We start from the raw sequence: 144179 nt of genomic DNA on the forward strand, positions 1-144179 counted from the left end.
TCTGATGTTGTGCATCCACTTTTTAATTCCTTTTCGGTTCAAGTACAAAACTAGGAGGAATATGGCCCCAATGAGAGCCAAGACTATCCCCAGGAAGACGTATGAAGTCTGTAGCTGGGAAGGCAGGTCTATGGGCGCAGAGCAGTTCAGGTCCGAGCCATTGATCTTCAGCAGGGCTTTGCCCAGCATCTTGTCAGGGGAGGCACAGGTCAGGGCGTCTTTGCCCTCCACCTGGTCGCTCTCTTTAAGCCAGGCCACCAGGTCCTCGATGGCACAGTCACAGACCCAGGTGTTGCGGCGCAGGACGATGTGCCGGAGCGCGGGCAGGCTGCGGAACTGGGCCAGGGTGCTGTTCCACAGCACACCCAGGGAGTTGTCGCTGAGGTTGAGGCTCTGCAGCTGGCCCAGTCCCTGAAAAGAGACATTTCGCAGGCCCACCAGGGAGTTGTTGCTGAGGTCCAGCTGCCGCAGGGCCGGCAGGGCAGTGAACATGCCGGCGGGCAGCAGCAGCAGCCCGTTGTCGGCCAGCTCCAGGCGGCTGAGGTTGCGCAGGGCCCCGGACTGCAGCAGGGCGGCCAGGCTGAGCAGGACGCTGTGGTTGCGCAGGGCCCCGCGGAGGGCCAGCTCCTCCAGCGGGCTGCCGCCCTCCCCGAAGGCCTGCGGGCTGAAGGAGCCCAGCGCGTTGCCGCTGAGGTCCAGCTGCCGCAGGGCGGGCAGGGCGAGGGAGCCGGCCTCCACGGTCCGCAGGTGGTTGCCACTGAGGTTGAGGGAAGCGAGGTCGGGCAGGCGCTGGGCGGGGAAGGCGCCGGCCGGCAGGTCGGTCAGGGGGTTGCCGGTGATGAAGAGGCTGCGCACGTAGGGCGGCAGGTCGGGGGGCACCGCCGTCAGGTTCCTGTTCACGCACTTCACCGTCCTGGCCGGCTCCGAGCACTCGCAGAGGGCCGGGCAGCCGCCGGGCTGCGCCGAGCCGCAGCCCAGCAGGACGGAGAGCAGCAGCCCCAGGCGGAGCGCGCCGCGCCCCGGCATCGCGCCCGGCCCGGCCCCGCGCGCAACTTTTCCCTCCGGGCGCCTCCGGCTCCGGGCGGCGCGGCGAGGCGGGGGCCGGCTCTGGGCAGCCCTTTCTTCGGGGGCAGGCGTTGCCCCTCGGGGGCTGGCTCCGCTCCGCTTCCCGCAGCGAGACCTGCGGCAGGGGAGGAAAGGGAGACGGCAGCGGCGGGGCGGCGCGGATCCTCTTGCCCGCGCCCACCCGCCCTCCCTCGACCCGCGTCTCGTCCCCCGCCCCCGATACGCGGCTCTCCCGGGTGGCCTCGGCCACGCGGAGGAACAAGTTTTCGCCCACTTCCAGTTCACGCCGCCGCCTTCCCACCCGGCCGTCGACTCCACCGGCGTAGCACGGAGAGGAAGAGGAGGGTCTGACTCGCCGCCGCCCACCGTGTCCCACGGCTTCCCACCTGCGCTGCCTGCCCCGGGGCTCTTCCCCTCCGCTACAAACTCCCGCCCCCAAACCCACGGCGGAGCGGCGCCGAGCCCGGTCCCGGACCCCGTCCCTCACCTCCTGCCCCTCGTACAGAACAAACTCCGCCGCAGCTCGCCGCCGACTGCCCCCAGCCCTGCCGCCAACTCCGCGCCCACCCTCGCCGCGCCTGGCCCTGCCTCCGCTGGCAGGAGAAACCAAGCGCCGCCCGGCCAGGGGGAGCCGCCGCCCGCGCCCCGCCCGGCTCCCGCCCGCCGCCCCCGCGCTCCAGCTCAGCCGCCGCTGCCAGGAGCTCGCCCGGGAGCTCACGGGAGGCTCTGCTCGGCATCCCGTCCCCCTCGTCCCCCGGCCCAGGTGGTGCTGCCGGAGACTCACCTTGCCGCCGAGCGGGACTGCGCCATGTGGAGCCGCGCCATGCGGGGCTTCGGCTCGGCTCGCTGGGCGCGGAGCGGGTCCCGCCCGCCTCTCCAAGGGAGAGCCCCGCGCTCCGCTCCCCGCCTCGCAGCGCCGAACTTGTGCCTGCCCCGCCGCGGCTGCTGGGCGCCGTTCCCCGCGGTTTCCACGATGGGCGCGCTCAGGGCAGCGGCAGGATGGGGAATCCCGGCGGGTTTCGAGCGCGGGGGTGCCGTGCCGGCTGCTGGCGGCCACTGCCCCCGCCCGCCTACCCAGGATCGTGTTTCGGGAGAGGAGGGAACTACAGCAGCCACAAAATACCGAGTGAGCTCCAAAGCTAGAGAAAAAAAAAAAAAACCAAAAAAAGCCAAAAACCTACTCCGAAACCAAAATAACGCCAAAACTACACTTAAACCCACCGGGAACTTTAGTGGTCCTAAAATATAGAATAATAGTGATTTTTAAGAAAACTAATGGACCTGCAAATCGACAGTTCAAGATTGAGATTTAAACTTTATTATGGTGAAGAAAAGCCTGTAAGTACCGGTCTGCGTGTAAAATGTTTACCAGCTTCAGTCGCTGTGGCTGTCCCAGAACCGTCCTGGCAGGGCTGAACAACCCGGGTGTAACAAAGTCTGGTTTGCAACCGAGTAATTCCCTTACCTTACCCTACAGAGGGGGTATTTGAGAAAGCCGTGAATGCTGTGAGGTGCCGTGTGGGCTCTTATTTGGCCACTGGTCCCTAGAAAGTGATTTAGATCATTAAATAACATCTAATTAACACAAAAGATCCACCAGTGTGTACAAAATAACAGTTTCAGCAATGTAAAACAGAGAGTTTTGGGGCGACTCCTTTGGGCTTTCCTTATCCTTCTGTTGACTGCCTACACAAGATTTCCTTCTTCCTGTATGCCAGAGTTACACTCCTTCTGCTTTCCTGATAAACTGTGTTCCTTTTTTTGGTAGAGTCAGCAGGAATCTCAGAGCTGCCAAAAGCCGTAGTGGAAATGAAGAGATGAATCCAGTATGAAGTCTTGATAAAATCAGCCCCAGAATCTGGAGAACAGTGAATTAAAACACCAGTTTCTGTAGGATTGTTCTCCTCTCTCTAGCATAACAGTGGGTGTTATGGTGCAGCAAAGTCTGGGGCTGGGGTGACAGGCAAGAGCTGTCCAGCTAATAGAGCAACACACTTTTGACATGAAGATTATGGAGAAAAAATATGCAGTGGCTGAAGTAATAGTGATACAAATGAGATCTTGGACTCACAAGCAGTTCCAGAACTTTGGGAAGTTATTGCTTTGATTTTGGGTGAGAAAAACAGTGGCACTATGCTGCTGGAATTTTAATTGGTTGAGAGGTTGTTGAAATGCTTCTTAGTATAGTGCTCAGGAAAAATAGATAGGTAAAGATATCCTGCAATTTGTTCTCCTAATCTATGAAAATTCTTTGAAAAAGTTAAACACCCCTGCCCCCGAATTGTCCAACTAGACAACAGCAAAACTGAGAGACCAATAAAGTTTCCAAAAGGAGATGGCCTTTAAAAATAGGTAATTGAATATATTATCAAAAATAAATCATACAAAAATACCAAATCAGCATAACCATAACCACCTTTTATAAAATGTTTAGATACAATGTCATTTTGAATTAAATAATACAATTAAGAGCAATTACACTGATCTGCTCATTGTCCTGACCACAGTTTTCCTAGCAGTTCGGGCTCTTCCTGACTGTCTGGATGGGACTGTGCCTCTTGTCCTTCACAGCAGGTTAGCTCTTTGGGCAGGGGACATGGTTTCTTTCCATCTCTGTGAAGTGCTCGCTGACAGGTGCTTGAATGTGCTGCAGTAAAGCAAATAATAGATAACAAGTATTTTCCTATTCTTTCCTATTATTCCAGTAGTAAATTCTACCTGCTAAACCTGCTTAAGCTTGCAAGAGGAAGAAAAACACTTGTAATCTGACTTATTTTCTTCTTGTTTAAATAAAACAACTTTTCTTAGAGGCATACTCTGAAAAAAATATGGTACTTTCTGGTGAATTCATCTATACTAAGTGAATTTCCTGGATGTGTTTGTAATACATACTAGGAAAATGAAAAACCCAACTTGATGTGTTTTCAGGTCAGTTTTGGCTATTATGATTGACTGATTTGTGAATTTGCATTGCACAGCCCATAGAATCTCATCTCATAGTTTTTTGCATAAAGGTTATGCAAAACGTCTGCCTGGGTTAAAGCACAGGATTAAAAAAATATATTGTTGTGGTTAAAGATGCAATGTGGAAGTTAATTTACCATTAGGAAGCTGTTCCTGTGGCTGATATTTCCAGGTGTTGACTGAGAAGCTCATGTTAAATGGTTGAGGGTTGAGACAATGCTTCAGTCTGCTGCTCCAGGCTGAGGCTGGATGACATGCTGGTCATTGGAATAATGAAGGAAACATCTGACCATCCTTCACCAGAAGGTTAAGGCTTGCTTCATGTGACAGTGATGAGATCTGCTTGCTTTTGAAAATCAGTATTCCAGTAATTCACCTTCCACAAAGTGAAAACCTACCTAAGGGGCTGCAGAGAGTCATGGGGACAATCTCTGATAACTGCATTATTTCACCATTTTGGTGTTGCTATTCCCCTTTAAGGGCTCTCAGCTTAGAAAGGAATAAAGTATCATTTGTAGATGCTTCTGTCACTCCACCGTCCTTAGGAAAATCTGAAAGATCATTTTAGATACTGAAATTTAAGACTGTTAATTAAGCTCATTGAGATGGATCCCATTCTAAATAATCTTCTCAATGCCCCCTTGGACAGATACTAAACAATGCTGGATACCCTTTTTGAGTGGCCTGACTGCAGCTGATGTCCAAGGAGTTGGAATAACTTTGGCTCCATGCACTAGTGGTCTTTTTTTTTTTTTTTTAATTTTATTTATCAACAGGGAGATTTTTGTTTCGTCTGTGAAATGTTTCTACATTGCCTCAACACTGCATGAAGGTATTCAGCACTTCATAGGAAGTGACCTTGGAAGGGTATTTATAATGTGCTAAAGATAATAAACCAAGTGAACAATTGCACATAGACCAGAATTCTTTTCTACCAAAAATATCTCCCTACAAAAGTGGAAGAACAAGCTGCAAATTCTGTCTGCTTCCTCACATAGAGAGATCCAGCAGGTCCTCCAAAGGACCCCTGTTTCCCCTGAGGCTTGGCTTCCTTTGAACAAACACCATCAGAATCCTTAAGAGTGTGTCATAAAACTACTTAGGCAACCAAATGTTGCCTCAAATTCTTGTTTGAATTTTATTCAGCATTCACATGTTCACAGCCATAAGCATTCAGGCTCCAGTTTTCTTTTTAGGTGCACTTAAATTCATGTGATAGTTTTTGATTGAAGCTGTACAGAAGACAATCTTCAAGGAATCTATATTTGCATTTTCTTGTATGCTTTCCATTTTTTATATTGAAAAAATGAAAGTTAATTTAATACAGAGAATGCTGATTTTTAATACTGTGAAAACATATTAAAGTTTGTCAGAACTAACAGAAAAATGATTTTAGCCAAAATTAACCTTTTTTGGGGGGCTCTTTAAATATGTTAATTGGGTGTTTTAATTTCTGGAGACCTGCATGCTTAGCTGGGAATAGAAGGGAACACAGGAGACAAAGTGTCCCCATCTGAATGTAAGCAATGCTGAAAACTGCTGAAACTGAAGATGGACTCTTTAGCTGGTCTCCAGGTTTCCCAGTAGTGTTTTATTGTTAAAACCTTTTACTCAAGTGAGAAAGCAGCAAAACCAGCTACCAGACCTGGAGTCAGAAAAAAACACTGGGAAAGAGGACTTGCTGTATTCCAGATGTGCACTGTGTGCTTATCCCTCTGCCCATACTCCAGTTTGACATGTTCTGACATGTAGAGTATCTGCAACGTGAGCCAAGTTGAATAACTGCTTACAAGTTCATCACAATAGAACTGAGAATTTGGCATGCTTAAACAGGTCAGGCTAAATTTTCAATCTTGCTTTTATTCTTTCTTTGCTGAGGAACAATATATGACTTACTTTTAAGCCATCTTTGATGGACTCCTATATGGATTTTAAAATGGTAATTTCTTTTTCGTTATTCTAATTTTAAGCATGCAAGTTTAGTTCTTAGACCTAGGCTGTTTTCCAAATAAATTCTACTTAGAGTAAATCACTACAGCGAGTAAAACTCTTCCTTCCACAAAATAAGCCTTCTGATTTTAGTCCTTCTTGAATGACATGCCTTCTGATTACTCCTTATTACTCTGATTCACAATGCAGGGTGGATGATATGAGTCGGCTTCAGCTGGAAATCTTGTGTATTTGTGTTCTCTTGGGATGTCAATAGAGATGTCTGAAGGCAAACCTGGGAAATTGGCTGAGCAGATTATTTGTTGGATTAGCATTGCTCTGGGCCATGGTGACTGGCCTTGCTACACACAGTCACTCCCAGCATTTGATGCTGTACTCAAAATCCTGTTTTTTTGCCAACTGGCAATGTTGTCTTCATTACAGTGTGTAAGGAGGGCACCATGTTGTATTGAGGTGCTGGGTTCCAGTTCACATCTGTTCATGCTTTCTAGAGGACTCCTAAAGGAGTTGGAGCAGTCCCTGAGCTGTAGTGGAGAAAGGAAGGGAGAGCTGAAATACACTGCTTTCTTCTTTGTCTCCGAAAAGCAGAAACCCAGATTTGCAGGGAATTTGGGCCAATGTGTTCCTCACACTTCTCTCGACAGTCCCACTCATTCCTCACTCTGCAGGCAGTGCTGTGCCAAAGTTTTGCAGCCACTCGTGGTGCCAAGGGTGTTTCCCAGTTTGCCCTTGCTTTCCTGGCAAGTAAGGGTGGCTGACTCCAGCACTCAGGGTTGTGGGAGCTCTAACCACAGAGGACACAGCAAGTTGGGAGTATTTCCATGGAAAGCCTTTTTCATGAAAACATTTTCATCTGTTGAAAATGGAAGTCTTTGTAGAGAAGAGCTGAATTTTACAAATTCCCCATTAAAAAAAAAAAAAAAAACAACAAACCCACAACCAAAAAAAGGCATATAAAATGCTCAGGAGATTTGAGAACATATGGGGTTTGATTCTCCCCTGTCTTACACAGTGTCATTGTTTATGATCTGACAAAGCAGACTTAAAATGCAACCTCTCTGCCTGGGTAGGATTCTCCTTCACAAGGAGAGAACACAATATTAAAAAGTTTGGTGAATCAGTCCCCTGCTTCTTTTCCTTTGTGATTGTTAATGATTTGTTACCTGCATTTGACCACCGTGACACATGTAGGTTTATAGAATCCTCTTCCACTGAACTCTTCCTCTTTTGCTTTGCCTTCCCATCCTTCTCCAGCTTTAGCTCAAGACTTTGTATTTTTGTGGGTTACTACATCTGAAATGTTTTGAAAGGAATGCATTCATAGAGGTAGGAAGAGTGTTGGAGGAACAAGGGATACAGTAATTTTTTTTGTGGAGGTGGCGTATTCTGTCAACAAAGGAGAAAGATGATACCTTCCTTACCCTTTAGCATTGATGACTACACCTGAAATCCTGCATTCCATTCTGGCATCCTATGACTGGAAAAAATCGTAAGAAATAGGAAGGAAGGAAGGAAGGAAGGAAGGAAGGAAGGAAGGAAGGAAGGAAGGAAGGAAGGAAGGAAGGAAGGAAGGAAGGAAGGAAGGAAGGAAGGAAGGAAGGAAGGAAGGAAGGAAGGAAGGAAGGAAGGAAGGAAGGAAGGAAGGAAGGAAGGAAGGAAGGAAGGAAGGAAGGAAGGAAGGAAGGAAGGAAGGAAGGAAGGAAGGAAGGAAGGAAGGAAGGAAGGAAGGAAGGAAGGAAGGAAGGAAGGAAGGAAGGAAGGAAGGAAGGAAGGAAGGAAGGAAGGAAGGAAGGAAGGAAGGAAGGAAGGAAGGAAGGAAGGAAGGAAGGAAGGAAGGAAGGAAGGAAGGAAGGAAGGAAGGAAGGAAGGAAGGAAGGAAGGAAGGAAGGAAGGAAGGAAGGAAGGAAGAAAGAAAGGAAAGAAAGAAAGAAAGAAAGAAAGAAGGAAGAAAGAAAGGAAAGAAAGAAAGAAGAAAGAAAGAAAGAAGGAAAGAAGGAAAGAAAGGAAGGAAGGAAGGAAGGAAGGAAGAAAGAAAGGAAAGAAGAAGAGAGAGAGAGAGAGATTTGGAGGCTAGATGTATGCTGACCTATATGGAAAGACTAAAATAAATTTTAAAAGTTTAGGCAAAGACTTGCCCAAGGAAAAAGGTTACAAAAGATAACTCTGTTTCAAAACAGGCTAAAAGTGAGTGAAGAGGGGACCTAGTTATAGTATTTCAAGGTGTGTAAGGGTGATTGGATTACATTCAGGAAACAAAAATGCAAGCTTAGTATAAAAAGTAAACTTGCCTACACTATAGAATTCTGCCCTTTGTACACTGTATTAGTGGTAGTTTACTGTACCTTGTTAAAGAAAGTACTCCAGAATTCATAGTAAGTTCCCTGTGCTACCGTCAGCTGAATGAGCTGGTGAAGACATGACTCTAATACATGCTTATATTTCTGTCATGCCTGAAAAGAGTCTCAAATTTCACAACGGCTGGTGGGTGTGTGTGAATCTATCTGTACGAAAGACAACTCTTATTTTTTCCTGACTTCTTGTAACTTTGGGAATCTCATTCCATTAGTTCATGGCTGTGAACATGATTTCTTGCTATTACTTCAGTCCAAGAACCTCTCACTAGAGTCCAATCTTTATATACCTTGGAAGTTCTGTACCTATCGGTCAGTCCACTATGGTGACAGAAGAAAAGGTAAAAGGGAACTAATGTGGTAATTAAGTGTTTTTAAGGAATGCATTCTTAAATTTTTCCTTCTCTGTTTTTGTGATGTCATAGCCAAGAATCACAAGATCCTCTGCAGTTATATGTAGAACATATAATTGTAGTTAGTTCTGGCACTCTTTGTCCAATAAAATTAAAGTCCGGATCAAAAGACCTCAGCTTTCTTTGGCCAAATTTGCGTGCTTAAAAATATGCTAGCTTTAATGATTTAGTGTAATAGTGAAGCATGATACATGTCATCACCAACTAGCCATGGAAAGTTAATGTCACTGGGCTGAACTATTTTAGTCTCTTTTATGGGTAATACAATGTATTTTACATTACAAAGTCTGTTATCATTATCAGCTCAATGTTGTGTAACGTTTGAGGTCTACCCCATTAGGTTTCTTATTTCTGAATGTAAACTGGGAAGAATTTCAGTTCCAGAAAAAAAGCCAAACTCTTGCTATGGCATTGGAGCAAAAGTCTGCCTAGTCCAGTATATTGTTTCTTATTGTGGCCAACACACATTGCTGAAGAAAGACAAACATGACCTCTTCAATATTTTTTCCCAAACTCCATTCATTTGTGGCTGAGGGACTTTTGAATCAGAGCTTAAAAATCTTCAATACTATGAACATAAGTACTGTTAGCCAATTCTTTTCACTTGGAAGATTTTTACTATGAAAAGATTCTCTGTTGAAATGTTATTCTTTTTCAACCCGAAGTTCAAAAACAAAACCATGCATCCTTAATAGTTTGAAGGTTTTTTTTTTTTTTTTTTTTTTTTTTTTTTTTTTAAGTAAAGTAGTTACAAGTTTACACCATCTCTTTTCATTTTCTATCTCTGAAAGATTTCCATCATGGGATGTCAGAAGAATGGGAAAAAAATAGAAGTGAAGCAGTGGTCTTAATTAGTCTGTTTACATTCTGTGGCAAAACAGAGAGAGAGAGATGACAATAAAGGGGACAAAATGAGAAAATATCTAACTTTGTAAGTATTGAACATACGGAGAAAGAGAAAACATTTGACTTTTCAGATCTATTTCTGATCTATCTTTCCATACAATACTATTAACAAGTGACAAGAAAAAGTATTTGAACATTTTTCTGGGAGAGATTCTATTTTTAACCAATTGTAGTAATGACTTTCTCTAGCCATCTGAATATGTCTATTAAAATATTAATTGAGAAATTCAAGATTCCCTGCCTTTAAAATTCAGTAGCTAATATAATGTTAAACACATGAATTTTAAATTTCCATGTATTTGTAATACACTTCAGAACATTGCATATGCTTGATATGATTGAATAAACTGTTGGAAATGCACTGGCACAATATACATCCTGCAAACGCCTTCAGAAAAATTTGTTGGATGGTTTCTTTGTTTCATTAGGGTCTCCCTGTGTCATATTCAGGGCATAAAATGGCTTTCTGAATGGCTTTCCCTTCTCTGGGTGCAGCCAGCCTCTAGACAAAATGGGGCACAGACATAGAACATTTTGAAAGGAGTACTAGTTTGAGAGTGAACCATATATACCTGCAATTTATTGCATGAATATTGATGGCAGCAGAAATGAACAGACTGCTCTGACTCACATTTGGGACCGAACAGTCACAGCCTACAGCCAGACTAAGACTCTCAGTCCCCATATTCTTTTTTCTACTATTCATACCCACAAAAGAGCAAGGTAAAAGAAGTAACTGGAAAAACCGGCTGCCTGTTGTGTATAACCTCAAGGCATTATGGACACACAGATACAGAGGTTCCCCTAAGTGGAAGAAATGTATCACTGGAAACACAGAAGAGTGGGGAAAAGATGGCAGTGTCACAGCCTGCAATGGAGGCGATGCAGGATAACATATCAAAGGTGTTCTTGCTGGGCATCTCCTGCTTGAAGAGATTTATGACATGAAATTAGATCCAGGATGGCAAGAGTTGTTTCTTTTATGATGAGGTTAAAACATTCTGAAGTTTGGGATGCTAATACCAAGTATATAAACATGACACTTGAAAATTAATGTGCTGCTGGGGAAAATGGCTGGGAAGCAGTTGTTAAGATAGTTAAATTATCTTTGGGTCACATTGAAAAAAAAATGCACTGAAGTTTTCAGTGCTGTATATGGTTTACTGTTTCTCATATAGATGTTGCTGATAGTAGTTGTTTACCATAACTGACAATTGATCACACTGGGCATGGAGGTCATGGCTGCATTTAAGCTGGACTAAATTATACTAAGCTATGAGTGCTTTCTTGAATGGAAATCAGTTTCAGTATTTAATAGTAATTTTAATGTGAAAAAGAAAGCTTTTAATATTTGCAAAACTGCAGGGGCATGACTTATTACATTTACATATTCTTATTCAAGTGAATGGGAGCTGCCGAACACCTTGGCATTTTTGAAGCTGTAAGTAAAACTTTTTTTCTTTTTTTTTTTAATTTACCAATATACAGTGACAGAAAGTAGGTTTTTTCCCCCTTTTTTAGTACTTTCAGTATTTTATTTATTCCTTTCAATCAACATGTTCTTTCTGACATGCTTAGACAAACTGCTAACTCACATACCTCTACAGAACTGCTGCAATCCAGGAAACAGAGCCAGGCAAGGTGGTAGGAGAACCAAAAAAGGACAGGATAAATTCATTTGTTCTTTACTGTGTTTTTGAATGAAACTGAAAAAGTATTAGGAAGATCATAGTTTATTGCTTACATATAGTAATGGTAGATTTTCTACATGCCTTGAATGCTAAATCTCTAGTCAGTTGGCATTTTGTCCATCATTTAGTATCAGTATGAAAAATGCCTTCACTTTGCCAATCTCATGTTGCCAAGTCACAGTTCAGAGCTGCATGAGAACAAAGGCAAAGTCAATTGCTGGAAAAGTATGAGAGAAAAAAAGACTGGCCTCGGATAAGATTTCATTTAATGCTGCTAGAACATCTACTGCTGGCTAGATCTGTTTCAAAATCCTGTATTATTATCACTCTTCCTTCAGGGAACAGTGTTTTAGCATACCTTGAATCCAGTGGAGCCACCCAATGGAAAACTAACTATATAATGATGGAACATTGTTTATTTATATATTTGCCCTGGATGGCGTGTGGTTATATTTCAAAAGTGTTGGCCAGTGTAGAAAATGAGCCTGTGTAAGTAGAGAGGGAAAAAACATTTGAAAAGCTATCACAAAATACTAGGACCAGCATTTTAACCAAGTGTGCATGAGACAAATGATGTTGTAAAGTTTTGAAAGCCACAGGTAATGTGACACTCTGCAGATGTTTTTAATGGGTGTAGAAGCTCTGTAGAAATGTTTTTGTCTGATTACAAAATTACTTATGTTGCAGGCTCAGAATTAAATTCAGATAAGACGAAGTAATTCCCAGGTCTTATTATTGTCATTTACACTGGCAATATTACCTGTGATGGCCAGAACAATCATTTTGTTATCTCAAATATTTTCAGGTTTTTCAAAAGAATTTTAACTCATTTCTTCCTCAGTTTAAGTCCTTTGTTTGTTTTCTTCAGGTTAATTGATAGTAGGCTAATGAATAATCCATCAGCATGTGAATTCAGATTCTGTCTGACGAATCTGTTTTCTGAATTGTTTCATTCAGAAAAAAAAAAACAACACTTCAGCAAATCCTAACCTTGTTGTGGTTCCAGGCATTTCATTCATTGTAAGTAACTAAATTCTCAAGTCAGGGCACTTTGTAGGGCTTCTAACTATTTCCTTACTACAGAGACATTCTTGTCCTCAATATTCACAGTAGGTATTTCTACAAGGTAAATATATACTGTTTGCAGACTCCTGGTAAGTAGAACAGCACTACTCAAAAAATAAAGGTTCTAGGTATAATATCAAAATATCTCCCTTGGGAATAGGGAAAAAATACAATTAGCAATTTTTGTTATTGATTAATTTTTTCTGCTCAGTCTATAAGGAAAAAATTATATTTATGCTTATTAAATCTCAAGTCTTGCCTTGACAAATATAATCTTAAAGAAGGTTTATTAATTGCTCAGGCAATGCCTTTAACAGTGAAACATGAATGGAGAGAATGTATCCCATAATTACTTTTCCATGGTAGCTTCTTCTTGAAAGAAAACTAAAAGTGCTGTAATTATTTAATCTAAAAATAAAGTTAATTTGTAAAAAGCAATACTGAGTGTGTAAAAAGGTCAAATGTTGAGCTTCAAAATAAAAGAGAGCTAAATTTGTCAAGGCATGTGCTAATTGTATGTGAGAGAAGTCTGTAGTTGGATGGGGAAGAGAACTAGTTTTTCATTCAATTAATTAAAAAAATAACCTTATGTCAAAACTTGGACTAGATTTGAACAAATAATATTTTTTTCATTTAGATTATATTTGCTAAAGGCCGGGACTTTTTAAAGCTGAGATGTCAAGAGAATTTTGATAGGAGTATTTTTAGTTTGTTAAGGCTACAACTGACATTCTGTATCTCAGTGGTTGTCTTGTTTACCTGCAATAATAAAACATTTCTTGTTCTGGAACTCTAGCCTCTCTTATATTTATACACTAAGGCTCATTTATATTTTTGACTAAGACAAAACCACTTTCTCATGGATCTATGCTGCCTCTGTAAATGAGCATGGGCCCATGTGTATAACTCCAGCCTGTGGGGAAGAGGGGAGATTTGTAGGAGAAAGCCTTTGCATGTGGCTTTCTTAGGCTGTAACCTCAGCCATTACACAGAATCCTCCTTTTTTTTTTTTTTTTTTTTTACTAACCATTTCCTCTCTGGCAGTGACATTTGCCCTGCTGAGACTGGTCATGTTGTGTAATATGGAAATGTTTTTTCGTGTCGATAAGTTATATTGGACTGTTGCACATGCTGTCAGACAGCATTGGCAATCAATGAGCCATTCAGACTCTGTAAATTTTAAACTAATCAGAACTTTTCACTTTATTCCAAATTCAAAATTCATCACTTATGTTGGCTCCTTTGTTTTCTATACTGGTTGCTCCTTATCCACCTGCTGTAGCTATTTTCATTTCTTTTGCATATGAGATTGCTTTGACTGTGTTAATACGATGAGACCTGCTATTTTTATAGGAACAGAGTATATTTTTTTCTTTTTTCTTTTTCCATAATATTATATAAAGCACCTGACAGCTTAAGAATCCCAGAGATGTATTACATGGAGCTGAAGTAAAAGTCTGCCTTTGTTGAAATGGGCAGAAATTATTTTAGGTGCAATGCTAAGTGCATTATAGAATATATTATTTTGTTTATGAGATAGTCTTTGTAAAATCATAATAATGTGAAAATAGGTAAAAACATTATTTTTCAACAGATTAGATGACTTGTTTGCTGTTTCTTTTTGAAAAGTTAACATCTTTGAGCATTTTCCATTTTTGATGAGGCAGTTTTTATCATGTTCATTTTTGCTAAAGTAACATTTCTTCAACCTCAGATACGGTTCCTATTACAGTGACGATAACCTTAATTATAGAACGGGAATAACTCTGCTGGGTCAGAACAAATTTAAAATTACAAAAGCTGCTTGACTAAGTTTCAATGCTGATTCTACAAACAGCTCCATATGTTACATTTCTGTTCCTAGCCGAGTCCCAGGAAGAGAGCTGCACTCTAAACTGGGCACTGTCTATACAGAGACAGAAAGAAAATCAGCCCTGTACTAGCATTTGTATCAACTGAAATATTTCTACTTGCCCGTTATTCAGTGTAAGAGTAATAAAAATACAGATCTTGGAATAAGGCAGTGCTTATTTCTCAACACCTTGAGATAATTTTAATTTATGAAAGCAGGTAATGAATAAAAAAGGATTACAGGTACTGTTTTTTTAAAGAAACCATCCTGCATTTTTCCTCTGGAAGGCACTGATTCTATTCAAGCAGAGTTAGTGCTGAGTTCTTTTAACCCATTCATCTTCCTTACTAGTTTCTCACTCCATTTCTGGACTTTTCTGGGATCCTGGTTAAAGTTACTCACTAGATTGCATCTCAGATCACACACCATCTTAATAATGATGATGTTCTTTTTGGTACTTTGGTATCCGAAATGTATCTACAACTTCCATGGCTCTCTGATACTCTCCTTCTGGACAAAGTAGCCCTACACCTGTTAAAAAGCTTCTCTGATAATGTGTAGAGCATCCCAGAGATGTCCAATGCTTTTCTTTAACTCACCATAAAGAGTGGCCTCCAGGCAGTGTAGCAGATCTATTTAGTGTTAATGTTTCACAGTAATCATCAGATTTATGAACTCAGCTGAATCAGTTTTTTTTTAGTATCATCATTTCTTACAGGACAGCTTCAAAACTTACATTTTGAACAAGCTGACTGTTACAAACTTCTGTAGGCTTCCCCCCCCCCTTTTTTTTTTATTTTTATCTAAGTCCTTCAGAAGGAGAATTGGGATTTATGTGTTTATCTTGCCTTAGAGAATTAAAATGTTGCTATCATTTGGCAAGGGGGCTAGATCTAATGGGAGACAAAAAATATTCTGAGGTAAAATGGCTTGTGAAAGGGGTCATGTCTGTAGTGCTTTGAGTCAGCCCCATTTGCTTAGCAGCATGTAGAAAGTCTGACTAGCACTGGTATATATGATTATTTTATAAGCTGCATATAGGTAAGTCTGAACTATGCACAAACACTATAAATGTCTACTGCTGCATGTACAGCACTACAGATATGGTAAAAAAGGACCAATTAGATACATTACAGAGTCACAAACCTGAACTTTTTCCAGCAGCTGTAGTTTTATGGGGAGGCTGTCATGTGCCCCAGGAGACAAAGGAATGCCTTCCTCTCCTTGTGCAAGGGGCACAACGGGCAGCTGTTGATAGCCTGATTTCCTCATTGAGAGGCATTAACATTTTCAGCACTCCTCTCACAGCATGAGAGATGCACTGGTAGCATTCTCTCTTGCACTCAGAGAAGAAATTACCTCCCCACCAGCTTTTCAGGTGCATGAAGCAAATGCCTAGCAATTCAGCTATATTGTTGTAGGCACTGCTGTACCTGCTGTGCCAGGTAAGTGTGCAATAGAATGAATTACTGCTGTTTGCTAGAGTGACTGAGCACTCTGTTGAAGGTAACAGGATGACATTTGTTCATATGCTTTCAGGAAAAAACTCCTTAAAACATTCTAATGGACTTTCTTTCATTACATAGCTAGCTACATTTTAGGATCTGAGAAAAGCAATTTGAGATGAAGTGCATGAGGTCACACTGGATTTTTTTCTGCTTTCTTGACTGATAGGACAATAATGGTTTTGTTTATCTTTTGTCCTAGCAGCTGGTAATTCCTATTGTCCTTTCATCTCTAGATTGTTTTTCCTTCTGCAGGACAGATTGGAAGCACAGACCTAATCTTCTGCTACTTTATATCCTATGCAGCCACTTACAGGTGTGTGTATAGTTCACCTTACCAAAATGACAATGCTTTACAGAGACATAAATTAGAGGATACAAACAGTGAAAGCAATTTAAAGAGCAAGGCAGGAGATAATCAAGTCCCAAGGAGACAGAGAAACTATGTTTAAGTCTTATGCCATCTGGACACAACTTTTTGTGAGTGCTTATGAGTTTAAAATATCTGTAGGTGCTGAGGCATCTGAAGGTTCAGTGACATATGCCATTTTTATGCAATGAGCAGCTGAGTCCCTGATCAGAGATTTACTAGCTGTTAAAGGGAGATACTCCTTTAAAGACTGCAGCAGACAAATTAAGCTTCTTAGTTTTCAAAAGCTGCTTTTATAGAAGAAATTGTCTGTATTTTCTTCCCCTTCAGCTTGTCCTTTGCATAAAGCTATGCTGGCTTTGGTGTTTGGCTATGTGCAAGACATGGCAAATGCTGCTGTGCAAGGGTAGTGCCTGTACTGGTAATACAGAGCTCTTTGTTGGGCAGAGTTGAGAAAAATCTGGCTGTAATCTTTCAGGCTGAAAAAGTCTGAATACAAAGCTTTAAGTCATATAAAAGCAGGCTGCAGAAAGAAAAGGACCCTGAGGAGGGCTTGTAACAGCAGTGTCCTTACAGAGTAACCAGTGAATCATCACACTGACTACATGATATCATTAAATCCCTCCTATTTAGTCCTGTTTACTGCAGAAATTGTGTTTTGTGTCTCATCCCTTTCACAGATGTGCAATACCAGTCACTTAAAAATTTCTTAATGGGTCTCTTACCTCAGAATACCACCTCTGAGTATCTTTTCTCCAGCCTTGTTTTTCTGTGCTTTGGTAAAAGGATAGCATAATGTCATGTAGTATAAAACATGCCTGCATTGGTAGGAAGCTCATAAAGATTTTGTTGTGCTGCCATATAGCTGGGACAAGACACACAACAGAGACATTGCTGCAAACTCTTTACTAAGGCAACGAAAAGACAGACAAACATAATTTTTCACAGGTTGGTTCTTTAAGGATGTTCTTGAATTATAGGGAAAAACAGGCTCCTTCATTGCTTCTTTGCCTTTTCTTTTTGCTTGGGAGCTGAACCAAGTCTACTTAATGAGCTTTGGCATGAAAAATGATCTTTGTTTCTTTCTTTCTATTATTTTCTATAAAAATAGAGCTGAGAGAGCAAGGAAGACTACCTGAAATACAAATGGGTATGTTCAGAGAGAAATGAGCAGTTTCCTCAAGGTAAAGCAAATGTCAGGGCACAGTGGGGCTGGGGACTGGAGTGGCAGGGTCCCCCCTGTGGCTCACAAGGTCTCCTAGCCAGGGATCCCATCACCACAGCCAGGCAGCAGGGCAAGCCCTTGGGGTTTTCTGAACCATGTAATTGGTGAGTAAACTGATACCCAGCAGTATAGCTGAGAGTTGCTTCCAGTCCTTCTTCCTTTTAAAATCCATTTTAATCTGTGATTTTTTTGTAAACATAATCTTTTCGTGTACTATTTAGCAGGACAAGGAGTCTGTACTCTTGTCAGTCCCTATTCCATTTACACTCTCATTATGTGAAGTAATGAGAGCTAATTAGTAATCTAGTATTATCTAGTAATACCAGAGCTAGTATGGTGAGCCAACCTGGAGCTTCACAGGGATTTTGAAGTATTTCCCCACACACCTTGGAAATGTTACATACCTCTGCTAAAACATCCATTTGCAGTCTGGGCACTATTATGCTATTATTCCAGTGGTATTGCTGATAAAAAAGATGTTATAATTGTGCTGTGAGCTGTGTAACAGATGGTGGTGTATTCCACATTTTCTTTCTTTTTGCATAGCTGGCCCACAAGTTTCCTGCCTCTCCATCCTGTCCTCTGTCATACACATTTATTGCCATGTCTCTGCTGCTCTGTCGGGCTCAAGCAGGTTTGTGAGGCTCTTCTGAAAACAAGATCTGGTCTATTTTGGATTAAAAAGAAGAATACTTTTGAAATCCACATCACTTCAGTGTAGATCTTGTGATGTGGGACTACATTATCATCACTGATCTGAGATGATACTTACTGGTTTAGTAAAAACTTAATCCAATCCTCTACATAATCTGCCCCGAAAAGTTTATTCTGTTAAAAAAAAAAAATTAAAAACAGCAAGCAGCAAGCTGATAAGGCTGTTTTACAAGAAGTAGCAGCCACATGTTCTGCAAGCAGTTTACTGCTGACCAAACTCTTAAGCAGAAACAGCTAGGGAAGATGTATGCATGGTAAAAATTACTTTTAAAAATGAAGAATGAATGAATGAATGTTTTTGCATTTTTAACATAATTTTGAATTTCAAATACTGCAGGTTTTAATTCATTTTTCAAAGTACTGAACATTCACTGAATTGCCACTTTAGATTCTAAACACAAGTCTTTTATTTCACTTCCAAATGATGTCAATTTAAAACACTTCCAAGTTTGATCAAAAGAGAATCAGAATTACTGCAGAGTGTCACTCTTTCCCAGTTGATGCTTCAGGTCAGTCTCCCTTTTCTGCTAGCCCATCCAAGCCTGGAAATGGTCCTGCTGCCTGCAAGTACCTTGGGCAGGAGTTGAATAATATTTAGCACAAGGATAGCTTTTCAGGTAACTACAAAACCAAATAAATGTGGGACCATGTGAACACATTCTGGGTCAGGAGAACTGCACATGATTAAGGAATAACTTCTGTTTCCAAGATGTGGCAATAGGATTGCAAGTTTGCTTTAGTCCCAATCAAACAGCTGCATGGAGTCCTCCTACTCCATATTGTACCTTCAGAGTAATGAGAAACCTTGTATTTTGTTCATTATTGGATAAAGAAGGTGAAAGAATGGTCCAGCTTATCAGTGCCTTTTTTTTTTTTTTTTTCTCCTGGTTGTTGGTTATTAGCTGTCTTTCACATGAGAAAGAATAGAAGTTTTTCAGCTCAGTGAGGAAAGCATATATATTCCCAGATAAGAGGACTGGCAAAACTAGGGAAGAACTAACAATTTTTCTTGGCCAAATGAAATAGAAATTTCACATGCCAACTTCTCTCCCAAGTTTTGATTCTGTAATGTTTGAGTAGGCTTGCAAGTAGCTAACATAATTTCATTCTGTCTCTAAATAGTACCATAACTATTTAAACAGCTAAATATAACATGAATCATTTACTGGCAGTAGTCTGAAAATATGTTTCCCTGGTTCTACTTCAGGAGAGTATACCATTTTCACTAGAAATTTTAGTTTCTTAGACTGTATTTCCCCCTCACGTTTTAAGAATAAGGCTATCCAAAATACTGCTTAGAAATATATCTTGCAATTCTTGTCATTTATTTTTGGATAAGCGGCATCAAAGACCAAACGTGTTTCGACAGTGACATCTAGTGGCACAATACGTGCGATGCCCTTGAGAGAGCTGCAACCTCTTCTTCACACTGATTCATGTTTGGTCCACAGATTTGTACCTTGGGAGCTCTCCCTGCGGGCGGCTTGAAGGCTTCTTCCAGCCAGAATAGATGACGAATATATCCAGGAGTTTGCAGTCCTGGAGGTGTTGTTGTTCTGGGCGAAGAGGTCCATGCCTTTAGTTGCTAGGAAAGATTTGCCCTTTGCACATCTGAAAAGATTTCCTGTGTAAAGAAAGCTTTAAGGGAGATTGGTATCTTCTGAGAAAGTATTTAAGCGAGTCTGACCCAGCAAGTCAAACTACAAGAGCAGAAGGTCTATGAATATGTGCTGGTGAACTGCAGAAGAATGTACCATCAGAGCTAACAGAACTATTTAACCACCTGGGTACATTAAAAGAAAAGGAAGGAAAAAAAATCACTTTTTTCTTCCTGTTTCTAAATAGGTTCACTTTATTTATGTTTGTGCTACTGTACTTATCGTGTGTCCACCACTTTGCAAAACCCCAGCCTACTGTCATGAAGATGTGGCTCATCACCTTGAGTCACTCTCTGGGACATGAGATGTACCTTCCCAGTCAGAAGAAGAGAGAGGCATATCCTACAGCCAGCCATGATTATCTACAGTGATGTCATCTATATGCAATCCTCGACTGCCCAGCACTGAAGAGTTTAGAATGAATGTAAGAATAGGAGCTGGCTTGATTCTTGAGAACAAACTTTTACAAAAATGACATACAGGTATGAGTGCAGTGAGATACACTACAATTGTATTTGGACTCCCATTTTTGGAGGTCTTAGTCCCGGGGCATAGAGCCAGGTAGTTGAATTTACTGTTCATTTGGGAAGGAAAGCAGGAGAGAATTGAATGTTTTTTTTTTGTAGTGTTGTTGTTCAATCCATGCTGTCTCAGAGACATTAATGATCTTTTGGGCTACAGTACTACTAAAACACCCCTTTGTACCTGCAGGGTTGTACTGGATGTTCACACTGCATAATCAATGCTAGAAGAAGAGACAGAAAGCTATTTCCTACCTGGGAATAAACAAAATTAAAAACGAATCAGAAACAATTACATCAAACTTGGTATTACTATATTAAAACTTAGAAATCAGCATGGTGTATGAAATCCATCCAATCTTGTGTATCCTCTTTGTGAAACTAGAGCAAATAATAAGAGTTTATGATTTCCATTTATGCTCATTACAATGGCAGAAACGCTTAACTTCTGCTATTAGGATTCTTAGCAGAAACTCAATTATATCAAAGTTACTAGACAATGTTGAAAACTATTAATAAAAAATTCCTTAAAGGTGTTAATTGGAAAAAAATTCTATATGTTTTCTGATATATTCTGTCTGAAATGCAATGTATTTATGTATAATCTATTTACAGTGGGCCTAAATGATAGCTGGGTAGGTTGGAGTTATCTGTGAGAAGAAAAATGAACATTTGCAGTTTCCCTGCATTTTGGCATATGTTGGACCTCTTGGAGTGAGTCCAGAGGAGGGCCATGAAGACAATCAGAGGCCTGGGGCACCTCTCCTCTGTTCACAACCTGAGAGAGTTTGGGCTGTTCAGCCTGGAGAAGAGAAAGCTCCAAGAAGACCTCATAGTAGCCTTGCAGTACCTAAAGAGGCTGATGAGAGAGATGGAAAGTGATTATCAAGGAGTGATAGGACAAAGTCTAATGGATTCAAACTAGAAGAGAGTAGGTTTAGATTAAGTATTAGGAAGAAAGGTTTCACTGTGAGGGTGGTGAGGCACTGGAACAGGTCACTCAGAAAAGTTGGGAATGCCTCATCCCTGGAAATGTTTGGTCAAGGCCAGCCTGGATAAGGGTTGGCCTGGTCTAGTGGAAGGTGCATATGGCAGGGGGCTGCAATGAGATGATGTTTAAGGTTTACAACCCAAACTAGCCCATGATTCTGTATGTTTTAAAATTGTGGAAATAGAAGGCTCTAATCACCCCTTTTACAGTTTTACTTGTATCTTCATTTGCACTTTCATCACACGCTAAAACAAAACTGAATCTCAAATTTTAGGTATTGAAATATTTACTGTTTCTTATACAGCCTTTCAATCCATTTTAGAGAGTCCTATTTGCATCCCATCTTCTATTTCCCTCCAGTACCTAAAGGGAGCCTGCAAGAAAGAAGGAGAGAGACTATTTACAAGGGCACATAGTTGACAGGACAAGGGGGAATGGCTTCAACCTGAGAGTAGATAGATTTCTTGCTATTAGACAATAGGAAGAAATAATTTATGGGAGTGTGAAGAGGCCCTGGAACAGGTTGCCCAGAGAAGCTGTGGATGTCCCATCCTGGAAGTGTTCAAGGCCAGGTTGGATGGGGCTCTGAGCAATCTGGTCTAGGGGAAGGTGTCCCTGCTCATGACAGGAGATTGGAACAAGATGACCTTTATGGTTCCTTCCAACCCAGGCCACTCTGATTCTGTTTTGCTGGGGAGTCAGTGGTCACAAACAGCTTCATACAAGGGACAATTTAAAACACAGAAGTTAAGTTCCTGTTTTCAGCAGTCCCAGTAGAGGTTTATTTAGATTGTACATGGAGACAGACCATGGTGAGAGTGAGGAAGGATGAATATTCTTCCCAGTGCCTGATGCAATATTTAGCAAGCCACTGACACAGATGAAACTAGGTCAAGAGAAATGCCTCGAGTTCCGAGCCTGCACTCCACAAGCTAAAGTTGCAAAGAAAACTGCGGTGCCACAGTTTTTGTTGCAGAATTGCCTGCTAACTGAACAACACTGAGGTGTCATCTGAGTGTCGCAAGACTTTTTCGACTGTAGATGGCACTGCAAGGTAAGTGCAAAGGTGTGTCTCTAGTAGCTGAGGAGATTTTATTCTATTGAAATTGGTTTTTTAATCTATCAAACACTCTGATATCAAGAGAGCATTTTATGACTAAAGACCTAAAAATAAATAAGGTAAGGCCAGAGGAGACCTGTCTGGAGGTGATGGAAGGAGTGCCACGCTATCTTTGCCAACATACTATTTAATGCAGTGCTACTGGGAACCAACACCTTCCACAAGAGCAGCGAGTTGCTACAGGGATGGACACGAGTGGTGCAAGGCAATTCCAGTCTCCCTCTGCCACCCAAACTGAGCTCAGCACGATCCTACTGCCAGCATGGCCACTATACCTCGGGCTCAATGCAAGAGAGGGGGTCAGATGCCTTTTTCACAGATAGCACCAACACAGCTGCATCTGGGCATGAAATGGACAGAAAAAATCAGCTGTATCATAAACAGGATGTTTACCTAGTCTTTACGAAAAGTTAAAAAAAAAAAAATCTTTTCACCTGTCATTGGAATAAGGCAAGAAAGGCAGTTTCTCTCTGTTCCCACAGGTTCAGAAGAGAGAAACAGATCTTCTTTTTCTCTTAGCCACCATGATCTTTCCTCTCCCCACTCTGTGAGACTGCCAAAGACCAGCAGTGTTATTTGCCATGGTTGTAGACTCTGAGATTTGCACTGGAAAGTCACTCTGATGCTCAAGAGAATGTCCTTGATTCTCTTGTCTTTTCGTCCATCTCTCCTCTCCACGGAAGGTTGATGCTCTGAAATAATCTACAGCCTTGCTCCTTCTATTCAGGAAGATAAGGGTGATGCAGGAATGACAGGCCACAAATTGCATTTTTTTCTGCACTTGTACAATAAACTTCCCTCAGAATAAAAAAAAGCCCAACAAACACTTTGTTTAAAATCATGCTCTTCTGAAAAATATTTCACATCACAACAGATAACACTACTATAATTTTACATGTACTGCAGTCTCCATTGTTATTGAAGATTACATTCTAATAAATGTCCCTTTACCAGGTCCCACAAAAGTTCTTGTGGAATGCAAATATAATTTTTGTTTCATGTATGGTAGGCCCATTATCACAGGACTTTACAAAATGTTTTTTAAGAATATGGGAATTCTGAACAAATGGGGGACAGTGCATTGTTACCACACACACCTCATATCACTGATAACAAACTGTCCTTTTTGTGTCTCTGGACTACTACAATAACAGAAAATCTACCTTGGGCATCAGAGAAGCTCCCAAGGTCCAACTAGACAAGCTGGAAATCTTGCAAGCTAATGAGGAGATGTTGGAGTTTCTGACATGGCACAGCAGCATGGAAGTGTTCCAGCCATGCAAGATGAAGAACCTGCTTTTCTGGAGCCATGGTTTGCTGAGAGAAAGCTCCTGGATACTCGTCACATCTCTATTTCCTACTTCACAGGGGAACTCTCAAGCAGATGGATCAGTTTGGGAAGCCCATATCCATCACCATTGTCATTTCCATGCTGTTTGATCCTTGGACTTCTCCACACTTAGACTGTTATACACTAGGAATTTAATGGCCCTGTCTGAGTAAGAGGATAAGCTTTGTTAAAGCAAGATGCACGTAGTTTTAGTAAATTTAGAGACACTTCTTTTTGCAAGCTTTCCTTTTTAAGAGGTGTTACATTGAATTTTGCTTTATTAGTTCTGTAATACAAATTTTCTAGCATATTATACTCTTTTTTTTTCCCAAGTTCATTAAAGAGAAGGATCATGAGAAAAGCTTTTAGTAGCAGAAGTTAAGCCTGATTAATATTTTCTTCAGCAGAGTATTACTGCTGCCAATAACAGTTATTACTCAAGGTTACAGAGGACACTGGTAATAATTAGGCCAGCTAAGGCACATAAATAGATATGTGAAGGCAGAAATCTGTCACTTGACATTTAGTATAGCCAAAAAGGAAAAAAAAAGAATTATTTTTATTTTTGGTATATAGATTGAACTTTTTGATTACTGACTTAAAAAAAAAAAAAATCACTCTTTTTTCCCCCCAACATTCAGGATCCATTTCAGACAGAATAAAGCACAAAGTTCTTATTTTCCTTTCTGTCACTTACATCTCCTCCTCTAATTCCTCCAGTAGCCTAAGTCTGGTGCAGACTACAATGGATGGATGGATAAGATTAATAGGTCACTAGAAAGCTGCCTAATGGGGCAATGTCCTCCCTATAGCCTAGATTTATCTTCCCTAACCTTAAGTAAGTACACATACTTAGAGCACAGCCAATTTGTAATTCTTCAACAGTCAATGAACTGAGAAGCATATTAAGACAGAAATACACTCTTTAGGCTAAGTTAAGTTGCTCAAAATTGACGTTCCTCCCCAAATTCTGAAGATGGCTAAGTATACTGGTTTTCCTTTTTACGTGTTGCTCTTCCTTCCTTTTTATGGATTAAAGTCTAGAGCTTCTATAAAAAGTAACAACAGCAGTTAGAGACATATTTTTTCCTATAATTACTTGTTTGTTTCTGATAATTCAGATCTTTTCATCATAGACTGAAAAAAGCCAGATGAACAGTTCTTTATTGACAGACACATGCTACGTGTGTCAGGACCTGACAAACCTGGCTGTTGGACTACCCAATTAAAAATACTCTTCAGTGACTTGTTGCTGGCTTTTCATCTCCACATCTGTAATTTTTTTTTCCAAAAGACTTAAAATAGCATATTTTTATGCAACAGTGTTGCAATTTTCCACAGTAGAAAAACAGTAGAAAAAAGTTTTCCACAGTAGAAAAAAATTTTCCACAGTAGAAAAACCCAAACCAAAACAAGAAATTTAAACAGAGGCTCAAGTTACCATGTTTGAGTTACTTTTGTTTTAAAATATTACTTTAGCACGTCAAATTAGCTCTGCAAATCAAGCTGTAGCATCCTGGTTCTGCGAATGGTGTTCACTAGTTTGCTGCTGCTTTTGCAGAGGCAGTACAAGATAGCAGGAATTTTTATTACTAACCTGTAAGCTGGGGTCAATTAAAAAAACCTAAACAATAAAAAACAGGCAAAGCAGTTAATATCTTATTTTTCCATGGATATGTTAACAGTCCTGCAAAGATAAAACTCTTGCATAGAAAATGATTGCCAAAAGCCTTTGGTTCTTCTGTCAAGGTTTTGTCTGACTTGGACTCCTATCAGGTCCTATTCATGACTGTTATTTTCCCACTTTTCTGCGTCGCTTGCTGCACTTTTCTATTCTTTACAGTAGTATTTATTATGAAAGACCTGAGGGGCAGTCCAGCTTCCAGAAATTATCTTTTTCACATAGAATCTTTGACATTATTTTACTTTAAGCCTCTTCATCTTTCCATCATGCTCCTTGCTGCTCCAAAGTCAGTCCAGGATGTTCACTTGAATTTGTTATGATGCAACAAAGCATTGCTTACAACTGATTTCAGTTGTATTTGGACCTCCCCATCTCCCCAGATGGTCATCTCTGTCCTTAGGCCAGCTGGCAGCAGACTTGGAGCATGGCCACCTCCGACCTTTATTTGTGACTGAAACACTAAGAAACTATCACTGGGAAAATAATGCATGAACAAATTTCACATAGCTTGCAGTTTTAGTTACAATGGTGAACGGCTGCTGGCAAACTAAACGTTTATACAGAGAAAATCGGAGAGCAGATTGTATAGTTCCCATTAACTGAGTCAGATGGCACGGGTAAAAGAGATTCACCTAAATACAATTCATACTGAATCTTTCCCAAATTGAACTGCTGCTGAAGAACATGCTGAATAACAAGCATAACTTTCTTCTCAACTGTTTTGTGGTTTTAAAGACAGCTATGTTGTTTTAAGGTCATAATGCTCACACTGCATGGGATAATACTGTGGCTTTTAAAAAACACATAGGAACTCTGGCCATTACGCTAATATCAATACATCATTAGTATATTTGTTAGGAAAAATACATCAATTTCTTTTTTTTTTTTCTTTTTAAAGGTGATGTGTGTTTGTTTTACTCTGTATTTTACATTGCTGAGTGTGAAAAACGCCAATCACTTGGTTTTTAAAATTTTTAAAGTTTAATAATAATAAAATGGTTATAAAAATAGTAATACAATTAGAGTAATAAAAATTTAGAGTTAGGACAATTACAAGACAATAAAAAGCAAAGAATTACAGACGTCGGGATGCTCTCGGGCACTTAAGCCACGACAAACATGCTTTGTGAACAAGGGAATAACCTTAAAAGCAATAGCCTGTTGCATATACAAAACACTTCATGATTATGCATATATTTTGTTTAAAACAAGAACTTCGTCTGGTACTTGTCAAAAAGTTTCTGTTAATTTCCAGGCGCCTTCGAGTCTAAGTCAGGCTTGAAGAACTTAGTTTCTGTTGATAAGGAAAGCCATAAATTCCTCTCCTCTGGAAAATTTAGGGGTTTCTGTAATTGTTATCCTTGTGTGAAGAATTCCTTGATTATCCCATCTCTTTCTTGAGCTAGTTAAGAAGTATCTTACATAGTATAGTTCCTATTTTAACATTGTGTTACAACCTAAAAATACATTCAACACACTACTTGAGAGAATTAATACAGCATAACTTTCCAACATTACACATATAATATTCATTGTAACATTTGCGAAAAGCCAATCATAAAATATGCATTTTTCACACTGAGGTAACAACCCAACCAACTCAAGCTTGTCTTGAGTTCAGCTTCCTGCCCTTAAACAGTACACCCTAATCCTGTCCCAGATTAATTCGTAATCTGTGCCACCTATTGCATCACCCAAGACATCCACCAAAAAGAGCTGAGCCCTCATGGAGCGCCTCGCAGGAGTCACAAGAGCAGGTGTGCAAATCCTTGTGCACACACCAGGTTTGCTTACGAGACTGCCAAAAGCCTCACAAAAAATCAAACTGCATCCCATACGTTAGACCACTGGCTTTGTCAGAGAGAGAAAGTGCTGCAGCTTAACACGGTCGGAATGGGCACAGCCTTCTCCACGCTTTCTCTCCATTACTCTGAGGGGACCTACAGGCTGGGCATTTAACTCTTTGCTTTGGAGCCCTCAGGAGGGAGGCGCGACCTTGCCAGAAACCCATCCCCCTACTTCCCAGCACGACACGGTGCTTCTCCGGCCAAGACTGCCAGCAGGAGGCCCCTCAGCTCCTTCCCCTTCGCTTGCCCGCCCCAAGCAGCGATACCCACAGCCCCGCCGGCCACACTGCTTCGACCCCTGCGGCACCACGGCCGGCCCGCCCCGCGCCCGCCCCCTCGGCCCCTGACCCCGCCTGTCAGTCAATCCGGGCTCGGCCGCGCGGGGCGGGGCCGCGGCGCCAGCCGCAGCCAATCGGCGCGCGAGGTGCGGCGGCGCCGCGGCCAATCGGCGTTTCGCTTCTTCCTGGGTGCGGCGGCCGCTGTCGGTGCGCCCCGCTGAGAGCCGCGGGCCCCGCCTGTCGCCGTCGCTGTCGCCGGCGGAGCTGTCGCGGTAGCGGCTGCACTTTTAGCCTGGCCCTGCCCCGGAGTCACTGAGGATGAACCCCCGCGCTGCCCGGCGCGTGTCCCGCCCTGCCCGCCCGAGTCCATTCATCTAGCGACTGGTGAGGGGCGGGCGTCCGGCGGGGGAGCCGCTTGGGGGACGGGTCTTGTCGGAGGGGTCGGGACGGCGGCGGTGGGCGGCTGAAGGAATGGGGAGAGCTCCGGGTAAGGCAGCCAGGGAGGCCAAAGGGCAGCCGGCCACGTAGGACGGGAGGAGAGCGGCTCCGTGGCTCGGCCGCCTGTGTCAGTAGGTCTCTTGTGTCTCTCTTCGCTCCGCGGCTACGCGGACGCGTGTAGTGGGAGTGAGAATGGCCCCTTGTCCCTCCGCCTGCCCCTGCTCCTTGAAGACCTTCCCCCTCCCTGACACCGATAGGAGTCTTTCGCCAGGTTTCCTTGGCTGTCGATTCAGGGAAAGCCTGGCGTGTTTCTCTCCTCCTTGGTGATACTTGTCTGTTTTTGGTAGCAGCTGACAGTGCTGCTGGGTTAGACCAGCACCGTAAGCACCGGAGAGCCGCGGTCTCGTAGTCATCTTAGAAGGATACTTCCACGCAGTCTTCCTAGGCGAAGTACAACTTTTTTTTTTTTTTTCTTTTTTTTTTTTTTTCTTTTTTTTTTGTTTTTTTTTGTTATGTGGTCAGTGTAGTCTGTCTTTGTGGAAAATGGTCACAATTTGTGGTTTACAAAAAACAGTAATCGCCCACCAACATCTGGTGTTGGTAGTCTATAATAAAACTGTAGGAGAAGTTCACAGTTAATACAAAAACATCACTTTTGAAAAGTCCTCGATGGATTTATCTGACATAATTTGAAGTGGGGGGAAGTTCTAGTGCACACTTGTGGTTTGTTGTGTTTAACTTCCCTTCAGCATTATCTGTTTCAATAAAGCCTATAGCAAGGTCGTGATGGATGTGGAAGTGACTGTAGCTGCACTCACTGTACTTTTGCCGGTAGCACTTTGTTTTAATTTTTTCAAACAGTATTAAGTTATTAAACATAAGCGGTCCTGAGTATTTCTAGATAAGCACAGCACAGTGTTTCACAGTTTACTGTTTATGTACAGTGATTCCCAACTAATAGATGTGCTCTGACGCTTGTGGCTGAATTTAGCCACCAGTGGTACTTTGGTCTTTTTTTGACAGATGTGTCAGCCTTTAATTGGCAGTGCTGCTTAGCTCAGCTAGGAGCAACTGAATTAGGGTTGTTGGGTTGCTGAATGTCTCATTCTGATAAGGATTATGCTGTTGTTGTTGAAGGAGGAAGTTACAGAAAGTCTGGAGAGAGCCTCTAAAGGTCACTTGTGCTGGGCTGTACCATGGAGGCCCCATCCCAGTAAATGAAGCAGCTTGGATCTGCCGTGGCCCAAGGGACATAGTGGGCATGGTGGAATGTGGTGTCTTTCAAAGCAAGTTGGTTTTCCTTTGTAGCTTTACTTCTGGACAGGTCACATTTATTTATAACTTGAGCAGTTTGCTTGTTGTCTAGCCTGTTTTGAGAGCCTCACGTGCATTCAATTTGTCATTTGGAAATCCTTCCTGACATATAATCTGAATCTTTTATGAAATTTGTCCACTGTCAGGAGTAAAAGGGACTGGAGTTTTGATGTTTCTTCTTCGTGTAACAGATGCCTTATTCAAAGGCTCTGGGTGGTCTGCTGAAGCCACAGCTGAAGGAGAAAAGAGATCCAATTTGCTTGTACTCAGGGGTTGTTCCATAAACATTCTGAATCCGAGAGGCTCTTTCCAAGTTTTTCCCTACTTACTTGCTGCTCTTAAAACTTGCTATCTGAACTAGAAGCAGGACTCTGATATTTTGTGCATTGAGGAGAGCAGAACCCTTGTTTTTTGTGTCTCAATGCTCCTATTATATAGTCAAGAAGAAGCAGCTTTTTTAAAGGTCTCTCTGAGGGAATTTCAGGCTGCTAAACCACTCCTAGCTACTGCATAGCTTAGATTTACCTGTTTTTCCTTGTAATTTCATTACTTTTCTCCACATAAAATACATTTTGTGTTCAAGGGGTTGGAAAGTGTAGATTTTTGCCCATTCTTCAACAAACGTACAAGGAATTTCTGAACACTATCTATGACTATGTGACTGTGAACACTATCCTGTAACTATCTGTGGATATGTAATTTGAGCAGAAGCTAATAGTCTAACTGTTCTTTAAAGGCTAGGACAATGTGCTGTCTGTACCTGAAAGGTGTTTTTTTGTTTATCTCTGAATTCATCTGTGTTTCCTTGAGGATATCTTGCTTAATGCCAGTGCTAAGGCTGTTGTATTACTACCTAGCCTCAATTTTCTGGTCACTTTTGTCAGATTCTAACCTGTTACTTTAATATGTATTAGTGAAAGTTGCCTTTAGGTAAGAATATAGTCAAGAGAAAGTCCTGGAAAAGTGGTAACATGATAGCAAATTCCCATGGCTTTATTTCTGTAAGCTGTTTTTTATTAGCTTACTATTCAAGTAGTCTGTGTAGTGAAGTTTGCTTTAGGTACAAATATTTTAAGGACTTCTGTGCTGTTATGGTTACAGGTCTTTTGTGGTGTTATGAAACAAATGCAAATGGACCAACGTGGAGAAATGTCAGCATGCTTGTTTAAAAAACAACCCCCTTCCATTCCACACTGAAAATATTTAAGATATTGCATTACCCTTATAAGGATAGACTTTACCTTCCTGAAATGTGTGGTGTTGCCAATCTCACTTCACTTAGCAACTTATTATCAAAAGGAAAAGAAAATTAATTTAGTACCTTCAGAAAAACCATATTATTTTTATTTTTTTTGTTTTTATTTTAAAATAAGGATGTTAGGCTTGACAAGGAAAGCTCTATGCTTCTTTTGTATGAAAAATAGAAACCATTGCTTAGTTCTGTTTTGGGAGAGCCAAATTAGGGGGGCTAGGTAATTTTTCACCATGTGCATTTTAGATATCACTGGTATTTAGTAAAATCAGTAACACTGAAAAAATAAATTAATAAACTGACAAAAAAGTAGTGAATGGAATGAATTTATGCCAATTTTAAGGTCTTGAGAAATATGTTTTTAGTAAAGCAGCCCAAGGATGGGTTTCAGGGCCATGTGACTAATTTGACAGTTGAGTTACTTTAATACAGTGCACATTGAGGATGCAAACCCAGGAATCTGTCTTTGAGTGGCACTGAATATTGAGTAGCTGAATCTCTTCTGTGTTCTCTTTCACTTCCATGTAAGACCATTGTCTGTATTAAATGAAAAAAGGCACAACAGTAGCTACAAGCTACTGTCTTGGTACCAGTATCCACATCCATGTTAACCAAGTTTTTGTAGCTCTAATAGCTGAGTGTAGGCGTTCGTCAGGAAGAATCAGAAGGTCCACAGATGGCAGTTCTAGTATCAAATCAGACTGGATGCTGGAAACGTACATTGACACTGCCACCCATGAGGTGAGGCTTGGTTGTTGTTTCCTTGTGCCTCTGAGCTAAGAGCACACAACCTCTGTGGAAATATTTTCTGGAAAAAGAGGAAATTGGGAATGCATTGATAACGAATATGATACACAGAGAGAGGTTTCTGGAACTTCACAGTGGGAGGCTTCCGCCAACTCTGTTCGCTTTTCCCAAATGTTGAGGTTTCATGTCTGCTGTTTGCAGGAAATGAAATCTATCACCATCATCCTTAGTCACTAAGGTATTTGTAGAATCTTTGTTCACACTCAGGAGAGGTGTGACAGCTTTGGCTTCTGTAGTGACTTCCTGAGAGAAACAGATTTTTGAGAGAACCGCAGTAGGTACAAAGCTGCTTTTTCAGCTGGGGGATTTCTGCCTCCATAGGGTCAGATGACGCATCTGCCACAATCCTTCGTGGAGGGTGTCTGACAGCTCTGCTGCAGTGGTGCTTTGCCTTCTCTGAGGGGGAGAGCTGAGTAAGACAGCCCTACCTACCCACTTGCAGGAGGCAAAATACCACAAACACTTTCTTGCTACTAAAAAATTGCTTCCAATTTGGTTCCAGTCTTTTAAATTTTCCTGGGCTGTGAGCATGTATAATAAATAGCTCACATCTCTGAGCTCATTTCAATGCTTGCTGCCGAAATAAAATATCTTTGGGATACTCTGAACACTGCTCTAATTCCTTCATTTTTTGTGACTTTTTTTCTATAATGTTAATTAGGAATCAGTTTTTAAAAATAATTTTAATTCCAAATAATGCCTACTGTATCATAAAAGTGTTAAAATATTATAGCCTTTTTTAGCTTTTTATGTCTTTTAATAATTACAACATTAAGAAGACACTGGTATTATAACATGAATGTGATTCATGCTGAGAAGCCTACAGAAATATCTGCAAATAAAAGTGGAGACACATAACCAAAATGGCATCATGTTCTAGATCATCTTAATTCAAAATTTAAAAAATGCTGGTGTTTCCTGTCTTGTGCTTGTTTTAGGTGCTCACTTTTCAGCTGGGACTCCGTATACTAAAAGTAAGCATTTAATAGTGGAAATGCTTTCACACTGACCTGAACTTCAATTCACAATTTGAAACTTTTAAGGTTTCTCTTAAGGACTTCCTTGTGTAACAATCAGATCTGATGATCACCCTTTTTCAGATTTTGTTATAATGTGACAGTGTTTGTTGCCAGTGTGACAGCCTTAAGTGAAAACTTGATCTACAGCCTTCTGTCTTGAGCTCAGGGTGTATATATCAATATACTAATACAGTATTTAGTTTTGTAATGTTTACAGTAAAGAAAGGCTGGGTTGGAATGACTTATAAAGAAATAATTCAGCAGAGTCAGGTTTCACATAGCTGAAGTAAATGTCACTGTGATGGAGTTAGCGTGTGATAGGCAGCCTTATATTTCTGTTTACTAGCAGACTTTTTATTCTTTTAATATTTGCTTTGTTATTCACATTATTTTCGTGTTTGATAGGCTGGAGCTCAGGTGCCTTCAACAAGTTTTTGTCTGGCCTCTTTGTTCTTTTCTTGTAATGGCACAAGTCTCAGGATTTGCTTTCTTCTGGATCATTTTCTTATGCAATTCAGTGCCTTAGATAGGTGTGGATTTGCACAAAGGATGGTATGACACAGGGGACAGCAGGACTGCTTTCTTGGGTGGTGGTGCCATTTCATACCAGTTTAACAGATTAGTCAACCTTATGTCTACCCTGTGTGATTTTTCTTAATGTTCTTTTTACCTTTACCTTTATTTTCCTGGGTAACAACAATAGTAATGTTTAAACAATGAGCTATATTTAAAATGTGCTTTACAAGGCATGCATAAAATTTTTACTTCTTCCACAACATAATTCTATTGCGCAGTGTACTATTGGTGAAATGTGATAAATTTTTTCCTGTACATCTTGAAATGTTTGGGGTTTTTTCTAGATTTTTTTTTTTGAGGGTGTTTTGTTTTTAATTATTAGTTTTAGAAGGGTGTTTGATGTGCTGGCAGTCTGAATGTACTAATAGTTACCTATCACACTTTGATTCATTGAAGCAACAAGTCAGGTTGTATTCTTGAAATCAGAGCTTTTTTCCAAACCTGTTACAGTGATTTACTTCTCTTTATAGTCTGAGGCTTGGGAAGGTCAGAGGACAAAGGTCCACACATATGATAAATATATATATATGTTCTGTTACTGCAGAAATTTGTATGTTGTTTGGAAAATGCCCTGTAGGGTGAACTGAAGCTTGCTGTGACAAATCTAAGCTGAACAGTTGTGATCAATTCTAGTCTTGTAAAGATTTCCTGGTGCTACTGCTTGTCAGGGATGAGGGACTAAATTGTAGTGAATAAAAATGATTTTTTTTTTCATTTGCCTGCTCTTTGAACTTGTTTTGAAGGTATACACTGAACAACTTCTGGTCCATAGATTTGCATTCTGAGTATTGTAACCCTTCTGAATGAGGTGGAAAAGAAATTGTTGGAGGCTTTGTTATGAGATATTTAAATGAATACTCTGGACTAGGTTTTTTTTCTTGAAAGTTTAGATTCTATTGCTAATGTTTGCTCTAAGCTGATTGCTTGCAGCTTTATGGAAATCTTGATTCTTAAAACAGGAGGAGGACTGGGATTTCTCTTTTCCAAACAAAACCGTATTTTTCTGATATGTCTTTGCAAATAAAGATATTAAGAAAATATGGTTATACATTCAGCAGCTGAAAAGCAATGAAAGCTAAGCTCAACCTTTTTGATGAGGTTGGGGTCAAGGAGTAGGATGTGAACATTTATAATGACTGCTAAGCTGAGTAGGATGGGGGAGTTTTGTGTTTTGTTGTTTTTTTTTGGTGTGTGTCCCTGTCTTATCCCCCCCTGTTCCCCACTTTGAGGGTTTGTTAACATTTTTAGTTTTATTTTTTTGGCTTTCAGGATGGCATTGCTCATCTTCTCTTGGAATATTTTAATTGTGGGTAGAATAACTTTGAATAACATTTTGCACAGCAAACAAAAACATGAACTGAATACTGTTTCACTCAATTTGAAACTTATATCTGGAAGACTGAAGTGTGATTTTTTGGGGGGTCTTAATAGCTCATACTTAATTAGTGATGTATGTAGTGATGTATGTATGTAGTTCACCTTTTCTGTTTTCTGGGTTTATGTGTGATTTTTATACTGCAGTGTGCACTTCTTGTGACACTTCTGACTATAACTGCAGACATTTCATAGGCTAGGTGAGTGCTTCTGTCAGTTTTCTTTACTTTTGAGAAAAGGGATGCCAGAGAAAGATGTATATGCTAAAGATAAGTACACGCAGCTAAGCAGAAGTGCTGTATGCCCCAAACTGTGACTATATTTTCATGAAGAAGAATTATTATTTTTGCTTCCTTTTTCTTCTTCTTCTTCTTTCTCCCTTATCCCTTCCAACGTAGACCTTCATTTCTTCTTGCCTGTTTCAGGAACTTTAGACCTTAGCCCTGCATGAGTGCCAGAATTAATGTCTCTTGTACAAGCTGCTTTTATTTGCCTTGATGCCATCCTCTGACCCACCTTTGTGAGCAACTCTGGGAGTGGTGGAGAGGAGCCTTCCTATTGATTCTGCAGATTAGAATTTCTAGGGACATGGGTTGGCATTCAGGCCAGGGGAGAGAAAATGGTACATAGTCCTTCTATTGCAGTGGTTGTGAAGAGTGGTGGTCTCTCCTTCCTTCTCCCGTGTTACTAACAGTGCTTCTGTTAGCCATAGTGTACTCAACAGCTGAGGGGATTTTTTGGTGGATGGCTTCCCCCCCACCCAGTCTTCAGTTCTTGCTTTCTGATTACAAATAATGATACAATTAGACACTAAACAGTCAGGATCCTGAGGACCCTGAGAGTGGGAAAGCTAACTTTTTGGATCTAGTTTATTTTGTGGCCTAAACAAGTTATGTCAAAGAAAGGTAGGAGGTGCCTTTGGAGGCTGGGGTGGGGAAGGGAGTAATGCTTTTTTAATCTGATTGAATGTCTGAGTATAAGCTCAGATGGCATGGGGCAGGTCAGTCAGCCCTTGTCACATTGTCGTGTCCTGTACTTGCTAGTTTGATGTGCAGTTAAATCAGTACACTTGCAGGGGAAAAGTATTTTTGTTTACTAATATGTTCTGGTTTGCTCTCTTTCAGGTCTCCCTTGCAATTATGGAGTTTTAGAGGAATAAGGTAGTGTGGAGGGGGAATCCCCCTCTGCACGCTAGAGGTAGTTCACTTTTGGAATAGTCTATGGACAAGATTATTTGTTATATAAGATGGTGAAATAAGACTTCTAAAAATATATATTTATAAATATTTATTTGGATCAAGTGCCAAACATAACAGTACAAAGATTTCTAATGGCAGCTCAATAAACTTGAATTTACATCCTTGGAATTACAATTTTTCTAAGGCACTGTGTTGTGTACTGAATTGGAGTGCCTTGATACACTTAAGGGTTGTTCCCCTTAAGGAGAAGAGCAGCTTTAGAACTGAAGATGAATTCTTACATGCCAGAGTGCACTTCAAAGTGTCGATCTCTACAGCATGCTTTGGATGTTATTTCTGTAGTTACCAGAGGAAGTGAAGGCCAGATCAAGGCCTTTCTCTCTTCTTACTGCTACAATGCTGCAACTATCAAAGATGCCTTTGGTAGGAATGTTATACATCTTGCTTCGTCTTGTGGCAAAAAAGGTGTGCTGGACTGGTTGGCTGAGACCAAAGGAGTGGATCTCTTGGCAAAAGACAAAGAGTCTGGATGGACAGCTTTGCACAGAAGTATATTTTATGGATACATCGATTGTGTTTTGTCATTACTGAAGGTGAGTGTTTTGCAACTGTCATTTTCCTTGGCATCTACAATTTTTAGAGTTATATTGCTTATGTAAAAGTGTGTTTTTAAACTTGACTGGAAGCCTTTTGAGGCTTGTCTTAATACTGTGTTCAGATTGCAGTGCATTGATTTACTTGAAGGTTGTCTCTGTTCATACAGATATCTATCTGCCTTTGCCCATGCAGAAATCAGCACTGAGAAAGGATCCCTGATTAATTGTGAACTTCCTTGAAGACTTGTTTATGTAGATGATATCAGGCTCAGGATCTTAAAAATAGAGTGGTCAGACTAAAGATACTCTGAAAATAGGCCTGCAGTAATTATATCAATTGATGTTAGAGAACTTAAAATAAGGGAAAATTAAATAGGGTTATGATTAGAAATAAATCTTATATTTAAGATGCAAACAATTCAAGATATGGAGTATTCTATTAAGTGAATCTCCATTTCATTAGTATTTTAAACCAGGGCTTTTGCTCAGTCCTCCTTATCCCTTTCTTACAGCTGCTGTTTCCTCCCATCCAATTAGCAAGTTGTATGTATTTTTAATTGATCTTCCTTTTGTTCCTCCTTTCGCAAGTTCAGCAAAGGGAAGAGATGTTTGTTTGAGATATTCAGAGTCTCTTTAACCATGTGAGAAAATGAAATATTTGTGGTTCAGGGTTATTTAAAAACAAACCTTTTAAGGCAGAGAATTTTCCATTTTGAATGCAGTCTTTTAAAACTACAGTGACTAGCCATTTGTAGATGTAACTCTCTGCTTTCTAGAAGGCTTTAAACAGAAAGATGGTGGATCTGGTAGGCTCTGATATTTATTTCATGTGCTGTCCACTTACAGAGTGGAGAATTTTTCATTAAACTTGAAAAAAGTTTTATAAGCATTGTACATATGATTCCATTCTCTAGAAAACTGGAAACTCTGTACATGATATATGAAAAAGGATTCAGTCCTCTAGTGCATATGTGTCTAGCTGTATCTTTGATATTTGCTTACAGAAGGCCTGTACAGGTTTTCCCCAATGTCTTTTACTTTTCTGTCAGTTACATAAGTGAATGAGATTTTTTTGCTAGCCAGCTCTGCTGATATTCTTCTAAGAAGCGGAACAAAACAGCTCATGGAGGGTGCTGTCTCTTCCAGTTCTTTAACTGGAGTCTGTCTGCTGTACTGTGTTATAAAAAGGGTATGTTCTTAACGTATTATAGCAACAACAGAAGCTGATTATAGAATAGAATTATGAAATAGCTGAGATAGCAGGAGATCTCTGAAGGTTGCCTAGTCTAGCCCCCATGCTCAGGCAAGGTCAGCTAGAGCAGGTTGCCCAGGACTGTGTCCAGTTGGATTTTGAGCAGAGCATCAGACATTTCTGTTCAAGTGTTTTACTATCAGTTCAGTAAAAATGTGTTTTAGATTTAAACAGGATTTCTTATATGTTAGTTTGTGCCCATTGGCACTTTTTCTGTCACTGGATATCACTGTGATCCCTACCCCTTACCTCCAATTAGGTATTTATTATGTATGATAAGGCATGCTGTCCCCTTCCCCCATCCCAAACCTTCTCTAGGCGAAGCATCCCAACTCTCTCAGCTTCTCTTTGAATGTCAGATGCCCCAGTCATTATTTTCATGGTCTTTTGCTGAATTTGCTCCTGTATGTCCTTATCTGTCTGGGAGTCCAGACCTGAACCCAGCACTCCAGCTGTGGCTTGCCAGTGCTGAGTAATGCTTGCTGGCAACACTCCCACCTGCAGCCCTGGATGCTTTCACCATTCTTAACTCTGAGCTTGCTGGCTTGTGGTCATCTGGTGGTCTACAAGAAGCCCTAAGTTCTTTTCTACTAAGGTGCTTTCTAGTCACTCAGCTTCCAGCTGTACCAGTTCACCAGATTGTTCCTCCCCAGAGCCAGGATTTGCATTTCCCTTCGTTGAACTTTATATGGCTCCGCTCAGCCTGTTGCTCCAGCCTGTCAAAGTCCCTTTGAATGTCAGCACAACCCTCTGACTTATCAGCCACTCCCCCTGGTCTCCTGTCATCACCCTTGCTGAGGGAGCAGCACTCTAGCCTATCATCCAGGTTGTTAGTCAAAATGTTAACCAGTACTAGCTCCAGAATCAGCCCCTGGGTTCCTAAACTAGTGTGGATGACGGACTTCTGCTGTGGGCTGGAGGCAGTCTTGGCTTATTCTCAGACTGTATCTAACTACAAGATTTGCCACTCAGCAACTGGAGTTTGTTTTCACAAATTCGGACTATGTGAATATCCCCGCAGCCTCTGTCTGCTGGTGAATATCTTAAATAACTTCCAAAAATGAAAATATCCAGCTATCCATTAAGTCATAAAAATAGGTCAATTTTTTCTGTCATATGGTGAATTAATCCCAGCCCTGTTGCACTAGGGTTGTCTTTATAATTTGGAGAATGTATGCTGTTTTTCTTCTGGGGAATGTTTTTCCAAATAAAGATGTATTTCATGTGTTTGCCTCTTAAGTGTGAGGTTTTCTCAAGTTTCCTTTGTATTAGCCATGACCTCAGGTACACAGGTACAGCCGTGTTGGCCATTAGGTTCTGTTTGAAAACATCTGGAGTTCTTCCCTTTTGGGAAGTGACTGCTGACACTTGACTTCCTTCCTAAAATCAATGCTGCTGTATCAGCACTTTTTTGTATTGAGAAGATGGTATTTACAGAGATTGTCTGTATCTCTCTAAGTTCTGAAAGAATGACCTGTACATGCTTTGTGCCTCTGAACCTTCCCTAGTGCTCTCTTTCCTGGCTGTTTGTGTCCTCCTTGCCTTTTCTCTGCAACTGTGAAACTCTGTTCCTTGTTTGTTTTCAAAGTAATAGTTTTTTTTTTTTTTTTTTTTTTTTTTTTTTTTTTTTTTTGTCACTTGTCTGGATTGTCAAAACTAATTCTGTGGAATGCCAGTTTAATAAAATGCATCCTTTGAAGCTGGTAAATTCATTTTCGGTAAATACTTGCCATTTCTAGATGTCAGTGCTTTATCTTCACATCTGTTTCCTTTGTGTTTTACTAGTTACAGTTTATTACATAGTCAGTGTTGAGACAATAAAATCCATGTTAATATATCAACAAGATGTATATATGGCAGGACAGATTTGCAATGTTTTTGGTTTATTTTAGATTTGCTTACAGTTTACTTGAATCTGAAGATTTTTTTTAATCAGTCTTAAACTTCTTTAAACTTCAGTTAAAGATGTATTTTGCTCCTAAAAGGTTTACCTGGTTTACATCAAGCTGTGCAGTTAAAATTAACTTCAATTCTTCTCCTCTCCTCTTTCAGCATGGTGTTAGTCTGTATATTCAGGATAAAGAAGGCTTATCAGCCCTGGATCTTGTGATGAAAGATAGACCTATCCATGTGGTGTTCAAGAAAACTGGTAAGAAATAAAATAGTCTAATTTGAATTTTGCAATGAGATCTGCTTCAACAATCTATTAATGTATATACCAGTGCATACAATATTTTTTGTTTCTAATTGGGACTTCATAAATTGTGAGATGCCTGATGCTAATGTTGATCATCTGTACAATATTATTGGAATATTTTGTCATGGTATCTTACTTCTTATAATATTAAATGTTTTAAAGTTCAGTTTTAGGTAAAAAAAATTCCTCTTAAATTTTTAGATAGAAATAGCAGTTACTGTTTTTTGATATCAATGTGCACAATATTGATAAATTTACAAGCTTCAGAGAGGATCTTTTTCATTACAGATCCCACGGAAGTCTACACCTGGGGAAGCAATATAAATTTTACTTTGGGTCATGGTGGTCAGCAGGGTAGACATCATCCTGAACTGGTGGACCTTTTTCCTCGGAATGGCGTGTACATTAAACAGGTATTCTTAATGTATTACATAGGCACATTTCTTGGGGAGGGGTGTGTAAGGGGGAAAAGTAACCAAGAAGTTATCAAGTGTTGAAGATTTCCATGGACAAAAGAGTTCTTGGTGCCTTCCCTCTCTGCCCACCTCCTTACCTCCCTGCAACCCCAATCACCATTACTTAAATTGTAGTTCTCTGGTGGGGAGAACAGGGGGTTTATATTATTTACTTTGGATATATGGTTTATATATCATTAAATACATTCAGAAGCATGATACTTCTGTAACTGTTTTGAGCTGCTGACTTCCAGTGTGATTCCAGTACTGAACTGAAGTGGAATAATAAATGTGCTTGGTATATGTTGAATTAAAATTCATCTTGTGTTCAAAGCAGCATATACTGTTAAGCACATGTCTCTAATAACTTCTTGTAACTTCACTTTGAGAATATTTGAAAGTTTGAAGTACAACTTGAGCAAACATTCAGTGCAGACAATCTGTGCTGCAGTCTTAATGTGTTTTCTTTGGTATTTCTGAGGCAGCATCGTGGACCTTAAAACTCAGTCTTCTGAGTTTCTGTTAGCCTATGGGGCCATGCTTGTTCTTATTTTAATAAACTGAGACTGTTGATCTCTTCAAGTAGCTTAAGGCAGTACATAGTATGTTTAAAGCAAGTATTTTGTGTCCTATGATTTAATACCACTATCTTACTGGTATTTTCATGAATACATCTTTAAAGCAGAACTTCTTCACAAAGTACTTATGGCAGGTGTTTTCAGATTATCCAGAAAACTTAATCTGTCCTATGTTGCCTCCTCCCTATCCATTTTTTTTCTCTTTTTTCAGGTGGTACTCTGCAAATTCCACTCTGTGTTCCTTTCCCACAAAGGCCAAGTGTATACATGTGGACATGGACAGGGAGGGCGCTTGGGTCATGGTGATGAACAAACATGCTTGGTATGCTGTCCTGTGTTACTTCTTGTAGTCTAATATATGATGTTTCTTTTATTTCTAGCAGCAAGTCTAAAAAGTGAATTATAGTTTCTGTTAGTGTACTTTCAAAATGAGTTTGCTATTCATTTTAAACCAAACTCCTTGTTTCCCACCAATAGCAGAAAAACTTCTCCAGTGCTAATAGTGAGGTGGCAGAGAATAGAGGAATGTGCATTTAATTATAATTTAACTTCAGATAGCTAGATGCTGTGGTCAAACTTGTGTTATGGCTGAGTTGATTTAAAGGCCAGCTGATGCTAGATAAGTGGAAGCAATTTTTTTTTGGCAGAGAAACAGCAGTACAGTACTGGGAAGCTGTAGTGGCAGGAAGAGGGATGGTAGAGTTGCTTTTTACTAGACTTGCGCAACTTAAGTGAAAAGTCACTGGTTGTTTTCATTTGACTAGTACATTGTTGCAATGCACAAAACTAAAATTTGAGAAGAATAAGATATGATGACAATACAGTTCTTAGACTTAAGCATCTTATGCTACCTTGTAGTGTGCATTTATCTTGCAGCACAGTAATTTTTAAAAATTTCTAATATTGAGTATCTGGTAGAACTTGATATTCTGTTGCTGAATGCTATAGTGGAGACTGGAGCTCAAGTTTTCTTGTTTTTTTTAAAGAAAGTAATTCTGTTAAATTAGGATTTTTTTTTTTCAAATTGCTTTTTGAAATGGTGATGTTATGTAGTTGAATAAAGGAGAAGTAATCTTAGAGTGCATAAAGACTCAAAGATACAGAGCTGCTTTCTTATTCTGTGAAATTTCGTTAGAATTATCCTGTGTCAGAGCGAGATAGCTTTAGTGCTTGTGGTATTTAAAGTACCACGTGATAGTTAATATTTGTTCAGCTGTCCTGAAGATGTAGTTTCCAATCTAATTTCAGAACAGGTGGTTTAAAATTCATCTCCTGTGATAGAAAAGGACACTTCTCTGATAGCATTTCAAATGACAGTAATTAATGTTACTGCACTGGGCACGGTTGTTATGTTAATGAGTGTGTTGCATGTTCAAATGCATTTTATCTTTATTTCAATATTTGGTCATGACTTTTTATTGGTGTAACTTTAGTTTTATAGATGGCCACTGGTTAATGACAAAACAATACGCTTTTATATCAACTTTTTTTTTTTTTCCTGATTCAGGTTCCAAGACTTGTGGAAGGCTTAACTGGTCATCAGTGCTCCCAGATAGCTGCAGCTAAGGATCATACTGTTGTTCTAACAGAAGATGGATATGTTTACACATTTGGTTTGAATACTTTCCATCAGTTGGGTATTCTTCCTCCTCCTTCTAATTGCAGTGTTCCAAGACAGGTAAAAATAGCATCAGTCAAAGCTTAATTGTTTGGTGTTGCTGTTTTGGTTTTTCTTAATGGAAATTAAAATGTGAAGATTATAAAAATAACCCATAAACTTTTTAGAACAGCAAAGTTTAATGTGAGTTCAGATAAATCTTGATTCTGTGTTATCAGATGTCTCAGATCTTAACTGTGTTCTGATAAATGTCTTAGTTTGTAACTTGAACATCACCAAAATTTGTAGTGTGAAGTATGATACAAGGTACGACTGCCAAAACCCTTTTCTTCTCTCTTCCCCAAATTGTTCTGTAGCTGAAGTATTAATAGGTATATATCACTTGAGAATCATGCTCTTAACTCCTTTTGGATCACTGGATGATGGCTTTCAGGGTTTGAGCATTACATCCTTTGCTGGAAGCACTGGAGTCAGTGATTTGGGAAGAGGGTGTATGGGCATCAGCAGTTTAACTATATTTCTATGCCTAATCTCTATTTGGTTTTGGGTTTTTTTTTTTTGGTTTTTTTTTTTTTTTTTTTTTTTTTTTTTTTTTTTTTTTTTTGTAAATAAAGAAGCTTTAACTTCATTTGAAGTAGAACAACGTGGCACTATCAATGTTGTGAAAGTAAAAAAGAATGGCCAAAATGCAACAGGATAGTGTTTTGGGGTACCATGTGCTCTTCAGTAGTGTAATGACAGCTCTATATCCACAGTACTTGCTTTGATTTTATCATCTTAATCTGGAAAAGTTAAGTTAAATGTGAAGTGTGGAATTAGTAGTGTAATGTTCTGCAGTGTGTTTAGGCCATTAGGACTTGCAAGTTTAAACTTCTAGCTGACATTTTGCAGCACCTGAGTCTTCTGTGGCTGTGCTATACATGTCTTGTTCAGTCTTGTTCAACAGCTTACATGTGAAGACAGCCTAAGGAGACTGGATTCCAGTTCTGATTAGATATTACAAAATGTTTAATTATTTTTGTCATTAGTGCAATAGTGCCCCAGTTGACAAACTTCTGAAATAACATGATTTATTAGACTGTATGTGGATTGATATCAGTGCTTCCCTCGTAATGACTTTAGGAGTTTAATGTTGTCAGAAGTTTGTACATGTGAAATTCACCTGTTGCTACTTAATATTAAGATGTACTTTGGATTTGTGCTTAGGTTCAGGCAAAAAACCTGAAAGGTAGAATGGTGATTGGAGTGGCTGCAGGCAGATTCCATACTGTGCTATGGACTAAGGAAGCAGTGTATACCATGGGGCTGAATGGCGGCCAACTAGGTAAGGTAGAAGCATTCTGAAAGTAAAACACAGCCATTGAAAGATGTTGTTCATGCTTAACCTGTCATCTGCTTCTGAGAACAGAAGCCTGGGTGAAGCTTGTTTCTCTCTCTCTGTTTTTTTTTTTTAACCAATCTGATGACATCATCCCTTCACACTTCTTTTGAAGAATATTTTTCATTCCTACCAGTTATTTTCACATTTTGAGATAATAGGAGCTTGTCAGATTTAGCTCTCATTTGAACTCTTTATAACTTTTACTTTCCGTGTATCTTATGTGGTCCTGCTGCTGGGGACTTAGAGGAAACAGAATGTTACTGTGTTGGAAATTACTCCAAGGCAAGCTTGTCCTTCCAGCAATCTGGCTGGCACTGCCTTTAATAAATTATAAACTAGCCTTCAGCTCTCCTGCCTATGTCCTTCTTTCATCAAACACTGTAAACATGCTACTGATAACTTTTTCCATACTAACTTTTTAAAGTGAAATAGCCTATATCTAGATTTTTTTCAGCAATACCATTGCCAGAATCTTCAGTTAGCTCTGTCTTATTCTGAAGTCAAGAAAGAACCTTTTAAAAATATATTACCATCTAGTGAACTTGATTTGTTTTATGAATGGGACATTTAAATTGCTTTTATTTTTATTGCTATATTGGTTTGGATTTGCATTTTTGCAGTTTTGGGTCTATGTGCAAACAAAACTGTTAGCTATCTCTGGTACTTATAGTTAATCTGCATCAGCTCTGACCACAGGTTCCAGCTCTTTTTGTTTTTCTATGTTAAGGTGTCAAAGGTATGTGAAAAAACTTGTCTTTGTCAGAGAAATACTTTACTAATTAGTATCTTCTTGTTTGATTTTGCCTTTTTTTAATATGCACACATCATGTAAGCTTTTTTTGTGGTTGTTTGTGTTGTTTGGATAATTCTGGCTAGTATGTGGTCCAGTGCAGTAGCATAGAAAGACAGTAATTGAATCTTAAGTGATATTATCTGTGTCAGTTGGGCACCATGGTAGACCTGTGGTGGTAAACCTTGCCCCCATAAGATGTTTGAGCATAGCCCTACATTATCCTGTGGCAGGGCTGCTTCCAGCTGTAGGAGCAGCTCTGGTGTTTGTTTCTCAGTATCTGTACCCTGTGGTGCTCTGTGGTGCAGGCATAAATGCCCTGCACACAAGCCAGGATTATGCCATGTATGAGATTCCTGATGTTAGGTTTCTTGTTGCAACAGAGCAGCAATGACGTGTTTTTATTTTTTTTTAATGTTTTTAGAGATATTGCATTACAGCTCCAACCTTTTCTATATCATGTAACTGCTGCCTTCGTGCTTACCTGCAGTTACAGTAATTTTTTTAGAAGCTTATTTTTTTTATTCTAGTGTCTGAAATAATCTGTAGTTTATGCTAGTGTTGTGGTATTTCTACTGTCTTAAATTTTCATATGATTAAATAAATATTCTTTTTTTTGGAATCAAAGCAGTAGCACCATGTTAAATAACTTCCCTGTCAAATATGCCTTACTTCATTTTTATGTATCAGGTCTTGGTTTTCAGGTGTTTGTAGTGAGCTAACAAGTAGGTCTGGTCAGTCTCATCTAAATATTTTGAAGACAAATTATCCAACTACCTAAAAAATCTTTTGGAATTTAAAGGTTCTTCAAAGTAGTGTTATAAAGTATCCTTTAAGTGCACAGTGTGTGGAATGGCAAATAATTTTTTTGGGTGTGTTGTATTTTCCAGGTTATCTGCTGGATCCTAATGGAGAAAAATGTGTAACTGCACCTCGCCAAGTCTCTGCTCTACACCATAAAGACATCTCTGTGTCCCTGGTCTCTGCAAGTGATGGTGCTACAGTATGTGTTTCTGAAAGAGGAGATATTTATTTACTTGCAGACTATCAGTGCAAAAAGATAGCTTCCAAGTATGTGTTACTTTTCTAATTTGTCATGAAGAACAATAGGGGAAGATTTCACTGTAGTTGTATACTTGCAAGCTATTTTAAAGCTTTTTGTGTATAAAGTACAGAAAATTCAGTGGTGCCCTGTGTTTTCTTCATTTGTAGTTCTTTCATATGAACTAGAGCTATCATTTTTGTTTGTTTCTTCATTTGGTTTTTGGGGCTTTTTTTACAAGAGGCTAAGGTGCCACTTGCTGTTTGCCAAAGATATTTAAAAAACCATGTTAGAAGGAAATATTTTGTGCCATAGGTTTAAAAACATTGAAACAGGTATTTTTTCTTCCTCTGTTACCTTGAATTTGTCTAAGTGCATCTTGGTAGAGACATTAAAGATCTGCTGTTCTGCTTATTTATGTTGTTATGATTTTGAATCAGTAATTTGAGGTCTGAATTTCCTAATTAATGTGTGGATAAAGTATATTATAAAGAGTACTTTAGGTTGCAAGGAGGTTGTTGTAAAATCATCTGGTCTGTGTGCTAAAACCAGGATGTAAAACCTGTTGAAGAAGCTGGATTTTTGACTCATGAATTTAGGGAAATATTTAATCCTGTTCTCTTTTACTTGCAATGGCAGATTCAAATAGATTTTTTTAGATTTGATTTTGCCCACATAACTCCACCCTAGTTTTTCAGCTTCTCTTCAAATTCTAACAGTATTTATTGATATATTATAGCTTAATGATTGCCTTATACTTAATTTCTACATGGCTGTAAGTGAAGGTGTTGACACTTGTAGAATCTTAATGCTGTGTCCTGTGCTCTTATGCTAAGCAACTGAGAAAAGATAATGAGTATGATTTTGATCAGCTAAAAACCAAGACCTAGCAAACCCCTGAGAAATGACCTGCTGGGATAGGATAGATGTTTTAATACAGACAGCTGAATAAATTTTTGTTAATGGTGAAATCAAAGCTACATCATCTACTGATTTTTCACTCACGGAATTTTTTAAATAACTTAGATATACAATGTGATATACTTAAAAACAAACAAAAGTTATAGTCTGCTGTAATATTAGCAACTATGTTAATAGTACCAGTAGGATGAAACTAAACATAAGTAATTTTTCAGTGTCACTGCCTCAACTTTATTTTTTACTGCTTGTGTAAATGAAAAAGGTCATTGTCATAGAACTAACATTAAGTACACAATAGGGAGATACTAATTTAAGTTGTTGTGTTCTTTCAGACAGCTGAACCTTAAAAAAGTTCTTGTCAGTGGGGGATATTTGGAATATAAAGTAGATACCCAGCATCTTAAAGAAAATGGGGGTCAAAAGACTTGCATTCTGGCACTGGATGAAGCTGGAAGGGTAAGTTGTCATAATTATAATTATATAGCAGGCTGCATAGTGATTAATCAAACTTTAAATGTAAGATAGGACAAAATCATGCATAGAAAATAACGAATTTCACAGAATCATAGAATATGCTGAGTTGGAAGGGACCCACAAGGATCACCAGGTCTAGCTCCTGGCCCTAAACAGGACCATGCCCAAGAGTCACACCAGGTGCCCGAGAGCATTGTCCAAATGCTTCTTGAACTCTGTCATGATTGGTGCTGTGGCCGCTTCCCTGGGGAGCCTGTTCCAGTGCCCAACCACCCTCTGGGTGAAGAATGTTTTTGCAGTAAATGTCCCCTAACACAACTTCAGGCCATTGCCTCAGGTCCTGTCACTGATCACCACAGAGAAGAGATCAGTGCCTTCCCTTTTTTGTCCCCTCACCAGAAGCTGTAACTGCAGTGAGGTCTTCCCTCAGTCTCCTCCAGGCTGAACAGACCCAGTGCCCTCAGCTGCTCCTCACACAGCTTCCCCTCAAGGCCCTTCACCATCCCTGTTGCCCTCCTTTGGTCACTCTCTAACAGTTCAATGTCTCTCTTACATTGTGGTGCCCAAAGCTGCCCCCAGCACTCGAGGTGAGGCTGCCCCAGTGCAGAGCAGAGCAGGACAATGCCCTCCCTTGCCCAGCTGGTGATGCTGGGCCTGATGCCCCCCAGGACAGGGTTGGCTCTCCTGGCTCCAGGGCACTGCTGACTCATGTTCAACTTGCCAATGACCAGGACTCCCAGGTGCTGCTTTCCAGCACCTCATTCCCCAGTCTGTCCATACATGCAGGGTTGCCCTTCTCCAGGTGCAGAATTCGGCACTTTCCCTCGTTGAACTCCATGTGGTTGGTGGTTGCCCAGCCTTTCATTTGTCAAGGTCTCTGCAGGGCCTCCCTGCCCTGGAGGGAGTCAGCAGCTCCTCCCAATTTTGTATCATCTGTGAACTGCTCAGTATCTCTTCCAGTCCTGCCTCCAAGTCATTTATCAGGATGTTGAAGAGCACAGGGCTGAGGATGGAGCCCTGTGGAACACCCCCAGTAAGTGACAGGTCACCAGTTTGATGTCACTCCATTCCCTGTCACCCTTTATGTCCAACTCGTGGGCCAGTTGCTCACCCATCCCATGGTGTGTTTATCCAGCTGTGTGCTGGACACTTTGTCCAGAAGGATCCTATGACAAGCAGTATCAAAAGCTGTGCTGAAATCCAAAAAGATTATGTCAACTGGCTTCCCTTGGTCAGCTAGGTGGGTTTCCTTGTCATCAAAGGAGATCAGGTTTGATAAGCAGGACTTTCCCCTCACGAAGCCTGTGACCAATGACTGCATTGTCTTTCAGGTGTTTTTAACACCTCCTAGAATAATCCTCTCCCCAACTTTACCAGGCACTGAAGTGACACTCACAGGACTGTATAGTGTGGGGTTCTCTTTTCTTGCCCTTCTTGAAAACTGGGACAATGTTAACCAGTAGCTGGGACCTCTCTGGATTTCCAAGACTGCTCAAAAATCATGAAGGGAGGCTTTGGGATCACATCAGCCAGCCCTTTAAGGATTCTCAGATAAATCCCACCAGACCCCATAGCTTTGTAGGAATCCAGCTGGAGCAGCAGATCCTGCACTATTTCAGGGTTGACTGGGAGCTGATCATTCTCACAGTCATGGTCCTTCAGCTCCTGGCACTGAGACCCCATTGTTGAAGACAGAGGCAAAGAATGTGTTAAACACCTGTGCCTTTTCTTTGTCCCTGTCTGTGAGGTGACCATCCTCACCCTGTAATGAGCTGATGTTAACTCTTACACTGCCTATTGCCATTAATATATTTGAAAAAGCTCTTTTTATTGTTCCCTAGTCAACTTGTTTCTGTAGAACTGCTGGTGATTTTTTTTATATTAGGGCCATGGGAGGATTGCAAAAGTAATGCACAGTAGTTTATTTTTAAATCTGTGGACTTTTAATGGCTTTTCAGTGAAGGTGTAAACTTTGTTTTTGCATACGCATTAGTGGTTATGTAGTGTATGTGGTTTAGGTTCTTTTTGTTGGTATTTTTTTTTCTTTTTCTTCCCATCTCTTCATCCCACTTATGCCAGGCACCTTTACACCTTTCAAAGTAGTCTCTGCACTTAAAGTTTTCGAGTCTTTGCTGAAACACAACTGTTTTATGGTCAAAATGTTGCACCTAAACCTGATGCATCATTTAGTATATAAGTGTAGACACTCTTTTGTGTTAGAATTGGAATGTCATCGTGAATTTATTTTTTTCTTCCCTTACTCTTTTTTAAGTGCTGGTTTACAGGACCCTACTAAATCCCTTTTTTCGATATGCTCACTGAGAGATCTCAACCTTCACTGCCATCTAGTGGTGTTTACAAAGAAGCATTTCCTTCTGAAATGCCTTAAAGAATGTTGAAAAAGGTGCTTGTATATCAAAATAAGGAGCAATGTGGTTATTTCCTTTTCTTTCCTCGCATTTGGCTGAATTATGTTTTGAGATGATCTTATCTTTTCATTAGGTTATTAGTTGTCTCAGAGATGATAAACTTTCAATTCAGTATTTGATCATGTGAGGTGTAGCCTCTAGCATCTGTGGTATTGGTAGTGCCCCTTCAACATCTCTGGGACACTGCTTTAGCAGTAAGAAATTACTTGATCTTCCTGCATCAGAGGAAAAATGTCAGTGTGCATTTCATATCTTTCCATGTTACACTGACAAGTACTGGGATCTTCAGTGCTTTCAGGCATTATAAATTATTGAATAAGGAGAGGGATGGGATGTTAATACTTGGGGTTACTGAATCAGTGCTTCCTGGTTTGGCTAGATTGCACTTTTTTGAAGTGAGTACTGTTTAGCCTAGAAAATAAAAGTCACAAGGGAAATCTTGTAGAGACATACTTGAGGAGAAGATGTGAAGAAGGTAGAGCCAGGCTATTTTCAGTGGTGCCCAGAGCCAGTGCCAGAGGCAGTGGGCACAAACTGAAATAGAGCAGGCTCTATCTGAATACTGGGAAGTACTGAAGGTGGTCCAGCACTGCCACAAGTTGCCAGTTAAGGTTGTGAAATCACTATCCTTGGTAATACTCAAAAGCTGTCTGGACATGTTCCTGGGCAGCTGGCTCTGGGTACTCCTACTTGAGCAGAGGGTTGGACTAGACAACCTCCAGAGATCCTTTTCAATTTAAACCATTCTGTGATTCTTAAGGCTCAAGGCAGGGGAAATGAAATAGGTTACTTAAGTTCTTCTGTCCCTTCCTTATGTGGATGCTAACAGACCTGTGCAGGTCCTTCAGTGGGAGAAAATGAAGGCCTGACTTTAGCACTGTTAATGCCACATTTGGGCTTTACCTTGCTTGGGGCTGTCTTTCAGACATGTACAGTGTACCTTGTTGGGGTCTTGCTGTGCATGCGGTGCTTCATATTCCCGAGGGTTTTGAAGTTTGTGTTTGGTCATGATCTCCATTCCAAACCTAGACTGGTACAGAGAAATTTGAGATTTTTGTCAAACAATTAACAGGAAGTGGTTTAAATTTCCAGTGTGCTAGCTTTGAATTTTGTCTGATTTATAAGCAAACCAGTTGGACAAATCTGTAAATTGAGAACTAGATAAAACTTGTTTCTTGACCTGACACCTTCTACTCTCCTTTTCAAGATGTCAGCAAAACCTGTCCTATACATGACTGCTGTGACGATATTTCAGTATTTGGAGAAGCTTTTCGGATGCTCTTCATGAGCAAATGGATCTTGATATCATGATAGATTTTCCCTGTTTTACTTGTGGATTCTCTCTAATAGATGCTCATAGCACTTTATCCTAAAATTTTGAAGAATGTCTTTCTCCTTTTATATGCAATTTTGAGATGGCATGTTCTTGTGTTTAAAAAAGTAGTGTGTAATGCATAACTGCTTTTAAATTATATGAAGATTTCCCCTTTCTTTAAAAATTTGGTATTATAGGTGTTTTGTTGGAAGTCATCTAACAACTCTATGAAGCAGTGTCGTTGGGTGTATGGCCGGCAAGTCTTCATGTCTGATGTTGCCTTGAATGGGAATGAAATAATGTTTGTCACACGTGATGGTGAAGCCTTTACAGGGAAGTGGCTGGAAGAAGGGAAAAAAAACTCAGAAAAGAAAGGTTAGCTGTGATTTCTTAGTGGTTTTTAAGTACTTTTAAATCAGTAAAAAAGTATAATTGAATTTTTACAATCTCTAACAGTATTATGTGGCAAGTTTGTTCTTTCCTCTGTGATTGACAGTTTTTAGCATTGACTGCTACTGTACTCTTTCCTCAGTAATACTAACATTGACTTTGCAGCCTTCAGGTTTTTAGGTGGAGATTTCTGGGAAGAAAAGTACTTCTGAAGAGCAATAGTAGCATCATGGTCTAGTGTAATAATCTTGTCACGTATTAGATGGTGAGTCTGAAGAGAATTGATACTGAACAAGAGAAGGAGCATGTACTTGCTTGCACTGTTAAGTCTGTGAATCCTGTTTCCCAGTCCCTTATCTGGGCACAATTCAAGGTCCAAAGCAACTTCCACCTTATTAACTTGGCTCATATTACTGGAAGTAGGTCCTGATGGTTTGTTTTTCTGCAAGGAACATACCTGTCTCATATGGAACAAGATTTTCAGTGAAACTGTCAGCTCTCCTCCTATATATTCTGTAAATAAGCAAGGCTGAAATCTTCAGCATAGCTTAGCCTTATTCAGTTACTCCATCAATGGACATACAGAAGTCATAGTCTTCCCTTTTTGTTGTATTAGTTGTATTTTAATTAGCAGGATCTTTCTGTGATGTGTATTCACTTTTGTTTTTTAACAGAACCTGTATCAAGCCTTCAGCATCCTTCATGTGATGTGTCTTGTGAACATGACACAACCAGTGTGTATGAAAGAATTCGACTTCAGAAGCTGACTTTTGTCCACCGAGCTGTCAGTATTGCCACTGATCCTAGTGGCTGCAATTTTGCTGTATTACAGTCAGATCCTAAAACCAGGTATATTTAAGATGACAACAGCTGTAACTTTTTTTTGTGTGTGACTGAGACTGAATAATTTTCCTAACTGTTTTTTGGCTCATACAGAAGTTACAGTAAATACAGTTATCCATACTGCTAGAGAATGGTACTTTGTTAGTAATTATGTTGAAGTTATCTAAAGGCCTCAGCTTATGTATTTGCATAATAATAGACATCTGAAGTGTTTAAGCATTTGCCATGTATTTCATAACACACTCTGAGTTCTAAATACTGTAGAAATTCACCCCTTCAGTAATTACCAATAATTAGCTTTTAAATAAAAGTGACAAGTGAATTTTTCTTTGTTTGGAAAGAAATGTATGAAGTAAAATAAGTAAATAGAATACTGGACCATGTTTCTTATGCTCTCATAATAGGTTCCAACATTTGTGATAAATAGCTGAACATTAGCTTTTTTTCCCTTATTGCTTTAGTTTGTAATATGAAATGCAGTAAGCATTTCTGTGTTTTCATATTGGAAAAATGAGACATGGGAAAATAAGATAGTTCTGATAATAGTGGTACAATATAACGGTAAAATAGTATATACTGTAAATATATTGAAGCTAGACAAGTTTATTGTCTAATTTTATTTATATAGTTTAATTTATATAGTTTAATTTATATTATTTATATAATTATATATATAAATATAAATATTGTTTAATTGTGTAAATACCATATTATTACTTATTTCTGTAAAGAACAGGACAAGAAATGTTGAGCAGTGCGGCAATGTAAGAAAAAAACCAAGGAGACCAAATGAAAACATAATTTTTCTCTTCATTAAACATTTCTCTTCATTAAAATGTGATGAAGGTTTTAAATAGTGTTTGATTATGGATTTAATTTTGTTCTAGTCTCTATGAAATTCCAAGTGTGTCACTATCAAGTTTTGGAATGGATTTTGGCAAACTGTTAGATGAAACCGATGAAATGGACAGCATCCATGATGTGACTTTTCAGATCGGTACGAGAATGTACCCCGTGCACAAATACATCTTGGCAGTGCGCTCCGACTTCTTCAAGAAGCTCTTTGTTTCCAGTGACAGCCAGCTAGACACTCCAGACATCTACCGTAAAGATGAAGATGCTGTTGGATGTGATCTCTATGTAATTGAGAAGGTCCATCCAGATCTGTTTGCATACCTTCTGCAGTTCATATACACTGATACTTGTGATCTTTTGACTCACGGTTACAAGCCAAAAATCTCATGTAAAGAAAAATCAGATGAATATCAAGATACTTTAATTTCTAATCTCAGCAAAATTAGCTTTGATGAAAATGTCAATGGAAAGTCTGCATTTGAGATTTATAGAAATAATCAAGTGCAAGTTATAAATGAAAAACAGAAGAACAAATCCAAAAAAGGCAAAGCTGGTGATGAATCTAATCTCATTAAAATGTTGCAAAGTGCAGCAAAGAAGTTTGGGCTCAGCAATTTAAGTGGAAGGTAGGTGAAAGAAAATGCATTTATGGAGTTTTTTTTATGTAGCTGATCTAAGTTTAGTTGTTATAACAATAGTGGGAATTAAAACACTGATCTTAGAATAGAAATTAAGGGGAGATGATGAGGGAATGCTGTTTATGAACTGACTGGGTTTATTTCCAGTACACATTTAATTTAAATTCAAATTTAAATTCTTGTTCAAATGATGTAATTTTTATGTTACATACTGAAACAAATGGAATTGAGATCAATTGTCTCTGTAGAACTGCATTAATCAGTTTGGGGTTTTTTTTCCTGCATTTGTCCTTTCAAAAGGGATATGAGCTTGTTCAGGGCAGTTTTCTTACTGTACTTCTTACATGCACAGCCAAGATGTGAGGCTGCTGCTAAAACTGAGTTCCTAAGTAAAATTCTGTGGTAAAGTACTTTGCCTTTAAAGGTGTATTACTCTGTAATCCACCAGCAGGACTCGTGTGTCTTTACCATCCCATTCACAAGCCTCTCTGAATAATTAGGATGCTAAAAAAACCTCTGCTGAAATTCCCATCTAAGATGAAATACATATCTAAGATGAGGAAAGAATGTCAGTTGCATTTTACATCTGCCTTGAAAACTTTTCGAGTAACAGCTGGCTTCTATTTTTGTATGATGATTTGTTTTCATATTCACAATATGAGCCCACGGAAATACTGTTACTTTGTAAAACTGTTCCTAATGGTTTGAACTGTATACTAATTGTATTGCTTATTTTTAATAATAATTTGCAGGTTGGATGGAGTCAGGTTAGAAAATGGAAAAATTAACGTTGTCAACAAGAAGAATGGGAACAAACCAAAGTTAAATCAGAAGAAATGGTAATTTTTTTAAATCAAGTTTCCCCTACCCCACTACCTTCCTCTTATGTCATCTCTTTACATGTTAAGTAAGGACTAAGGTTGATACAGCTGCTTTTTAATTCCTGGTATGCAATTGTCTCTATCATAGTAACTCAGGTTTGGAAGTTCTCTGTAGATATTTATAGACTTGATCTGTAAATTAGTAAGTGGGAATAGATTATGTGTGGTATATCTTTGTTTCTTTTTACTGTACCTTAGTGTGTTCTGTGGATTAGCTGTGTCATAGAATGCTAATGCCAGGAGAAAAGGTATGGGTAATCCAGTCAAAAGCAATTTGACTTCTGTAAATCTGCTTTCTGTGGCAGTAAGACTGCATGGTTGGAAATAAGCAAATGCATAGTATGTTTTCTAATTTGCTTTTAGCAAAGTAATGTTTGTTTTTTAATTCCATTTATGTGATCGAGTTACTTATATCCGAAGTCCTGAATAGTCTGTCTATATAGGAGAAGCAACATTGCATGAAAGTAGCTGGTTTCACAGAATTTGGGTTCATTCTTAAAATGCATCATCAAGGCTTATGGTACCTCCTGATATAGAAGAAATAGGTAACTTAACATAGACCATTTGAGATTGACTAAAATTAGCCATAATCAATTTGTTTAATCATAGCTTTTTTGCAACAGTAATTGACTGAGTTTTGAAGGAAGTATTTCAGATGGAATTTTTGAAGCTTAACTTTGGACAAAGGAATTCTGGAAAGTATTGTGCCCATTCTTTTGGGTTTAGGTTCTGTGGTATTATTGGAGTTCAGGCGTGTGTTATTTCAAAGGATAAATCCTAATTTACTAAAGTTAGCATTTAATTGTAGCTCTTCTAAATAGTCACAGTTCTGATGCTATTAAATATCTTCTAGTTCATACCTGTGCGATGTGACCCTGAAATCTTTAGATGGAAAGGAGTTCCCGTGTCATAAGTGTGTACTTTGTGCAAGACTTGGTATGTGTGTGTATTTTTATATATATTTATGTAACATAAGTTATATTGTCTTTTTTAACTGTAATTTTATTGCATTTTGAACTGAAATGCCTTTCTTTACAGATTATTTTCACAGCATGTTAAGCAGCTCATGGATTGAGGTAAGTTTGCCAAAACGATGTGTGATGGTACGTTTTATTTTGCATCAAATAAGTGACCACTTTTCAGTTTTTCCTATAATAACATATCCTAAATACTAGGGAAAAGGAAGGGTTGGATTCTTTGATTCTGTTTGCAAGAAAAAAAACCCCACAAGCCACCTTTTTGGTTACTCTGTGTTTGTACTATTGAGATTATGTATTAAATGAGAATAATAAATAATGTATATCAAAGGAAATTGCTGCTTTTGTTTTAGGGGTTTAGTTTGAACTAGTTCATGGCTTTATAAAAAAAGACTGACTGGACTGTTCTTATGGGATACTGCTTTGGCTGAATTTTCATTTTCTTTCTGTAAAAAATCATACAATTTACATAGTATGGAGTTTGGAATAACTTGTCACATGTACTGAGTGCAAGAGAGAGCAGGATTGAGGGTCAGTGTGTAGAATTCCAGCTGACTTTTGCTGTTAAATTAAATAGAAGGTATCAGGGACTATTCTACTTAGTCACCAACTGCTGTTTCAAAAGGTGTAGATCTTTAACTTGTCTTTGTTCCTATTTGCCAGTGGTGTGTCAATGCCCTGTTTGTTCCTGGACATTGTAATTTGACAAAATACCTCTGTTTAACTACCTGAGCATTATTGGTAATGTTTATAGAAAGAGAGGAATGGTCTACGTGGAGAAGCATTTTTCTGAGACTGAAATCTAAAGCAGTGTGCAGGAGTTCCTCAAATTTCTTAGCTTTTCAGTAATACATTAAGTACTTAAGTGAAGTACTGGCAGTTCTGTTGTGAAACAGAACTTCACCCATCCTCCAGCTCACTGTGCTGCCTTTTCCTAAGTCATCCCTGAAAAAACATATTTGAAACACTGTGAGACCAATGAATGATTTAAGGAGGTTTTTTTTAAGTGTTGAGTGTCCATTTGTATAATGGTTTTGTATATCAATATGTAGTTTCCTATTATTTTGTTAGTAAACCTAAATCAACCTAAATTAATAAGTAAATATTTTGTGAAGCAAGAGCTGTAGATGTTAAATAAAAGTCGTAATGTCTGTAAGATGTTTTTAACCTTAGAAAGAAAATATGTCAGTAGCAGTAGCATGTTCTAAAGCAAAGTAAATATTTTAGTATGAAACTTTACGTGGGTGCCACCTGAAGTAAACCAAAGTTGTTAAGCAGTGATGAACACAATAGTGACAATTGCATGGTTTAGTGGCAAATGTTTGCTCTTGTGAAAGCTTTACCTTAATAGTTAGGATGGTTCTTCAGATGGAGGAATTGATGAGTGCCTTGTTTTCAGAGGCATTAACAGTAGTGACTACTTCAGTATTATTGTTATTTGGGAACTTGTGATTTCATTAGCTCTTTTGAACTTGAAAGGAAAGCAGTTCAGTACTTGCATAGAGGGTTCCTGTAGTTCTACTTCTAGGCAATTGTTGGTAAAGTAATATAGTTAAGGAGGATTGTTAGAGTAGATGATCAAAGTGATCAAACATGAAGCTGTTTCACGGGTATTTATTCAGAAGTTTGAACAGATTTTAACTGCTTTGCTACAATCAATTCTTGATTGAGAAACTTGGATAGATTTTGTACAAATGCTTAAGTAAATGTTTAACATTGAAAATGTGATCTTCAATCTGAGTTATTTTCTTAATATAGGTACTGTCTTAATTTTGTATTTTATTCCAAGTAGTCAGCCTTGCCTAATCTTTCTGTTTCTTCTTTTTTTTTTTCTTTAAATACTTCTGCCTTTTAGGCTACCTGTTCAGCTCTGGAAATGCCCATCCATTCTGACATACTACAGATAATTGTGGATTACTTGTATACAGATGAAGCTCTTGCCATAAAAGGTGCCATTAATATATTTTCAACTGTAGCTTTTGGAATTTTTGTATTTTTAAAATAGAAATTCAGATCTTAATGTGCTTGTGTTGGAGTTACATTTTTAAAAAAATCAAAAACTTTGACTCTTTCTTTAGTTTGAGGGGATAGCAGTATCCCAGGCCTTATTTTACCTTTTCTTTAGTTTGTCAAACTAGTTTTCCTTTTCCCTTCTGTTGCTTCAAAAAGTGGACTGTTGGTGCTCTTCTAAGCTATTGCTTGTGCTGTGAAAATCCCATCAAAATTTCTGAAGCCATTATATTTGTGCTTTGGTAAAATCTCATTGAAGCTGTTTGTTTTATAGTTGCTTTTGATTTGCCTTCAGTGTTTACATGATGCTTTGTTTTCCAGATTCTCAAAATGTGGAATTCATATGTAACGTACTTGTGGTAGCAGACCAGCTTCTTATATCCAGACTCAAAGAAATCTGTGAAGTAGCCATTGCAGAAAAATGTGAGTCCTGCCACATGTACTGTAAAGGGTTAGAGAACAAAAAATGGTATTTTTAGATCTTCCTTTCAGGTGATTACATATTGATGTTCATTGCAGGTCTGCTAATAATTGCTGCTTTAGTCCGAGCAATATTCTACATTGTCTCATGCTCTTTAATAAAAAAAAAGTAGAAAAACCAAAACAAACTAACCCAAATGGAATCTTTAATTCATTGAATTGAAATTTCTTTTTTTTTAAATATGATAAAATGAATTCTATTTCAATTTCTATCCTTGTATTTAGTGTTCCCTCTCTCCTCTTTCACTCTCTTTATTTTTTCTTTCTCTGTACTAAATTGGAACATTTGGAAGTTTAACAAGTGTTTATGCTATTTATGGAACTTGCTATTTTTATCTTTTTGTTTTGGATTGCTGGGTTTTAATATTTTGAAACATCTGTTTGTAGGTAGGGCTTTTTAGTTCTGTGAAGCAGCTACTGCATACAAGCTGCTACAAAGTTACATGGAGCTTCCTATAGTTTATGGCCATTGGAGTGTTAACATTTTTTCTAGGAATGGGGTAGTATATGATACATTTCAATAACTAGATCATGCTGCTCAATAAGTCTTAAAATGGCTGCTTGATACTACAGCCAATTATCTAATTTAGTTTGTTGTGTTTTGTTTCTGCAGTGACCTTAAAGAATGCTGCTGAGCTGTTGGAGTTCTCAGCAATGTATAGTGCTGAACAGCTAAAATTGTCCTGCTTGCAGTTCATAGGACTCAATATGGCAGCTTTGCTTGAAGCAAGGTAAGCAGGAATGCAAATGTGTTCATGTATTAGTTGTAAAATTTAAATATCCCAAAAAGGTAAAAGGATTGGAATAACTAATATGGACAGTTTAATGTTAAAATGCAGCTGAATGCTTCTAGTTTAAAGGTAGGCTCATTTTTGTCAGGGAGAGAGAAGCTAGTTAAATATCTGTACATACTGCACCAGTTCTATAGTACAAAACCATATGTTACAGTCTGGCATGAAGAGCCTCTCTGGAATTCAGTGGGCTTTAACATTAGGTCTAGTCTTTTTCAGGGTTTTAAAAACGTTTTTGAAGATGCATAAAACTGCTGGGGGGCTTTTCCCTCCATTTGGAGGTTGTTTTTTGGGGGGATGGGGATTATTGTAGGGATTTTTTTGTTTGTTTTAGGATTGTTTGTTTGGGTGGGGTTTTTTTTTAAACATGGTTGTTAACAATACATATTTGATTTAAGTAGGTGTATTAAATAGCTGCTTCATTTTCCAAAGAGGATGGGCCTGCCCTCTGGTAGTCTTTTTGCTTTAATGTCTGTAGTGAGAGCTGAACAAATTAATTTATTATCCTTGCTTTCCACAGTGGTTCTAAAGTTCTGAGAAGCTGAAGGTGTGCTCTGGCCTTCCTTCTCTTGATGCTTTTGGACAGGCCATCAAGTTGCTTCCTAAGTACATATCATCTCTTGCTCTTCTCAGAGCAAACCTTGTCAGCACTGATTGAAGTTCTTTTCTAGCAAAACCTTAAGAAAAACACGAAAAAATGCAGCAAAAAAAAAATCTTTATTGTGAGTTCTCTCTGTCCTTTTTGTCAGACTTCTTTTCACTTACAGAAGTTCTTAGAGATCTGAAACAGTTCAGAATGCCAGCATTTCATTGCCACGTCACACAGTGGCTTCACTTGCATCCCAGATACAGAAGTTCATTCATATTAGCAATTTCTCTCTTCACCTCTCTATAAACATTCTAACCTTTGATTTTGGAGAGAAGAGAAAAAAATCTAGTAATGTTCCTTAAAGATTATTTGGAATTCAGACTTGTTTCCTCTTAAGCCTACATGCAATATTCTTCCTACAATTAAGAATCTATCTAAATTTTAGTGAAAATCTGAAAGTGTTAGTATTGGGTAGAAAGACTTATAATTTGAGAAACCTGAGACAGAACTAAATCCTGACAGCTTTTTGCAATGAGAACTGCTCACATGGACAAGACAGTTCTGTTGAGTCAAGTTTGTTGCTGTAGTATTGTTTATTGGCATAAATGTCTATGTTGTGTGTTGTGTTTGAGTTTTTTGGAGAATTTACATAGATTTGGAGTATTTAGATACATGTCAGGAAGACAGTATGCAGAAATAGGTAAAACAATGACCAGTTCTTGTTAGCTTAACTATTTAGGTCTGTTTTGGCTGTGATCTTAGGTAAAGGTAGGTGGGAAGGTTGTGTGTTTAATCCTGCCCTACAACAAAGGTATTGATTAGTTTTTATGTTGTGTTCAGTGTCTTCCTTTAGACTCTGAACAGCATGAATAGGTGATAATACCTGTAGGTTAGATTCATCCAAAATGTTCATTTGAATTTTTCATTAATGTGATTTTTCATAAGCTGCTAAGATTAATTTGGTATTTAAGGATAAAGATAAATTTTTTTTAGGACTCTGGATGTCTTAAGTGATGAAGTTGTGAAGGATCTTTCTGTTTATTACAGGAAAATGGTAAGTTGTACAACTTGAGTGTAAGCTGATTAGGTGTAAAATGAGAATAGATAAAGTTGTCTACTTCTATTATCACTCTCAAGCAGTTCATATTTCATTATTCACTAGCTACTGATGCAACAGTGTTGTGTCTTTTAAATTAATTAGTTATACACATTAAACTTATTAATATTCTGTAATTAACAATTGTTGCATGGCACAGCGTAAGCAAAACCTATGGTAAAGAGCATCCCTTACTTAGAAGAAAGGAGAAGAAAACAAAAAAGTTCAGGGTTAAGATCTATACGATGTTAACAATAACATTGAACAATTGAACTGTAATGCAATGGTGAAAGCCAAGACACATTATAATCCAGTGTTCTCTTACTGTAAAAGAGAAATATTTGCAAAATCTTTAAGCTTATTTTTTGCCATAAGTTAACAATAGATGAAACATAGGCATTTTGACTCAGTCACTTAAAATACTTCTCCAATTTTGCTTAAAGATATAACTTAAGTTTATAAGCTTGTTAAGTAATTAATCACCTGATCTCTGAAAGTGTTTTAAATGACATACTGTTTTGTCCCTCTTACATAAATTTGCTAGCATACAACTTCAGTGAAACCTAATGTAATGACTTTTACAACTGCAGATTCCAGCTATGGTCAGAAGAGTAATTACTCCATATCCAGATGGACCTGACATAAGTTCTTTTGAGCCTGAAGATGGAGAGAACTTTGTATTTTTAAGGGAAGAAATGAATACAGAACAAAATTCTCAGTAAGTATTTGTTTTTCATCAATATTTTTAACAAGATCAACTGTATGTGGCATTAATCCCCATTTGCATTGGTGCCTGACTGCATTTAAGTTCAGAATTGAAAGATTAAGAAATGCGATTTCAAAGACCATTCTCAGTTTCCTTAAGTCTTTGAAAATGTTGCAAAACTGCAGCAGAGCACTTTCAATTTAAAAGTGGTATGTGAGTAAAAGTTGCAAAATGAGCATTCACAGTGATGTTTGGGACTTGTCCATAGATAAGAGTATCTGTATATGTGTGAGACCAACTGTGCAGTTCATTGTACTTCACTGAATTAGGACAGGTCAAAAGAGAAAAAATGGACTAGTGAATGTAGTATAGATATGTTTGAAAAATTGTGATAATCTAAATTTTTTGATATTAACAGAATTGCCAAGTGAAATACAGAGCTTTGTAGTATGATAGGATGGCTTGGTGACAGGCTTCCAAACAGTGGGATAAAATGTCAGCCTGCAGAAGAAACCTCACTTGCAGTCCTGTGTACTGTTCTGAGCACTTGTGTCAGGAAAAGTTGCACTGAATAAACTAGTGTAGGTAAGGGCTAGTAGATCAAGGAAACTGAGATGCTGTTTTGTATTCAACTACAAGCCTTTCAGTGTTTTTCTAGGCTGGGTGATAGCTTCTAGGGAATTGGGTAGTCCAAGGATTAAAAAATAGACACCCCAAGTAGTGTAAAGTAGTGCTGCAGGAGTGATTAAGTATTTATGTAGTTACTTAACAAAAAGCTGCTTAAAGAAGCTTTGAAATATTGCACTGTAGCTGCATTTCATACAATTCTGAGTATCTAGTGGTTTTGTTAAAATGAAAGATGCCTTTTATTTGATTTCACTCTTTCTAACAGCATGTACAGGAACACATGAAATTTGGGTAACATCACCCTGTATCTGCTTTATTGTAAAATTAGTATTATCATAATGGCAATGTTTATCTTGGGGAAAAATGAGACCAACTGTGCCATTTCTTGAGCTTCAATAATTTAGGAGAAAGCAGGAGAGAGAAAAGTGGAGAGTTGTCTGTAATTTGCTTTATGTCAGTTGCTGTAATTTGTAGCAGGTTTAATCTGACCTAGGTGGCAGTGCCAGCCTGTGCAGCAGCTGTGTCTTCCACTGTCTCAGCAGAAGTCTGTGTGCAGTAGACTTGTCCAGAGGCTAGATCTAGATTGGAAAGATTTTTTTTTTCTTCCTGGATTCTTCTTATCCCCCAAAATCATTTATGAAGTGGTGGTGCCAGTGTATAAGCAGAGCAGGAGCAGGCAGCTAGTGGCAGCTGCTGAGATCAGGTACTACTGCTTGAAGTATAACTGCTGCTGACTGAAAAATGTGACATTGACGTGGATAGTTTTGAAGCTCAGTTTCTTTGGCTTTAATGCATTCTGTGGGTTTTTTTGTTTTTGTTTTTTCCTGTTAGGGAAGCCCTTTTCAAAAAAGCAAAAACTAAGGCAAAAAAGAAGCCAAGGAAACGGTCTGACAGCTCTGGAGGATATAATCTGTCAGATATTATTCAGAGTCCGGCCTCTACAGGTCAGTGGGAAAGAGATTCCTTTCAGGTATAAAAACAGAACATAAAGTGTAACATGCAATGCAGTTTCTGTATTTCAGGAAGGAAATCGTAGTATTTCTTTTCTTGTGAATGCTATAGTTGAATTTAAATAACGAATTCTTAAGATTAAGGGTGTTTTTGAAAGAGTGCTTGTCATCGTACCCAAAGTTCAGATAAAAGCATGTATTTTATCAAATAAATATGATGCACATTTTCTTATGTGGTTTTAGTAAGTGGAACATTTCTGTTAATGCATTGTGGGCTTTTTTTTTTTTCTGAAACAAAGAATAAATTGCCCACTTTTTACTGAGAAGATGGTAGAATAATTTAAAGGAAAAGTGTTGTTATTTGTGTATTGTGAGACAGAGGAAGAAAACTGGGAGTAATGTCATTCTGAAAAAATATTACGGATAGCAAAAAATTTGCTTAGACTTACCACTGGCTAGTATTCTGCACTAGATAAACTTTTGGTTGCTTTATATTCATCATATGGTGTGAATAATTTTTGTGTTTATTAAGCATTGTTTAGTCTGGCTCTCATGATTTAATAGTTCTATCTTTTCTTATTTCTAGGCTCAGTAAAACTGGATAAAGCTAACTCAGTAGACTCACTTCCAGAACTCTTAACATCTGACTCTGAAGGTAGTTACGCAGGAGTGGGTAGTCCCAGAGACTTGCAGTCCCCTGACTTCACAAAAGGATTTCATCCAGAGAGGACTGAGGTTGGATTTCTCTTAGCAAGTTTTTTGTTTGTGTTTATCTAGTCCATCAAAAGCAGAGTTGGTATTTTAGAGTCTTTCTGTGAACCTGTTGTACTTACAATTGAATAGACAACTTTGAAGAGTTGTTGTTTATTTGATTAAGAAAATAAAATTTAGTGTTTGAAATGTTTATTCAACAATTTTCTGCCTGATCTTTAGGTGAAGGACAAAGTATGCAGTCAGGGTGTGAAACCCTCTCACCCTAACAAGGAGATGAAGTCATACAGGGGAGCATCAGCATTGATGCAGTCTGTTCCACAGTCCATTCCCAGTGCCAGACACAACTCTGCAAGCTCTCCCAATTGGGTAGCAACCAGTTTCAGGTGCAGTAATACTTACAGTCACTGTTTTACACTTGGTAGTGAAAGCAAGTAATATTCTATTCAGACTAAAAAGCTATCTGCTCTTCAAAATGATTGTACATTACCTGACATGTAAACTCAACATCCTGGTAATTTAATAACAGGACAACATATTGTAATTATTCATTGAGAAAAGCAATTCTATATATATTATTCTTATTTTTTTAATTGCTTCTACTCTGTACTTTTCTAACACCTACTTTGTTAATACTGTGTAAAATACTGGAGAGTTTTTTGTAGAATCATGCCGTGCTTGAAGCTTTTAGGAGCTCCGCTGTACTTTGAGATTTTTTAGGCCTTTAGACTTAAATGGGCTGTAAAAATCAGCACCACAAGTTTAACTGGTACAATAATAAAAAATTGAGTATTGTTTTTTATCTGTAAGGAGAGATGGAGGAAGTGCTGCTTATGTTTTATTCCAAAGCCTGTCCTTGAATCGAGTTGTAATTACTTTACAGATGCCTTTAAGTACACATTTTAATTTATAGTTTTTTGTAAAGCTTGGGAATGTACAGATTTAATTAATGCTTATTTCAATGGAAGTTTAAAATTAAGTCATGTATGAAAAAGAGACTGATACCTCAAGTTTGAGAATGTTACTGATGTTTGTGTACTGCTCTGACTGCAAAAACTGTTTTGTTTATCATGTGAAATAATTTTAATCCTCCACTTAAAAGAGACATCTAATTCAACCTTCAGAGCTGCAAGGAGTGCCTTTCTATAACTTAGCATGAGCATTTGACTATCAAGTATCCTTATTTAGCTATTTAATTTTTTTAAGTAATCATAGCTTTAGGTATCTAATTTTTTAGGGTTCTAGTTTTTTTAAAGTAATCATAGTCCACATCTTTTTGTTTCTTATTATAATGAGTCTTGAAAGTATTTTTATAGTGTGCTCTTAAATATGTATATATTTATAAAAGTTTTGTCAGAAACATTTTATTTGAGGTTTGCCATAATTGAGGAAACAGACATAAATTATACAACCAGTTACCAATTCTATGTATGATTTAGAGGATTTCAGTGAAGGCTGGAACTGTGGATTGTAAGTAAAAATCAGTGCCTTGTAAGGTAACTTTTTATTTTTCATATAGCCCTGCCAGCCCTCCTGCTATGGATCTGAGAACCATCATGGAAATTGAAGAAAGTATGCAGAAATGTGGAACCATGCCAAAGGCAAATTCAAGGTTGGTAAAAAACCAAAATCTATAAAAAAGTGTGATAGGCCTAGGTTGTTACAAATTTACTTAGTGGTTTAGGCCATTCAGTTTAAAAAAAGCAGGATAAAAGTTGTCCTATTTGGTTTTGAACAGCTTTGTTTACTTCATCATGTTGTTTTTCTTTGAGCATACAAAATGCATCCCTTTATTTTGCTCTAGTCTTACTTTGTCAACTACTGCAAAAGAGCAAGTGAGCTAGTGTCTTAAATAAGTGGCCTGTCCTGCTGAGCCTTTCTGTTTCCGACCAAAAAGAATGAATTCTTGTCCCTAGGATGCTGGAAATTACTTGTGCATGAGTACTGGATTTGAGAAGTTCATTTCTTGTCTTGCATTCTCTGACCTCTCCCAGAACTCATGTCTTGATGTTGACAATTCTTCAGACAGAAGCAAGTGTGGTTCCTTCTTGTAGAAGCATCCCAAAAGACGCAAGGAGATAAATGTGCTTTTTTACAAGGCAGTATATTAAAGTTAGTGTTAAGTGGCAACATATGGAAGAGAACAGGAGGTGACTCTCATGACCTTTGAGGTGTGGCTTTCCTATAAAGGAGAGTTAGGACAGTACTCATGGAACCTGATAAAGGCTTGCTTGATAGATAGATTCAGAAACTGCAAACAAAACAGCCAAGACTGAAGAATCCAAATAGCTTAGAAAAGAAAATTATTACAGGTAGAAGAAATGTCTCTATGCTGTTGTATACATTCTTTTAATGTATGAATATTTTTGGTTTAAGGGAGCTAAGCTTGACAATCTCTAAAAAATCACAAGATTAGAAAATAGACTGGTGGTAAAATGGAAAATCATCTGGTGGTAATCCTCTTTTGGTGACTTGATTCCTACTCTGTGTGTTTTCATTTATGGACATCTAAGTGAAGAATATTTCTGTGTTGTGTTCTTTCTGTCACTCTTGATATTAATTGATCCTTTTTTTGTTTCCCAGCCATTTAAGCCCTTGCCCTCCGCCCTTGTCTTTTGGCACTCTAAGCAAAGTATTTTTGTTTAGGAAAGAAGTTATTTCTCAGTTTAATTTGCAGGATTAAAGGTGAGTAATCTCAAAGGACATGGATCTTGCAACTTCTTTGTTTTCAATGTCCATTCACAGCAGAATGATGTCTCATGGAATCAAGCTTTCTCAGAAGCAAAGGAAAATGATTGCCCTGGCAGCAAAAGATAATGGAGCAGTAGCTAGCAGCCTGGAGCCTACCACTGCAGTAACTGCACCACCTCCACCCACAAAAGTTGCAAAACTAGGGAATGCGTGGTATGTTACAAATCAAATATCAATTCTTTTTTTTTTTTTTTGAGCATTTTTACATTGAATAAGCAGACTGAGCTATTTGTATCTACATTTGGAAGTAATCTAGAAATTCAGAGGGGGTAGGGAAATGCAGTGGTTGCAGTTTAACAGTTCTTTGAAATTTTGCTCTGAGTCAAAAGACTGCATCCCATCTGTTGCTTTCCTGTGTAAGATGTTGTATTTGAAGATGGTGTCCAAGTAAATCATAGAAGAAGAAGATTGAGAACTAGCTCTGAAACTTAGCTAGGAAGAGGTTATTGAAAACCATTATGAATGGTGTTTTTTCTCTGTCAAAACCAAAGGAAAATGTTAGCCATTCCTGGGGGAAGGTCTGGAATGACTTTGGACTAGAGCAAAATTGACCCAAATTAGGGATAACAAAGTTATCTAGGTGTCTTGGAGCTGGAGGGAGCTTTGGATGCTTCTAAAAGTTTTTATGGTGGAAGGATGCATAGGGGTTTAAAATGACTTTGAATGCTGATCACATACAATTTAAGGGTTTGAGTTAATATCATAGTATCGAATGCAAAAATGGTTTATCATCTGTTCAGTGGATTAGGTTTATAACAAATGTAATAAGGTGCTACCCAAGTCATGCTTTGTTCTTCACTTATACTGTTGGTATTGGATAAAAACATAAACAAAACATGTAGAAGTTTCAAATTATGTATATTTAATGGGTTTGATTATCATAGGATTAATACTTATTTGCATGCTCTAAGCATGAAATAAATGTTAATTTCAAGTTCATTTAAGTAAATGTGGCCATTTCTCCAGTTTTCCCTATTCAAGAAGGTCTAGACTTTTATTGCAGATTACATTTGTACTGTTTCCCTAGAAGGACTGTCAGTCTCCTCTCTCTGTAGCTTACTTGGTTGTACCTCAGTGGGAGCAAAGGTTTCAGCATATCCATCGCAGTCACTCTTAAGCTTTCTGTCTTCCCATTGATTTTCATTCGTGTACACCTGATACTAAAATTTAGGGTCTCCTTTACTCCCCCAATTCCTTAAATTTGTTATGATATAATATTGGGCAAAGCCCATGATTTTATTTTTAAGAGGAAAGACAATGAGTTAGTTTGCACTTAAGGATTCAGACTCTTCCTGATCTCTGGACAATAATTGAGACCTTGACAAAAGGAGAAACAAGGTTTGCAAGATTCATCTTCTGAAGTCTAGTGAATGGATGAATTTGTGTCCTTAAAACTGGTCCTCTCAAATGCTTTGAAGAATATGCTACCTGCTTTATGCAGGTGATTTTGCAGGTCAAGCAGCAGGTTAATTATTTGCCTTAGCCTAGTGAAGGTGTCACAGGGCTGAGGTGTTAACAGCTCTGAGGCTTAAAATTTACTAGGAGAAATTGATGGTTGAATCACATGTTGATGAGCACAGCAAATACGGAGTCATTCTATCCTTTATTATATTAAAAAAAGTAATACTCTATCTACTATTTGTAATCTCACTACTAATGTTGTAATTATCCATGAGGACAATGCCATATAAAAATTCTAAAAAATAAAGACACAATTGTTTATAGAAATAAAATGAAGGTGAAGGAGAATCTCTATCCTTTTATCAGGTGCAGTGACAAAGTATGAAGGAAATCCTGAGGCACCTGATATCTTCTTTGAGTCAGTCTTTAATAATGAGTCATTCTCCAGGTCCCCAGCCCCATGGGCTGGAATGAATCCCCCATAATCTAAAGGGAAATGGTCAGTGATGTGCTACACCTCTTAGACACGCACAGGTCCATGGGGCTGGATGAGATCAACCCAAGGGTACTGAGGGACCTGGTGAAGGTGACCACTGAGCCACTTTAAATCATTTACCAGCAGGCCATGTCAAATAGAGAAGGCCCTGGTGTCTGGAGGTGAGCCTATATGAGACCCAATTAAAGAAAGATTAGAAGGAGAACGTGGGGAACTTTGGGCCTGTCAGCCTGACCTCAGCTCCAGGGAGGGTCATGGGGCAGATCATCCTTAGTGCCTTAACATGGCATGTGCAGGACAACCAGGTGGTCAGGTCTAGCCAGCATAGGTTTAAGAAAGGCAGGTTCTGCCTAAATAGTTTGACTTATTCATATTATTCATCTACTCTCTGACAGATAATTCTTTATCCTATTGAGTGTTATTTAAACTGCAAACTGCCTATGGATTCTTTCTTGCTTTTAAAAAGCAAATAAAGACTTGATTTTTGAATATCCCTCGATAAATGTCTCCAAAAAGTATCTTGTGCTCTTAAGGTTCTGATTAAACAGTTTTTGGAAAGAGCTGGGCCTACTGTGTTACACAAACCATCTTAGGTGGAAAGGCTAGGGTATATTTCAGGAGGATGGAATCCAATCTAACACTCATGTGGTCACCGTGCGTGATTCCACACGTTCCTCCTGCGTTCCTCTGGCTGCCGATCTGGAAAATACCAGTAGCTCAAAAGTTCAAGCACAGAACCAGTGGGAGTTATATGAAATTTTAAAATTAGGCCTCCCTGCTGGAAGAAAACATTTATTGAATAAACTTCAAGCTCCTTTAGGCAGGCAATCAATTAGTTGATTGCCCCTGCTAGTTGTTTGAAGTATTTTTGTGTGTAAGGTAGAATGGTTGTGTTACTCAACTACTCTAATATTATATTTGCAGACTTAGTCTGTAAATTCACAGTGGACTATTAATGGCTGCATTTGGCAGTCGATTGAGCTTTCCACACTTGCAATATAGTCAAAGCCATAGAACTTGTGTTCCAGTGAAATCAGATACTCAACTTGGATGCTGAATGCGGTGAAGCACACTTGCCAGAAGGGTGTGGGACCTTCTGGCTTTTTTTGGTTGACTGAAAGTCTGTCATACACTATACCCTACCTTTTCCACTAAGAGAAACCTTCAGATTCACAGTTTTTTGGGAAACTGAACCTTTGTTTCTTCCTTTGAAGAAAACTGAAAATTAGAAGGGAAAAATAAAATAGTGCTCTAGTAATACTTTGAAAAAATGTCTAAAGTTAACTGCATGTTGACTTTATTAGTTCTCTAAACCCACTTTGATCAAGGAAATAGGAGTGTTGCTTACTTGTTTTGGGCCTTTTTTAAGCTCAGGAGAGTCTATGGCTTTTCAAGACCAGAGGCATGAAGAAATTTGAAGTCTCTCTTGAGAATTAACAATTGCGTATCCTGATGTTTAGGTTGTCGGGTTGACAGTATTCCAGCTTATAGTAACATCAGCAGCTGTTTTGGAACTCCATGATTTGATGGTTTGCAGTTACATCTTAGAGAACCATAGTCATACTCCACTTCTTTTTTTAAAGTATAAATTAGTTTTTCTAATTTTGCAAATTAGATAAAAATGTCAATGTATCAGACAGGACAAGCTGAAATTTAGAGTTATTACTTGTTAGGAAAATTTTGTACCACTTTTCAAACAAATCATTTTAAGCCACAAATAATTGTTTTGGATAGATTCACAAACAGAGTGACACAGTTGATTTTTTTTGGGAGATGTTGTTTGTGGATCTTTTTTTTTTTTTTTTTTGGCTCTCTGTTCCAAGTGGATCTGACTGCAGTGCTGAATTTTCATGGAAATGGGTAAATCAAATCAAAGTAGGCTACTTAAAATGTTACTAGCAGAAGCAGCTTCTGTGACAGCAGATCATATGGACCATATGCATACTCAGTATAACAGGTTTAGGGGAGCTCTGGTCAAACACTTGCTTGAACTTGCCTGTGCCAGCTGGTGGTAGGAGTAGAGGATGTGCAAAATGACTCCAAGTCCCTGTATCTGGAGGTTCCCATTCTGCTTTCTGTGTCTTCTATGCTGCTTATCCAATATTTAAAGAAAAGATCCAAACTTAAGCTAGGTGGTCTAACATCAGACATCATGCATAGATTTCAGATGCTTTTGTTGTAACGTTTCAGATACAATGTTGTGCTTTTAAAATTCATTCATCTTTGTTACCTTAAATTGTGTCCCACCTACATGTAGCTTTAAAGTCTTTGATTTGGGATGCTGCTCTTCTTATGGCAGTTGCACAAGCAATTGGCATTGTATAAAAAGCTTGTTTTACTTCTGTAGTGTTTATGAAGAATTAATTCCAAAGCCTTGATAGATAAGAGAAGAACTCATGGTAACTGCCTTGAATTCTGTAAATAAAAAGGTTTTGGGTTTGGAAAGTGTTCATGATACCTAAGATGCTAAATTGCTATATTTTCTTACTGGTTTATTTTTGAAAGATAATATGCAGGCTCTAATTCAGTAACTTGTGCTTGGATAAGTAAAAGAAAATGAAGGATATCAGTTTTATTGAACTTCACTGTGGATTAAGGGATTTATAGAGCCTCAATCAGGTATGAGTAACTCATTCAGTATCTTGGGAAGAAAAAATCAGGTATATTTGACTTTCATGGTGGTAAACTGCTTGTGTTAGACCAACAGTACCTGGAGCATTGTGATTTATGAAAATATTTTTCAAGGACTAGCACTGTTAGAAAAGGTACAGCTTATTTAAGATAAGCCATCCATGAAAAAAAAAAATACTTTTTAAGAGGATGAGGTGCAGGAAGTAGGTGGTGGGGTGGGGTTTGATTTTTTTTTTTTTAATTTTAATGAAATTTCAAAACTACTGGCTTCCTCTGTTCTCATAGATATTTATTTCCTGTTCTTTATCTATATGATAAAAAAATTATTTACTTTAACACATGGGGTCTAGCAGGATAATGGTGGTATACAAAACCCAAGTAACAATGTATTTTTAGTAATAAATGTATTTTTATTTATGTCTTTTTAGTAGAAAGGCCTCTTTGTTATCTGAATCATAGAACAACATGGGATCTTGGAAAGTGCAAGTGTCAAGTGCATTGGTTTTGTTTCATTTTTGTTTCGAAAAAGGTCGTCTTCATTACATTCTGCTTTGCCAAAGTCATTCCGTGATCTTGTGATGGAAGAAGAAAAATGTATGAGTGTGAATAATTCACCTGGTACTGGTATTAAAAGATGTGGATATAAAGGATCTGAGGATTCATCAGTCCAAAACACCATAAGGTAAGAATGCATTTTTTTCTAATTGGTCAACCATTGTACAAGAAGCACAATGGCCTGTTAAATTCTGCTGAAATAAGAATAAAATTGTCATTTAAAAAAAGCATTCTTCTGACAATTCTGTTATAGTAAGTTTTTTATGAATGAAATACTCTTAAGAATAGAAAGCGTAAAGATTTAAGCAATTTAATGCGACAGCTAATACTTTGTTTCAGTTTCAAAGTGTATGTATCCATATAGATAGGTACATGTTTATATATATAAATATATAAATATATACATGTATATAGAAACTTCAGGCTCCAAACAAAACAAATCTGAATTTGTTTGCATATGTATCTATGTATAAAATGATAAATCAGTATTTTCTAACCTTTGCAGTAATTAGATATTCATGAGCATTCAGATATGGCATTCATGAAATATTTTGCTAATAGCATTTCTGTGTAACCACTGAGTGGATAAAATTAGTTTATTCAAACACAATTCTGGCATTTCCTAATCTGAGTTTTCTTGTAAGATGGCTTAATTGTTTAAGTGCAGTTTATCATGGACTAAGCAGGCTTACAGAAATGATGATGCACTGGTTATAATACTCTGTGTATTATAATTCCTGTGGGGTTACAGTTCTAAGGACAAAAATAAGGCACATGTGAATTATATCTCTAGTTATTAGACAATGTTGCTCTTTGGTCAAAATGTTTTAGCCATGTATCCTCTTGGTACCTCCAATAGAATCCCTGTTCTGGGTTAAAATAACTGCTTAAGCTGAGGAAAGAATCTCAGCCTTATTGTTGAAGGTCTGTTTGACTGAACTGCCCACCCACCTGCATCTCTTCCCCCTGTCATCAGTAACTTTGAATGCTAGATGTTTCAAATATATTTACAAAACAGAGCCTGAAAATCTTACAGACTCTACCACCTACTATCTGGAAGCAGTGCAGACCAGCTGACCCACAGTGGCAGGGCACCCTAGTGTGACAGCACAACTGGCTGACTGGTGGCTTCCCTGGCAAAGGCACAGCCCCAGTGTTGCAGAGGGAGGTGAGCAAGGGAGGCTCTGGGGCAGAAACCAGGATGAGCCACAGTCAGTGGGCACAGACAGGTGCATTGGGATCAGGCAAGGCTGACGTCAAACCTGCAAATCAAGTCAGGATCAGGAACAGCAAAGCTGGGCTTGGCCATAGCTGCAGCATAGCCCAATGAAGGCCTGAGGGACTGAGCTTAAATGAAGCTCTTGAGTAAAGAGGGGGAGCTTCTGTAATCCTTTACACAACACAACTTTAGAGCAATCTGACTCAATTTTACGCAGCTGTGCTGAGGGAGAAGTTTGCAGGGCTGTTGGTGCACAAGGAGCTGTGTCATTATCTGGCTGTTTTTCTTATGAACTCCTGTTCCACTGTCCTCCAACAACTGACTCCTCTGTGAGGAAAAGAAAGTTCTGCTGAGCCCTGCTTTTGGTTGTTCAGCTTGTATAAAAACTGGTGTTTCCCTAGGACAGAAGTAGTACATGTTTTACTGCTATATATAGAATAAAATGAGGGTAGAAATGTAGGAACATTGTGTGTGGGATAGTGTCTGAGGAGAGAGGTAGGAGTCATTTGTGTGATGGGGAGGCTTTCCTCAGGAACAGTGTGATAAAGCTAAAGTTACTGTGGTGAGTGGAGGTGTGGGGACATGAAACACAAATCTGCAGAACTGGCATTGTTCATTTTGTTGCTAGGACAATAATAAAACTTTTCATCATATGGGAGATGCCTGGGGCTGGTAATAAGAAAATTTGCACTGGATGCTATTATTAACTTTGCCACAACAGCTCTGTAATCTTCATAAAGTAATTTCTTTTCCTTTTGCATTGCCTTGTCTCGTCTGTGCAGTCTGGCCAGTCTGCACGCTCTCAAAGTGGACTGTTTGAGCTGAATCCAGGTCTAATATAGTAAATGTCTGAAGATGATACATTAAGCTAGTGGAAGCCTCGTAGATGACTAAATTGACTATCGTCACTTTGGAAAGAAGGCATCTCCAAATATCTGTTTTTGAATTGTGTCTGAAGATGCTTATTTTTTTCTAGTAGGTATAGAGAGCTTAGGTGGCTAGTTCCTCCAATCTGAAACTTAGAAGGGGAGTTTCTAGTTTGAGGTAATTTTATTTTTTGATTGTGCAGTTTTGTCACAGTAGGCTCTAATTTTTACCTGTGGCATTTAAGGCCTATTTCTATAAAGATTAATTATTTATACCCTTACCCCTTACTTTTTAAGGGAAGGAAATTGCACAAGAGTAGAGTATAAGCAATCCTCATCTGTTGATGTCAGACTTGGTGATGGGACACTGAAGATACTTGCATGACTTAATGTTCATGCTTTGTCTTTCTCCGTTGAATAAACTGTGCACTAATTAAACTGACAGTTTTCTTACCTCTCTGGATGAGGGTATTTTGGATGGTAACATAAGCATTCTTCTATGTACTGTCACTTTCCAATTTTTGCAGTACAGATTTTTTTTTTTTTTAGGCAAAGCATGTCATAAATTGTGGTGATTTGAACTGCATTTAATTGAGAGGCAGATCATTCCAAGAGCTGGGGCATGTGGATGTGCGTGCGTTGTTTCCAGGGGCATCTCAGCCTTGGGAGTTGTGCTATGCATGTGTAGCTCATAGTCCAAGCTGAAAACATAGGCCTGACATGACTTCACTTAGTTGTGGCAGCCTGAGTTGTCTTCACTGTGTTACTCCAGGGAGCAGTGAAGCGTCTTAGTGGAAACAAGTATTTGCGGCTTGGTGTGGGAATGGCCTAGTTCTGTCATGGCTAATAATGAGCTAATATGTAGCTCATGACTCAAATGATACAGTAAAACCCAGGAGGGTTCTGCAGGAGACCAGGCTTTGTGTTCTTTTTCTGAGAGCAGTTATTAGATCAGGGAGACACCAAACCTGACCTGGCATCTCATGAGCAAATACTCAAGAAACACTAGGGAGCTGAGGGCTGGGACATTTTGGTGGCTGTACAAGAGTCATGGCAAGTTCAGCCAACTGAGTTAATCAGGTTGGTTCAGTACAGATGATACTTGGCTGGTTTATTTCCATGCAGAACCATTTATGTGTCTGCATCAGTCTTAATTTCTAAGACTTCCAGGTTTCCAAGTTCTATATTTTTGTGGCTCTTTTTCCATTTTTCTGTATATGCTAGCTTCACATTTCCTGTGTATTCCATTTCTCCTAGTCATTTTGATGCCAGCTGAGGAATTAATTTAGAATGCTGAAAAAGCTGCAGTTGATTTAATATCTGGACTGAGTGTCTTTCTGAGTGTCTGTCTGAGTGTATTTCTTGTCTTGTTAGCAAGAAATACAGATGTATGTATGTACAAACAGCTTCAAAATATCTGGACTTCTTCCTACATTTTAAAGTCCCATTAGCTTTAAATGAGGGAGATGATATAGATATTTACTTACTTTTTAATTGATCACTAGAGTATGCTGTGATGCTGGAACTATTAATTCCAGTTTTGGGAAATTCCTGTTGAGGTGATTTTTTTGGTTGTTATTTGGGTTTTTTGGCTTGTTTGTTTGTATAGAAGTCATCAGGTGTAAGTGTAACAATCCAGTTGGGTTCATTTGTAGCAGTGCTGTGAATTCTTTGGATTTGGAATGGAAAGAAGGGTGTAGCTGTCAAATCAGGTACTGTCAAATGTGCTGGAAGGTGAGTATTATTAAAGCAGATGGAAAAAGAGATAAAATTGAGATATAATGTCAGTATAAAAGCACAGAAGGCTGCCTTCATCTCCTCTTCATTTTCTTTGGCTCTTTTCTGCTTTTCAATGTTATTAAGTGCAGTAAAAGCTGGAAGCTAATTTATCATAGAATGGTTTGGAAGGGACCTTAGAGATCATCTCGTTTGCAACCTTCCTGCTAGGAGTAGGGACACCTCCAGCTAGACCAGGTTGCTCACAGCTCCATCCAGCCTGGCCTTGAACACTTGCAGGGATGAAGCATTCACAGCTTCCCTGTGGGACCTGTTCCAGTGCCTCACAACCTTCAGGGTGAAGAAGTTCCTCCTAATATATAAACTAGACCTGCACTCTTTCAGTTTGAAGCCTTGTCCTGACATTACATGTGCTTGTAGAAGGTCCCTCTCCATCTTTCTTGCAGGGTCCCTTCATGTGTTGGAAGGCAATAATTAAGTCACTCTGAAGCCTTCTCTTTTCCGGGCTGAACAAAACAATTCTCTCAGCTTTTCCCTGGATGGAGAGGTGCTCCATACCTCTAAAGATCTTGGTGGCCTCCTCTGGACTTGCAGCAAGGTCCATGTACTTTTTTGTGCTGAGGACCTGAGAGCTGGATGCAGCTGAAAAATAGTGCCCTGCTTTGAAATCACAAAATAATTTTGGTTCTGTAGTTTAGCCTCCTGCTCAAAGTAAGTGGAACTAGATCATGTTACTCAGGACCTGGCCTGGTTGAGTTGTGACTGCTTCCAAGTATGAAGATACCCCAGACTTTTTGGGCAACATGTTTCAGTGGATAATCATCTCTGTATGGTATTTTTATTTTTCCTTTTATCTATGTGGGATTTACTATCTGCCTCTTGTGTGTGTTGCCTCTAATTTATCATTGTGCACCTCTAAAAAGATTCTTGCTTCATCTTTCCTCTGTCCTGCAGTTAAGTAGTTGAAGACAGCACTGATATCTCCCCTTTGCTGCCTCCCTTTAGGATTAACAAAACACATTCTTCCAAATCCTGGACCTGTTCCAACCTGACAGCATCCTTCTTGTATTGTGGAGCCCAAAATTGAGGATGATACTCTGTATGTAGACAAAGAACTACAACATAAAGGGGAGGAATCACTTCCTCTGCCTTCCTCTGCACAGTATTTCTAGCACAGCCCAGCATGCAGTTGGCTGTCCCTGCTGCAGAGGCACTGGGTGGTAACATCCTCTTCCACTTGTCAGCCAGGACTCTGCAGGTTCTGCTTTCCCTCTGCTGCTTTCTAGCCAGTCAGTCCTGGCCAGTACTGCCTTGTGGGGCTGTTCTCTTCCAAATACAGGACTTTGCACTTGCCTTTGAAATTCATTGGTTCTCAGTTGTCCAATTTTCCAGCCTCTTGAGGGCTTCTGAAAGGCAGCCTGGCATGCAGAATGTGCACCATCCTCAACCTCCCCACAGCCAGCTGTGGCCTGCTGAGGGTCTATTCTGTTCTACCAAAGATGCTTAACAGGGTTGGTTCCAGTATCAGTCCCTGAGGACCCCCACTATTACTTGGTTTCCAGCTGGGCTTTGTACAGCTAATTCAGTTCCAGACCATTTTCCATCCATCTCATAGTCCATTTGCTTGGTCCATATTTTTCAGACTGAGTACAAGGATGCATGACCTGGCAATGTGCATTGTTTGTTTTGTGGGAAAAAATAGGTTTTGTGACAAAAAGCTCAACATGATTAATTTAAATCTGTTTTTGATGGTGGATATTATATTTCAGACTTCTTGAGATATTGCCCTTACTACTTAGTGGTAGAAATCATGTTTTTTGTTATCCTTGGAATTGTGTTCTGGGGAAAATATTTCAGAGAACTTGGTCGTGGCTGGAATTCTCTTAACTTTCTATAGATTCTTTTCCTGTTTTATCCAAGAGCTTGTGGTCACTTACAAAGGATTACCAAAGCATTAAACAAAATTGAGAGTGATTTATTGAAAGAGCAACACCCTTAGAGTTGTTTGCAGTGCCATAGAATAATTTTAAAAATGTTTGCCAGCATGTCACAGTATGCTATAACACTTTTTTAAGGTTCTGGAAATTACAAAGCTGTCCTGTCAAAGATAGGTATTAAATAATGAAAATAGGGCCCTCTCTTCTTACTGGCATAGGACTTTTCTGACAAATATACTTGTCTCTTAATGAATACAGTGTAACCAACATGAACTTCTTTTTGATGAGAGGTTAACATTTTGCAACTGAATAAAATATCTTCCTGTCAGGAACTATAGAAATAATTCAAGATTTTTTTTTTTCTATTCTGTTAATTTTAGTTTTATGCTGTTCTTTTGAATGTGAGAGGTGGTTACAGGAAATGTACTGAAAGTCCATAATTTCTGGGTTTACACTCAAAGAATTTACTCTAGTGAAATTGTAGCATTGGCTCTTCTGCATGAAACACTTAATTTGAATGCAGGACAGTTCAATTTTTTATCTTGAATCTTTATTTTTTTAACTTGAATTTTTTGTTCTTTCATATTAATTGCAAACTTTTATAGGTAGTGCTGTTAGTGCATTACCCAGTTGACTAATTTACATTTAAAAAAGCAAAAGAGCCTTTTTTTTAAATAATCAGAAATTAAACTCTTTTTTTTCGAATCCTGAAATGTTAGGAAATGCCAGAATTAATGCCCAAGATTAAATTCCATTAGGGTCTGGTAGTTAGAAATGAGAATCAGTGTCTTTTTCAGTCTCCATATCACACTTGAAAACAAATTCCACATTATATCCTAATACCTTTCCTCTGTAAAAATTCTACACATTTGTTGTAATTTCCTACTGCAATTTTGTATTTCACAAAATGATGTAGGAAAATGCTCTGCCTACATTTTTACTGATCTTTACTCTCCTTTGCTATCTCTCTCCAGGTACAACACTAGAAGTAACCCAGGTCTGGAAGACCATGTCCCGGATTCTCCACAGCTGGAGAATCATAAGTAAGTGTGGTAGTGGCTTAGGTTCTGGAACCTTTTTGCTGTGTATTGTGCTGACCTTGATGTTGCCTCATAATGTTGTTTGGTTTTTCTTTTTTTTTTTGCAGTCCTTGGTCAGCAGCATCACCAGCCAGCTCTCCTGTGATAGCACCTGTCATGTTCTCAGCTATTGTAGAGGAAGAGCTCCAGCAAGAAGCTGCTCTTATTAGGAGCAGAGAAAAACCTCTGGCATTGATCCAGGTAAAGTGCTAAGTTACTGCTGCTCTAAAGTAACATGAGGAGTTTCCAATGGCTCTTTCAGAGATCAGTTATTAGTATTAATTATGTATTAGTACATGTCATTTACATAATTATATTTAATAATAATGTCACACTGCTGTTTGATAAGGTTAAATTCAAAATGGCCGAGTCTGTGATAAATGCATTTGCAGCATCAGAGAGTGGTTGAGTTTAGAATGAACCTCTGGAAATTGTCTAATCCAAACTCCTGCTCAGAGCAGGTTTCTCAAAGCCAGGCAGCATTTGATTATCTGCAAGGATGAACACTAATGGCCTCTCCAGAAAACCTGTTCCAGAAACCACCCTCACACCAAAAAACATTTTTAAATACAATTTTCTGTTTTTCAATCTGCACCCACTGCCTCTTCTCCTGTCTTTGGGTACCACTTAGAAGAGCATGGGTAAGTTGTCTTTATTATCTCCTAGCAGGTATTTATACCTTTTGATAAGAGCACCCTAAGTCTTCTTTTATCCATGTTAAAAAAGGGCAGTGTGCTCAGCCTCTCCTCAGTGTCAGATGCACTGGGCTCTTAATCATTTTTATGTCGTGTCACTGGACTGGTCATTATATCCATGTTTCTCTGTACTCAGAGGTCAAGAAGCACTTGAAGTGTGTCTTACCAGTGCTGGGTAGAGGGAAAGTGTCATCTGTTTCATTTTTCTGGTAGTGCTGTCCCTCACAGAGTACAGGAGGTTATCACTCTTCTTTGCAGTATGGGTGCACTGCTGGCTAAAAGGCTAAATTGTGTCAGAACTCTTCCCCGCATGGGCCACCAGTTGTTGGCATTGGTGCTTGGCACCAATCAAGGGTGGATGGGAGCTGACTGTCACTGTTAGTTTGTTAGCTCACTGTGAGACTTTCATACCTTCTCTCTGTGAGTTCTCACAGGCAGCTCCTTGTAATGCTGACTCCTTTTCTTTCTTCCACATGACTGCCTGACCCTTTCTGTCCCTAGCAGCACATACCAACCCTTACTATCCCTAGCACAAACACCCAACCCTTGCAGCAGCACAGCCAACTGACTCCAACTCCCCTCTCAATCAGCTAACCCACTCTTTTATAACACCCATCCTTATTGGACACAGCTGTCACCTATTAAAGGCAAAGCTGTTCCTACTCTTTGGTAATTAGTACAGCTGCAACTCCTCAGGGGCGAGATTGCCTTCAGCACTATCCCTATTCCCTCACAATCCATCCTCCCACAAAATTGTCCACCAGGCTTCCAGGTCCTTTTATGCTAGGCTGCTTTCCAACTTGTCAGCTCCCAGTGTGTACTGGTGTCTGGGGTTTTTCTTCCCAGGAGATGGACTTTGTGTTTCCCTTTCTTGAACTTCATGAGATTCCTTGTAGCCTATTTTTTCAGCATTGTCTGGGTCTCTCTGAGTGGCAGTACAGCCATCTGGTATGTCAGCCACTCCTTTGCATTCTCTACTGCTTGCAGTCTTGCTGAGGGTGCACCGTGTCTCTTCCTGTGGGTAATTGATGAAGATGTTAAACAGTATTGGCCTTAGTCTCAGTGTTGGTGTGGTGGATTTTGTGCCACTGGTCACAGCCCTTTGAGATCACCAGTTCTGCCAGTTTTCAGTCTGTCTCACATTGCATTTATGAGGTGTGTTCTTAAGTTTGTCCACTTAAACTCTTAGTTAATACTTGAGCTGTACCATTTTCCCAGGAATCACCTAGTGGTCACTCAGATCCTCTTGCCCTCCTTGAAGGTAGGAATGACACTTGATTCCTAGTCCTCAGGAATCAACCCTTTTTGCAATAATTTTTCAAAGGTTTTTCTGAGAGCGGTCTTGCAGTCATTTTGGCGGGCTCTGATCTCCAGGGCCTGGCATTGCTGGAGACATGATCATGCTGGAGACCAAGATGAAGGACCCCAGCCTCTTCCATGTCTTTTTCATTCAGTAGTGGATCCATGTTTTCTTTTTTTGCTGCAGTAGAAGCCTGTTTTGCTGCCCTTCATGTTCCTTGCCAGATTTCACCACAGGTGGGCTTTGACTTTCTTAATTCTTGTCCTGTGTTGTCACACAGTGTCTCTGTTTTCCTTCTGTGTCACTTTTTTTCTGCTCCCATGTCTTGTATGCTTCCTTTTTGTTTGGATTTTGTCAGGAGCTCTTCTTTTCAGCTGTGCAGTCCTCCTGCCATTCTTACTTGGCTAGGATGCTCATTGGCATGGTGGGTTCTTGAGCTTGGTGGAGATGATCTTTAAAATCAGCCATCAGTCCTGGACATTTCTTCATTCTGGGGCCAAATTCCATGAATTTTTCCAAGCAGATGCCTTTGTAGTCTTTACTTCTGAAGTCCCAAGTTGTTTGCTATTTCTCTTGTTCCCAGCTTTCAGGATCCTGAACTCCAATATCTCGTTGTCATTGCAGCCAAGGCTGCCCTTACCTTCACATCCCTGGCCAGTTGGTTTTTTTTTTTTTGGGGGAGTATGAGATCCATCAGAATGTCTCCCTTGATCACCTCCTTCATCATCTGTGTTAATAATTTTTCACCAGTGGGGAGGCATCTTAAAGGGTTTGTGTCCAGCTCTTTTGTCTTTCCAGCAGATACCAAGGTGCCTCAGAGTTTCCTGTGAGGAGCAGGGCCTGAAAACATGACATTTCTTCAAGTTGTCTGAAGAATGTATAATCTACTACTCCTTCCTCATTAGTAGGTCTGATGCGTTCAGATCAGCATAGCTAGTTCATAGCCATGCCTGTGGTGTAAATGTAGACCTGACACTGACATACATGCTATTTTTTTCCTTCCAGATTGAGGAGTGTGCTATTCAAGACTTGTTAGTGCACTATGAAGCTTTTGACAACCCTGAAGAATTTGTGACTGTTGAAAGGGCTCCACAGGGACCTATAGCAGCACCTATGTGGAACAAGCACTAATTTGTACTCTTCACAGTCCTCCCTTCCACAGTTCTCACAGCTGTATGTGCACTTCTGAAATTGTAATTCTTCTTACAAGTAAAACAGGACTGGAAGAATAAGAATCATGTAATTTTTAACATCAGCATTAAAACACTGCCCATAATCACTAGTTATTTGTTAGAGAGAATGGAATAATATGTTCACTGTGTCCTTTACCCACAGTATCTATTGTATGTATGTTTTGACAGCATTTCTTTAATGACACCAATAATTAGTAATGTTATATGAGGCTGTAGATTGGGAATGTATTTGCTAATCTTAAGTTGTAAGGGGTTTTTGTTAAATTAACAGGTGAAAAGCGAGTGTTTATTTTGTGATTTAATGTGGAATTGAATGTGCAAAATTAAACACCTTTAAAGTTTGGGGGTGTGTCCTTCAGACCTTTCTTGCAAATTGGGAATATTGAGAAAAAATTTGTGCTTGAACTTCATGTAAAAGTACAGTTTGACAGTGCAGTTTGTCTTAAGTTCCGTGTGCAAGTCCTGGTTCTCTGGTTGCTGTGGCCAGCACGTTTCCCTGCTGTGCCCCAGGCTGTGCCTCTGTGCCCGGCCATCGCCTGCGCTCGGCTCAGCTGTGCATGTTTGTCACTGCTCTGAGTGAGCCCGGCCTTGGAGCAGCCAGCTGTGTCTTGAAGTAAAGCACACAGCTCAAGAGAACATGGTGCCATTTAATTAGCCCATCCATAGTCTTACTCTGGTAAATATGGTGTGGTTTTAGAACCACTGTGTTTGGGGACAATTCACGTGAAGTGCTGAGGAAATAAAAGATCAGTGTATACGTTGAAGCTGTAGGGGCGAGTGCTTGACTGGGAAATTTGCAAATACCTGAGCTGCAAAAATTATCATAGATGGCTTTCAATATTGTGTTCCAAACTGTGCCTGGTTGAAACAAATTTATAGATATAAAAAAAAAAAAAAGAAAAAATGGTAGTCTTATCTGCAATATTTTGTCTAGTTTGTCTCGTTTGTATAGGTGTGTTTGAATTTGTACTTCCTCAGTAATGTCAGTACTCTTGAACTCTGGAAAACTGGAATGGAGATATCTGCAGAAAATGAATGTAAAAAATTGATCACTGTGTGATAAAAGAATCTTGAAAAAAGTGATGTAGATATGTCTTAATGATTTCAGGTCAAGCTACACCAAAAAAATCCCCCACAAAAATTGTAAAAAAACCACAATAAACCATAAAATCTTGATTTATACAAAGTTAGTGTACTTTTATGTGCTGTCTATATATAATCAATTATTTAGGTAACTAGAGTAATTGATGAGTATTTCTTTTGTGTCTGAAACAAGAACTGCAGACTTTTTGAATCTACACAGGCAGGAAAGATGTAGTTTTTAATTCTGTTTCAAATTCTACTGGTAATTCATTCAGTAAACTGCTGGTAATACTTGCATTAAGGATTTTACTTGATGCACTAAAGGGCCTTAGGGCCTGCTGAAACTATCCTCTGGTTTAAAAGAAAGCTTATGTAATGTGAGAAATAGCTATAGAAGCAGTAGGCCTTTCCAGGTGGCATCTAATTTATTGTCAAATGTAAAATTACTGTAAATTTGCTAATTTGCTTTTTTTTTTTTTAATATGCCATTGAAAATCTCATGCTCATTGAGATGTTTCCACCACGCCAAAGAGCTTGACTGCTTTCAAGTTGTGATTTTATTGTCACAGTTTGTTTGGGCATCATCATCATTAAAAAATATGCAATATTTTTTAAACAAAAGCAAAGAATGATCAGTGTACCACTCTTCTGGAGTTGAGAACACTAAATGCTGTGGTAGAACTGCTTTATTAAGGCTAAAATGTGTCAAAGAAAACTGTAATTTTCTAGCTCAGATGCCCAACTTTGTGGCCTTTTTTTGTTACAACAAACATGAATTCAGCTCTAATCATATTTTGTCATTTCTGGGCTTGTTAGCTCCTTTAACTTCCACCAAAACAGGATTGAATTCCCAGGTTCTAGTGAACGTAATGCAGCACATCAGAGTTTGCAGTAAAAACCAATATTTCAAATATAGATTTATAAGTTGAAGATGTATTGCAGCTATTTAGTGTAAGAAATACAACCTAAACAAAAGGATTTTAGTGAAGTATTTGTTTTATCTCAAAGACAAATGAACCATCCTCCGATACAGTTTCCTTGAATAAGCATTTTGTCTTTTCTCCTTCATCATTCATTATCCCCAACTACAGTAACTTCTTAAAAAAGTAGAGGGATAAGTAAAACTTGTGAATTTTCCTCCTTCAAATGGAGGAAAAAAAACCAATTTAAAATTTTAATAATACTGCACTACCTTCAGGACTTGCTGTTACTGTGTCAAGGCATTTGAGGAATGCATAACTTTTCTGCACTGTACATTGAAATGAAAATGTAAAGTGGGAGACTTCACTCAATTGTAGAATCTTTGCTACTTTTGTTCCTCAAGTATAGAAGTTGTTTTTAGTGACTAATCTGACAGTATTGTTGAATGGAATTTCCATATAAGGACTGATTGTGCAACCTTTCACAGAACAGCATTGACAAAAAAATGACTAAATTTCCTAATTTAGCTTCTGTTATAAGACTTGATGATACCTTCCTACTGTATGTTTTTTAACTGAATTCCCCATCCCCCACCCTGTGCTTAGCATCATTTGTAGGTGGCAATAGAATATTTTAGCTGCGTGTTTTAAAATGAACCCTTTTGAACTTCAAATGTTCAAAGTTTTCATCCCCATGCCTTACCCTCTATTTTTTTTTTTAATAATATAAAAAGATACTCTGAGCTCTTTCGACAGTGTTCAAGTGTTTGATTGGGTTCATTGATTATTCTGCAACTGAAATGATGTTCTGCAGCCCCTTGGCAACCTGAACTCTCCTCCTTACCCAGAGAATTGCTAGCTCTGAAGTAAAGACAAGTCAGAACAGAACACTGGTTTGTTAGACCATGTTCTAAATATAAAGGTAAAATATTTACACTGGAATAAAGTAACTTAAGCCCTTAATCCTTGACTTGCAAGATGTCACCAGAGACACTTTGTAGTAACTGGAACTGTCAGTTAAGATATCAAATGATCTCGGAATGTCTTCCATCTATTTTTACTCCAAGAAAAGTTTGGAAAACTCCAGTAAAGTGCCTGCTACTTAAACTGAAGGTAAAGGTTTTCTCTCTATTGCCTGATGTGCTGGAAAGTGGTCAAGTGAGATGTTGAGGCATACAAAATGAATCTTTCCTGTCAAGGCTCTCACTGTGGCAGACCTGAGAAATGTCAAGAGGGAAGGGACTACTTTTGTAGTGTTTCAGGTGTCTAACCTTGAGAAAAAAAAACATTAATTGTAGAAGGCCAACAAATTCACACACACACAATGTATGTTTGAAATGAAAGGGTTTGAGCAATGATACAGCAGAGAAGTTCTTTAGTTTAGGGAGTCCCTCTAATGGCTTCTGTGAGATTTTTCTTGTATGAGCGAGTGGTATCACAAACTCTACCTAGAAAGTTTTTGCTTTCCAGTAAAATTCTTCCTGAACTACAGTGTGTATCATGGCACCAAAAAAAGCCATATTTATGGCAGCTCTCATACCTTCATGGACTCTTATTGCACTAGTCTTTCAGCACTAGGAGCTCTTGCAGGCTTTGCCTGGAGGAAAGGGACTTGGATGTGAAGAATGTGCTGGAGATGAAGATATTCCTCAGGTGAGGTGTCTGTTCTAGCAACAATTCAGCTTTCTGTTCTCTTTTCTGTTTGTTTTTTTTTTTTTTTTTTTTCTCTTTTTCTATTCTTTGATTTTTCTCTTTCTGTTGTTCTGTTTTTGTTTTTTTTTCCTATTTTTCTATTTCTCTATTTCTATTCCTCTTTCATTCTCTGTCTTGATTTCTCGTTTTTTTTCTCTTGTTTCTATTTCTCACATAGAATACTATTTCTTTAGCATGACCTGTCTTATCCCCTTATTTTGTGGCATGTGAATAACATGAAAAAAGAGGAAACTTTTGCAGTGGCTTTAGATAAGACTGGCAGGAATTAATAGTAATAGTTGAAAGTCTGCTCTTTAGACTAGCCTTGAGGAATGCACTCTAGTTTATCAAGGTGTTGCTTAAAGCATGTTTTATTTCCTGTGGTTTAAATGACTGAAATGCTTACAGTGTTCTGTTTCTGTACAATATATAGATTTCAGCTCAGGCCTGAAACATGAAATAGGGCCTTGGTGGGTGATGTGTGACTGGGCCATGGTCACAGACAGTGAAGACTTGGGCAGTCCAGTGAGGGGAGTGTGACCATCCTGGAGTGGCTTCTGAGAACTGTTCCTGGGCTGGGTCTCTGCAGCTCCATTCAGAGTACGTGAAGGTGCCTGAATTTGCATGTTTCAACCTTTGCAAAGAGGGAGGAAAATTCCTTGGTTCACGTTTTCACGGAAAAACCATGAGTTTGTCAAAAGCATTGGCTTTGTGCCAAGTGCATTTTCTTTGTGTGGCTCATCTTGGAGAATGCTTTTTGCTGGAAATAGCCAGTCAAAAATCAGGCCCCTCAACAGGATTCATAATCTCATGGAGTGGGAGAACAATGTTCTCATTCAACTGCAGTTTTCTTGGGAGGAAACTGATGCAGGGAGATAAGAAAGTTTGAATCAAGTGATGGTTTGGAACAGAACATCACACTCCTTGATCTTGATTTAAATGAATTCTTTGTAGATCTACAGAGTTGTTTTAAAACACATATTTTAATGTTTGGGGTCAATTCTTCCAAATCTTGCATAAGCTTTTCAGATGATGAAGGAAATATAATTGTTAAAAGCCTGGGTATGCTTGGGGGATTTTTTCTTGTTTCATTTGCATAAAGGATGTATGAAAAACAGATAAGGAAGCAAACAATCAAAGGCAAGTTGACCTTACAGCTGACTTAAACAGATCCACTGCATTTGCTCTCAAGTAATAATGTACAGCTGAGGGAAAGCTGAGAGTCAGTTCTCTCCCTAATAATAATAATGTAATAATTTTAATGAATAATTCTCAAATAAGAACATGAGCAGGGAAGATGGATACAAAAGTTTTTATATCAGTCTCAGTACTGTAAGATTTCTTTTTTTTTTTCTCTTTTCTCCCTTCTATATTATTTTAAAGTTTGTTTCAGGAAGATAGGGAGAGTCCACCTGAGGCTGGATTCTCAACTAACTTTTCACAATGGTAAACTGTTTCCAGATTTGTCTCCTCAGACTGCATGCCATTAAAGTAGAAGAGGGATCTTTCTTCTTCACATAGTCATTTCACCATCCTGCAATTCTGTAGGAATATGTCACGTATGTTTACCAGGGAGTGGACCCCAACTACAAGGAAATAGCTCCCTGTGCTGTAGGCGACGTGGCTGGGAGGGTGCCAGGTGCCTTTTGCTTTAAGCACAGCCACTGTGCCTGCTGCGTGAGCACGGCTGCAGCCCCTGGACAGCAGGTGAAGAGGTCAGGAGAGCTGTGCAGGGAATACAAGCTGCTTGCTCCTGCCTCCTGCTCAACTCTCTGCAGTCTTCATGATTCATCAGCTGTGACTGCCTTCAGTGTGACTGGGCTTCTAGGCCAATTTTTTATCTACTGTTATAAATTTGTTCTGAAGAGGACCCCACCATTTCTGCAGGTGTCATAGATGGCAACACAGCACTTGGTGATGAGAGCTGTGCTCGTGCCATTTGGTGACACAACGCTGGGAACAACGGATATGTTAGCTAAAAGAAGAAGGTATAAAGGATGTATTAAAATTATTTTCTGTTTTCCTTATATGCACATACTGATATTTTTGTTCACCTGGCTTTCTCTATAGTGCCTTTATTGCAATAGGAGGGAAAAATGCGCAGAATCTAAGTTTTTTTCCCACTATGTTTATTTTAATATGCTTACAAGACACACTGCCCATGTTCATGCATACTGCAAAGATGGAATTGGGCTGTGAGTGCAGCAGGGTTTCCAAGATCACATCTTTGTGTTACACAAATAGCTGATAGCACGTGGGCTGAAGGAGAATGTGTGTGCATGCACGTGTGCATAGCTGTATTTGCTTATGGTTGTAGAATTGAATTATATTGCACCATTCAACAAATACAGGTAACATGTTATCTCTTCCCTCCATCTCTGTGTACTCAGTGGTAGTGAACCTTTTCATCTGAACTTTATCTATGTGCTTTGCAAATGTTAACGATTACGTCTCACTGTATTTGTGAGGCACACTAACTGTGGGCTGTTATCCAACTTCCAGGTGGTGGTTGTCAACATGCAAGTAGGAAGCTGGTTAGTCTAAGGTTAAGCAGTACATTTATTGTCATGTCCTGAAGGAGAATCTGGAAGTTTCTCCTTCTTTTCCTGTCCCATGTGGAGCTTGTAGCTCTTCTGGAATCAGCTGTATAGGCTAAATGCTGAAATGCTGAACGCCTTTCAACCAAGACTTGTTCCTCTCTTTCTCTCACCCTCTCTATGAAACAAGTGCATCTGCTGCCAGAACAGGCTTGCACCACAAGAAGAGGTGGAAATTCCACTCCCAGGGCACTCTCCCTTCTCACTGATGGCATAAAAAAATGAGGCCTTGGCTGGAATTTGGCTGAAAACCCATCGTAAGTTGTAAGCTGCAATTTTTTTGGGGCTACCTTTTATTCATTCTTGTCTTTTAGTTTCCAACGTCTTCTTTCCTAGAAACCATAAACCTAAGTTTTACTGAGTCCTTTTCTCCCTGCTCCTTTGCAGCTTCAGAACGAGCAGCGACAACTGAAGGTCTGGTATTGATAAATCTTCGGTGGACAAGGAAATGGAAAGGATTATGTGCTGCTGTGCACTGCAAGCTTACTCTGTGAAGTGCTATTGGCGGTATTAGAAATGCACCAGTTGCAGCAGGAGCTATAAGGTTTTCACCATACAGTGGCAATGACCACATGTGTGTGTGATGTTTTGGTTTTTTAATGCACTGGAGTTTATAATATTCCTAATATTACTGTTTCTATATAAAAGTCTTGCCTGCATAGCAGTCATTAAGCTGTGTTGTACAGAGCCCAAAATGACCACCTTAATTTCAGTAATATTCAAGTTCATGTAGTTTGAAGCTGAATTTAATTTCTCCTGGGTTGTGCTTTCAAACCTCATGTAACTTGGAGCACAAACAAGTCTGTGATGATAAAAAATTTACTTCATTAAGGGGTTGTCGTGGTTTGACACAGAAGTGAAGTTTCTCAGGAAGCTGGGGTCAAACCGATCAGTGGTCAGGTTTGGATATTGACACTTAACAGTGACCACTGAAGACATTGGACACACCTCTGAGAACACAGGGAGTTAAAAGCAAAAAACTCCCAAAAAACTTGTTTCTTTGCTTTTGATCATATGACAACAAAATATTTTCCCCTCTACAGCATAATCATGATAATGAATTTTTTTTCTGTAGCAGTTTGTGTAGTACTGTGTTGTTCATGAGGGCTGTCAGCCCATTTCTTCAGGCTGTGGAGGTCCCTCTGGATGGCAGCACAACCTCTGGTGTATCAGTCACTCTCCCCAGTTTGGTGTCATGTGTGCTGACAATGCACTCTGCCCCATCATCTGGGAACCTCAAGGTGAACCTCTCATTTGGCTTTTGTTTCCAAGTGTGTTGGATACTTCTGTGACCTTTGTGGGAATTATAATTTGTTTTTTAAATTTCATTTTTATTGCAGGCTGGATAATAAAAAATGATTTTGTTTGTATCAAAACAAGAATTGAGGGCTCCAGCCTCTTTTTCTTGTCCTGTTTTACAGAGGTCAGCATAAGGCTTTCTGTCACAAAGTGTTGGAAATCACAGCAGCCACATCTGTAGCATGGAGTTCCCTTTTGGCAAACGAGTTATCTCACCAAGGGAAAATTGAATGTCCATGCCTTTGTACTGTCTAGGAATATTTAGGGGACAAGCTTTCCCTTTTGATTATCCAAGGGCCTCATTCAAACAGTGGGATCTTTGAAGTGGAATGGCCCTAAATTTTGGGAGAAACACCATTTGACTGCTGAGATTAACTCAGTGGGATAGAGCATGGTGCTATTAGCACCAAGGTTGTGGGTTTGTATCAGCCATTGAAGAGTTGGATTTGAGGATCCTTGTGGGTCACTTCCAACTCAGGATATTCTGTGACCCAGGAGAATAGGTAAGTAGAATATAACCAATACCATTAGTCTGAGTACCACTGTCTCCTTTTCAATTGCTCAGGAGTGTTTCCATTTCTCTCCATTTAGGGTGTGAACCCTCTTGCCTTTTCCTTCCCATTGATTTGGATGAGACATTACTGATGGGTGAAAGAGATCTTTACTGGCTGTATCCATCTCAGGCCCTACCTGTCTCCATGTTTCTGTGTTACTGAGATGTTAGGTGAAAAAAGCTGTCGGAGTTCACTTACTGATGGTGTCTTTGTTTACTTGTTTCAGTTGTTTCATTAGTGGGAAAGGAGATTTCTCTGTTTACCACCTTCCCCCACATCTGCATTTTTGTCTTTCTTTACTTAAAGGAGCTGTTGATAGGGAGTGTCAGCATGGTCAGAATTATCCTTAAACAATAGTTTAAAGCAGAGTACCATATCATTAACTGTCTAAAACTATAATATATATTTATTGCTATTACTGTGATTCTGTTATTGCAGCAAGATCTTGATCAGAAACTTTAGTGCAGGGACAGAAATATGAAAGTCCAGCAAGCTCTTAAAGCTTGGTTAAATAAGAAAGGAAATGAATCTATGAACTATTGCAGGCAATCTACTTTGGATAAGACTTCTTACTGGTACTATGGTAAGATGGGTAGATTGGAGATAAGGAACGCTGAAAAGAGAGTTTTTGCATCAACTATTTTCAGGCAAGGAAAGCACAGGAGCCTTATCTCCCCATGTAGCCAATGTGGTTGCATTGAAAGGAGCAATGTAGTGGACTGAAAATCAAAGCTTTGCCTTATCACATTTGAACTCATTGCTGCTTTTTTATTTTTGTCTTAGCCTAACTGGGTCCTCCTGAAGGACTGTAAATCTGTTTGCTTTAGCTTTGCATCTCTGGGTACAAAGCTAAAAAATATTTTGAAAAATAAAATGTTTTTGCAAAATAATTCTCTGTAGCCCTTTCTGCTTTAGACTACTGCTTCACAAGGTTTTTGCGTGAAAGAATCATGACCTGCTCCAACTGTAGGCATGTGGTTGTGTGGAAATAACAAACTTACACATTCTGCTCTTTTATACGGACCTGCAAACAATTGTGGACTGCTTATCATGACCAGATATCAACTAAACTATGATGTATGGCTCAGGATTTCTTTGGGTTACATGATTGGGGTTTTTTTGTTGTTTCATGGCCTGTTTGTTGGAGGTTTTGGGTTTTTTGTCATATCCATTGCTCCATCCACCACCCCCCCTACCCCAAGTGAAGTTAAAGATGAGAAATGAGAAGTACAGAGACATTTACTATGTTCAGGGATTGTGGACTGGCATATGAAAGGTCTCTTCCTGCTTCAGTCAAAGAAAGAATTAGGTTAAGTCAAGCAGGAGTAGACTGCTGTGCATTATTATTTGGACACATATTTTCAGCAAGGATGATGGGATCAGGTAAAAACTGTTGAAAATGTCACTTTCTGTTTAATTTTTGTCAATTCTGGCATTTGGGAAGAAACAAGAACAGTTCCATATTTTCATTCTTGAAATATTGCTAATACCTCATAGCAGCTGGAGGAGTTGCAGTGGGTAGAGCAGGGAAGTACAAACACATGTCAATTTGAAAGATTTATCATAGAATAAAAGTTGATGATCTTTTATTTATTAAGAACATCAATCAATGTCCGTTCTGGAAGAAGGAAGATTTTATGAATAGGAATGTAATATTTCTTTAATTAACTTATTAGAAGTATTCAGAGTTGGATGTTTCTAATGCTGCCTTGGACTCTGAAGCAATATGCTGACATCCAACAGACTCAAGAACTGGCTTTTTTAGTCTTGCTTTCTTTTTTAATAACATCTCTTTTGGATTCTACTGCTGACAGCATAATGATGAATTATTTCACTTACTGGGTGCTGAATCCCTTATAACCTTGCTGAGCAATTCATGGGGAGAGAAATTAAGTTTTAAGTTTTGTGAAGTCCAACTGTGAGGAAGAACTGGAAAATGTCATAGAGTCCTACATCCTGTTGAGCTGTACACATAGAGTATTTCCCTTCTGGCTTCCCAGACTTTATCAGACACCAGTTTGCCAGCCACGTTTTCCCAAAAGTATCTGTGCCTTGAATATCTCCAGAAAGTATGGCTGCTTCTTCATGTGCTCTCGTGTGGTGGTGCAGCTGTGGCTCAGTGTATTGAGCCTGAGCCTTTGCAACATTCCTGGCCTCCTTCTATCAGTTTAACATATTTTGGATCAGGCTGAAAGGGAGGAAAAAAAACCAAACCAGGTTGTATTTACTTTAATGTGTTATGCATTAAACTAACTGAAACATGGTCTTGCAGTAGTAACATTACCAAGGGCTGTTCTAAGGTTTTATGATGGTATTTCATGGCAAGTACTAACTATATAGTATCAGAAAGCTTCCTTTAAAAGAAAAAAAAAAAATAAAGCAAGGATTATTTTCTCATTAAGCCATCTAATGCTCTTGACACATGCCATGGAGGTTACAGTAACTTCTAGTCAGTGCTATAGAGGTACAGGCATGTAAGCAGTGAAGAGGGGGATGGAGATCTGACTGAAATCAGGAACCAATTTCCTTCTCATGCACCTTCACATATTCACTTCTATGGTAGGAAATGCTTCCTAATGAGCTCAGTAAATTTCAGGCAAAATTACCTTTATTCCCTGTGGCTAAAAGAGTTTCAAGAAGATAAATTGTCACAGAGACTCTTTTGGTTCCCTCCTATTTTGTGTGAGATAGGAGTGAGACACAAGAGTACAGTGTCCTGGTCCTGCTTCTTCTTTCACACGTGTTGTTCTCACCAAATAAAAAGTCCTGAAAGTTGTTTTCAGTTTCTTTATATAAGATCACAGTACCCTGTTCAGGGAGACTACATCACTTTCCCCTCTGTCATATTTGTTTGAGATGTAAATTTAAAAATCAAAACACCTGTTAGGGCAGATTAGCTGACTTGTTTATACATGTGTTATGGTTTAATCCTGGCCACCAACTCAGCTTCTTGCTCATAAAATACTTCTGTTTTCTTTTTTCTTCTTCTGTTTTCTTTTCTCTGCTTTCTTGTTTCCTTTTTTATTTTTCCCTTTTTCCTTTTTTTTTTTTTTTTTTAACCTGTAAAAATTTCTCTGGAACTAGTAACTCTAAAATCTAAACTCTGCTGCTAGTGCTATGAGCTGTCATTATCTCTTTGGCTCTTGACTTCTGCAAGTACCATGACCACTTAACCCAGTGTCGTGGGCTGAATTTGGCAATTCTGACTTTTCAGAAATAGCTTTCCCACTGACAGTGGCTCAGACTTTTGACAACCTGTTTGTTTTTGATGATCTACTCATCTTTTAAGTGATGCTTTCAACCTGGCTCGGCTTTTCTCTGTGCTTCTTGTCTATATGGGCACAGAGAGGAATTCCTCTCTGGCAGGGCCAGTCTAGCAGAATAACAAATATGCCCACTTGGAAACCTCTGCTTTATTTCCCTGTGTCTTTCTAATGTCTACCTTAAAATTTTCCATTAGTTGAGATGGTGATGTTTTCTGTTTGATTATGAGGTTCTTGTTCAGCTGATGTGTTTTCACATAGCAAGGCCATTGTCTCAGCAATTAGCTGTCTACCTCTCAGTCACTTTAGTGAAGTACCTGTTTGGATTGTGATATTTTTCATTAAAAATGAAACAGAATGAAAAAATACACCTCAAAACTCCTACGACCCAGAAATCAACTAAATGGAAAAGGGGAAAAAAAAAGAACAAACCCAAAAGACCCTCCTCTACTCATTGGCTACTATCCTCTAATACCCTTTGCTACTCATTTTTACCTACACTTAAAAGTTCTGTCTGGCTTTTTTCAAGAAGACATTTATTTCAAGATGCTCTTTCCAAGTATTTCTTGACCATCTCTTGATAAAGAAACTTATGTGCAATCCAGCAGTTTGCTGCCTTTTCCTGGAGTGGTATTTCTGCTCTGCCTGGCTGATCTCATGCTGTATGCTGATTGCCTCCTCATTCATGTTTTATTTTTCAGGATGTGGTAGCTGGCTTCCAGCTCCCATCAACACTCAAGCTGCAGTGTGCTGAGGCAGTATCCTGTAGAAGCTTACTCCATTTGTTGTCTCAGGTGGCAAATGTAATTGGAGGTTTTTGAGAAAATATTAGGTAGTTTTATATCCTAGATTATTGCTGTGATAATGTAGTAGCATTTTTACCTCTTTGGAGTCAGTGATAGACAATGTGTCACTTAAATACTGTATATGACTCATAAATAACCTGGTTTCATTCAATATTATTTTTTTGCTATGTCTTAGTTTTAGTGTATGTCTCAGGTTTAGTTACCATATACATTTTTTTATTCAGAAGCTGTGGCTTATTTTTCTTATGTGAAATTTTATTATTTTCCCCTTTTCATGAGTCTAAGTGTTGTTTACAAAAAAGTACCCAGACTCATCTTACTATAGGTTTAATTTGCACTATTTTAGTACAGACTTTAGCATGGGAGAAAAAAAAAAAAAAAAAGTGATGATTTTCTCTGTGGTTTCTGTTTTCCTGTTCATTCACTGCTGTCTTTTTTTGTTTGGTGGGTTTTTTTTTTTTTGAGGGGTATGACTAACCCCTTTTTACTTATGTACTTTTTACTTATTGTGTTTCATTAATGTCATCTGTGAGAATTCTCAAAGTTATCAGCAGTTGAATTTGTTCCTGAAACCCCTGACATGATGATTCCATGCATAAGATTTTTCCATTGTTTTCTACAAGACATCACTGCTTTCCTAACTTTATCTTTTCTGTATCTTGTACATTTGCTATTGACTGTGTGCTGGTTTATTTTCTGTGTCACTTGCCTGCCCCTTTCTCTTCAATGTTCTTGTTTGTGTACAAGCTTGTTTCTCAGGTCTGTGCAAGTCTCTACTGTTTGCTAGAGTTTGCATCTTTCTGTGCTTTCATTTCAGCTGTTGCTTTTTCCTTTTCTGTTACTAGTGCCATCTGTTCATCTCTGGAAACTCGGTAGTTACAAAAGCCTGTAACTTTTTTTTTTTTGTAGCTTGACAAAATATTATTGTGGGGTTCCTTCAACATCTTGATAACCCTGTTCAAAACGTCTTTCACACATGCCATTTTTCTACAGCTCTAAACTGCTTTTGGAACATTCCCAGGATTCCTCTCCCTCACACCCTACAATATTCTTTTTCATTTAAATGCCCTGGCGTTGTGTTGCACCAGTTTTTAATTGCTGCTCCTTGATCTACTGTGCTTAGCTTCCTGCTCCCAATCTTCTTCTCTCTTCTTACTGCAATTGCGTGGTACCTCTCCTTACCTAGGGAAAAACTACTTATTTTACATCTTCCCTTTTAAGTTCACCTGCTTGTAAACAAGAATCTGATCTACTAACAGATTCTCATTGGTTGTATTTTACTTATGCATTTCTTTGCAATACTCGTAACATCTGATTTCATGTCTGTTTCTGCAGTCTGAATCTATATCCAACTTTGCTTCACCAGGGAGCCACAATCACACTCCATTTTTTTCTAGCCTTCTTATTATTTCCAGATGCAAACAATTGTCTTTTTTAGCCCATATTAAGCCAATGCAGTTTAGAAGTGGGATTGAAGTTTACAATCTTTTCTGTGCTTCCACAGGGGCCTGTAAAACTGTGGTCAGACACATCTCCGGTTACAGTTTTCTGTTCCCACAGTGTGTTGCTAATTGTTAGCCAGCACATTTGGACAGTAAAAGCCTTTTTATACACACCTGGGATTTCCCCTTATCTGATACCCTTCAATGTACTATCTCATATGTGAGTTTTCAACAGTTAGTGCTAGTGTTTTAAGAAGCTTAATTAAATATCTGTGAAATCAGATTCAGAGAAGTCAACAAGACTTGAGTAAGATAAGGTAAATCAATAGAGGGACTCTGCCAGACCAGGAAAATAAAAGTGTTTCAGTTACTTCCTTTCTTACTTTCAGCAGAAAATCTCCAGTACCAAGCATGTCTCCTTTATTCTGTCTTGTGTAAGCTGATACATAATTTAGGAGAACGGGGATGCAGGTTTTTGTGAGAAGCATGTGTAGAGCTTGCTGGGGGAAGCCCAGCAGTACATTTCTGTCTCAGGAACATATTTAATCTGGCTGCGTGCCATGGGCAGAGATGGACAGTGCAAGGGAAAGTCTCTGCTGAGTTGTCTCTCCTTGTGGGCTTTACTACGAGACCAGTGGCTCCTCCAATATCTAACTTAATATTCTTACCTTCCTTTTCTGTTCTGAACAAGGGAAACCACTTTGTATTAAAATTGAAGACTGACAATAACCCTGTGAATTAAGAATTTCGAAACAAGCAAGTTTTGAGATTGCAACATTAACTTAATCAAATCCTGATGTAAGTGCAAGTCCTTGACATTTAATGCACAGAGTCTACTATTCAAAAGGCAACTGACAGATCCCTAGGTCCAGTAAAACACTCTGAACAGTTTTACACTAGTGGGTTGAATTTGAATCTTGGTTATCTCTGAATCTTAGCTTCAGCTTCCAATCATTTGCTTTGTGTGTGGGGCCTCAATGTATTTATAATCCCAGAGGATGGAACTAAGTAGCTTTGTGAACTAAATGTGCTAGATTCCTAGAATTATTTTCATCTTTTAGTTATTTAACAGCTCCTGACTGAACATTTCTGGATTTTTTAATTTTCTTCTTGAAGTCTTCTTTGAAATGTGAATATTTGTGTGCTGTGATTTGCTACAGGACTCCACAGATGTTGCAGTATAACCAAATGCTGAGAGATACAGTTTCCCTGCTTTTCTCATCTGATTTGTTGACATGTACAAAAATCCAAGTAACCCTTCAACCTCATACTCGGTGTTTATGTTCATGTCATCATCCCAACTTTCTCATCATCGCTGTTTCCTCTGTTAATCTCTCATTCTCAATGTGGCTTTCATTTTTGCCTCTGTATGTATGATTTTACATCAATGTGTAGAGTTATGTATTAGCTGCACACACAGAGGCTGCCTGTTGCAGTCAGAGGTCACAGTGGCCTTTTGGAGCACCTCCTGCTTGGTCTCTGCAGTAAAGAGATGCCTGTAAAAGTGGGCTGGACTTGCTTTCCTGTGCAGGTTTCTGGATGAGGTGAACACATTTCCTCCAAAAAGTTATTTCACATGTAGAAGATACCACCACTGAAGAAGGTCTGGAAAAAATAAAGTTGTTTAGCCTCAAAGGAATAGTAGTGGATCTTACAAAGAAATAGAAATTACCACACAGCTGGACTATTAAGCTGAGGACTCAGTTTAAACACTTGAAAAATCCTTCATCATAACAAGTATGATGAAGCCTTGCCATGACTCCCCTAAGCAGTCTTAATCACTGATGTCTTTAAGAATAGGCTGTATGAGGGCAGGTGTAACTAATCCCAACTCAGGATAAGGTGATCTGGGTTCCCACCCAAGCCATTTCTTCCATTTCTCGTGCAGATAGCCTCCTGCAGAGTAGTTCACCTGAAATCATGATCAGTACTCTCCTAAAAAGGGAGCACTTTCTGCCACTGCTGACATCTATATGAAACTGAGACCTTTATATAGAGACAGTTATATGAAAAGTTCTGCATTAAAGGCTGTAATTACTGCAGTGAACTTTTAGTATTTTTAGTGATGAGCTGTGATTAGTTTGATGTTCATGAATCATGCAGGTAAGCATTCAGACTTGCCACTTATTAAGAACACTAGCAATTTTTTCAGGAGAAATTATTTTAGAGTAATTAATAACAACCCCAGAGAGCTACCAAATCTCCAGAAATGAATGCTTGGAGGGAAAACAATTACAGAACTAATAGACATCAAAACATAAATCTCATGTGCCATGGCTGGATAGCAAGACTTGACTATCAATTTTTCCTGCTTGGAAATGAATTTTCTTTAAACATAGTCAGAAATTATTTTAATTATTTCAGTTTATTTCTGGAAGTGGCTTTTAATATGCATCTATGTACTTAAAGGGCCATGCAAAGTAGTTAGAGTTTGGCATTGTCTCAACAAAAATAATGTACTAATTCTACTATGCCTGTGTGAATTTGCATAAAACATCCTTTTTAAAAAACCCCATTTTGTTCCTAAAAAAGGATAACTGTGATTTGGAAAGTTCAGTAACTGAAGCAAGAGCCAGATGCTTTTCTCTTTGCAGTCAGGAGAAGTAGAGCACATAAGTGTCTGGTTTTTATTGGAGAAGTACAATAGCTCTATGGATGTGCAAGTGTGCATGAACAGGTAAATCAGGTTGACACAAGTGCCTGATTTAATCTGCTCCATTTTCACTGTTTGTAGTAACTCCATAGTCTCTTTAGACCTGATCCTCTTCATGTAGTGTCCCCAGCCCCCTTAGTTGCTCAAAATTAATTTTCAGACAGCTTCTTAGCACTTCCTTTTGTGTCAAGTCATCTACAGAAGCAGAAATGAAGCCATTCCATGAGAAATGTTCTGCAGTGCTGAACCTCATAATTAGGTATAGTAGCTGTGGGTTTCAGTTTAAATTCTTTTCACCTGAGTAAAACAGAGGTCATGAGACTGTTTTGGTAAGCAATCACAAGATCACTTAGAGTTTATACATAATAGCTGACTTTCTAATGACATTTTGTTGGAAAAAAAAAAACAGTAGAAGAGAAATTTTTTGTGAAACAGTGATCAAGACCAAATCAAACTGTACTACAATATTTTTACTGTAAGTGCATTTCTTGTGGTGATGGTTTCCCAAGGTTTTTTCTACTCCCTAGTAGTTATAGTAAACTCAGTCAAAGTAACTGTGGCCTGGCTGATTTTATTTTGTTCCCCTGCCCCCCTCTTTTGAGTGTCACTAAAAAGGTTCAAAAATGAAGTCTAAGTGAAGGAAATAAACTGACATTTCTTGAAGAAAAGCAAGAGCATTGTTGAGCGGGGCTCTCAGAGAAATGCACTGTTTCAGTTTGACACTGCTTGGGCTAGACCCCACTGTGAGACAGAGAGATAGTGTGCAGCACATGAATTTAGTGCATAGGCTCAGATTTTACCATGTGTACCATTAGTATCAGCCCAGAGTAATGTAATTCACTGGTGCTTGATCTCAGGGTGGGTGAGGGGACACTCACTTTGCAATAAAAGAGGATGTTTTGAAGTCTGATAGGGCAGTGGAATGTTGTGTTTCTTTATGGATAAGGCATGCACAAAACAAATCAGTTTTGAATAAAAAGCAAAATATACTGTAAAAACATCCTCTTTACCTTGAGGAAGCTTCCTTTCTGCCTTCAGACCTCTTGTCCCTTCACTCCATTTACCTCCACTACAGCTGAACTTGCAACTTCCCTTTAAGAACATCTCCTGTGTCTGCACTTTGTAGATTTATTGTTTCACCCTTATTGTGAAAGTTGTACCCACTGACAACTCTGGAAAGATTTATTTAGATTCTAAGTTAAGTGATGAAGATATTTGTAAAGAATGGTTACAAGATATGGTTTTCCCTGGTGTCCAGCCACAGCTTTTGTGCCTCCTCTTCTTGAGAGGAGATTTAGTGGACCTCTGAATCAGGAGTCTCTACCAGTGAGACTTACTTGTGAATTTGGAGGTAAAGAAGATTCTGAGGCTGATGCCAGAGCAGGGGTCTCTGAAGGGTTTGAATCTCTCTGTGCCAGCACCACTGACACATATCAGTAGAGCTGAGAAATCAGGATTTTCTTTTAATTTCCCTTTTTCTTGGACTTTTTCAAACCAGCAAGTAGATCACACTTGCTTCTTGGCCTCACAGTTCACAGGACTTTTTCTCTGCTAATCATGACTACACAGATTGTTTCCTGAAGCCACACCACTTGCTGACACAGGGCAGGAATATGAAAAACAAGAAGGCTAGACATCCCAGAAATGCCAAAGGTGAAAATCCCTGCATAACATGACTGCTTTTTATGGCAATTTAGCTAGTGGAAATGAGGAGGAGAGCCAAAAAGCCTTTCACAAGTTAGGTTTTCACAGACCACGAACAAACAGTGAGTTCTTGGTCTGGAAACTGCAATAGAAACTGGCTCAGACAAGTCAGCCCAGAGCAAGACCCAGTGGCTGTACTTTCCCTCATTTTCCCTCCCCATTTCACACACACACACACAAAAGCATCTCAAAAGCCACCACCTCACTTAACACCTGACCACTGGTAAAAGGTGCAGCCTTGATTTAATTCATGGCCATACCCCCTAAATCATCAAAAGAAAGGTCTCAGTCTAGTGGTTAAGATGTGGGTGGCTACAGAAGCCTTGTGCAGGGGTGAAGCTCTGTGTACTGGCATTAGGAACTGTTGGAAAGAAAGCAGGCGTGATTTTGATCCTTGCAGGTGAACCCATCCTAAATACACTTTAAACCTATTTCTGTTCTAGCCTGACCATGAATGTTTCCTCTGGAATCAAAATTTCTGACTGTTGCTTCCAGTCTGAGTTCTTGCTGTATTTCTTCATTTTCCTTCCTCCTATATTTTGTCCCTGTCACCTTTCTCTTTTCTCTTACAATTTCTTGTAACCCCACCATTACAGTAAATATTTCTTCCTTGTTGTCCTTCCAGAAATGTGTTTTAGAGACAAAATACAATGCAATTTTTAAAGGTCCCTCCTTTCTGCTTTCCTGCTTGCTGTGTCACATATCTGACACCTCCAGTCTCCCAGCAGGTATGTTTAAGATCTTCATGTTTAATAAAACCAAAGAGTTTTTACCAGGTCTGAGGCAGTCATGTGAAACAGTGAGGCTTACAGCAGCTTTGTGGTGTGTACAGGGACTGATGGTGGTTGCTCTGGAAAACAATCTCCTTCTCTGCTGAGCACCTAAGGGTATTATTTCACAAAATGTACACCTATTTAAGAAATGTCAGCCTGTAGGGGAGCAGGTGGAAGCTAAAGCATGTTATGACACTTTCCCTGCTCAGCTACTCTCTGGCTGGTGTATGGCTGGGCTTTGCAGCCACTCAGCTTACCATAAAGAGCATGTGGAGCAGCTTGAGTGTCTGGGGGAGGAATGCTCTTTCTTTGCTTTTACTGCCAAAGGGAGTGACAATATCTTCTGATTATGTTTATGCCAGTTAGTCCCCAGCTGTGAATTCAAGGTGGGCAGCAACCTCTCTGTGCCTGCTGATAACTCTGTTTCTCAGAAGTGTGGAGTGGGTGGGAAGGTTTCCAGAAAATAAAGGATTTGTCATTGGTACATCTCAGGTAACCTAGGATATACCTAGTGCCCTCATCAGTAGCTGTGAGCAGGAGTAACCAAGTTCAGGTCTGAAGAGACAGTCAAATTTCTGGAATGTTTCATGTCATATTGACTTAAACAAAGCTGTAATTCTGCATAAGAAAATAACAGAATAAGAAAATATCCCACAGATAAGGGGCAGGTCTGAAGGCAGGGTTGATTCCTCTGGGCTGCTGAGATGAGATGTACAGTTCCCAGTCTAGCTATCCAACTAACATAAAAAAGGCAATATCCTATCAATTTTGTTGGTGTTTATTAAAATGTGCATTTGGTAAAAAATCCATAAAATGGGTCGTGCCCACCTAAGGCATGTGTCTTCACAATTTTTTTTTTTTTAATTTCTTAACCAGAGTTTATTGTCAGCGTTTTGTCAAATGGCTGATGGAAGTCTAATGTTCAAGTAACTATGCAGCAAAACTTTATTTCTTCACTACAAAACTCTATGCAAATGAGTACTGAGAGAGCACTGCCTGCTTTGGAGTCAGAATAATCTTGCTGAAGCTCATGCAGCAGAAAACCAGCAAGCAAAATCATTGTAGGAAATCTATTGCTTGAAGAGTTAAGCCACAAGAAGAACTTCACGTTTTGTGGGGAAGACTGGGTTAATATGGTAAGCATGCTTTGAGGACATTTCTTCCTTAAGGATATTAGCCTTACTTAAACATGAAAGGTAAAAACACTTCAGAATATGTATTTGCAACCAAAAACACTTCAGAATATGTATTTGCAACCATTATCTCAGTTAATTACCCATTCAAGTTGAAACATTTAAGGATAATCTCCATTTTGTAATTAGAGTTATTAATCTGTTCTTCAATTTTCCCTGCACAACTCATGGCTCCTAGATCACTTTGAACTCTTCCTAAGGCACAGGCAATTTAAAGATCTCTTCTATTTCCTTATGAGATTTGGTGCTATGTGGGGAAGTGTCTGTGTGTACACGAAGTTGGTGCTTTGCAGCTGGGTGAATGCATGCAACGGTTACAGATCAACACTACTGTTAATAACACTAATGGAATCTGCACTGAAGGAAAAAAAATATTTCCATATAAACAAAAACTAGTAGAGCCTGGGGAAAGGTGGGCAACTGGCAGATGTATACCTAACATTTTCTGATCTCCTTTCCATATTGATTAAAGTGCTCAATACTTTTAGTGTCATGTGGAACTGGAGATATCTCTGCATTCCTCTTCCTCCATCAAAGGTATTTTTTTCATTTTGCATCTTCCACCAAAGGTGTCTTAAACTTGGTTGTTTGATTCCTTTTTCATAAGGCTGGATTCCTGCAATGTCTCATATCCAGTTGCCACCAAGAAACAGTTACTTTTATTGCATTGAAAATAACTACTCACTGTCAGTGTTATTAAGTAAAACACACTATAAGATGAATATCACTCAGTAATGACCTTGTTGTCGTTTTGATGTTTTGCCATTCTCTGCAGAAGTTCTGGCTTTATCCTGTGTTATTCCCCGTATCAGTTTGTATCAGGATGCAACGTGACAAGATGTCAGAGCTTTGCTCCCTACCAGCCAGCTCCACCACTGAATGCTAATAACAACGCTGGGAAGTAACTTGTGGAAGAAGGGCTTGTGTTCTGCCTGCATTGCTGCAGGCATCTTTAAAGTTACCATTTTTATGCTATTGCTGAGGAAGTGATGAATTTCAGATGCAAAGGATATTTTACAGAGCACTGCTACTTTTTTCTGATCATGATGTTGTCAAGATTATTTCAATATCATATATTTTAAATTTAGACCTAGGTCTATATTTTAAATAACCTCTTTAGTAAAAGGGAAGTTCTTTAATTTTTTTTTTTTCAAATAAGGGATAGGCTTTCCATCTGAAGACACACCAGCAGTGAGAGGCCATGGCACAGGAAGACATCCAATTAAAAGTGAAGTGGGGCTCCATTTTGGAGTTTGGATGGCTCTGAAAGTGATGTTTTCTAGATTTGTAGAATATCATAGCAAATTAAACTCATCAGGCAAAACAAACACATTAAAAATGTATCCTTTGTAGAGTGTCAGTTGATCGGTTTGAAAAACAACTGAATTTCTGAAATTTTTAAAGCACTTGTGTGGGTCTTGGTCCATATTTTGAATGCTTCCCATGTGGCCTGGTGTTCCCTGTGGATTGGGTTCCCATTTCAGAAGATCATGTTTAAGGAAGCCTGCAAGGGCTAATTAGGTGTTACAATAACTGCTAGGTGGGGTCCATGTGGGTAACTGCTGAAGGAATACAGAAGGGCTACTCAACCTATAGCAAGCAGCTTTGTTTGGGTGGATTAGCAACTCTTTTTCTTGGTTTTAAATCCTTGTGCTTCTGGGCTCCTTGACTCTGGAAGGAATAGGAGTAGGTCAGGTGTTCTTATAGGGCAGGACACTCCTTTGGGCAGTGCAAAAGCAGCCTAATCTTTCTTACCTGAACTGAATGAGCCCTCAAAGGTAGAGTGTAAGTTAACAGCTCATCTTAGAGTTCCAGAGTTATTCTAAGGTAAACAATAACTGTTTTTCTTTTTGTTTATTTATTGTTTTGTTTTAGTTTCTAAACTGCAAAAGGTTCCATGGCAAAGGAAGAGCAGCTGAGCTGCTTATCAAAGCAGTCTGGGCTATGACAAGACTTTGAGCCTATCAAGTGCAGCTGGGATGGTCTCTGGGCCAGGGTGCTGCTGTACAGTACATGTGCATGGGTAGGGGACTCTGCATCACCATTTCAGCCCACATTCAGCACAAAACCCTCTGAAAACTTGAACACACAGTGCTCTGTGTTGATACTTGAAAAACTTTACCTGTTGTGTCAAAAATGCTTTGTGGTAACGAAAAACCCCATCAGGACTCACTGCAAGTTGCCAGCAGAGAGCAAGAATTTGCCACCATGACTGCTGGCTGAACAGACTTAGCGAAACTGTGAGTCAAGTAGAGACCATGACTTTTGAAGAATTAGATTTTCTCTGGAATTTTCAAAAGTTAGTAATTTCAGAAATGCTTGTGGGTATTTATTTAAGTAGACTCACCTGTTGCATCCGCCTGCATCTGGGTGCATACTTTTAAAACACAATTTAGAGGGTAGAAATCCAGGTCAGAGTTGTCATCTGCATAAAACACTTCATTTGGCCTGTGGAAAAAACCACACAGCATTTTTGTTTTTGTGCAGGGGAAAAAACCAGTCATCCCCAGTCCTCCATGTTATTCCTTATTACTGTCAGACTGCCTATAATTTTGGCTGTTTAGGATTTTAAACTTTAAAAAATGAGTTATGTAAAACTTTGTCTTTTTTTGAAGATACATGAGAAGAAATAAACATACTTAGTATTTTATTGCTTGCAGAATCAAATATCTGCAATCATAATATGGGAACATGCTCTATAAAGAGCCCATTTGAACAGAAATAAATTTCTATTTAAAAACAGTGCCACCATTCATTTGTAAGGAAAGTTTTAGTCTCATTAGAAAAGATTTGTGTCTAACCAGAATGCTGAATTCCTCTAAGGTAAACATAGTTTATGATGACATAACAGAAAAATTTTGCCTGTAGAAATTCATGGCATTGCAAGTATACACAAAGGAATATTTTACTAAAGTACTTTCCTTCTCATGGAGGAATGAAAAAACCATTACAATTTTGTCACTTAAGAAAGAAATAGATCATCCCACTCAGACTCTGTAGTACAAAAACTGGTAAAAATTTCTAGTGCAGACCTGAAATTATAAAGTTGGAAAAAATCTCCACAGTATAGAGGCAGACAGATTAGAAATAAAAATTCTCTTTTGCCTATATAAGCTACAAAAACCCCTCTTTGTATAGCTTTAAAAACATATGGGAAAGAAAAATGGCTTCCTAATTTTGTTTTTTTTATGGCATATCTAAGTTAGTTTGATCTGTAGCTAATTCTTTTCAAAGCATTGACAAAGATGTGGGTGTTTTTGTTGAAAGACATTTGTAACATCACTATTTGATGGGGATTAGTGAATCAGAAAAAGCTTTTCAGCATGGTCTGTTCAGTATCAACCTGAGATCATTAAAGAATCTTCCTGTATATGCACCATCCCAGTTCCCCATAAACCAAAGCATAATGAGGTGAAATGTTTGTCTCTACATATTTATTTACCGCTCTTGGATGGTTCAGAAAAAGGCCCCAAAGATGTTTTTCCTGGTATGAGAGGGTAGCTTTATTGTCCTCTATTGGAAAGTTCATGTTGGTCCAGGAAGTAGGATTTGGACTTCATTTTGTTAGAAAAACATGTTTTACTGCATTCTGAGTAATTTCCGTTGGCGACGATTATGCTTTTGAAAGAGGGGTAAATAATGTTGTGTGGAGCTTCAGCACCTCTCATGGGAAACCTATCTCTTTTCATTAACTTATGAAAACATAAAACCAGGAAATGTGGCTATTGTTTACGTGTGAATTGTTGAGCTGTTGCGGGTACAGATGTCAGCTGTAGCTCTTAACAACTCTCGGCTTATCTCCATTGATTTATTCTGATCCATCACCACGCTTTGGCCACTGAAGCACTGAGAAGGAGTTTGAGGTATCAAACAAAACTACTCTGTATCAAAACAGCTATCAGCAGATTAAAGAGAGAGTAAATCCAGAGAGGAGAAATGGGTTGAGCAATGCAGACTATGAGAGGCTCTGTTGTGCTCTCTCTGAGACCTCTGGCTCCCACAGAAGAGCAATGGGAGCAGGGAGGACAACTCAGCCTGTACTGGGATGGTGCTTCCACATGAGTTACAGATGCATTGCTTTTACATGTTTGGCACTGTTATCACTTTTTGTACTTCTCACCTTATGTTTACAATTGCACACATATCCTCGCGCTATGTAAGGTGGTTTGTGCTACTCTGAGGATTCCTATTCCTCTATGGAAGGAAACAAATTAGAGAGGAAATGTTTGCTGAAATGTTTAACAATGGCAGGAATGAGTGTGAGATGCTCCATCCCTGGAAGTGGTCAGGGCCAGGTTGGATGGGGCTTTGAGCGACTTGGTCTAGCAGTAGGTGTCCCTGCCCACAGCAGAGGGTTTGGAAGTAGATGATCTTTAAGATCCCTTCCAACCCAATCTGTTCTATGATTCTATGCTTGCATGTGGGCCTTGACACTATACATGTCCTGCACACCATGGAAAATATTTTTTTTTTAATTGGAAAGCAGGAATTGGCAGAAAATTACAAGCACCCAAACCCAGGGCTATAAGTTTTAGACTGGTTAGCTGCTGTGAGTCATTAGTAGCTGCTGCTGATTTTTTGTTCCTGGACTATTACATTCTTTTCAAGACAATGATTGAGACTGACAATGGAATAAATTTTTCTTCCTTATTAGAAAATGTTTAAGTTTAGAAGATTATGAGGCTACTTGGAAAGTTGCATCTGCGTGATGCTTTTGGCATCACCATTTTTTGCTTGTGGTGGATGATGACGGTTGCTCCAGTGGAAAAATGTCATGTGATACTTGTCTGTGCCTTCTGCACTGTAGGGGTCTTGTCTTTTTTTTGCTTGACCACAGATGAACAGATATATGGTTGGAGCTATCTGCTGAGTTTTGTATGCATGTATGCATACTTTGAAATAAATCAAGTGAACAAGGAACAATAGCTCTCTGAAGCTGTGTTTTCCTTGGCTGTGCAGTCAGTGCCTGGAATGCAGTTTAAGCCAAATATCTGCAGGGATGTCCCTGAATGCAAAATATGGGCTACCCAGACACCCTTGTTGCTGTGTCTGTTCACAAGGCTGTGGACAAGCCATCTGAATCCTTTTGGCACATTGATGTCTAGTGGGCTTGCAGAACTGTGTTTATTAACAAATGTACCACTAGATGGTTTTTGAGACTGTTGAGTCTTAAGATACAAAAGTGCCTTGCCCAGCAGATATTGGAGCCTCACTCACTATGTTCTGAAATTGAACCTGTGACACCAAAAAAATTGTTATACAGGGAAAAAATAAGAAAAGAACGCTATATGCTGAAGGGTCTCTCTTGGACTTGATGGACCTGACGTGCTCTCTAGCAATTCCTGCCATGCTAGGTGAAACTTTTCTCAAAAGTTCTTCTCTCTCCTGTCTGTTAAAATGGATGTGGTACTTAAGGTGTTTGTCAGTTATCAGCAGGCAGAGAGGGCAGGGAGACAGGTGGCATCATTGCAAACATTCTGGGAGATCTCCCCTCTTACAGGGTACTGGCCTAGCTAGGTAACAGTGAGCATCTGAGTCACTGTAGCTATTCAAATGCATTCTAGAATGTCATGGCAAACATAAGGTAGCACCATGTATCTAATGAAAGAGTTTTTTAGTATAGATTGCACGACTTTCTTCAGAAAGCCAGAAAATCCCTGAGTGTGCAATAATGCAAATTATGTGTCTCAGATCTGTTATTTTATTGGGGGCAAAAATAGGAAAAGAAGGTGAGTAAGGAAACAAAAGCATGTGCTCAGTACTACTGGCACAGACCAGAAAGCAGCACTGAGGAGAGCATCCCAATTCTGCAGGAATTGCTGGGTGTAATTCTTGCTGCCACAGATGGCATCTTTACAGCACTGACTTCAGGGGGACCTTTGGTGATTACAACACATCAAGATTTCACTGTTTGTTCTTGCTCTGGCCCACACCCACTTGAAAGTTAAATATATAAACACTCAGATAAAGCCACTAATTTCAACAGTTCTATCCATGTGTGTAACCTTAGGTGTGTGTTGAGCTGGGATTGCCTCTCCCATGGCACCCATTGTGCTGCACTGTTTGCTACTGAACTACAGAAAATAACCTGTTCACAGGCTTCTGGAATGTCAGTGCAGTTGTTTAGATGAGTGTTCAGATGAAATAATTTCATCTAAAGCCAAAAACAGATATTACTGAGGATAAAATGGATGATCCCAGAATCCACTCTTTGGGGCTGAACTTTATTGGGATAGATTCTGAAGACTGTCTTATCTTCATGAAAGAGTTGTTTGAATTTAGGTTGTTTGAGAAAGTTTATTTAGTATCCTATGCACTAATGTATCCTATCCACTGTGTTGATACTGCAAATAGAATGAAGGACTTCTCTGGCAGATTTTGTAGTATAAACTGGTTTTTGAACTCAAGGAAACAAGTCATGCTGGTCAGATGGAGCTGACCTGAGACATGAATGAAATTTATTCAATTGATACTGAATTTAATTCCTTGCTCTACTCTCTGGTTTCCTATGGGAATTTGAGGTATGCTTTAAACCTGACTATTTCACCTGCACCCAAGATGGGGATTGCAGTGCTGTGGTTCCTCTGGAACTAGAAACAAATTCCATTTACCCTCAGCATTGTTGGTGCTTATGCCTATTTTTTCAGAATGGGGATTTCTTCTCTCAGGGACCTTGTAATGGAACATAGATTACCAGTAGTAAGTAGCACAGATACAACAAAACCAATTGCCATACAACTTTGAAGACGGTTAAATTTGTGCATTTTGTGCATTTAGCTCAGATGGGTGAAACCACTGTGTGATAAGAGGAGCTCTGATTTATTGAGAAGGCCTGATGGATAGTGTTTACCTTTGCCTTTTCTTTCCAGCTAACTCTTTCAGGGGAAAAACTGTCCAGAGTTTGTCTGTCAGCTGTTTTTCTTTTCTCCTCTTACTCTTGTGAGCTCTTGCAATCCCATTTGTCTGTCCATGCTCGATTCAGGCCATGATGGATGAATTGTTTGAGCATGATGGTGGAGTTGAGAAAAGTCAAGACTCAGACCAAAGTCCAGGGGAGTTTTTGTTTACAATCCTTTTGGGCATATTTCTTGTTATTGTTAATGAACTACATAAAATCCAAATTACTCTAGGAAATATGAAGAAGAGGAAGAAATAAGGAGGGAAATGATTTGAGTGTGGGCAGCTTAAAGGAGTTAAGATGGTGTTCATCTTAAGAGGAAAGTTTCATTTTTTTCTAGCTTGCTTATGAGACTTTTTGTGATGTTGTTATCATGTGCATTCAGTATTTTTTAAAAAAAAGGGAGCTGGGATCTCAACAGAATTTCCACATGGTCATTGCCACTAGCTCTTATTTGTTTGGTTTCAGAAAGGGAGTCAAGCATTGTTTAATCAAAGGACAAAAATCCAAATTTATCTTTAATCCTTCATATTGTTCATATTGTCTCACTCTGCGCATGCTGCCAATAGGAAGGGAGGCTATGTTAGCTGCAGAGTAAAGAGATGTTGTATTTGTTGGCAAAGCAAATTCCTAATTATTTTCTTTGTTCTGTTTTGGTATTCTGTTTCTGAGGTAAGCTCCAGGGAGATTTCTTGGAATTTTATAGACTCTTGGCCTAGAGTAAACGGATGTCTTGAGATTTCCAGCTCACCACTTGGATGAGAGCATACAGGTCTGCATGTCAACAGAAAGACCTGTCTCTTATCTGTTGTGCTGCAGAAGATTTATTGCCTTGGAAAAATGAGATGCTTTCTAGCCAGTTCTCCTGGAATAGTGGCATTCTTAAGCTTTCTTGTTGGCACCAGCCAAGCAAATGCCAGGAAACTCATAGTATTCTTTGAGGCACACAGCTTTTGCTCTGAATTTCCTGTAGAAATTCTTTAAAGTAACACCCTCCCTCTGATTTTACTGCTCTGAAAATTTAACTTTGTGTAGCAGGCTGGGTATCTTCAAATAAATGATTAAAGAAAATCTTTTGCTGTTTCTAAGGTAAAGTTTATTAATTTGGTTTTTAATTTTTTTAGGTAGTTTTGCTATTAAACTAGGACTCCAGTATAACTATGAATGGTATAAAAAGTGCATAATTTTCAAACAGCATTTTTCAGCCCTTCTCTTTACTTTGAATTATGCTTCTCCTACAACTCTAAGACCGATGTCCAGCTTGTTAAAATATATGAATTTTGGTAAACCGTATATTTAGTTTTTCCATACACTGTACTTTAAAAAGCTTGGAATAAATAAAGCCAAGGATGTGGTCCCAAGATATACAATAAACTGCAATTTTTTTCTGTATAGCCATATAAATACCTTATTCTCCCAGTCTCACAGTCATGTGAGCTTTTCAGAACATTATTTTGAGCTTTTCAGAACATTATATTTACTGCAAATGATCAAGAGATGTGTATTGTGAAATGTTGGAATGATGGGGATTTTTTTAATGTATATTTTTCTTTAAGGACTAAATATCCTTTCTGAAGAGGCTTTTAAGCACTTGATCTTTCCCACAGTTATTCTTTGCTTTTGCTCCTGGAATGCTGACAGAAAAAGGACCATGAACTACAAAATGCATTTTCACTTCCTGAATTTCATTGTTTAGTGGACTTAGAGTGGAACACTTGCTATGTGTTCCAGCTCTGAAAGCTTTTTATGTCTGTGTCTAATTCTAAGCATATATGTGCCCTCATATTCCTGTGTTGCAATGTTCTTAGGCAGTGTGTTAGCTTTTCAAAACATATGAAGAATATCTAGCATGTTTAACAATAAAAAATGCAAACAGAGAACATTCAGGATTCTTCCCCAAAAACTGTGAAGCTTTCAGTGGGCACCATCAAAGGGTTGGGGAGTGATGAGGATGTGTCAGCAGATTCCCCCTCTTCCACTGAAGCTGCATTTCTTCTGGGACTATCAGGCTCATTCTCCCCTAAGCTGTGCCACAGCTATATCTGTGTCACCCCTGTCCCCATCTGGACTTGGATTTCCTTGGCTAACCAGGATATCTGGTCAGGATATAAGTCTGTAGCCCCATAGCTACAGAACAACCTGTGGCAGCAGTGTCTTGGCTGAGCCCACTGCAGCCCCATCCTGGCCCTGCAGTTTGTAGTGGATCTGCTCTTGGCCTTCCTGGTGGAAATGTGACTGGGACCTACAGCTCCTTTCATGAGTCATTGTGCCACCTAGATAGGAGCTCTTCAACACGTGATTAATTCTGCTGTAAGAGGTTGCAGCTGCTCATAGCAATTTTTCCTTTTGAAATTGAGGGGTTATTTAACATTTGACATTTGTTCACTGTGTAACTGAGATTCTGTTAGAAAATGCCAAAGCGTGCATGTGTCCTCTGGGGCTCATGCCCAAATCCTTGGTGGTAAGGTGTGTTGGTTACTGACTTGTTGCCACATCACTGAGTCACCTTAGGAGCCCTCCAAAACAAGGAGCCCAGAAATTGACAGGCTAATATTGGTTTGCTTTATTTCCCCTACAGAGATCAAAATGGGAAATACTGTGGTACCCTCAGAAGACTGATTTGATTTTTTACTTTAGTTATTGGTAAGGCTGGATTTTACAGAGTAGATTACTACTCCCTCTCCTCAAGAGAGATATAATGACATTCCATTGGTTGTAACATGTGATTTATATTCCAGGCATAATTAGGACCAGAGATGATCTGAGTTTCAATTGTAAAAATCTCTCTTTTCTGAAGGCATCAACTGTGAGCTACCCTGCAGTCACCCAGCAGAGAAAAGCCTTCTTAGGATGCAGAAAGGGAAGAAACAGACAGAAAGAGGAGAAGGAAAAAAGAGAGACCTTCTCAGTAGTATTTCAGTCTAAATTTCTCTCCCCTCCACCATATCAGGCTGTTGTTAATTAATGATTTGTTGGGAAATACTGCATTCCCATAAGCCCTGTGTCAGCATCATCTTTGTCCCTTGTCATTTTCTAGTAGCTGCTTTCGAGGTTTCTCCAGTTGTTACTTGCCTCTCAATTTTATAGATGAGAGAGCTGCAACCTGAAACAGTAGATATTTTCCTCTTCAGTTCTCTTGCTCTCCTGTGTGGAACTCTGTTCCTCCTAATGTACGTCATACTAGGAAGGAGCCCTCCTGCAGGTATTGAAGGCCCTGCCAATGACATTTGTCATCCCCAGGGAAGTGCTGCCCAGCCCTGTGCATCCTAACAGATTTTGGGGAGAAAATATACTTCAAGCAAAAGGTCAAGAAGGAGCAGCTGCAGCAGGCTGATAGCCAGCTGTGATAAGAGATCAAACTCAGCTGAACAAATGCCAACATCTAAACAATGTGGAAGCAGCAGTTCATGGTAAGTCATGTAAAGTAGCAGGGAACTCCTTCTGTCCTGAAAGTTCACTTGATCTTGACACTAGTCTTTAATTCTTTTCCCAAAATTGTCAAGTTTCAGGTCTGTCATTTTCTGTAACAAACATATGCTCTTCAGAGCTGATTCCAAGGAACAGAAAGGTAAAATTACTGTGTCAAGAGGGGACTTGAGAATCACATGAAAGAAAAATCAAACCAACAACCAAGGAACCTCCAAGCTGATGATCCCAGTGAAAAGGCAGCTCTAAGTTGTGCCAAAGTTTACTGTAGAGTTGTAAATTTGAAATGTACCTTGAAATCTCCTTGCTTCTTCTGCTTGGAACATGGCCACTATATTTGCTTTGGAAACTTTCCTTTCCTTTAAAACTGTTTTCAAAAAGTGACCATATAGAATCACAGCTTTTATAAAGTGCTATGGAAACGGAAACTTCAGTGCTGTTTTGCCTTCACAATGCTTGCTTTTCCTTGTTATTCCCACAGAAATACTCAAAGCTAAAAATTCAAAACAGAACTTATTGTTATAAGATAATGTATATAATTTCTACTATCTGTGCTTTTTCCTCAAATATCCCAAACAGCTGGCTAAAGACTGGCTAGCAAGCTTAGAGTTGTGGATGTAATTGCACTGTTTCTGGCTGCACAGCTTCTGAGAGGCAGGAGCCCAGTCTTAATCTGTGTCCCCAAGGAGTCTTTTGGCCAAGTGCACATTTTTTATGTGATTCTTCTTTACTGGGTATGTAAGAATTGACTATTATTTTATTCAGTGAAATTTTAAAGGTGTGAACACGCTGCTTGGTTTTAATAATCTCATTTCACATTAAAACAGCTTCAGAATGAATGAACTGGTGCCTCAAGCCAGAGCTGAGGTGAAACTGGAAACCTCCTGAAGAGCAGACAGCAGTACAGTTTAACACCTAATGGTGACAAGTAAGGAGCACTTGGTTTCACAAGGCTTTTTCCCCCCATTTTTTCCTACTTGTGTGTATATGAGCAGGTAAGGGGAGTCCTGCAGTAGAGGTTGGGGCATTGTCCTTTGATCATTTGACTACCAGCATGCTCTCAGGCATGATTTTGGTCACTAGTAACCAACATGTGTCTCAGTAGTGCTCTGACATGATCCAGGCGTGTTATGGCCCAGAATTATTCCTGATAAACAATTTGGACAGGAATACTCTTGTGGGAGAAAAGAGAGGCAGATGGGGTATGGGAGGGGGATGCAAAGTGTGGTGTAAAATCTGAGTCAGAGAATCTAACTTCATTGTAGCCTTTGATTACCAGGTTTATGTAAAAACATTTTGTTGGCTTTAGTAAGGGACATGTCTGATCTTAGCTGCATCTTCACTTAAAGCGACTTCATCAATCAGCTCTGTTATTTGCAACCACTTTACTTTCTTTTCATCATTTTCACAGCTCTAGTTTCTTTCCATGACCTCCTTTCCTTGAATTGCTGTGCAGTGTTTGCCTCCATGTCCTTGGCTGTAACTGCATCACTAAACAGCAATCAGCTGGTTTACAAAATTTGTAGAGACCTGCAGTGAGGGCTGGTCCCCTTCTCAGCAGCCATGGCAAACTGTTAGCATCAGCAACAGCTTGTTAGTCAAGACTTACCAAAAAGGAAACTGGGCTGTTTCTGTAAACCAGGGTAATCACAGAGACCAAGAAGTTTCACCATCTCTCTCTTAGGGCATGATGGTCAACTTCTGTTGACATCAATGGAAAGATTCTTCTTTTTGAAAGAACCACTGAACTGGACCATTACTCAGAAGGAAAAGTCACAGTTATTAAGTCACCCACGCCTTTTCTTATGTTTTCCTTGGAAATCAGAACTCTCAGACCTTCCGAGAGCGATCGTGTCTTAGGCTGATGGACAGACAGTGTCTGGTTGTTTGGTACACCCTTGGTCTGCTGCTCTTGTTGCTTAATTCTAGACTGTGTTGGTGCATTCATGACAGAGTGCTAGCAAAGAAGTTGCACAGTTTTCATATGGCAGGTCCAGTATGCAGTGTTGTTTGCACTTGGGACACATGCAGATGTAATTTGGAGATAGTTACAAAATTACTAATTCTTTTCCAAAGACAAAGTTTCTTCTGAGGTGGCAACTGTGATCTGCTACCCACCTCCATCTCTAGCAACTAGTTTTCAAGTGCTAATCTGTTTTGCTGGATGCCATCCAGGCATGACAGTTGTGGTGAGAACTGAGTCAGAATCTCTGGTGGCTCCAAATTGTCATCAGATGTGTCAGAGCTATACCACAATATCCCTCACTTCTCAGAATAAGCTTATGATGATCTCTATAAGGGTCACGTCCTTGTTTGAATTGCAGCAGTCCACTCCACGTTTATGTAACTTTAGATCTCAAGCTAGATTTCCATTATTTTCCCACAAGTCAGCAGGAGGAAAGAATGTGATACTGAGAATTATACTGTTGAAATGTTTTGTGTCTTAGTTGTGTGAATTTCCATCAACTTAACTGAGATGTGGGAGAGGTGATTGGTAAAAGCTGTTAAAATGCAAAGATAAGATGAGCTGTAACCCCCTGTGAGTCACAGAGCAGCAGGGTCAGCAGCAGAGCTCTGTTTTTCCAGCCAGTTTAATTAAACAACATAAACTATCTCAGTTCACTTACTTCATCCCAAAGCCTTTGCTATAAAATCGGACAGCCAAGGCTTCCCAGAAACAGAAATTTCCTATTTACTAGTGCTCTGTTAGGAAAAAGACCATAACAGATTTATACTGAAGACAGAAATGTTATGGTGCAATTTGAAAAGCCTGACTAACCTGTGCCTTACCCTTTTCTACTCAGCTAGAATGTGCTGGCCTCCTCTAAGGGCTGTGGGGTCCTGCTGGAGGAGTCAATTGTTACTCTCCATGCCCAAATGATCCCCACTTGGAGTCTGTGACCTCCAAGGGATTTTGATATGTAAGAAGGGATGAGAACTTCTGGAGTCTACAGCTCCTTTTGGAAAAGAGTCACTTCTCCACTGGGGGGAAAAGGGTCTTCTGAGTTATTGTTGAACAGCAGTTGCATAGGAAGAGATTTGCTTGCACAGCTCTTTTCACCGGGCTGTGCTCTTCCTCAGCTTGCAGCGTATTTAGTGGGTTTCAGCTCCTTGGATGAAGTGGAATAACAAATGGAGTTTGCAGTCTGTCACAAAAAGGTTCTTCCTAAACAGCTTCTTTCTTGTCTTAGGGAAAAATAAAAAAAAAAAAAAAAAAAAAAAAAAAAAGAAGAAGAAGAAAAGAAAGAAACAATTTTTTTTTCTCAACTTGAGTTGAATTGGCACCTACCCTTTGTGTATTGGGGTTTCCAGTGGTTGCCTTCATATTTTTGTTAATTTCACAGCTCCCTCCTTTCCTTTAAGTTTTAAGCAACCAGGTTCTCCTCCTAAGGACGTGACTGCAGGGGGTTTTGAACTTGAAAAAGCAAAGATCTATGATGAATCACTACAGTCTTTCAAAAATGAGACATCAGTGGGAGCTTTTGATTTTGGCAAGTTTTTAAAATTAGACATTTTTTCATCAGTAACCCAGATGCTATCCTTAATCTAACTGCTTTGGGATGTTCAGTGAGCCAGTCTCTCCTGTCTGAGAACCAGGACTGAGCATTTTTTATAGTGAATTCTCTCCCAAGGGCCTATGTCATGGGACAATTTTGAAATTGCAATTGAATTTAGTGTAACAGCAGAATTTCTGCTGAGAGTATTTTTACTCTGGGTTGAGGGTATCCTCACTGTATTGCCTTGGTTCAGTTTCCCAGTGAAAATCAAAGTCAGGCATGTCTCTTTATTTTAAAATATGTATCTGAATTTGTTTAGGGAGTGTTCACCTACTTTGATAGTACCTTCCTCAGCTTTTAAAAATAGGTAAGCATTTCTGCGCCATGATAAATTACAGCAGTGTAATAATAATAATTTAAGGTGGTGGAAAATCCTAGGAGATTGCTACTGTCACGTATTTGGAATGAGATGGAATCTATTTTCTTGCCAGACTTGTGTTTAGCAGTATCAGATAAAATCAAAAGAATACAGATGTGGCTGTTGAAGATGTGCCAGGAAGATGAGTGGTTGGATGGGTGCTTGATGCAATGGACATGGGAAAATCCATGGCAATTAATTTGACCAAGATCTGAGCAGCCTTTTCCCCCATATCATGGCAGGAGCGATGACAACATCAATACGCCAAAGAGTTCCTTGTTATTTTTTTTTTTTTAAATTAGTTACAAGAAGAAGTAATAATAACAAAATGCAGTACATGTATGAACTAGAGAAGATGTGTGTGTGCACCAATACACATGCACAAGTTAAGGTGACAGATTAGTTAGCAATTCTATAGCAAATATAGGTCAGTGTCCAGAAGCCTTGGTCTGTGAGTCCTCCTGAGAGAATCTTCTGTTCTGAATCACCAGCCAGGCCTTTTGCTTCAGTAGGGTTTGTCAGCTCTCTCAGCTGGTGCTCCATGTCAGGTCTTGATCATCTATTTGTGATAACAGAGGTGGAAATGCCAGAAGGCACAGATTAACTCCTCAGAAGCAAGCATTCTATTTCTGTATAAATATCCCTTGCAATAAAGGGAAAAGGAGGAGAAAATACAGCAAATCTATTATACAGTATCAGCAAAACTGTTGCTAAATAGAATGTTTTTGTGAGCAGTCAGCAGATGCTAAGGCTCAGATATTAGCTTAGTGACTGTGTAACAAATTACAATCAGAAGACTCAGTTCACTTTCACCATCTTGTGCTTGTTTTAATAGCAAATAAAGATCTAGTTTTCATGGGGGTGTTTTAGGGGTATTTTTGTTTGCTCTGAGGTTGGCTTTTTTCAGTGAAAATTCATATTCCCTTCTGGCATTCACCAGACTTCAATTTAAGTCAGCAACAGAGAGCTTTACAGAGACCTCATTATCTTTTTCTCATTTATTGGTGTGACTTTGCCCTCTCTATACACAGATAAGTTCCTTAAATCTCTTTGCAGGTTCTTGTGTTTAGACTCTTCCAAGGGCGGCAGCTTAGTCAATGTAACATATAGCTAGTCTAAATTTTACAATAAATACCTTTTTAGGATTCCTTTCTTACTACCCAATGTAATTTTGGGGCTCTGTGGATTTGTGTCACAGTCCTAACTAATAAATTCAAAAAGTGATGGTTGTGCCCAAGGTCCAATGAATTCCTGTTGTCCAATTCATGTTAAAGCAAGTTAGTAGAAAAAAACTTCCATTGGGCCCAGCAGAATAAGACCAAGCCCCACACCTTTGACAGAACTCATATGGCTTGAAGAGCAGTGAATAAAATTATAATTTGCATTTGCTTCCAAAGCTGGAAAAGGTAAGCATACTCTCTGCAGCTACTAAATGGAGCTTATGCCTGAATGGTTTCTGGTTTGAGCTGTCAAGGGAGAGCATAGCACACTGGCTACACATGGATCTAGTCATTGTCTGCAATAATCAAGATAGAAAAGATTTTACTCTTTTAAATAATTACACTTCTCTCCAGACATCTAAAAGAGATAAAATCAGGGAGAATTTTTCATTGTTATCCCACTACCTTTTAACCTTTGTAGCTCTAATTTTAAGACAACAGCTCTTTCTGATGCAGGGTCTATGTACCACTGCTGTCAGCTGAGAGATGCTCTTATTGAGCAGAGCTTTTACTGTGCTCTGGGTTATCTTCTATTTTAAAATGCTCTGGACTGGTGGCATTTGTGGCAAACTAAAGCAACCTGCAGAATCCAACCTACAAAGAATAAGTAGAAGTTGCCTCAGCCCACAGAGGTCTGAAGTAATATTTATATATATTGTGTGCCCTGCCTATGTATTTAATGTTAATAGAAACATTTATTAGCATGGTAAGATGAGTTGAATTGAATAAGTTTGGAGGTTCAACTTGCTGTTTTCGCTTACAAGACACAACCAAATGGGAAACATTCTGCTAATTTTGTGGCTGACACCAAGTCGGCTGGTGCAGTATGCTGGAGGGAAGGGATGGCATCCAGAGGGACCCGATGGCCTTGAGAGGTGGGCCCGTGTGAACCTCATTAAGGGAAACAGGGCAAAGTGCAAGATCCTGCACCTGGATTGGGTAATCCCCCATATCAATATGGACTAGGGGTGATCAAACTGAGAGCAGCCCTGATGAGAAGCACTTAGGGATATTGGTGGAAGAAAAATTGAACATTCATCAGTGCTAAGCACTTGCAGCCCAGAAAGCAAATCCATTCCTGGGCTGCTTCAAGAGAGGTGTGATCAGCTGGCTGAGAGAGAGGATTTTCCCACCTCTACTCCACTCTTGTGAGGTGCTACGAGACAGACCGAATCCATAGGAGAGCCACAAAGATAATCAGAGGGCTACAGTACTAGAAGGTTCCAGGGAGAGCTTATATCATCCTTCCACTTCCTGAAGGAAGCTTATGAGCAAGACAGAGACTTTTTATAAGGGCCTGTAGTGATAGCACATGGGGCAATGGTATTAAACTGAAAGAGAGTAGGCTTAGACTGGACATGAGGAAGATATTTTTTTTTATTATGAAGGTGGTGAGGCACTGGCAAAGGTTAGCCCAGAGAAGTTGTGGATGTCCCTCGCTGGAAATAGTCAAGGTCATGTTGGATATGACTTTGAGAAACCTGACTTGGTGAATGATGTCTTTGCTATAGCACAGAGGTTGAACTAGATGATCTCTAAAGGTCTCTTCTAACCCAAACCCAAGTTTTATGATCCCAAGTTTTTCAAGTTCTTGTTGCAGAAGTGCAGGAAAGCGCCATAAATGGTTGGGAGGTTTTTGTGACCTCCATACCTCGAAAAGCATTGAAAACTTGGACAGCATTCATCTCCTTTTGTAAGGCTGCATTTAATTTGTAACATCTGGTGTAAATAAGTAAATTCCTTTTAGATGCTAAATTCTTATTATTTTGAAACACTTTGCAGATTTTCCAATATTGTATTATTTTCCTTGCTTGTGATGTATGTGTGACTGCAGTAAATGAATGTTGTGTGTTTGGGATAGAAACACTCTCCTGTTTTATCTGAATGGAAATTACTCCTATGTGTATGTGCCTTTTCAGCATGAGGTAGTTTATGACTAGACAGCCCATTTCCATAAAATGTTTTCCTATTTTAATTTTAATTACAAATTACATTACATTCCAAATGTTCTTAAATAGCTTTCAAATGTATGGATGAGTGGATGAGAGCTGCCCCATTCCCTCCTGAGCCAGGGAGCTCACCACCCTGCAACCATGTGGGGCAGCTCTCCAGCTGCAGGGCCTGTTCCTCGTGTTTGGATGGCCACAGGCTTTACTGACTTGTTTGTTCAGTGGAACAGAAAATCCCATGAAGCATACAGAAATATTTGCACTCTGTTTGCACTTTGCTACACTATGAAAATTAAGGGAGAGGGTATGGGGATGCATTCTCAGCAGGTGAAAATGGGCAGGGCTTAGGCAAAAGGAGTGGTGTTCTGCTTTGCAGCAGCTGCGGGGTTGCCAGTGTCCACTAGAATATTGAACATTAAATAAAATATCGGATTAAATGTGAGGGTGAGTTTTTAGGGAAAGCTATCATCATACCTCTGTTTGTTACTAGTTAAAGATTTGTGGAAAAGAGATGAATATTTAGGGCACTTTCAGGGAAGTGTTTTTGTGCTTCAAAATATACCTATTATCCAGTGGTTATGGTAAGTCCAATTAAATATGTTGTTTCTCCTTAAAAGAGTGACTTGCTATTATATGCTACAGCAAGTGAAGTGATGTTTGCTTTAAAAAAAAAATGTGTTGAAAACCAAAGATGAATTATCAGTTATGCCTGTTTCTCTTCTACTTTGTATGTGGGTACAAACTTGCAGGCAACATTATCCCTAAATTAAAAGAAATGTAAACTGACAGGGGCAAATCAGGGCTGTACAATTTAATCCTCATTAGAGATTATGCTTTTTACATGAATTTTTATGAAAATAGGTTTGAGATCCTCAGTTCAGATTTTTAATCAAGAATGAATTGCGAGTGATACTTGCTCAATTGGACAGAAATAATATTCTTGGTTGTCTGGCAAAGGCCTTGGTTAAGCAAAGTGTGTAGAGTAAATTACTGACTGCACAGTGCACAAAAGTATTCAGCGTTTGGACACAGCCAAATGTTTCCACTTCTGTTTTAGTCTGATGTGATCCTGTGAGATACTGAGCACAATGAGGATCAGGTGCCCAGCAGACAGAAGTTCACCACATCAACAGGCTGAGGGTTTTATACTGGTTTTGTCTCAGTGATACTGAGAACAGCTTTCAGCTCTTGTGACAACTCCTTACATCTTTGATGCACCACATCATGCTGAATAGTAGTGATGAGTCAGGATTCTTCTGCCTCCAACAGTATTTGAGCAAACCTGGATAAAATTAACAGGTACCAGCTGCTGGGCTCAGCTGTGCCCTGCACAGGGTCTGCTGGAGCAGCTGGAATCCTCTTCAGCCCCCACTGCCAGCTCCTCCCTGTTTATACCTCATGCCTTCCTATCTTCCCTTTGCCCTGCCTTCCTGGTTTTTAGACCACGAATGTTGTCTTCCAAGGTCTGTTTTGCAGAAATATTTCTCTGTACAGGAAAGTGTACTAAATAAACTTGCCACTCCAGCAGGGGACATTAATTTAGTAATAGCTTGTACCATCTCCATTTGGATTCTATCCAGGACTTTGAGACCTACCCTCCCATTGAGAAATCAAAAGCAGCTGTGATCTTTCTTGACACTCCTGGAGTATAAATTGTGTCAAATGTGACAATAAGTGAAGGTGAGCAGGGCTGGAGTTCATCTATCCCTTTGTCTTTCTCACTGGAGGGACATCTGGTGGTGTTCTCCATCACCACCTAAGATTCGTCTGCAGTTTGCCAGGCAGTTCTGGAACATGCAGTGAGGACCAGGGCTGAGGCAGAGCAGATCTGCTGTCCTTCAGCACAGTTAGCAAGTGCCAGAATTTAGTTTACATGCTGTGCTTCCAGCAGATGAAAGAACAGATCTGAAAGGGCTATGGATGCAAACAAAAATTAAGACCAACATTTTCAAACACAGCCACTGGACTTACAGCAGATTTTTGGAAGCTTTCCACATTTCATAATCTCCAAAGGGAGCAATGTTTATTGAATGAAACCACTCTTTTAGCAGTTTTTTTTTCTGTAGCAGAAGGTGTGCCTATATTTGTAAAGGCTGGAGAATAGGTTTAGCTGCACTAAATTCAGTAAGGATTTCCAGCATAGGAGTTAGAACCAAAGAAGGATACCAACCAAAGGACCCTCCTTGATTCATGACCTCATACTAAGGACTTTTGAGTCCAGAAAACTACAGGATTTGTAACTGCAAAAAAACTAAAAAATTGTGGTAGCCTTTGATTCTTTCAAACCCAAATTTTACCTAGGACTGAACCACAAGATAAGAAGACACTAGAATATATATAAAGATGAGATGTGAAGGAAAAGTGTTCTTGAACTGCTGGCTTTTCTGAAGAATTGGTGTGACAGGCTTAAGCTGTTGCTAAGAATACAATAGGAATTTAAGGCAACTCAAGGATCTTATGAAAACCTGAAATTCAAATTAATTAATGCAATATTAGATGTTATTTAAAAAAATTAATTTATCAAATGGAAAGATCAGTAAAAATATCATCAAGTTGCTGCAGTGCAAGTTCCTTTACCAGATAAGTTTGATCTGGTTCACAGCAAATATGAATGTTAATCAGAACACTAAAACATATCTGCTTAAAAGATTTGTTTTCACTTTGCATGAAATACATGAACACTTTCCATGAAATAAGAAAAAGGGAGCAGGAGGGCAAATCTCTTACAGAGAAATCTGAAGATCATTCTAACACAAAATCTGCATGGTTTTTCATAATTTGCAGCATTTGAGCATCTTCCAGATAGTTGCTTTTTATTTTAATTGATTTTACGCATTCTATGTTATAAATATCTTTGTGTTTTTTCAGGGTTTTTTTTAATATATTTTTCTATTTTAGTGTGAATGTGCAGTAAATTCACGTCCAGTAGGTGTTACATTTAGATGTGAGGCATCAGTTAAGAGGCTGCCCAAGGTGGAATTTGAGTCTGTGGCCCTGGTAACAGTTTTTTGCTGAGCTGAGAATGCAACATCATGGCAAAGGTGTTTTGGGATAGGTAGGTAATTCCTTTATCAGATAACTTAAACCAATCTCTTGAAGTGCTTTGCGTAACAGGACCTGAACTTAAACTGAACTTTGATTCCTGTTAAGAAGCTGTTGCGGTGAGAAGGCCCCTGGGAAATTGCATCCATACTGACCTAAGTTTTCCAGATGACTCGGTTCATTTCTGCTCTAAATCTTTCAGCTCTTTCTTCAGTAAGCTGATGAAATCTTGTTCTGGAGGTTTGCTGGCCACACACTACTAGAACATAATCCAAACTCTTACATGCACATTAATGGTGAATACTCTTTATCTGAAGTTCTCCCTACTGCTTTCTCGTGGCCTCAGTTTGACATCTGAGAGCAAAACACACAGGATGCCTTTTGTCTCCCTATTGTTATGTAATTGATGACAGGTAAGCTATCAGTGTAGCATATATTACTTGGGGGGGAAGCTTTTATTTAGAGATTATGGCTCCTGAAAAAATAACATGCCTAGCCTTGAAAAAGGAAATAAGAGACTATCCAAATGCAGATATTTTTCAGTGAAGTACAACATTATATTAATAATTTGAAAGAAATAATCCGGTACTTTTTCTTCCAACATGTACTTTTCACCATGTACTTTTTTTTACTTTTTACTTTGCCTGCTGTGTATATTGGTTTCAAGGGTTTTCATAGATATATGTATGTTCAAAACCTGAATTGTTGAAAGTTGTTACTTCTGGAGCAGACCCTTAATATTCCTAATGGATGTGAACAAACTGATGATGGGGGAAGTTTTAACACAGCAGAACTTCTTGATGAAGACATTGTTTTTTTATACATGTGGATGCTGTAGTCAACTCTTTATTAAGGGGGATAACTAGATCGATTTTACATAACTTGCAGCTCTAAGACAGTAAATATTCCTTTTTAAAAATTCTCTGATGCTTTTTGCCTGCAGTGGCTGAACATGAAAGAAAAATAATCAATCTTCACAAAAATTTTTGAAGAGATCAATCTGAATGTTTAGCTTTAAGCAAGAGAGCAAAACGAGTGATATGTTCAAAATCACAGAGTGGCAAAATCTGAAATCAAGACCCAATCTGGGTTAACTGACTGTGATGACACCCCACTAGTCATCTTAGAGAGGAGAGAAAGAAAGGATTTACAAACTTGGTGGATATTCAAAATGAGTTTTTATCCCAAGTTGCCAAGTCTGACATCTCAAAAAATTTCCAGGTTTGAGCCTTCTGCCTTGCAGTGTGAAGAAAGAATGAACTGGGATCTGTAGGAACAGAAATGATTTTGTTGTAGGATCTATCTGTTGCTCTGCTGGACTATAAATGGCAATAACTTTTCTGTGATCCATGTTTTGGTGCCCTACTGACAAGTGAAAACGTGCACAAGTCATGAAGGTTATTGCAAGTATAAATGAACAACTGTAGAGAGATTATTCATTGCACCCTGCCACAGCTCAAGCACAGAATTAATTCGGTGCAGATGCTGAACAAATGGTTTGAATTTTGTGGCAAAGGGTGATGCTAGTGACTGCTGACATGGGGAATAACCTCTGTGTCTGCTGGACTGAACATTGCTTGAACAAAAGTTCAGACTGATGGGTGTTTTTCCATTTTGGATCTACTTCATTAGCAAGGTAGCCAGGCAAGGGGATCTCATATGCCTGGGGCTGTGCCAGAGTCACTTTGCTCATATCCTCTAGCTATCAAAACTTGAAAGAGAAAAACAAAATGGCTTTTGTTCAGCATTATGTGAAATATTATTTATCCTAGAGGGCTTCTCTCGTGTTGACATACTGTCTTGAGAGCTTCATCAATACATACATCAATGTCCACGGGCTTTGAAATACTCAAAGAATTTGTAAAGATAATATATTGATATCAAAGCTTCTTTCAAGCCTAGTTTCCAAAAGAATCAGGTATTGTTGGTTATATGGTATAAAAACTGTAGAAGAACATTATATGTTTGCCAAAAGTAGCAAACAGTTTTTTGGAAACAAACATTTTCCTTACATCCACACTTTATCACATTTGCCTCAAGAATTAATTTTAACATAATATCACAACAATAATTCCTATTGGACAAAGCATATCAGAGGGAGAGAAATAGAAACTGAGAAAACAACTGGGAAGGAATCAGACTAGAAAACGTTCTCGGCATCTTCTGGATTAGACAAGTTCATTCTATAACATTCAAGGCACAACCAAACCTGCTTCATCCCACAGATGGGAAAACAGCTCTCATGCTGGCAAAAGAAATTTCCTTCATGGCATGTCTCTCCTTTGTGTAGTGACATATGAGATATCCTATGCCTCAGCATACATCAGGTGGAAGAATTACAACTTGCAAAGACTCTACTGAATTAGTGTAAATATATGCAACATGCAAACCAGGAAAGAAGTATAGTGGGAGAAACAAAATAGTTACAAATGTTAAGGGATATGAACACTGAAAGAAGTTAATTGAAAACTGACAGGACCTAATACAATCATGAGAAAAGAATAAGTGAATTAAATGAAAACATCAGGGTAAAAAGAGAAAATATTTCAGAAGAAATGTACAGATAGATAAATATATCAAAAGGACACTTACTGCTTCTCATTAGAAATGTTTTCTGGAGTACAACTATGAGCTAGTGATGCTTTTAATTCTTTCTAAGGCATTGAAAATTCTGTGGGATGGAGAGACATGGTGAATTGTTGAAATGCTATCTAATGTTTATCCTTCACTGATTCAAAACAAACCATCCAAGCTGAAAGAAAGACTGCTTATCACTGAAAGCTGTAAGTGGCCACATGTGCACTCATCTGATGGAAGAAAAGTGTGCCCTATGCTTCTGTAGAATGCATGGCCAAGAGTAATCCCAAGTGTCAGAGTAAGCAAACTTCTCCTATGATTGCAGAGGTGCTCTGGCATTTTAATAGCAGCAAAAGGAATAACCTCATTTAGGACTCATGGCTCAGGGACCCATTGGCTCAGAACCCATTCCTAGGAACAAAAATAGGCAAATACTCATCATGATGGGTTATTTTTTCCCCCCATTTTATCAGCCTCTGGAGACTAAACTGCTGAAAGTGCTGTTGGTCAAACTGGCAGACAAGGGGGCTAATGGCCTTCTGCCATGGTAGCTGGTGGGATCCAAATGAACATATGATGATGGCATGACAATGGTTTCCAGCTCTGTGAAGGAAAGCTCCTGCTGATTTGGAAGTTCTCCTTGATGAGCACCACATGTCTATACTGAACTTTCTCTTCTATTTATTTTAAATTTCCTATGAAAGTAATTTCTATGTGAAGGAATAAGGAAACTACGTGCTTAAAAAGAAAATCAAACTATAGTGCTTAGAAGTATGTTTATTCAACTGTGAGGCTCACTGCTGAAATAGGGATTGACAGATGTTAGCCATAAAGACGTTAGCCATATTTTATCACTACTCTCATGAATGCCAGGACTAGAAATGCTCAGGAGAAGCTGATGCCAACAGTAATTTGAGCCATCAGCCCTCAGCTGAACATGTTCATTGTGCTTATTCCAGACTTCCCACAGCAGGCCTTAATGAAAAATATTCCAAAATTCAGTAACAGTTCCAAGTAACTGACAGATGGAACAAAGTTCACCAAGAACTTTATTAAGGAAGAGGACACCTGAGATAGGATTTAGGAGAGATGCAGGTGATTCTGTCTGAAACTACAATCCTCAAGACCTTCTGTCAGCTTGCAGCTGAAGCTGGATGTGTTTACTCTGTATTGGCAATCCAGTCTTTGACTTTCTAAGCAGCCAAAATTTGACTTCTTCCCTGTCCAGAACAACTTTCTTTCTGCTAATAGTAATTATGGAGCAAGCATTCCATGCCTAAAACCTAAGGAGAGGCCAGACTTGAGCAGCTTTCTTCTGTCTGCCTTGCTTATAGGTGTGACTGCAGTATATGATGGGAAAAGGGCACCCTGCCCCAGGATGGTCTCATGCACAACATGCAGCAGCAATGGGTCTTGTCCTCAGGCTGCCACTGTGTCCCTTTAATACAGCAGTCCAGCCCATGCACTTCTCTGTCTGCTTGTGAGATATTTTTTTTTTAGATGAGGTTGAGAATTGCAAGACAAACCTATTTCAGGTCAGGAGGAAGCTTCCCCTCTGTTACCACGTCCCTTTGCCTAGAAATAATTTGACATTCATTTTAGCATGTGAACTGTAAAATGCTCTTTAATCTCACCAGATGAGGATTAGTTGAATAACCTAATAGCTCATGGTAAGGAAAGTATCTAGGAGTGGTTCTTAATAGAAGGGATTTTTCAGTTTTATGTCTCTTCATGACCTATCCCTGCTAACTTCACATGAACACACACACATAGAGCCATCTGATCAATACTCCTGATTATTACTTTGATTAAAATCTTGAGAAAAGTAGAAAGGCTTAAAGATTCTCTCCCAGTCAGTGTTGTGTTTAGCTGCACAGTCTGTCCATATTCTCATCACATAATGTTCTGCCTCTGACAAAGAAATAGACACAACCCATCTGATTGATTAATGGGATGTAGGCACATAATGTTGCTATAAATGTGTACATTGAACCAGACACAAACAGCATAATATGCAAACAAGTTTTTGTTAAAGGAATTTACAAATAAATTCTGGTAATAGACAGCAAATGCAGGTAAAATTCATTGAAATTGTGATTTATTGCAATTATGAATATATTTATATGCATATGCAGAGAGAGTGTGGGATGTTATGAAAGAGGGAGAAATAATTCAACAGGTTTTTTTTGTTTCTACACAAACAAAATCTGTATGCAAGCTTTGGAGGCAGGGAAAAAAAAGAGAAAAAAAAAGAGAAAAAAAAGAGCAAAACATCTATGTTTTCCAGAAGTGCCTTGATGTATCAGTCCTGATTTACTGCACCTTACAAGATCTTAGGGGGAAGGTTGGAGACATTCTTTTCCCACTGGGGAGTGCTGAATGGAATTGCTGTGGAGTACTGCTTCATCAGTACTCAGAAGAGTGATGTTCACTACCACTGGATGAGAGATGCTGCTTCTCCTCCAGAGGTAAGCCTGCATGCTTCTCCACCTCTCTGGGAATCTTTCTACTCTGGAACATTAGCTTTGATCCAGATTTTATGAAAATCTGTTTAATAGCAGTGCAGAGAATGAGTTGCAGAGCCATTTATAACAGCCAAAATAATTCAGTCGTGACCTCTTTGTGTTCCCATAAAACTGTTTTTCTCTCGGCATCAGGAGATGAGTCAGCATTAGTGATAACAAGAGTTAGAGAAATACTGGAAAAAACAAGTGTCCCAAGTACTTTGGCAGTGAAAAATTAAGCTTCAAAGTGATTTCTTCATGGAACATTTTTTCTCTCTCCAGGACACCAAATCGACGGAGTATATTAAAGAAATAAGAAAAAGAGGGAGAGAGAGAACGAAAACAGGACTTGGATGATATTTCTCAGTGTCTGCCAATATCTAACATGCTTTTGGAAAAGTTGTGTAACACAACCTACTAAGAGAGTCCTGTTTGAATAGAGGCTAGTAATCCTTTCTATTTGGTGCTCTGCTTGTGGTTTTGCAGAACTGACCCACAGAGCCTCATTTTTTGACTGGTGAAACAGGCTGTATTTTTTCTTAAGCCTATAGGGATCAGGAAGCTGTCCTCTGAATGCATGCCTGACTACAATTTGCCATCAATTTACCAGCAGCTCTATTATTCTTAAGCCTATAGGACACTTTGAGTGATGGAAAACCTTGAATGTTCTCTTTTGTGAAGGAGAGTGTTTGTTTCCAGTGATCAAACATACAGGTAGAATGTCAGGGAACTTGCAATATGAAGTGTTATGTTTGAAATAATTTAAACAACAACTGTTGCAAAGGTGTTGTTTTGGTTTTTTTTTTGCAGTGTTTTCAATATAATTTCTTTAGATATTTTAATCTACTCTGCATGACAAATTAAAAGCAGTGTTGCACAATGTTTTTCATTACAGAGAAGTGTCAACAATTTAAATTTTCAAAAGAAGGAATATGACTTCTAATATTGAGCTACTTTTGTTTTCATGGCCTTTAGGTAATGGCTATGAAGAAAAAGAGAAGGAAAATTGTTGACAAATATTTTTTTGGGTCTTCTTCATGACAATGAGAGACAAAACTGAGAAGTCACGTTCCTATGTGTTTGGAAGTTTGTGTCCAGGGACTCTCCAAGGGTAATACCAACACTGAGAACTGCTACCCGAGTATGAAGCAGGCAATCTGCCTTCTGAATAAATTTGGCATGGGATGGGTAGTCGTAGTGGGTGACTCCTTTCTGAGGGGAGCAGAGGGCCCCATATGTCAGCTGGATCCATCCCACAGGGAGGTCTGCTGTCTCCCTGGGGCCCCAGAATGGGATATCACCAGGAGACTCCCTGGGCTGATTCAGCCCTCTGATTATTACCCACTACTGATATTCCAGGCTGGCAGCGATGAGATTGAAAAGAGGAGTGTCAGGGCAATTGAAAGGGACCTTAGGGCACTGAGTCAAGTGGTTGATAGGGCAGGAGCACAGGTAGTGTTCTGCTCAGTCCCTTTGGTGGCAGAGAAAAACGATGAAAGGAGTAGCAGAGCCCCCATTATCAACAAGTGGCTCAAGGGTTGGTGTCGTCAACAGAATTTTGGGTTCCTTTGATCATGGGGCAACTTTTACAGCACCTGACCTGATGCTGGAACTGGATGGGCTCCATCTCTCTGTTGAGGGTGGAAGGATTTTAGCTCATGAACTGGCAGAACTCTTTGAGAGGGCTTTAAAACTAGGTTTGAGGGGGGAAGGGGATGCAGCTGGGCTCTCTGGAAGCAGGCCCAAGGGTGATAAGCCTGCGTTAGGGGTCAAATCAGTAGCCCAGCTGAGGTGCATGCATACCAATGCACACAGCATGGGTAATGAACAAGAGCTGGAGGCCACAGTGCAACAGCAGAGCTAAGATGTAGTTGCCATCACAGAAACATGGTGGGGTGACTCACATGGCTGGAGTGCTGCACTGGATGGGTACAAGCTCTTCAGGAGAGACAGGAAATGAGGAAGAGGTGGAGGGCTGGCCCTTTATATTAGGAAGGTTTTTGATGCCACAGTATTAAAACTAATGACGATGAAGTTGAATGCCTATGGGTAAGAATTAAGGGAAAGGCCAACAAGGCTGGTATCCTTCTGCGAGTCTGTTATCATCCACCTGACCAGGAAGAAGTGGTGGACAACTTAAACAGCTGGAGAATGTTTCAGGATCACCAGCCCTTGTTCTTGTAGGTGACTTTAACCTACCAGACATCTGCTGGGAACTTAACACAGCAGAAAAGAGGCAATCCAGGAAGTTCTTAGAGTATGTGGAGAACTTTTTGTTTGAGTGAGTCCACCAGGGGAGGGACATATTAGACTTGTTGTTTACAAATGGAGATGGGCTGGTGGGAGATGAGGTGGTTGGAGCCCGCTTGCAGCACAGTGATCATGAAATTATTGAATTCTTGATAATTGGTGCAATCAGGACCAACATAATAAGACTTTTACATTGGACTTCTGGAGGGCAGACTTTGGCCTATTTAAGAGACTTGTTCAGATAGTTCCTTGGGAAGCAGCCCTTTAAAATGAAAGAGTCCAGGAAAGGTGGGTGTGCTTCAAAGCAGAGATCTTGAGGGCACAGGAACAGACTGTCCCTGTGTGTCGAAAGATGAGTTGATGAGACAAACATCCAACCTGGATGGGCAATGAGGTTTTGAATGAATTTAGGAATAAAAAGAGGATGTATCATCTTCGGAAGGTGGGTCAGATCTCTCAGGAAGTATTTAAGGGGCTTGCTAGGGCATGTAGGAAAAAAAATAGGGAGGCCAAAGCTCAGTTCAAACTTCGTTTGGCAACTTTTGTAAAGGATAATAAAAAATGTTTTTACAAATATATCAATGGCAAAAAGAAGGGTAAGACCAATCTTTTTTCTCTACTAGATGTAGGAGGGAACTTAGTAACTGCAGATAAGGTGCTTAACAGAAGGTGGAGGTGCTTAATGCCTTCTTTGCCTCAGTCTTTAGTGGGAAGACAGCTTGTCCTCAGGACAGCTGTCCTCCTGGGTTGGTAGGTGGTTCCAGGGAGCAGAATGGTCCTCCTGTAATCCAGGAGGAGGCAGTTGGAGAACTGCTAAGCCACTTGGATGTTCATAAATCTATGGAACCAGAGGGGATCCCTCCCAGGGTGATGAGGGAACTGACAGATGAGCTTGTGAAACCACTCTCCGTCATTTACCAGCAGTCTTGGCTCACTGATGAGGTTCTAGAGGACTGGAAGCTGGCCAATGTGACGCCCATTCACAAAAAGGGTGGGAAGAAGGATTCTGGTAATTATAGACCAGTTAGCCTGACCTCAGTAGCCAGTAAGGTTATGGAACAGTTTGTTTTGAGTGTCATCACACAGCACTTGCAGGGTGGCCAGGGTATCAGACCCAGCCAGTGTGGATTTAGGAGGGGTAGATGTTTGAACAACCTGGTCTCCTTTTATGACCAGGTGACCTGCTTGGTGGATGCAAGAAAGGCTGTTGATGTCTCCTCTTTGGACTCCAGCAGGGCCTTTGACACTCTCCCACAGCACACTCCTGGAATAGCTGCAGCCATGGCTTGGACAGGAGCACTCTGTGCTGGGTTAGGAACTGGCTGGATGGCCGGGCCCAGAGAGTGATGGTGAGCAGTGCTGCATCCAGCTGGGGCCAGTCACCAGTGGTGTCCCTCAGGGCTCTGTGCTGGGGCCAGTCCTGTTCAATATTTTTATTAATGACATGGATGAGGGGATTGAGTCCTTCATTAGTAAATTTGTGGACGCCATTAAGCTGGGAGTGTGTGTTGATTTCTTGGAAGGTAGAAGGGCTCTGCAGAGAGACCTGGAATGGTTGGATGGATGGCTGGGCAGAGTTCAATAAGATGAAGTTTAATAAGTCCAAGTGCCAAGTCCTGCATTTTGGCCACAATAACCCCCTGCAGCATTATAGGCTGGGGATGGTGTGGCTGGACAGTGCCCAGGCAGAAAGGGACCTGGGGGTGCTGGTCGACAGTGGCTGAACATGAGCCAGCAGTGTGCCCTCGTGGCCAAGGAGGCCAAGGGTGTCCTGGCCTGTATCAGGAATGGTGTGGCCAGCAGGAGCAGGGAGGTCAAACTTCCCCTGTACTTGGCACTGGTGAGGCCACATCTTGAGTGCTGTGTCCAGTTCTGGGCCCCTCAGTTTGGGAAGGACATTGAGATGCTTGAGCACATCCAGAGGAGGCAACGAGGCTGGTGAGGGGCTTGGAACACAAGCGCTGTGAAGAATGACTGAGGGACCTGGGGGTGTTTAGCCTGGAGAAAAGGAGGCTCAGGGGTGACCTTATCACTCTCTACAACTCCCTGAAAGGTGGCTGCAGTCAGGTGGGGGTCGGTCTCTTTCTCCAGGCAGCGACTGACAGAATGAGAGGACACAGACTTAAGCTGCACCAAGGGAAACATTGGCTGGATATTAGGAAAAAGTTTTTTACAAAAAGAGTGATAAAGTACTGGAATGGTCTGCCCAGGGAGGTGGTGGAGTCCCCATCCCTGGATGTGTTTGAAAAAAGACTGGATATGCCATTCAGTGCTGTGGTTTAGTTGAGGTGTTAGGGCATGGGTTGGACCTGGTGATCTTGAATGTCTCTTGCAACCTAGGGATTCTGTGATTCTGTGATCTCTTTCCTGAGGTTTGGGGCCTACCTGCCACCCAAAGCTCCTGTCTTTACAGTTTCACTCGTGATGGACCCACTAGAATCCCCTTGCACAGACATAGGTTGGGCATGGTCATGTAACACCTCTGACAAAAAAATAGGTCAGGTCTATTGCTGGCTGGTCTATGCATGTTTGAATCTGGAAGACTGTGCATCCAGTTGCTTCTGGAGCAGGTGACAAAGATAATTAAGGGACTGAAACATCTATCTCACAAGGAAGTGCTGAGAGAGGGATCTGGGCCTGTTCAGCCTTGAGAAGAAATGTCTGAGAGGCACCGCATCGATGTCTCTGAGTATCTGAAAGGAGGGTGTCAGAGGATGTTTCCAGGCCATTCCCAATGGTGCCAAGCAGTAGACCAAGAGGCAACAGGCAGACACTGAAGCATAGGAAGTTCCACCTGAATATGAGGAAAAATTTATTTACTGTGCATGTGACCAAGCACTAGAACAGATTGCCCATAGAGGCTGTGGAGCCTTCCTCTCTCATGTCCCACTGTGGTCCTTTCCAACCTGACCCACTCAGTGTAATCTATGCTCTCAGGTCCCTCTGGTGCAGAATTTTCCTATGCTGGTGCTCTGTGTACTTGAGATAAAGGAAGCTGTGTGATACATATGTACAGAAATGTACCCATCCAGGGGACTTTGTTAGGATAAACAGAGGAAAGAAGGGGCTTGGGGTATTCTTGAAGGTAGGTGGCAGCTGAAATGGGGAGTTAAGACTCCCTCTGAGAGTGAGAAATTGACTATTTTTAACAGACTGCAGAAAATATTTGTTGCTGTGACTCTAAAATGTTGTTTATTGAAGTAATGAGTCTAAAAGAAGATAAGTGTTTCTTGAGGCATTCCCCTGGAACTTTGTCCCCAATATTTGCTACTTGAAACTAGTAAGTGAAAAAAAAGAGTGACCATTGCTGTCTTGTTTTATTGTTCTGGCTGGCACTGTCCTGTGCATAATGCTCGAGAATCTGACTGTACACCAAGCAAGTCTTTGCCTTGACCATTCTCCTCATAGTCAGGAGGTTGTCTGTCAAAGTAGCTGGGATTTGGATGAAACCTGCTGAGAGGAGTATAACATTCCAGCTTTATTCAACCTAGAGCTGTGAGAAATATTCACCACAAAACCTAAAACTTTTCAAGGGAGTTTATGTTAAATATCAAATGCAGGGAGGGACTTACTGTTGGGTTGGATTCATGTAAAACTCTACTTTTGACATACTTTTGACCTGAAACCTGACAATGCTCAGATATTTTGACTGAAGTTACTTTGAGGCTACAAAGCCAAAAGTTAAAGAAAAACTCAGAATCTGCAAAGGTGGCATGAAGGGCTCAAACTTAACCCCAAATCTGCTTCAGATTTCATGCTGGATTGAGCTAGGTGCTGCTTAGCTTTTCTTCTTCCAAGTAAACAACAGGCATATCATTAAGGCATTGCAATCTGTTGCAAACACAAATAAAGGCTTAGGATATTGTGAAGCTTGAAAATAATGAAATAATTTTGTATTATCAGGGAAAAAAAAGTTGTGAATTATGAGGATAGGAGTGTTACTGGTAATTTGTCCAGAGATTTGCTCAAGGGCATGGTTTAGAATCCCAGCTGAGATGGAGCTTTTTTGGATATTTAATCTGAGTTGTTAATTGCTTGGTGTTGCCTTAGCACTGTCCAGCCATCTTAACCTTTGATGATGAGCACCAACTTGGAAAGAATCCCGTGCAGTATATTTTTGTCCCCTATTTCAAAATATATTTTTTCATCTTGTATTGCAATAGCAATGACTACAAAAGATCAACACACAGCAACAAGTAGGAATAACAGAAGGATTTGCTTACTTATTTTGCCCAGACTGAATTTAGTGGAAAATCTCTATCAGATGGAGAAGAGGCTGTGTTGCATTTGCAGATGAAAATATTCTTGGGAAAAGAAAGCTTTTGTCTATAAAAGTGTTACTGCAGAGGATCAGACAAACATTCCCAGCTCTCTGAATCATCCAAGTTCTGAGAGCTGTAGTTCCAGCAGGCTCTAGGAAAGAAGTCAGTCATGCACATGTATGTGAATTCTTTCACATGAGTAAAAGCAAAGGAACTTTGACATGCCGAATCCTAACCTTTTTTCAGCAAGGAATTTTCTGTCTGGAGACAGAGAACATCTTATTCTCTCTCCTGCTGACTCTTGCTGCGTATATTCCTCCCTAATTGGAAGTTGCAGTATAGATGTGCAAAAAAGGATATGCTTAGAGCATACCTCAAGGGTGAGCTGTCTAACCAAGGAAACAATTTCATCCTGTCTGTTGTGAAAAGAGCCTGGCACTACAGAACACCTATTTCATTGCTCAGCAGGGCAAAATACAGCAAGAAGAAAAGACTCTGAATGCTGAAATTACACTGCATTAATATTCATAGTTTTTGTTGCAGCATTTTGTAGTCTGGTGGGGAATTATTTGCCTTTAAATTGGATAGCTGAAGTCCCAGCACTCTGCTTTTGTCACTGCTTCAGATAGTACTGTAATTGAATCACTGAAGAAAGAAGACATGAAATTCCAGACTAGATCTATTGCTTGCTGCAGAGTGGGCTATGTTTCCAAAAGGTTTCTATCACACACCTTGCATTTGGGACTCAGAGATGCACAAAGGGAATTAGCAGCTTTCAAAGGCAAGACTGGCAGTCTTAGCAGTGCTCTCTGCAGTGGAGCAGTGTGGTTTGTCCAAAAACCTACCCATCTGCGTATAGGTGGCACCTTCAGCATTAGTGGTTATGTTAAATCCTGAATGTCATGGTGCTCCCAGACGAGTATGTCTAAACTAAGAAATTTTAAAGTCTATCTTGCTGCCAGGAATGCCACATTAGTACCACAAATGGGGCACAGCTTCAATAAATATGATGGTATTCATTCAGCAAATTTTAACGTTTGAAACATCCCAGCTAAAGCCAGTGGAGGTATTCAAGTGTTTAAATTAACAATATGCATATTTATCGTGTAGCATTTTGAAAAGGTAGAAGCATGACTGAACAAACTCCAGACGCTCTGTTTTCTTGCTGACATTGTTTGTAAGTTGAGAGTAATATTTGTCATCAAAGACAAACAAATGGAGGATGACTCAGTCTCACTTTTGCTCAGAGAGGAAGAATCCAAAGGGAATTGGATTTCCCTGTTTAGAGAACCCACACAAAATGAGGTGAATTCACATTTTTCTGAAACTGTTAAATGCAATCATGTTTAAAAACCGTTTTTCTGCAGCTATTATTATTTAAGTTTGAGGTCTCTAGGTCAAACACTGTTGAATTTTCTCTCACAGTGACAATCGGAAGGAAAGGTTTGATATTATGATTTCTTGAGGAAATACACAATGATTGTAGTCTCATATATGTTCTTTCTCAGATCAATGAAAAGTACTTTTCAGTTAGTGGCAGCACCTTAACTACAACTTTCTGTGACTTAAGCCAAGAGCAAAAATAGTTCCCTTGTAAAGTCAGTGAATACAGTGCAGATTAAACAACATTTTTACTAGCCCCACCTCCTCCTATAAAAACCATTGATGTAATAGTGGCATCTTATTTTTTATGTTCTTGGTGTGTCAGTTTTTTTACAGATAGTGAAATATGTGGGAAAACAATATATTGAGCAAAATGAATAAAGAAAAATGGAAGATTGCATTAAATGCTCATCGGGTAAATAAATGCAAGTTGAAAGATTCAAGTACTGAGCTCCTCAGAGTGTCTAAGAAATAGCCTTAATTATTTTTTATTAATTCACCTTCCCTGATAGTTAAAGCCTTGCTCATTTTCTTGAATACATGAGTGAACCAAGCTTGATGGATTGTGACAAATTAGCCATAAAGAACCTCATAAGTAGCAAAGGGCAAATCCTGAAAAGTTTGAACTCCACTTTCAGCATGGTGAGTAGGAGAAATTAGCTGCAATTAATATCACAGATATTTTAATCATTGTCAAATAACTATTAGAAGATGAGTATCTCGTGATACTGAAGCACCACCTTTCCTAAGATATGTCAGCACTGAGCCTCTCCTGTGTTAATCATTGATTTTCCCTGAGCAGAGAAAGAAGTGTTGCTGGTAGTTCTCAGCAGAAGATTTGCCATGGGGTTTTACCAGGAGGGAAAAATAGCTGGATTGAGGAACTAAATGCTGGAGGGATTAAAACAAATGTGGGGATGATCCTCTTGAAATTCTGGCCAGCAAGGGAGAGTGAAGGAGGGAAATGCTTTAAAAGAAAACTTTTGAGTCACATTTTCTGAACTGCACAGCTGCACACAGTTTGCGAAAGGATGAGATTTTGCTGCAGAGAACTTCAGTGTGAAACAGGTCTTGATCAGGGGGCTGGCAAGATAAGTACAGTGCCCACTTCAGTCACGTGAAACCTCATGGTGGGTTCCTATTTTTAGTGAAAATTTGGGTTGGATACTTTCATCATAAGCAGCACATAGGGGTGTTCAAATAAAAGTTAAACATTGCGATATTCAAACTGAATCTAAGAAAACATGCTTCAGTTAAATAACATATTTGAAATATATTGGACTCTTATTTGTGGTTTTCCTCAGGGCAGTATTAGTGCAATAACAAAACAGATGAGGCTGGATGCTTGATTTAAAAAGTTTGAGCCTTCAAGGGCTGATTTACTGTCCAGTGATGTTCTGCAGGCTGGTCTTCCCAGGCACAGCAGCTCCCAGGTTTGGAATGCTGAGGAAAGAGCCTTGGAGTGCAAAGCAGTCCAACCGTGGCTGAACATAAGGTCACAACCAGGAACACATGAGATGAATAAATCTTTATTGGGCAGGACTGCAAAACATTAGGTAATGGGGCCAGTGACAAAAAAAGTACTTAGTCTGAATCATACTCTAAAATGTGCACAAGAAGAGTTCAGGCCTCTAGCAAGCGGCAAAACTCATGTTTCTGGTGCTGATAGGAAAAAAAAAAAAAAAAGAAAAACCAAGCAAAGGGTATCTTTGGCTTGTATAAGTGCATACATTGTACACATCTACAGCCACATCTTTCAGTCTGCAGGAGCTCATGATATTTTCTGTAGTTGAGACTGGATGCAAGTGCTAACATAATCCATCTTCTTTTCCAGCTTCCATCACCGTATCTGTCTTCTGCTGTCTTCTCACCTTCTTTCTCACCTACAGATGGAAAAATCAAGCTGAGAAAAAAAACCCAGAGAAAACAAAAACCCCAACCTAACACTTCTGGGGAAGTGTTTCAGGGCTTATTTTGCCCTGAACTGTGGTTGACAGTTAAAATATCCCTTCTCCCTTTCCCTATGGGAACTGAAATTCTGAGAACTCTGCTCACAACAACTGAAACACTTAGTTGTGAATCATGTTGGAATTAATTTTTCTGTTGAATTGGTTTGTGCCCAAGGGAGATGATTACACAGTTTGAGGGGTTTGCAGTCCCATTTTTTCAGGTCAGATACCAAAGAGCTAGAAGTGTGAGCTAGAAGTTTGTGTTCCTTTTGGAATTCATTACTTGAAATGTATACCATGAACTATTTCCTCAGAAAAAGGACCTACCTCCTGTAAGGGAGGAGAGCTGCTAAGAGGTGGTGAGACTTTTAAGAGAAGGCGAGGATGTCAGAAGGAATCACTCCTGCAGAGTAGGTCCAGACCTTAGGTGCCCAGCTGATCCATTTTAATGATCTGTGGTGTGACTGCTGCTCTGCCCAGGGTAAGAACTCATCTAGAAAAAACTGTAACTGTAGCTACATGATGGTAAGTATTCAACAGGTTTTACATGTTACAAACCAAGAAAATTAATTTAGTGCACACAAAACTTATGGGATTCAACACTAGCAGATGAGATGGATACCATTGGATGGGGATTGCTGTCTTCCACTTAGTTGTCAAATATGAATGACATTTAACACAAAGAGCTCTGACTGTGAAAATATTTATGTGCCCAGAAGTAAATTTAGTACTGTTTGACTTCTATAGAGCAGCAATTCAGGATGTCTGAATGACATTATTGGTTGGAAATTTGGGTGTAGAGGAAAGGATTTTGTACTGTAAAGATATTAATCCTAGATGATAAATATAAGCTCATGTACATAACCCGAAAACTGAGATTTCTTTGCAATCTGTTCTACCTATTTTACTATGCATTATCGCCGTATAAACTACTGTGTTTGGATCAAACTGAACAGAAACTCCCACTTAGTCTAATATGATTTATACACTTTTATTCAAACAGCCTCACTTTTATTTTTCTTTAACAAATTATAGCAATAAGACTGACAAGAATGTTCACATACACATCTGAACTTAATGCAGACTTAACCTTAAAGTAAGCCAAGGAGTATCTAGATGAGCTGGGGAGTATCCTTCAGGGCAAGAAAAAAGGAGACCCACATGTATCAGGCTGGTGCTATAGATGCCTGCTTTTGAAATGATGGAATACAATTAAATTTTTGTCTCTAACTGAATGCCTAAGCTCTTCTCCACTGCTAACATTTTGTCCACTATTCCTTGTACTGTTAATTATCAATTTGGACAGCTTCTGTAGCTTCCCTGCACAATACTCTTAGTTTCTGGAATATTTTATTTCAGCTTGGCCAAGATTAACTCAGCTTTCTGTGAAGTTAGGTGTAGTTCAAGGAACAATCATTCATGTGTTTGTGACATGACTCTTTTCTGTGATGACCTTGAATACCTTCACTGGCAATATTCCTGGGAAGAAGCAGCAAGTTCATGTCATGTAGCAACATATTAGTTAATGGATTCATCCTGCTTTCCATGCACATTGGACGGGTGTGTAGTGTTCTCCTCTGGCATGTAGTTTGCACGTTAAAATCTCTTGGGATTAAGATAGTGAACTCCTTCTCAGGAGGAGGGGACATTCTAGAGAGATGCTGGATTTATTAGCCTGTTCAATGCATTATTTCAGCTGGAATCTGGAAGGCTAACCCTTTATTTCCAGGAATGAGAAATGAATTTATAAAAGGCACTGAAGGCTCCCAGGGAAGGCTGGAGGAATGGATGAGAGAACTGTCTGCCTCCTGGAATGATGCAGTGCATTCAGATGAGAGTAGGGGAAAGACAAACTTATGGCAAAGAACCTACTTTCCTACTAGGTACTTCCACTGAACTTCTGCTCCGTGGATCACCTGATATGTGAAATACTGGACGTCTCTCAGTTGTAGCCCAGATTCACTCACTACAGGCAAAACATCCCAAATTTTAATATTCAGGGACTTTAAACAGACTGGTCCTGCAACACTTTGAGTGAAAACTATAACTGAAGGTTGAAAGATATACTCATCATCAATTAACACACCATCCTCTTTGGATAGCTAATACCAAAATGGACAGGACAACACATTATCTGTACAGGGACTGGGAGGCCCAGAAAATTTACCAGGAAAACCCTACAGGAGCTTTGTGATGACAGAATTTACCCCCCAAAAAAGCTGTTAAGGTGCTTACAGAGAGATCAGATTAAAACTGAAACAGCACAATTTAAATAACGTCTATTCATGTTTTACTCCAGTGTGTTGCATCAGTAAAATATGAATGCAAGCTAGGGATTTAGGAATGCAGAGGTAGAGTTTTTTTTTTTTTTTTGAAACTGGTTTGGAAAATTTAAAAAACCATCTGTAATTTCTATTTAAATAAGCCTGTTTTATTTCTTTATATAAAAATGTTTCCCCTTCATTTAAATCAAAGCAAAGAATTACTCAACTGCTTAAATCCTAGCAAAAAGCGTCTTCAATTTCCCTCCATATTTTAGAAGAAAGCACAGCCCTGCATTCCTATCTCCAGAGAGTGTGACATGAATCACAGAATTTTTAGGGTTGAAAGCAACCTCTGGAGATCATCCAGGCCTGCTCCTCTGCCAAGGCAGGGTCACCTAGAACACATTACATAGAAGCTGTCCAGGTGGGTTTGGAATTCTCCAGAGAGGGAGATCCATGAACTCCCTGGGCAGCCTGTTCCAGGGCTCTGACACCCTCAATGTAAAGAAATTCTTTCTCACGTTGAGGTGGAACTGCTTGTGTTTTATTTTATGGCCATTGCTCCTCATCTTGTCACTGGGCACCATTGAAAAGAATCTGGCACCATCCTCTTGGCACCCACCTTTGAGATGTTTGCATGTTTTAATGAGTTTGCCTCTTCTCTAGACTAAACAGGCCCACCTCCTGTTGTCTCTCCTCATAAGAAAAGGATACTCTTCCTCATGAAGACACATGATCCATTTCTCCTTCCACCTTCCCTAAAGCCTGATTTGCTTTGTGAGAAATTCTGACTCATATTCAGTCTGAGAGAAAACTTAAAGATGAAATGATGATACATGCAGCTATATCTTCTGCATTGTAAGGTAGATGAGGGGAAAGAGTAGAGAGCTAACATGCTGTGCTCTGGGGGTTCACATCCCTGCTTATTTTCTAGGGATTGATAAAACAGTTAATGACCTTCTGGGTTCTGCTTTTTAATGTTTACCCATATTCCTGAGCTTGCTCCTTTTATTCTACTTGACATAAGTATTTGCTGTATCATTTCAGTTAGGCTAAAATCTCTAGAACAGGTGGGTCAAAGACTGATTAGGATTTGCACCCTTGCATCTCACTGATGTAATAAAGGCAAAATCCCTATTTAGTTTTGTCACTGGTATATGTCATCTGTAAAATGTTCAGATTGTAATTTCTGACAATTTCTGTGTCACGGGATAGCTCCTCTTTGAAGCAATCTGATCTTCATAAAGCATGTTTAAGAGAGGCTGCACATTAAAATCTCCTTCCCTAGGCGTTTGTTCCTACCTCTGCAATGCTGCTCACAGCTGCCTTAGTTTTGTTGGTGCAGCTGTATTTAGGGTCAGGACAGAAATGGGGTTGGGGATGGAAGGAATGAAATTAAATGGAAATTTGAAATGAAATGGAAAGCAGTAAGGATAGGAATGAGTGGCTGTAGGGAGTCTCCTGTAAGTGGAACTACTAATAAATATGCTTGTGGACACTGGCATTTGTTTTGTTGAGCATGGCACTTAGTAATTTGAATCCTTCTAGCCAGGTTAGAAAAATGACAGATATGTGGAATATGGATACTTAGGTGGCAGGAAGGAAATAATTTTGGCAGCTTGCTTCTGCAAAGGTCCTGTAACTTGACATTCAACACATCTGTGAATGAAAGGTTTCCAAGAAAGATATATGGCACCCCTGTGAAAAGGAAGTTAAAACATCTGCTGGTAGAGGTCAGCATTGGCCCTGGTATGTTGGCCTCTATCAGCTGGATGTTGGTTTTAGTCCTGTTGCAAATACTACCTGTGGATACAGAGTCTGAATGATGCAGTGCAAGCTGGTCCTTGCAAGCCTTAATCTGGATGGTTCTACATGTTTTCAGTCAGTTTACTAGACTGTCAGACACAAAATTATTACCTTTAACAATAATGTTCACTTGAACTGCAAGGCTCTATAATATTCTCATCTGCCAATGTTTTAATTACAGGGTCTCATTCACTAAGGGAAACTAAAATTAGAAGTGGGTGAATGGATTTTGATATGAAGGGGAAGATTTGCTTTCTTTTTTTTTTTTTTAATTTTGCTTCTTCCTTTTCCCAAGGAAATTACATTCTTGGGAGAGCTGCAAAACCAGAAAGACCAAAATGGCCTCTCCTCAGCCATAGGGCGGAGAAGGCTTTGCAAAACAAAGGTCAGATACAAAGAGATATCTATTTATAACTGCCAAAACATAACAATAAAATAGAGAAAAGGATGATGTACAGTAGAGAAAGGATTCAGGAGAGAGAGGCAAGGAGAAAAAGTGTGATTTGTAGTTTTGTCAGTGATGAATGAGTGAATGAATATTTGTGCAAAGTAGGTCAAGAACAGAAGAAAACTGCAGTGGTGGAAAGGTTGGGGGATGCAATACAGGGAAGGGTCTCTCAGTCTGTAACTGACAGGCTTGAGGGATGCCAGTGTTTCCACAGGGCTGGGTTTTCAGGGAGGTCCCCTCACACCAGAGTCCTCAGCTGCTCCTTCTGAGAGCTCTTAAGTGTGCACCGAGTCTCACGTTAGGTTACGGGGTGGGGGCTGTAGCTCCCAAACCACAGGCACATCAAGAGCTGTGAGGGAAGGGAGGCCTGAGCAATCGTGAGTACGTCAAGATGGGGACTCAACCCTGTTACAGAATACACCTCCAAAATGGGAAGAAGAATGTTCCTTGTACACAGCTCGTAAGTAATCTCTAGTCTCTGTCTTTTTGGCAGATTAATCTTGCAGTAATGATTGAATTTTTTTTTTCTTTTTTTTCTAGATATGTATAGCTGTTCTGAGAAAGGTTATTAGATATGAGACAATATGGTATCATTGACATAAATTGCTTCTGTGTACTGAATTACTGTAGATATTAGCCAGAAACTGAGTGATTCTGCTGATGACAAAATCAGCTCCCAAGATAGTTTTCCAAAAGCAATTTTTCTCTGCAGATTCTTGTCGAGTCTCTGCAGCAGCAACAGGAGTCAGTGAGAGTTTTGTGTGTGTGTGTGTTTAATGTGAACTTGGACACCATGCTCACAACAAGTTTTGTCACTTGAAGATGAAGGTTCAAAATATTGCTTTTGTTTGGCATCCCTCAAGTAGGTTAACATAACAATTTATACGTACAATATGCCGTGTTCATCCAAACATTTGATTCTTCACCAAATTTAAATGAAGAGAGAGGCATGACTCCAGTCCCTGGAGCTGTCCTGTCCCCTAGACTGAGGGAAACTGAACATATGCAGAGTATTCACCTGAAAATCAACCTGAGGCTTTGGGGTTTGAGGAGTTAATGGCATTAGCTCTTATGCTTAGTATTTTAAACTTAGGCATGCATAACACTCTACAAAAACAAATAAAGACAAATGTGAGAGGAGCAAATAGTTCATACCCTGGAGAGTTTACCTTTTCAGTTTCACAGAAATATTGAATGAATTTCTGCATAAATCTGAGTGCTCACTGAAGAGGTAGGCCACAAAGAACCAAACAGAACTAACCACGACCAGGAAAGCATGAAAGAAAAGGTAGGTAAAGGTAAAGTTCGATAATGTAATTACACTGAAAATCAATGCAAATACTTATGTGTATGTGCAGCTTGGTGTTTATGTTTGTCTACTTTTAGAAATTATATGAGACAATGATATTAAGAAAGGACACCAGAAGAAAGCAAAGTGTGTGAATTGTCTTGTAATCTCAGAAAGTAGATGGTGGCAGAAAGGTAAAAGGCACACAGAATTATATTAAGGAAATTTTAGGGAAAATCAACAGAATACATGATCTGAGAGCAAAAAAAAAAATTGCAGTTATACAGGTGTCAAAAGTAAGAGAAGGCCTATGTTTGATGGAAGTGGTAGAAGCCGCTTACGGCAAAACGTCCATTTGGATACTAGACAGCCACAGCTTGTGATTTGCGCAGACTTGGAAGGAATACAGAAACTTAACCCAAACACAGTAGCTGTCGTAAGAGATGCACAAGCTCTGGAAAGACAGCAAAACTCAAATATAAACGAACCGAAATGAGGTTAAGCGCTGGCGTAATTGAGACAGCAATTTTGCCTGCGGTTTGCTCGAAAGCAACGCCCGCAGTCAGAAGCTCGGATGACCGACGCGTGATACGGCCCACGTGATTCCCACACGTGTGATGTATGGTGTAGTGGTCAGCACACACGATCAAGGGCACCTGCAGCTCTACCCTGACAACTTCTCAGCACATCTGGGTGGATGAACGTCTGCTAGTTACGGTTAGAGGCTAAACTTCCAGTCCAAAATATTTTTTTTAATTGCTTAGAGCATTCACAAATAAATTGTTTTCAGCTGAAACTTCCTCCACTGAATGCTTATTTTGCCAGATCCTTTAAATTAAATCCATGAATCTACTTAAGGATTTTTTTAGTAATGGGGGAAGAAAAGTGCCTTTTACGATCTGCTAAGACCAGTTCAGCTTTAGAGGCAGAAGGACACATATTGAACCTTGCAAGTGAATTGAATGAGTTGACTAAATACCTGCACTGCAGTAATACAATGAGACTCCTGTGGATTTTCATTCAGTGGGATTTACTGATTCTCAAAGAAACCCCTGGATTTTGTATGTTTTCTTCCTAAAAATGTCAGCGACAAAAGCTGATCTTTTAACTGGGAGATCATAATTCTATAATTTAAGATAGAGCAGAGTTTAAGGTTAAAAATTAAATTTTCAATGTTTTTCTGCACTATTGTACTAGCTTCTTTTTCTGACTCTTTCTTTATACAAATTATAATTAAAAACCCCCAACCAACTAAAAACATCCAAAAAATCCCCACAAATAAACCTGAAAATAAGAAACAAGGAAATATAAAGGACAAAGAACAACTATGATTTTCGTTAACACTGTTTTTGTGAGCTCATGAGATTATCCTTATATTCAGGCTTGCTGTAATACCTGTATCTATGAAAGGGAAAGCAAAAACTTCATGTCTGTTAGCCTGACTTGAGTAGTTCGAGAGAATTAGAAAAAAGAGTGAAATCTATTGCTGTGAAGGATAAAAAATGCAACCTGTCTTTCAAAGGACGACTGTGCCAAGCTGATCCGATACCTGAACGAGATAACTTCATGTGGAAAATAAGTGTTAGTTATTGAAGGTTTGCCATTAACAGTGCAAAAAACTTTATCATCAACAGTGTCAACATATCGTGAAGGGATTTGGTTGGTGCCAAGTCTGAGAGTGGGAAAGCTTTGTCTCTGTGAAGAGCAGAGGGGGAAGCAGAAAGATTTCAGCAAAGACAATGATGTCATGAGGAGCAATGGTGTACACCTGCTGTGAGTAACTTCAGGTTTCTGACTGTCAGAAAGTTAAAATTCAGGAACATCTCTGTCTTGGAGGCAAATAACCTAGTTATGAAGATGGAGCTTCATAAATATCTGGAATCATTTGGCATGGTCAGCTGCAGTTGCAGACAGCTGAGCCCAGGGGAATCCTTTCCACACTCAAGTTTCTGTACACAGGCTATTGCCATGTGAAATGTCACTGTCCCGTGGGTGTACACACGTGTGCTGATAAGTGAAAAAGCCAACTATGCTTCTGATTATTTCAGAAAATGCCTTTTACTTTACAGAAGCAATTTACTATCCCAT

General features: G+C 39.3%; 2 protein-coding genes across 3 annotated transcripts in view; one reads left to right on the forward strand and one right to left on the reverse strand.

Annotated features, from left to right (window-relative positions):
* Positions 1-1621, reverse strand: part of TPBG (trophoblast glycoprotein) — a 4519-nt gene extending 2898 nt beyond the window's left edge. The window contains exons 1-2 of the mRNA XM_053937163.1: positions 1553-1621; positions 1-1180 (exon numbers count right to left, since the gene is read on the reverse strand). The exon at positions 1-1180 is cut by the window's left edge and continues 2898 nt beyond it. Coding sequence (XP_053793138.1) covers positions 1-1026 — 1026 coding nt within the window. The 5' untranslated portion in view covers positions 1027-1180; positions 1553-1621. The remainder of the gene's footprint in view (positions 1181-1552) is intronic.
* A 26108-nt stretch (positions 1622-27729) lies between these two features.
* On the forward strand, positions 27730-82117 carry IBTK (inhibitor of Bruton tyrosine kinase). Of its 2 annotated transcripts, none has more exons than XM_053937161.1 (29): positions 27730-27884; positions 35405-36072; positions 39380-39476; positions 39813-39937; positions 40769-40879; positions 42065-42235; positions 43382-43499; positions 45237-45417; positions 46642-46765; positions 50725-50902; positions 51592-51766; positions 52648-53241; positions 54006-54092; positions 54988-55070; positions 55173-55210; positions 56967-57060; positions 57443-57544; positions 58215-58332; positions 59975-60035; positions 60668-60795; positions 62242-62354; positions 62947-63095; positions 63294-63457; positions 64591-64683; positions 65817-65975; positions 70880-71032; positions 77639-77707; positions 77812-77944; positions 80744-82117. In XM_053937161.1, the coding sequence occupies exons 2-29, from the start codon at positions 35749-35751 to the stop codon at positions 80867-80869; spliced, it is 4068 nt and encodes a 1355-aa protein (XP_053793136.1). In that variant the 5' UTR covers positions 27730-27884; positions 35405-35748; the 3' UTR covers positions 80870-82117. The 2 variants fall into 2 exon arrangements, with proteins under 2 accessions (XP_053793136.1, XP_053793137.1); XM_053937162.1 differs by having other exon boundaries at positions 65820-65975.
* The last annotated feature ends 62062 nt before the right edge of the window (positions 82118-144179 follow it).

Source organism: Vidua chalybeata, chromosome 3, assembly GCF_026979565.1.
Source record: "Vidua chalybeata isolate OUT-0048 chromosome 3, bVidCha1 merged haplotype, whole genome shotgun sequence".
Classification (NCBI taxonomy): Eukaryota; Metazoa; Chordata; class Aves; order Passeriformes; family Viduidae; genus Vidua; species Vidua chalybeata.

What these genes read in the sequence shown, in the direction of transcription:
- IBTK (XM_053937161.1), top strand. Translation starts at nt 35,749, where the DNA reads ATGAATTCTTACATGCCAGAGTGCACTTCAAAGTGTCGATCTCTACAG. An exon ending in ATTGCAGTGTTCCAAGACAG is followed by an intron (nt 42,236 to 43,381) that starts GTAAAAATAGCA and finishes ATTTGTGCTTAG; the next exon opens with GTTCAGGCAAAAAACCTGAA. An exon ending in AAGTTAAATCAGAAGAAATG is followed by an intron (nt 54,093 to 54,987) that starts GTAATTTTTTTA and finishes AATATCTTCTAG; the next exon opens with TTCATACCTGTGCGATGTGA.